Source organism: Bos taurus, chromosome 11 (genome assembly GCF_002263795.3).
Source record: "Bos taurus isolate L1 Dominette 01449 registration number 42190680 breed Hereford chromosome 11, ARS-UCD2.0, whole genome shotgun sequence".
Taxonomy (NCBI): Eukaryota; Metazoa; Chordata; class Mammalia; order Artiodactyla; family Bovidae; genus Bos; species Bos taurus.
The window spans coordinates 2,300,977-2,432,859 of record NC_037338.1 but is presented as its reverse complement, the minus strand read 5'-3'; the positions used below and the strand labels follow the sequence as shown (position 1 = coordinate 2,432,859).

At 48.9% G+C, this 131,883-nt stretch overlaps 6 protein-coding genes and 1 pseudogene across 9 annotated transcripts; 3 read left to right on the top strand and 4 right to left on the bottom strand.

Moving 5' to 3' along the window:
* Nucleotides 1–2,671: 2,671 nt before the first annotated feature.
* ITPRIPL1 (ITPRIP like 1) lies at nucleotides 2,672–7,260 on the bottom strand. Of its 3 annotated transcripts, XM_024999279.2 has the most exons (3): nucleotides 7,027–7,260; nucleotides 6,736–6,838; nucleotides 2,672–5,892 (listed from the first exon to the last, which is right to left on the bottom strand). In XM_024999279.2, the coding sequence occupies exon 3, from the start codon at nucleotides 5,876–5,878 to the stop codon at nucleotides 4,235–4,237; it is 1,644 nt and encodes a 547-aa protein (XP_024855047.1). In that variant the 5' UTR covers nucleotides 5,879–5,892; nucleotides 6,736–6,838; nucleotides 7,027–7,260; the 3' UTR covers nucleotides 2,672–4,234. The 3 variants fall into 3 exon arrangements, with proteins under 3 accessions (XP_024855047.1, XP_002691182.1, XP_059747607.1); XM_002691136.6 differs by lacking the exon at nucleotides 6,736–6,838 and having other exon boundaries at nucleotides 7,027–7,117; XM_059891624.1 differs by lacking the exons at nucleotides 6,736–6,838; nucleotides 7,027–7,260 and adding an exon at nucleotides 6,228–6,326.
* Nucleotides 7,261–9,549: 2,289 nt separating this feature from the next.
* On the bottom strand, nucleotides 9,550–10,346 carry LOC781566 (histone H3.3 pseudogene; annotated as a pseudogene).
* Nucleotides 10,347–32,441: 22,095 nt separating this feature from the next.
* On the top strand, nucleotides 32,442–57,678 carry SNRNP200 (small nuclear ribonucleoprotein U5 subunit 200). The gene is given in 47 exon segments (NM_001206163.3): nucleotides 32,442–32,594; nucleotides 33,122–33,285; nucleotides 34,291–34,462; nucleotides 35,309–35,501; nucleotides 35,980–36,035; nucleotides 37,169–37,267; nucleotides 37,899–38,051; nucleotides 38,157–38,256; nucleotides 38,417–38,553; nucleotides 39,136–39,219; nucleotides 39,316–39,489; nucleotides 39,772–39,909; nucleotides 40,123–40,278; nucleotides 40,970–41,140; nucleotides 42,164–42,357; nucleotides 42,572–42,695; nucleotides 43,711–43,860; nucleotides 44,094–44,204; nucleotides 44,983–45,114; nucleotides 45,279–45,467; nucleotides 45,799–45,996; nucleotides 46,631–46,783; nucleotides 46,896–46,976; nucleotides 47,242–47,325; nucleotides 48,046–48,152; nucleotides 48,301–48,419; nucleotides 48,699–48,853; nucleotides 48,971–49,160; nucleotides 49,337–49,510; nucleotides 50,445–50,605; nucleotides 50,860–50,921; nucleotides 50,923–51,088; nucleotides 51,412–51,603; nucleotides 51,688–51,866; nucleotides 52,001–52,039; nucleotides 52,041–52,153; nucleotides 52,987–53,095; nucleotides 53,820–53,928; nucleotides 54,390–54,579; nucleotides 54,675–54,839; nucleotides 55,012–55,133; nucleotides 55,396–55,539; nucleotides 55,634–55,810; nucleotides 56,174–56,334; nucleotides 56,418–56,499; nucleotides 57,124–57,216; nucleotides 57,297–57,678. Coding segments are annotated over 47 exon segments (6,411 nt in total). The 5' UTR covers nucleotides 32,442–32,549; the 3' UTR covers nucleotides 57,441–57,678.
* Nucleotides 57,679–58,382: 704 nt separating this feature from the next.
* On the bottom strand, nucleotides 58,383–65,312 carry CIAO1 (cytosolic iron-sulfur assembly component 1). Its single transcript, NM_001037482.2, is given in 7 exon segments — nucleotides 58,383–60,983; nucleotides 61,793–61,880; nucleotides 62,857–63,058; nucleotides 63,305–63,393; nucleotides 63,504–63,615; nucleotides 64,071–64,219; nucleotides 65,033–65,312. Coding segments are annotated over 7 exon segments (1,020 nt in total). The 5' UTR covers nucleotides 65,172–65,312; the 3' UTR covers nucleotides 58,383–60,742.
* Nucleotides 65,313–65,490: 178 nt separating this feature from the next.
* On the top strand, nucleotides 65,491–77,154 carry TMEM127 (transmembrane protein 127). The gene is made up of 4 exons (NM_001205763.1): nucleotides 65,491–65,637; nucleotides 66,061–66,378; nucleotides 75,242–75,406; nucleotides 76,095–77,154. The coding sequence occupies exons 2-4, from the start codon at nucleotides 66,135–66,137 to the stop codon at nucleotides 76,400–76,402; spliced, it is 717 nt and encodes a 238-aa protein (NP_001192692.1). The 5' UTR covers nucleotides 65,491–65,637; nucleotides 66,061–66,134; the 3' UTR covers nucleotides 76,403–77,154.
* A 6,161-nt stretch (nucleotides 77,155–83,315) lies between these two features.
* On the bottom strand, nucleotides 83,316–95,265 carry LOC101904375 (uncharacterized). Its single transcript, XM_059891592.1, has 5 exons — nucleotides 95,253–95,265; nucleotides 95,025–95,080; nucleotides 94,697–94,926; nucleotides 92,859–92,910; nucleotides 83,316–83,650 (listed from the first exon to the last, which is right to left on the bottom strand). The coding sequence occupies exons 1-5, from the start codon at nucleotides 95,263–95,265 to the stop codon at nucleotides 83,567–83,569; spliced, it is 435 nt and encodes a 144-aa protein (XP_059747575.1). The 3' UTR covers nucleotides 83,316–83,566.
* On the top strand, nucleotides 94,850–114,353 carry STARD7 (StAR related lipid transfer domain containing 7). Of its 2 annotated transcripts, NM_001102086.2 has the most exon segments (9): nucleotides 95,452–95,592; nucleotides 99,102–99,172; nucleotides 103,058–103,266; nucleotides 104,259–104,308; nucleotides 105,530–105,640; nucleotides 105,723–105,805; nucleotides 106,151–106,250; nucleotides 111,439–111,523; nucleotides 112,515–114,349. In NM_001102086.2, coding segments are annotated over 7 exon segments (810 nt in total). In that variant the 5' UTR covers nucleotides 95,452–95,592; nucleotides 99,102–99,172; nucleotides 103,058–103,070; the 3' UTR covers nucleotides 112,700–114,349.
* Nucleotides 114,354–131,883: the final 17,530 nt, after the last annotated feature.

Genomic DNA, 131,883 nt, shown 5'->3' with positions numbered 1-131,883 from the left:
AACCCAAATCAGCACCCAGGAGCCATCCTGGACACCTCCCTCTCCCTCACTCTATCTGCTCAATCCATTGCTGGACTCTCTTTAGTTGCTAAAAGTCTCTTCAAAACTACATCTCTTTCCATCCGTGTTTCCTTCCTGCTGGCCCACAGCAGCCACAAACCTGCTCAGACCCCCTTCTCCTGGGGCCCAGGGTGGTGTTTCCTAAGTTCAGGATCCTTTTCTTCTTCATCTTCACCCAGTTAACTCCCATCATGTTTCAGCTCACGTCCTCAGGGAGGCCTTCCCTGATACACTCAAGTGTCCTTACCGGAGGCATCAGTAGAACTTGTCACCCTTGTGGATTTTGTTTTCGTGTTTTCCTTCGGCTGCACGGTGCCATGTGCCATGCAGGATCTTAGTTCCCTGACCAGGGATGGAACCCCGTGCCCCCTGCAGTGAAGGCACGGATTCTTATTCACTGGACTTCCGGGAAGTCCCTACCTTTGTTAATTTTACATCTGCTGGGGTGACTCTTTTGTATCTGTCTCCTCCATAGACTGTCATCTCCATGAGGTCAAAGCATACCTTTGTTCACCATTGTTTTCCCAGAGCTTGGTGCTAGCCCTGGACACAGCAAGTGCTTAAATACATATTGAATGAGCAAAGTTGGAAGACAAGTTTAAATCCTGGGGTGGGCATCTTAACCTCTGGGCTACATGTTCTTCCCCATTTATAAAGCAGTGATGCTCATACCCCCCTTTCACTAGGCTTTATGAGGAATTAGATAAAAGATCCTGTGAGCACATGGACTCAGGTTACACTAGGGTCCCAGCTATCGTTCTCTATGTGCATTTGTGACAGGAAGTGGGAATGAGTGTGATTCTCTGGATTCCGTGCATGCACATCTAAGAGCAGGGGGGTTGGGAGGTTGGCAGGTGGCACTGAACCTAGAGCCTCTGAAGAACTGGCTTGGAATGTGTGGCAGGAAGGCTCCTAGCAGACCCATAAAGCTGTTCGCTGGTTATAATGCAGCCTCCTAAGCAGACTGCGTGGGGCTCCACTTGCAGGGAGGCAATGCCAACTCCACCCCCTGCATCTCTGAGCCAGGCCCGCCTGCTGCAGACAGGTCTTGCACCTCCCGTTGTGAATGCCTTCTTTGTTTGGGGGCATTAGGACTACAGCGGGTGCCAAGAGATGGATTCATCAGTGGTGTGCAAAACTCAGCTCTGCTGTCTCCAAGAGTGAAAGTCCCGGGGCCCCTCCCCCACCCCTCATGGCCAGAGCCGGGCTGGAGCCAGTTCCCCTTTCCTATTTTTCACTCCTCACCCAGATTCTGCTTCCTCAAACCGAATGCCAAACAGCCTTAGTTTAGGTGAGGAATAATAGTGTTGTCAGTTGGCTACCTGTACAAGCAATCTTTCAGCTTAAATTTGCCCAGATCTTCCAGCCTGCAGCTGGCTCATATCATAATGTACATAATGTACTTCCTGATATAAACCAAGTCACTGGGGTTCAACACGTAGCTGAAGTGGCTCTGAGCAAATGCCTTTTTCTATGTGGAATGAAATTCCTGACCTAAAGACTGAACGAAGAACCAACAATTTCTATTTTCCAGAATTCCCAGACAATAATATACCACCTTTTATCTTAAAATTAGTATAGTGCTTTTTGCTTTTCAAAACTCTGTAAACCCTACATCTTGATTTATTCCCAAGACTATGCTGGAAGGTGGTAGGATGGGTACTTTCTTTAGCCTCTGCCACTTACGAGCTATGTTACTGGGAGAAGTTGTATCCTCTTAAAAAAAAAATGTACTTGGCTGTGGCACTTGGGTTCTTCGTTGTGGCATGCACGATCTTTAGTTGTGGCACGTGAACTCTTAGGCACAGCACGTGGGATCTAGTTCCCTGACAAGGGATCGAACCTAGGCCCCCTGCATTGAAAGCATTGGGTCTTAACCACTGGACCACCAGGAAAGTCCCTGTGTATTCCTTCTGAGTCTCAGCTTCCTCCTAGGTAAGACGGGGGGTTACAGCACCCACTTCACGGGGTTATAGTGTGAGGATTAAATGAATTACCAGATGTGTCTGGGCCATTGGCAATGCTCAATGAACACTAAGTATTCCCATTATTATAACTGCTGTTGTATCCTGGGTACTAGCCAGATATTGTTTGAGAATAAAACGTAGCTTCCTAAATATCTGGAAGTTTCCCCTTTTATTGTAGAAATATTCCCAGAGCACAACAGCTCTGCTCTTCTCATTACTACTTGTTTTTCCTATACTCTTTCTTACACACTCTGCCGCACCCAAGCTTTGCTGACTATTCCCTTTGTATTCTTCTGCCCACTCGTAACTTCACATTTTCTTCCTTGTCTCCTCCTAGACTAGAAACCACCCAGTCCTAGATCCACCTTCTTTCTACCTGACAGACATAAGCCTTATGGAGTTTATATATATTGCTTGTAGACATTAAGACCTTTCAGTGTGGCTGAATATTTTGGTGTGGGCATCCTGAAAGTATATAACTTGGGTGTTCCTTAAGATTCTGAATTATTTTTTCCTGGCTACTGGCCACGCTGATGGGAAACCACAGGGCAGACTGGCTCAACATACACTGAGAAAGACCAGGAGGCCCTGGATGAAAGAAACAGGCTGATCTGCTGTGTGCTACTGCACCAGATTCCAGTTGATACAGAAAATAGTCTCCTTTATTGATTTGGAAGTAAAACATCAGCAAATTACTTTCTAAACAAAAGCGTATAGATGTTTTTGAAAACACCAGAATCCCACCAGCAGAGAACCAGCATCACTGCATCTGAACTTGAAAGCAGCACGTGGCCGATACCTACAGACAACGTCAGAACCTAGCAGCTATTGTGCAGCAGTGGGGGCCCTAAATATTGGCTGGCATCAGCATCTGGGACCCTTGTCATTTATTTCTGTGGAAGGGAGGGTGTGGATTCTATAACCAAAGCCTCTGTGGCCAGCATCTAACCCTCCCAGAGCTCCCCCCACCCAAGGTCAGGGTAAACGTGGGGCCCGGTTCTGGCAGTGCTGGCGTGCTGGCTAGGAATAGCACTGGTATTTCCAAAACAACCACACCCACAGCTAGAGTCTCACATTTCTTAATGCTCCTCCCCAGGATACCCAGGGTTTTGAAAGACGGGGAAATATACCAATCACATCTCCGGAATCATGGCTTTGTTAGAGCTGATCAGCGTCAGAGCCCCTTCCTGTCCAGCCCTGGCAATGGGCCTGGATTGCAATGACCCCACTTTGCAAACCCACAAACATAGTTCAAATAATACCTTGTCATCTTTGAAGAGAGAATACAAAGGCATTACCAGACTGAAAAGAAGCACAGCTACATGTGGTAGCTAAACCTTCTTTCCATTTAACAAATAAGTGACTCCCCTCAGAAACAGTAATTGTTCATCTCCAAGCCTCCCAAGAGACTGTCCTTAAGGGTTTTTTGATGTTTCCAGGCCCGAAGTTGGCCATCGGATGTTGGCAATGTCATTAACTTTAGAATACACATCATCTCAATTATGGGACAGGCCATTGTCGACTTAATATTTGTTTGTGAATCAATGCTAATAAGTTATTTGGGTAGCATTGGAGTTTTTTTCAGATGCATAAAACAGCTATATTATATTTCACATAACATGAAGAAAGGGCTAAATGAAGAAAATGGCAAATAAACATCTTAAAATAATGAAGGTCTGAAAACTCTGATCCTAAAATAACGAGAAGCTGCCATAACAGTATTTGGGGTAAAATGGGGTGCTACCAGCTTGGCTGTGAATTGGGCTGAGTTCAGTAAGGAAGCCAGTTTACAAGGGATGTGTGTGGAGTCATTCACACACACACAGAATAAGCTGGAATGGAGGTATTCTCTGGTTCTTTCACTTCCAGTGTTGCTACACACCCCAACTTCACAGGTCCCCTCCAGATCTCAACTCTTCAGCAGCAAGGCAATCCCATAACATCCATTTCCCTGGGCCTTCTTTGGGTCATGATGAAAGTTAAGTCAGGAGAAGAAAACTTCAAAGATCCACCCTAGATTAGCCCCTGCAGGCTGGACCCCTCCTCATAACCGCTTCATGTATACTTAAGTGTCTTAATCGATCATAACCCCCTACTGGCAAGGTGAAGGTCACATATACTGCTGATGTGTCTGAGAAATAAAACTCTTTTTGCTGCCTGAGGAATCAGAAATACCATCTCCCCCTTTTTAATGGCCTGAATACAAGTCAACGTGCCCCGGCCAGCGAGGAACAGGGCAGAGCTTTCACCTGGGCCAGAAGGTTGTGGAACTCTTCCACCGCCTGTGAATGTGCCATGGGGTTTAGCACCAGGTGTTGGAAGAGATTGACGGGCTCAGCATTCCGAAATGTCTTGGGAATCGGGATGGTCAGGGGCAGGAAGGTGTTACCGATGAGGAAGTGATGGAGAGACCTCTGCTGGAGGCCTCGGCCCAGGAACCAGAGGATGTCCTGGAGTCGCTGGGAGAGCATGTCGTGTTGCCAGTCTGTGAGGGGGAGCCGCAGTAACAGGTGCATGAGGGCTGTCTTGAAGTGGTAAGAGGTGAGGATGGGGCGGGACGCTCCCTGGGGTAAACTCTGAAGGTCCCGGAGACTCAAAATGATCTGGAGGCACTTGAGGTGACAGGTGTTCTCGGGAGCAAAACGCCCGACCAGCTTGAGGAACAGGTGCTCACAGGCTGCAAAGGACTCGGGCCAGTCCACACTGGTGACCTGTTCCTGGTCAGGGGCCTGACTCACCAGGTAGACCAAGGTGTCTTCCCGTTGCACCCCCAGGACCAGGCGGATGGAGAGGAAGCGGCCCGAGCGGTAGTCCAGCCTGAGCTTGCAGCAGGTGGTGGACAGTGGCAAGCTGAGCTTGAAGTCATACTTGTGGGCCACGAGGGCCCAGGCATTGCCCACCATGTTCCGGAACCATTGTACAGTCTTGTACACATCCAGGTGGGAGCCGGTGCAGAGCGCCGCCTTGATGGAGCTGTTAGACTTACCCACAAGGGCCGAGTGGTCCCTGTGGTGGTGCACCAGGCACAGCACGTCCCCCAGCAGCTTCTCGCGCTTGCACACGCATTCTGACTCCACCAGCACGCAGCCACAGCGGCGGCCGAGGGCCGGATCCCTCATCTCCAGCACAAACATTGTGCCCTGTGGGGGGATGATGGGCACCAGGATGTCAAACTTCTGGGTCTCATGAAGGGTTCCCCATTTCTCGAAAGCCGCCCCGATGCCCAGGCAGTCCTCCAGCTGTGGGTGAGCCTCTCGGCGGCTGAGCACCCGACAGGCCTCGATGAGGTCATCCACAAAGCTCTCCACAAACTCGCAGGTGCAGGGCAGGTCCCGGGTGACGTTCTGGACATGGTGTTTGTGGAAGGACTCCAGGGCCTCCCTGGAGGGGAAGTCAGTGAGCCAATTGTAGGAGGTGATGGGCACCACCCGGACCTCCTCCTCATCGTCGTCGCTGCTGGAATCAAAGGCTGGCTCGTGCTGCATGTTCTGTCGCAGGAGCTCAAAAATGAGAAAAATGCAAAAGAGGCCAGCATTCCACAGATTTCCTAGCATCCAGCCCAGGGGGCCCTCCTGGCCGTCCACCTGGAACGGCCACCCCCTGTCCTTCTTCCCCAGCACTAGCTGGTCACCGGAGGTGTCCCCTCTCCAGAAGTTCTCCGCCTTCTGCTTCTCCTCTGCTGCTCGCTTCCTCTCTTCAAACTCCAGCTCCAACTGGCGCATCTCCTCGCTCATCCGCTTTTCCAGCTGCCGGCTTCTGGCTAGTGTGTCCAAGTCCATCCGGTCACTGACCAGCAAGGGGTGGTGGACAACGTACATCACTGCCAAGAACAGAAGGCTTATCACAGCCATGGAGGCCCCTGCATCTGGAGAAGTAGGAGGGTGGGAGTCAGTGGTGCTCTTCAGGACGCCTCTGCTCTCCGGCGCACACTCCCCGGAGTCCCGGAACCCCAAGTCCTGGAGGCCAGCTACTCAGGAGGAACAGAAAGCTCACAGAGCTGGGGCTAGGCAGAGCAAGGGCGGTGAGCCCGGGAGGAGTCTGGGGGGGGAAAGGGGAGCAACCAGATGTGCCACCCAGTCTCAACTGCTTTCCTTCCACATGGTGTGGGTGGTGTTTAAGGTTTCCAGGATGTGGACCACAGAACTGTCTGCATTCCTGAGGAGGAGGGGGCGGGGGACCCTTGGGCCAGGGTGGCCTCACCCGACTCATCAGTCCACTGTGGGCACCAGGTGTGCCCCGCTGATCCCAGAGGCTCCCTTCCACAGGTCTGCCTGAGCAACACCTTTTCTCCTCTTGCCCCAGGTCAGCCCCAGGCCCGGCTGTAGCACCCCACTTCCTCTGTGACTTCACAATCCTCATTCGGCACACCCTGTGTCATCAGACCACTCAGCCTCTCCTCTTCCCCAGTGCCGGGTAGACCAAACCCCAGTGGGAGCCAAGGAGACACAGAGCCACCAGTCACCTCTCCAGCCCTGCCCTTGTGCTCTCTGAGATCCTTAGGGGGCTGCGGGATGCCCCATTGGTGAGCCAGGCCCAAAGGCAGGCGCAGCTACATCTCTCAGCCCAGGAAACTTCCTGAAGAACCAGAAGCCCCAGGCCTCCTAAGAGCCCACAGTGGTGGATTCCTCTGGCTCTCCACCCACCGCAGTGGCCTAAAGCTTCCTGGATCTTGAATCCACCCCACCTGTTCACAAGCTATAGGCCTTACGGAGATCATGAAGGACTACAACGTGTGGGCCCTGAAGCCAGGTGGTGGGCTCTCCTCCGTTTGGAACTTGTCCTTGCTTAGTCTCACCGCCCTCTCCAGGACCCTGTTAACATTTACAAGGTACCTGGGGTCTGGATCAAAGTCGTACACCACCACCCACACCCCTTCCCCGCCCCGGGCCGCCATTCATAACTTCCCCAAATTCCACGCCCAGAGATCTGAACTCTCATCCGTCTATTTTTTCCAAGCCAACTCACGGTTTCTCCAGGGACCCGGGGCCAGGTTACTCACAGTCGGTGTTAGCACGGATACGGTCTTAAAGAGCCCGCGCGGCCTGACGGTCCCCGCCCTCTTCCCCGCGCGGCGGGGGCGCCGGGTTCCTCGCCGAGTCCGCCCGCAGGAGTGGTCCCGCTGCCCTCTCCCGGGGAGCGCATCGTGTTCGCCCGAGTGTGTCCGATCGCCCGTGAGCCGCAGGCCTCGAGACCCCAGCGTGCCCCGGGCGGCTCCGAGGGCGCCAGCCCGACTAGGCGCTCCCGCCGTCCAGGCTCCGCCCAGCCCCGCCCAGCCCCGCCCACCCAGTGGCTGGCCGCCCAGCGACCTTGCGGCGGGAGTGGGGCCCAGGGATCCTCCTTGCCGTCGAAACCGGAGCTTTGTGTCCGCCGCCCCCGCTCCTCAGGCCCTGCGGAGGGGCTGTGGCCCCAGACTCTCTGCTGAGGGGCACTCACGTCTTGGCCGGTCAGCCTCCCTAAGGTGGCGCCAGGGGGCACTGCAGGGCCGGCTGTCAACCCCACTCAGCGGGGTTCAATGGAGAATATACTTGATGGGAATTTAGAATATGCTTACAGTAAGGATGATGGTGGCATAAGCAAGAAAGGTGGGCGGGTCTGGCATTTCCACTTGCGGCTGGCTCTGCGCAAAATGGTAGCTACCAACCTGGGTCCTTGAACTCTAATCAATAGAAATTGATGAGGCCAGATGAGAAATTTAGGCAAGGCTGTATTGGGACTTCTGCTGCAGCAGAAAAGAGAGAAAAGTAACAGGTTCCCTTACTCCTTCCATGGGGGTGGCGGCAAGCTGGTTCTTTAAATGGATGAGGGTAGGGGCAGGTCCAGGGCTCTGGGGAGAGTAGTGGCCCGGTGGTCTGCCCCATCCCCTTGGTGGCACCATGTGCAGGAATCATGCCCAGGACACTGCACTTGCTGGGGAACCTCGGAAGTGGCAGCTGGGTTGTTGGTCTTTTTGTGTCTTGCTGTTTGTAATTTGTCCCAACTGCAACATGCATGTAGTTATTTTTAGTCACTTACAGTTTCTTTGTATTCTGTTGCCAGAGGAGATGTTGATGCAAGCACTGCAGCAAGGGGTCCCAGCTCCTAGCCTGAGTCAGTACAGCACCTGAGGTTTGTTGTCAACCTCCTTAGTATGCCTCACTCGCAGCCAACACCCAGACTCGGGTGTCTTTCCACAACTCCTTTCTCTTATCAAAGTAGGTCTCATGAAAGGCCCGGACCTCACCCAAAGACTTGGCTGGAGGCCTTACTCACCACTCACTAGCCACTTGGGAATAAGTATCCTAAATCTACCAGGTAGTTCAGCTGGTGAGATGAGTGGGTGAAAGAGAACTTTACAAAGTGTCAAGACCAGATGAGCTTATGATTCGCTAAGAAATGCCAATGGAATGTGCTTTTTAGAAAGGATCTTTAGGGGCTTTCTGGGTGGTCCAGTGGTTGAGATTTTGTGCTTCCACTGCAGGGGATACAGGTTCAATACCTGGTTGGGGTTAGATCCTGTATGCTTCACAGCATGGCCAAAATTCTTTAAAAATAAAGAAAAGGATCTTTAGAGACTAAGAAGGAATCTTAGCCTTTCTGTCTTGTGTTGGCTGTCCGAGGAGAAAAGGAAGATTTCACAATCTCTCCATAATTACCAATTGAAATCCTTCTGCTGAAGGATAAATTTCACACCTCCTAGCCAGTGGTTCGGAGAAGGCAATGGCACCCCACTCCAGTACTTTTGCCTAGAAAATCCCATGGACGGAGGAGCCTGGTAGGCTGCAGTCCATGGGGTTGCGAAGAGCCGGACACAAATGAGCAACTTCACTTTCACTTTTCACTTTCACGCAGGAAAGTGAGGAAAGAGAAGGAAATGGCAACCCACTCCAGTGTTCTTGGCTGGAGAATCCCAGGGATGGGGAAGCCTGGTGGGCTGCCATCTATGGGGGTCGCACAGAGTCGGACACGACTGAAGCGACTTAGCAGCAGCAGCAGCCAGTGGTTAGGGATGCAGAATGTCCCTATGCAGAAGGGATGTCAAACAACTTGGACGGTACTTCCAAAAATACTGACTTATGGTGGAGGGGGAAAGATTCTTCTCACTGGCCATTAGTGAAGTTCCAAAGTTACTCTTTATAAACTTTCATGATGAAGAATAGACCACAGGCTCCTGCTACTAAGCATCAGTGCAATCAATCAGTGATAATGAAATTATTATTTTAAAACTGATGCCATGACAATGTCAGGGTGAAAAAAAATACATTTCAAAGTGGGCAAAACAATGGGTTTTAAAGTCATGTGTTTAAAGGTGTGTTTTCATGATCAACTAAGGGTTTTTTTTTTTATAGTTTAATGTATTTTAATAGCAAACTTACAGGAACAGCACAGAAGACAGACAATATGAAAAACATGTACTTGCACGTAGGGCAACTCAGAAAAGTATAGTGAGTGGGTGGAATCTACTGTATGATAAAAATGCTACAAACACCACTTAGTTGCAGTCAATAAGAAATTTACTTGTTTTAAAAAAATCCAAATGCTGGCATTGTCCAGAAAAATTTAACAGGTTTATTTATAATTGTTATAAAGTTGAACTGCTGAAACTTGTTCACTGAAACATTTTGACTTTCCTTAATGCTTTATGTCCCCGCATTTATATTAAAAATTCACACACAAATGAAAATGGAAAAACTGCCAATACCTGATTTCTGTCCCCTATTTTCCACTTGCAATCATATACTTAGGTACCTTGTGACCCCATGAAAAAAAAAATATCTAACGTTCAGAACTACCAATAACAGGAAGAAGATAATTTTTTTTTTTTCAAAGAATGAAATGCTTCCCATCATAGTGGATTCTTAAGCACGTTCTCCACGTATGCGGCGTGCTAGCTGGATGTCTTTTGGCATAATTGTTACACGTTTGGCATGGATAGCACACAGGTTGGTGTTTTCAAAAAGGCCAACCAGATAAGCCTCACTTGCCTCCTGCAAAGCACCAATAGCTGCACTCTGGAAGCACAGATCTGTTTTGAAGTCCTGAGCAATTTCCCGCACCAGACGCTGGAAGGGAAGTTTGCGAATCAGAAGTTCAGTGGACTTCTGATAACATCTAATTTCATGGAGTGCCACAGTACCAGGCCTGTAACGATGAGGTTTCTTCACCCCTCCAGTAGAGGGCGCACTCTTGCGAGTGGCTTTTGTAGCTGCTTGCTTCCTCGGTGCTTTACCACCGGTCGATTTTCGGGCAGTCTGCTTTGTACGAGCCATGGTATAGAGACCTCCTTACTTACCCCCCTTCTCCTTCGGCTGGAGCTCGGCGAGTAGAGGCGGCGCTGGTGTTGGAGAGCGACGGCCAGGGTTTGTTTTTAAAATGATTGTCAGGTTAGAAGACATTTGCTAATTGATGGTCTGCACAGAAATGAAGTTAGATGTTACACCAAATTAGAGACTCCAAATTAGAGACCTACTAATCCATTTAAGAGCTTCCCTGGTAGCTCAGATGGTAAAGAAGTCCCTGCCAATGCAAGACATGCATGTTTGATCCCTATTTTGGGAAGATCCCCTGGAGAAGTGAATACCAACCCACTCCAGTATTCTTGCCTGGAGAATTCCAGATTGCACATCAACAGAAAGCCCTCTAGCGGTGAACACTTCTTGGTCTGATTTCTAGTGATTTTTCTTCTTCAACATGATGAAGTTGGTCCAAACCAAGTTGTTCGGACGCCTTGTCAGTCACACTAATTGGTGACTGTACATGAATGACACAAGAATAAACTGTAGCAGCAGTCACTCATTTAAAAAATATATAGTAGCTTTCCCCAAAAATATATTTAATAAATTTATTTTCATCATTAAAAATAAATATGCAGAAAGTACCTAGATAATTTATTCGATTCTGCCTCCTAGCCCGTAAAATCTAAAACTTATTGAAAACTATTATACCGATGAGAACAGTTGCTCAAAGACTTGAAAACATTCGCAGAGAGATCAATAATTAAAAAACAAGGCAAACGATTTTGAGTGGTCTTCCCAGAATTGATGAACCTACAGGTATTATTGACACTGTTCAATTGTTGCTGTTTATTCAAGAAGCCAGAGCAGAGTTTGTAGTTACTGAAGAAGTAGACTTCATGAATATCTTCATGGACCAGCTAGAGGCAGGAATATTTCAAAGTTGAGAAAACACTAATTCAGTACAACCTGAAGTAGAATCTGCTAATATGTGTTACATCTGATGGTGGGAAAAATGTTTGTGGAACAGGAAAAGCCTTTGGTGAACAAATTTACAAAACTAGCGAACAGGTGTTTAAAGTCCATGGTTATTCATCCTATTATTCATCGACAGGTACTTTGTGGAAAATATTTGAATCCCTCATGTTTCAGTGATCAACAGTGTCAACGGTGAACTTAGTTTATTCCCATGGACTTAAAAATCATCAGTTCTGCGAATTTTCTTTAGAAATTGAAGCTGAATATACTGACTTGCCCTACCACACAGCAGTTTGCAATTTTTTCAAGATTGGAGCTGAGAGTAACATTTTCTCTCTGAAACTGTCCTCAACTACTTTGCTCAAACACTGAGTGGCTTTGGAAATTAGTTTTTGCTGCAGACTTGATATTGTTTCTTAGTGAGGTCAACCTAAAATTACAAGGCAAAATGGCATATGTGAAATTTATTCTGTGATAAAGTCATTTCAACAAACTGAATCACAAGTAATAGCAAGCTGCTCAATACACTTCCCATGCTGTCAAAAGATGAAACAAGAAGCAGGATGTCCATTCCCACATAAATCTGCAGTAGATATATTTTCTGAATTATTTCTGAACTGCAGTTCCAGCAGTTTGCCAGATACTGGTGCAACTGGAAAGAACAGTTCCATATTTCAAAATCCATTTAACTTTGTTTTTAACTTTTAATTGAGGATCTTCCAGGTAATCTCTAATGAATGATTAATCTGCAGTATAATGACATACTAAAAGTCAAATATTGAGATAAATCTAATTATATAAGAATGCTGCTGCTGCTAAGTCTCTTCAGTCGTGTTCGACTCTGTGTGACCCCATGGACAGCAGCCCACCAGGCTCCTGTGTCCATGGAATTCTCTAGGCAAGAATACTGGAGTGGGTTGCCATTTCCTTCTCCATATAAGAATAAATATGCTCAATTAAAATCATAAGTTGTGGATTAATATCAATTAACAATCTTTATCTGTATTGAAAAATATTTTCAAAGAATCACTATGTACTACACAGGGAATATAGCTAATATTTTACAATAACTGTAAATGAAATGTTACCTTTAGAACTGTGAATCACTGTGTCATACACCTGAAGCATATAATACTGTACATCAACCACACCTCAACAGAAAAAGAAGCAATATGTAATATTTCATTACAGATCAGCACTTACAGATGAAATTTGCAATCAATTTGGATGATCAGATCAGATCAGTCGCTCAGTCATGTCCAACTCTTTGCAACCCCATGAATCGCAGCACGCCAGGCCTCCCTGTCCATCACCAACTCCCGGACTTCACTGAGACTCACGTCCATCGAGTCAGTGATGCCATCTAGCCATCTCATCTTCTGTTGTCCCCTTCTCCTCTTGCCCCCAATCCCTCCCAGCATCAGAGTCTTTTCCAATGAGTCAACTCTTCGCATCAGGTGGCCAAATTTGGATGATAGGGAACACTAACTTTGAGCCCCAGCTCATTGACATGTTTTTTTTTTTTTAATTCCATTCTTCCATTCAGTTCAGTCGCTCAGTTGTGTCTGACTCTTTGCGACCCCATGGACTGCAGCACACCAGGCTTCCCTGTCCATCACCAACTCCTGGAGCTTGCTCAAACTCATGTCCATTGAGTCAGTGATGCTATCTAACTATTTCATCCTCTGTCATCCCCTTCAATCTTTCCCAGCATCAGGGTCTTTTCAAATGAGTCAGTTCTTCGCATCAGATGGCCAAAGTATTGGAGCTTCAACTTCGGCATCAGTCCTTCCAATGAATATTCAGGACTGATTTCCTTTAGGATGGACTGGTTGGATCTCCTTCCAGTCCAAGGGATTCTCAAGAGTCTTCAACACCACAGTTCAAAAGCATCAGTTCTTCGGCGCTTAGCCTTCTTCACAGTCCAACTCTCAGATCCATACATGACTACTGGAAAAACCATAGCTTTAACTAGACGGACCTTTGTTGGCAAAGTAATGTCTCTGCTTTTTAATATGCTGTCTAGGTTGGCTTTTCTTCCAAGGAGCAAGCATCTTTTAATTTCATGGCTGCAGTCACCATCTGCAGTGATTTTGGAATCCAAGAAAATCAAGTCTGTCACTGTTTCCATTGTTTCCCCATCTATTTGCCATGAAGTGATGGAACTGGATGCCATGATCTTAGTTTTTTAAATGTTGAGTTTTAAGCCAGCCTTTTCACTTTCCTCTTTCACTTTCATCAAGAGGCTCTTTAGTTCCTCTTTACTTTCTGCCATAAGGGTGATGTCATCTGCATATCTAAGGTTATTGATATTTCTCCTGGGAATCTTGATACCACCTTATGCTTCATCCAGCTCAGCATTTTGCATGATGTACTCTGCATACAAGTTAAATAAGCAGGGTGACAATATACACCCTTGACATACTGCTTTCCTGATTTGGAACCAGTGTGTTGTTCCATATCCAGTTCTAACTGTTGCTTCTTAACCTGTATACAGGTTTCTCAGGAAGCAGATAAGGTGGTCTGGAATTCCCATCTCTTGAAGAATTTTCCACAGTTTGTTGTGATCCACACAGTCAAAGGCTTTGGTGTAATCAATACAGCAGAAGTAGAGTTTTTCTGGAACTGTCTTGCTTTTTCTGTGGTCCAACAGATGTTGGCAATTTGATCTCCGATTCCTCTGCCTTTTTCTAAATCCAGCTTGAACATCTGGAAGTTCACAGTTCATGTACTGTTGAGTCCTCTCTTAGAGAATTTTAAGCTAGCATGTGAGATGAGTGCAATTGAGTGGTAATTTGAACATTCTTTGGCATTGCCCTTCTTTGGGATTGGAATGAAAACTGACTTTCCAGTCCTGTGGTCACTGCTAAGTTTTTTAAATTTGCTGGCATATTGAGTGCAGCACTTTCACAGCATCATCTTTTAGGATTTGAAATAGCTCAACTGGAATTCCATCACCTCCATTAGCTTTGTTTGTAGTTATGCTTCCTAAGGCCCGCTTGACTTCCCATTCCAGGATGTCTGGCTCTAGGTGAGTGATCACACCATCGTGGTTATGAGTCGTGAAGATCTTTTTTGTATAGTTCTTCTGTGTATTGTTGCCACCTCTTCTTAATATCTTGTGCTTCTGTTAGGTCCATACCATTCATGTTCTTTATTGTGCCCATCTTTGCATGAAATGTTCCCTTGATATCTCTAATTTTCTTGAAGAGATCTCTAGTCTTTCCCGTTCTATTGTTTTCCTCTATTTCTTTGCACTGATCACTGAAGAAGGCTTTCTTATCTCTCCTTGCTATTCTTTGGAACTCTGCATTCAAATGGGTATATCTTTCCTTTTCTCATTTGCCTTTAGCTTCTCTTCTTTTCTCAGCTATTTGTAAGGCCTCCTTGGACAACCATTTTGCCTTTTTGCATTTCTTTTTCTTGGGGATGGTCTTGATCAGTGCTTCCTGTACAATGTTACGAACCTCCGTCCATAGTTCTTCAGGTACGCTATCAGATCTAACCCCTTGAATCTATTTGTCACTTCCACTGTATAATCATGGAATAATTCTTCCATTAGTAGACCCATATTACCAAAAAAATTGCACTTGATTATTTTTATATGAACTTTGTAGAAAATTACGTGGAAAATTATTTTCTCTGATTATGTAAGCACTTACATAATATTCTCCATTTTGCCTCCTGGCTAGCAACTCTAAAACATTTACCATCTGGTCATTTACAGAAAAAGTTAACTCACTTTTGCTTTTAAGCATCAAAATATACGCATTTCCCTAGAAAATTTTCAAGTTTGTATCTTTTTGTAAAAATGGTACATGCTCATTGTAAAAATATATGGGAGGAACAGAATAAAGAAGCTACCGTCACACCCCCTGACCCAGAGACAAGTGTTAGAGATTTGGGGAGTAACTTCTAGAAGTGATTTTTGCTAATATTTCCAAAAATGTATCTTTTGGAACACCAGTTGCTCAAGATGACCCTCAAAAAAGAATGTGTATGATGTTTCTGGATAATATTTTAACAACTCATAAGGGCAAACCATGGTAATTTTGAAAAGCTTAGAAAATATAGAAAAGTTTTAAAAAATCAGTTGTTTTTTTTTTTAAAATAAGTCCTGAAACTGGTATCAGGGTTCCCAGCAGGATTTGATGGCATCCTCATGCTGAGTAATTGAGAAGAATTTAATAAAGGAAAAAAAGGGTGGGGATTTGGGGAAAGCTGCAAGGGATAACGGGGTTCCCAGGTGGCGCTAGTGGTAAAGAACCTGCCTGCCAATACAGGAAACCTAGGAGACTTGGATTCAATGCCTGGGTCGGGAAGATCCCCTGGAGGAGGGCATGGCAACACACTCAAGTATTCTTACCTGGAGAATCCCATGAACAGAAGAGCCTGGCAGGCTACAGTTCATAGGTTCGAACCCAGTCATGCACGATTAAAGTGAATTAGCATGCATGCATGCAAGGGATGGCTATTGTTCCTGAAGCCAGCCCAGCTCTGGGTACGGGTTAGGAGGGTGGGGTGATCTGTTACTAGAACTTGAGAAGAGTAGTTATTTGGAGAAAATCTGATTTTTAAAAAAATGTGGCCTTCAGTTGAGAGGATGAAACTGTGCCTCTGGGACCCCACAGGAAAAGAGCTGAGTTCTCTCAAGACTGATTTCTGACTGGCCAAAACTAGTTGGAAGCCAGTGGACAAGGGAGTCTCTGATTTAATCCTTCAGGGCCAGTTCCCCAGGGCACAGAGCAGGGAGAGAAAGGTGAGAGAGGGTGGGCAGGGGCAGACAGAGAAGATGCACGTCACTGCCAAAGGTACCCAAGTTCGTCCCAAACAAGTGCCAGTCTGTGAATTCGCACTGCAACCAGCCACCTCATACAGGCAGATGAAACCACACCCTACACCCTGTAGCTTAAGGTAGAAACAAGATAGAAACAAAATGATGCACCAAGAGCACCAAGCTTATTTTGCAGAGTACCAGCTTCCCAGGTGGCACTAATGGTAAAGAACCCACCTGCCAACTCAGGTAGATGTAAGAGACCTGGGTTTGATACCTGGGTTGGGAAGATCCCCTGGAGAAGGGCATGGCCACCCACTCCAGTATCCTTGCCTAGAGAATCCCATGGACAGAGCTGCCTGGTGGGCTACGGTCCGTAGGGTCACAAAGAGTTGGACACGACTGAAGTGACTTGGCACACAGAGAAAGCTAAGTAAACAACTTGCTGACAGCTCCTCCTGACTGAGCATCGTGCAGATGAGTTGAGGGACTAGAGTGACTGATGGTGAACTTTGGCTGCCACAGGCCAAAAATCCACCATGTGTTACATAGGAACTGCTCCCCGCAAGCTGCACATGCAATCCGTGAAGAGGCTTCAAGGACCTGCACAGAGAACTTTTTTTAAAAGATTTTTTAAAATATGGACCATTTAAAAAGTCTGTATTGAATTTATTACCTTATTGTTTCTGTTTTTTATGTTTTGGCTTTTCAGCTATGAGGCATGTGGGATCTGAGCTCCCCGACCAGGGATCCAACTGTACCCCCTGCATTGGAAGGTGAAGTCTTAACCATTGGACCACCAGGGATGTCCCCATAGAGAACTCTTGCAGTTTACATAGTAAGGTAAACCTACTTTCCACCAATCATTTGCCAGGCCCTCCCTTTATAAGTCGCCACTTTCAGAATAGACATCCCAGTCACAAGCCACGGGAGAGAAAGATCTGAACTTTGCCTCCTGTCTCCCTGCTTGCTGTTGTTCAGTCACTAAGAATGTTCAACACTTGGGACCCCATGGACTACAGAATGCCGTGCTTCCCTGTCCTTCACTATCTCCCAGAGTTAGCTGAAACTTATGTCCATTGAGTTGATGATGCTATCTAACCATCTTATCTTCTGTCACCCTCTTCTTTTGCTTTCAATATTTCCCAGCATTAGGGGCTTTCCCAGTGAGTCGGCTCTTCCCATCAGGTGTCCAAAGTATTAGAGCTTCAGCTTCAGCATCAGTCCTTCCAATGAATACTCAAGGTTGATTTCCTTTAGGATGGACTGGTTTCACTCCCTGCTTGGCTGCCCTGCAATAAAGCCTTTTTCTTTCAGCAAAAAACAAAATTGCCCAAAATGGTATTTGGGCTTTTGTGTGCAGTGAGCAACAAGCCCACTTGCTGTGTTACACAAACACGTTTGAATCCATGATTTTTTTTTTGCTGTGCTATGCGGTATGTGGGATTTTAGTTCCCTGACCAGGAATTGAACCCACAGCCCCTAGATCAGAAACACAAAGACTTAACTACTGGACCACCGAGGAAGTCCCTGAATCCATATGTTTAAGACCAGATTTGGGTTCACTGTCCTGCTGCTGCCGCCTAGTCACTTCAGTCATGTCCTGTGGTCTGCAGACTGCCAGGGTCCTCTGCCCATAGGATTCTCTAGGCAAGAATACTAGAGTGGGTTGCCATGCATGCCTCCAGGGGATCTTCCTGACCCACGGATCGAACCTGGGTCTTGTACATTGCAGGCAGATTCTTTACCGTTGAGCCACCAGGGAAGCCCACTGTGCTGCTGTTCTTCACTAAAAAGAGTCAGAATTCTTTGGAGGGTGACAGCACAATTTGTCAGGATATCCAAAAAGGTGTGGCAAGCCTAGGACATCTTGCTGATCTTTAAAGTGAGGGAGCCATCAGTAGACGGTCTCAGATGACCTTAGAGAAAGTGCCCAGAGGCCACACAAAGACTCCCACAGCTAGAGGAAACGGCAGATTATGCATGAAAAGATAACTATGATCATTGGGATAAGCTCAGCCACAGATCTGTGAAGATTTTTTAAAATGATAAAGTTTTTGTAAAAGGGTCTTGTCATGAACCCATGTATCTGAAATATGTTTACCAAAATTGCTGCTAAGTTGCTTCAGTTGTGTCTGACTCTGTGTGACCCCATAGACGACATCCCACCAGCCTCCCCTGTCCCTGAGATTCTCCAGGCAAGAACACTGGAGTGGGTTGCCATTTCCTCCTCCAATGCATGAAAGTGAAAAGTGAAAGTGAAGCCGCTCAGTCGTGTCCAACTCTTAGCGACCCCTGGACCGCAGCCTACCAAGCTCCTCTGTCCATGGGATTTTCCAGGCAAGAGTACTGGAGTGGGGTGCCATTGTCTTCTCCAAATTCACTACACAAATCTTATGCTTTGATCATCACACAATACACCTATTAAAAAGATAGAAATATACTGTATATATAAAAAGTATAATGTAAATCTATATTAACATGGAAAATAAATCATAAAATATTAAATGGGGTGGTGTGTCTTGGTTGGATGGTGCTCAAAATGAATTTTATAGATGGGAAAACAGTGGAAACAGAGACAGACTTTATTTTGGGGGGCTCCAAAATTACTGCAGATGGTGAATGCAGCCATGAAATTAAAAGACACTTGCTCCTTGGAAGAAAAGTTATGACCAACATAGACAACAGAGAGACATTACTTTACTGACAAAAGTCCGTCTAGTCAAAGCTATGGTTTTCCCAGTAGTCGTGTATGGATGTGATAGTTGGACTATAAAGAAAGCTGAGCACCAAAGAATTGATGCTTTTGAACTGTGGTGTTGGAGAAGACTCTTGAGAGTCCCTTGGACTGCAAGGAGTTCCAACCAGTCCATCCTAAAGGAGATTAGTCCTGGATGTTCATTGGAAGGACTGATGCTGAAGCTGAAACTCCAATACTTTGGCCACCTCATGGGAAGAACTGACTCATTGGAAAAGACCCTGATGCTGGGAAAGACTGAAGGCGGGAGCAGAAGGGGACGACAGAGGATGAGATGACTGGATGGCATCACCCACTGGATGGACTTGAGTTTGAGTAAACTCTGGGAGTTGGTGATGGACAGGGAGGCCTGGTGTGCTGCAGTCCATGGGGTCACAAAGAGTCGGACACGACTGAGGGACTGAACTGAACTGAAAGAAACAGGTGCTCCCACGCTGGCCTGTGTAACTCTGGGCTTTGTCCACTTGGTTCCAGAGACTCAGGAAGGGGCTTCCTCCTCCAGATCAGTGTTGGGGGCTCCATGAGCACTCTCCCTTCAGCCCTTCACCACCAACTGTGCCCCCAGTGGCTCCTGCACCCTCCCAGGAACCATCCCCCCACCTCTACACTCTCTCAGCGGAGTCTGCTTATCAGGACACTGAGGTCACCTCGGGAGAGTATAGGGGTGCACAGTGACTGGGGTGCGTGGTTGAGAGAAGCTTGCAGCCCCACCCCCCATCCTCCCCGCCCCAGGGTGTAGAGCCTGTAAATGAATGTCTGAGACAGTACTTCCCAGAGTTGCACATATGAGCAGAGCACTGTTGCAAGGGGAACATTGGCACTTTCCTGGAATTCTGGCCCACCCCAGCCCCACCCCACCCATCACCCCCAGCCCAGTATTCTTGCCTGGAGAATTCCGTGGACAGAGGTGCCTGGCGGGCTATAGTCTAAAGGGTCTCAAGAAGTCAGATAAGACTGAGTGCCTAACACTTTGCATGATCCATCCTTCCCCCATGGACGCAGATTGGTGTGGCAGGAGAAAGAGAACAGTACCAAGACTCAGAGCCCTGTCTTGCTGCCTATTGTCTGAGGCCTGAAAAGTTCTGACCCTCCCAGAGCCCCAGCTTCCTCATGTGATAAACACGATGATAAAACTCCTTTTCTCTTAAGGTTAGTGTGAGTGAAGGAGGAAACAGAACAGGCTGTATCTGGAAAGCAGGACTCCGTCTTGGGCCGGACTGTGGACTTTGAGCTCTATGCCCAGTAACTGTGGAAACGACAAACCAACTGGAAAACCAGGCCCCTGCAAGGAAGGGCCCCAGGGCTCTCTATTGCCTCAAAGAATACCCTACTTATCTGTGTAACCAAATAGAATCATACATTCTATTATGCTTATTGGGGTATGACCACAAGCCTATTGTCCACTGTTAACTACCTAAGCTTAAGGCATATGAATCACGGGTTAACTTTGATTGTATCTTTCTTTTTCCTTTGGTCAGACTAGTTTAAGGGAATTTGGGGAGGTGGGTTTGGCCACATACACTTAGGGTATATAAGGTTTTCACAAAAACTGGTCGGGGTCCTTGGCTAAGAGGAGACTCTGCTTTGGGCCCGCCGGTGTAATAAACTGCACTCCACTATCTGCATTGTCCTTCTGAGTGAGTTCGTTTCCCAGAACGCGTGGCTACAACATGAGGATTAAATAACCCCATATATTTAGAGCGCCTTGCTCAGGGAGTAGCCACCCACCCTCCTGGGTGTTGGTATCTGTCATCCATATTCACATTACAAAATACGGTACTTACAACAGAAATCTGCACCTTGCTTAGTCGTGTGTGTGTGTGTGCGTGTGTGTGTGTGTGTGTGTGTCACTGTCAGACCGTCAGACCCTGTGACTCCATGGATGGCAGCCCGCCAGGCTCCTCTGTCCGTGGAATTTTCCAGGCAATAATACTTGAGTGGGTTGCTATTTCCTTCTCCAAGGGATCTTCCTGACCCAAGGATCAGACCTGAGTCTCTTGCGTCTCCTGCATTGGCAGGTGGATACCTAGAGAAGCCCCACTAAGTTTCGGTATCACTAATGAAATTCTGGGACTCTTAAGGGCAAAGACTAAAATTAAACTTAATTCTATGCTGGTTTTACAACAGCTGTGTCTTGGAATGAATGAATGGAATAAAAGATTGACACATTCATTCATTATCCCGAGTGTTCCAGCTACGAAGAATAGGAGACTGTTTGGATAGGTATCTTTTTGTTTTTATAGGCTCTTTGGAAGTTGGGGATAATTTACAGGAAACATGCCTAAGATCCACACAGAATCCTGACCAGGATGATGTAGAAATTGAGTCGATGGCCAAGAATTAGATAAGCAAATAAACATTTATTTTTTAATTTATTTACTTGTTTATTTGGCTGCACTGGATCTTAGGTATGGCTTGTGGGGCATAGTTCCCTGACCAGGGATGAACCCAGGCCTCCTGCATTGGGAGCAAGGAGTCTTAATCACTGAATACCAGGGAGGTGTAAATATTTAAGATCCAATAAACATTTGGATCTTAAATAAAATACCAGGTTTGGGCATCAAGGAAGCTAAGGCAAAATAATCATGATACAGTAAAAACCATTTTTTCTCAACCAGAAATTTCAAAAAAATCAATTTTTCAACAACTGCAAGGTTTTCATTGAACTAACTTCTTGTTATAACAAGCTGGAAGAGCTAGCTTGCTCTGGTGACAAACAGTTTTCAAAGTTTGCTGTGCAGTCAAAGCCTGTGTGGACAGAGCTGTACGCTGCTGATGCTGCTGAACGTGGAGGGAAAGTAAAAATTCGCTGCCTTGTTTCCAGTCAGCCCGGAATGCCCTGTAAAGGAGGAGAATCATGAATAGCAGAGCTGCTACTTGTGCATAGAATGCAGCTCCTGCTTCATCAGTCTGAATGGCATCTCATCGCACATTGAACAGCAGGCTCTTTCCTCTCAGATGTAGCGCTCGTACTGCTAGGAGGACAGCAAATAGATGCTGATGATTAAATGGAGATTTCAGAAATATAAGCAGACTCTACTGATTTCAAGATGCTGAGCACACCTATTGAAATCCTACGCATAATTTCAAGAAGAGCAAACTCAGAAACCATGGTGAATGAGTCACTTCCTGCCTCTCGCCCACCCGTGTTCACATGTCAACTCATAGACGTAGTTCTTATGTGACACCGGATGTCTGCTTGTTCTTTGGTTGAAATAGTCAAATAAGTGAACCCTGGGGAGACACAGTGTGATGCAGAACGTGCCCATGCTTTAGCCTGTCGGTATTCAAGGGTTTGGCTGTGAGTGTGAAGAGAGCTCAGCTGAGGGGGTGTCATGACTCAGAAAAGAGTAGTGTTAGGCCATGTTGAGAATATTTTATTTTTTTAACACATTAAGAATAACTTTTATTTAAAAACAGAAATATTTATATGTATATATATATATATGTTGCAGCCCTTAAGGAAAAATAACAAAGTCCCTTTATTTGAAATTCAGTGTAAACAGGTATACAATTTTAAACTATAAATCCATAGTTTTTTTCTTTCTTGTTTAAGTGATGTAAAAACTTTTGTTCTGTTCAAAGGCATCTGTGTCTTGGAATTACAGTGACTTCTCAGTAATTTCTTCACTAGTCTGTTTGTTGTTTAGTTCCTAAGTTGTATCTGACTCTTTCTCGACTTCATGGACTGCAGCCTGCCAGGCTCCTCTGTCTGTGGGTTTTCCCAGGCAAGAATACTGGAGTGGGTTGCCATTTCCTTTTCCAGGAAATATTTTAAAATACTTTTTAAAGTTTTAGGTATACAAGCAAGAGATGTAATATACGTTCATTGAAGAAATCTTAGAAAATGTTGTTCAGTTGCTCAGTCATTTCTGATTCTTATTCAGTGACACTGATTCTGATTCAGTAACCCCATGGACTGCAGCACGCCAGACCTCCCTGTCCCTCACTCTGCCCTGGAGTTTGCCCAAGTTCATGTCCGTTGCATCAGTGATGCCATCCAGCCATCTCATCCTCTGATGCCCTCTTCTCCTGCCCTCCATCTTTCCCAGTATTAGGGTCTTTTCCAGTGAATTCGCATCAGGTGACCAAAATATTGGCGCTTCAGCTTCAGCATCAGTCCCTCCAATGATTATTCAGGGCTTAGAAAATACAGGTAAGCAAAAGGAAGAAAACAAAAGTCACCCACAACCCTACTACCCAAGAGAACTGCTGCCAGCATCTTGAAGTTGACGTAGGTCTGGAAGATGTTCACACAGAGGCTGATGTGTGGTTAACAGTGGGGACTGCGGGGCCCAAGCCCTACTCCTCAGTAATGAGGCATTGATTAAGCTGTTTGGCTACTTTACCTCCCAGTTTCCTTATCTGTAAAATGGAGAAAATGATACTACCTTGCTCAAAGTGTTGATATGGGTAGGTGAGTTCATATTTCTAAAGCACTTAGAACAAGTACTGGCACATGCCAGCCATATGGTAAAACAACATGCATATTACATAATTTTCTTTTTCTCTTCTATGTTTAAAACTGAAATAACAGGCAAAACTAACCTAAGGTAGAAAAAAAGTCAAAGCAGGGATTCCCCCTGGGGACAGACATTGATTAAGAAGGGTATGAGGGAAATTTCTGGTGTGATGAATAATGTTTACACCTGGGGAGGCATTTGACTTGACACAGATATATGAGTTTGTCTAAACTCTGAAAATTTTACACTTTTAAGGTTTATGTATTTCATTATATGTAAATTTTATTTTAGATGAATAAGCACTGGAAGCAAATATTGAAATATTGTTAATGATGTTCATGCTAAAGTATTTAGGGGAGAGTATACTGGTGTGGAGACTCTGATGCTGGGAGGGATTGGGGGCAGGAGGAGAAGGGGATGACAGAGGATGAGATGGCTGGGTGGCATCACCGACTTGATGGAAGTGAGTTTGAGTGAACTCCAGGAGTTGGTGATGGACAGGGAGGCCTGACGTGCTACGATTCATGGGGTCGCAAAGAGTCGGACACAACTGAGTGACTGAACTGAACTGAACTGAACTGAAATTGGTGTGGAGAAGAGGGCAGCAGAGGATGAGATGGTTGGATGACATCACTGACTCAACGGACATGAATCTGAGCAAACTCTGGGAGACAGTGAAGGACAGGGGAGCCTGGCGTGCTGCAGTCCATGGGGTTGCAAAGAGTTGGACCTGATTTAGTGACTGAACAACAACAACAACAACAATACTGGCGTGTGCAATTTACTTTGAAATGCATCGAAAAATGAGGTAGATTGATGGATGGATAGAGGGTTAATAGAGGGATAGAAATACAATAAAGCAAGTATACTAAAATGTTAATGTTAGAATTGAGGTAGTGTTCATCATAAAATTTTCAACTTTTGGTATTTTTCACAATAAAAATTTTTATAATAATATATAAAATATGGGGAAAAGTATATAATACTGTGGTACTGTTTAACTTGCTCTTTTTGCTCTAAGATGTATCATGATAGTCCTAAGTTATTAGTCTTTTCTATAAATATAATCATTATAATATCATATTCTATAGATTAATGAAATTAACTCAACCACTATTACATATTTCAATTAATTCTGAATTCATTACAAAGCAGTGAGAAGAATGCTTCGTGAATGAACTATTAATACCCTCAAAGACTTTTGAGAAAACATTTTATCCATAAAACTAGAATAAGACACCCTTAAAAAAATAAGAGTCCTGGGAAGGGAGGGATAAATTAGGAGTTTGGGATTAACAGATCCACACTAGTATATATAAAACAAATAAAAAGAACCTATTGTATAGCATCAGATCAGATCAGTCACTCAGTCATGTCCGACTCTTTGCGACCCCATGAATTGCAGCACATCATAGGGAACTATATTTGATATCTTGTAATAACCTATAAAGAATATATATATGTATATGTGTATATATATGGGGCTTCTCTGGTGGCTCAGTGATCTCGAAATATATTGATTAGAGATCATACATAAGTAGTAAATTTATAAAAAAAAGGCAAAAGAATAGCTAACATAAAATTCAGGGAAGTGGTTACTTTTGGTAGGGGGATGGTGGGAGGAACCACTGGAGCCCCTCCACAGGGTTTCTGAGGTGCTAGGGTGATGGGCACGTCATAGGTGTATGATCTCTTCTCCTGTCTCCTTGGCATGTTGGTCTCAGACAGCAGTTTGTGTTCCAAGCCTTCCTGAAGCCTGCCCCCAGCTGTGTGTCTGCCTCTGAGAAGAGCTTGGTGATCCCCGTCACACGGGCCCGATTGTGGAGGTGCTGTGCCCATGCTTGTTGGCTTGCTAAAAAGCTGGCTGGGGACTGCCCTGGCGGTCCAGTGGTTAGGACTCTGAGCTTCCACTGCAGGGCGTGTGGGTTCTATCCCTGGTCAGGGAACTGAGATGCTGCACAGAGAGGTTGAAATAATAATAATAATAAGCTGGTTGGATACACAGTTGGGAAAACTATGGTGCCTGGGGAAAAAAAAATGATTAGAACTTGGGACTGCTCCCAACCAGCGGTCTGGGCTGGGGGGGATTAATAGGCAAGAATTGGAGCTGCCGAGTTGAAACCAAAATTAGACTCTAGAGAGAAAGGTGGGCAGGAGTGCAGTGCAGGTTTTTTTTTTTTTTTTTTTGGCCATAGAAATTGCAGGGGATAGCATGGTCTGGAGTAGGAAGCCTAACGGAGGATCTGCCCAGTATAAGGAGGAGATAAGCCAGTCAAGAAGAGTCTCTCCTCCATCTGTGGCAGGAGCCAGTCCTCAAAATGGCAAGTCACCCCCCCACCTGGCTTGGGATGGATCCGTCACAGAATCAGTATTGTTGCGAATGCCAAGCCGTGCCTTGACACATGACTGCCTTTGCAGGAGTCTGCATTTACACGTAGTCATGATATTATCTCATTTTAAAATGAGCATATGGAAACCTGCAGGCCAGAATGAACTCTCAGTCCCTACAAAGCAGCCACTTGGTGAGCTGGGGCTGTACAGTCAGCCTCACAATGCATTCCGGCACAGCCATCCAACCTACAGCCATGCTGCTAGACGCACCAAATGCCGGCAACCCGTTATCTTTGTGAGTGCTAGAATGTGCGGAAGAGCCAACAGCCATTCAGAACCAGGTGCACTGAGGCATTCCCTGACAAACCAGTGATCAGGACTCAGTGTTTTCACTGCAGTGACCCAACTCCAGGATCCCACAAACAGCTCAGTATGGCGGAAAAAAAATAAAAAACCGAGTGTGCTGTGTCGAAGAGCCATCAGGTTTCATAGGGCCATTTGGGATAAGAAAAGAAGGATATGACAAAGAATGAGACAGTCTTCCTGTGTTTATGTTACAAACTGCCTCCAAATACAGCATTCCATAGATGCTTTTGAGAAACATTACTTCCTGCATGGTTCCAGGCGCCCAGCAGGCCTATGGAGTAGGTAAAACTACCCCGTTACACAGACAATGCACCTGAGGCCCAGAGTCACTAAGAACTTACCCAAGATTGCACAGCTAGTAAGGGGCGAAGTTTGGATTTGAACCCAGGCAGTCTGACACAAGACTCCATGCTTTAAAAAAAATTTTTTTTTTAAATTTATTTTTGGCTGTGCTGGTCTCTGCTGCTGTTTGTGGGCTTTCTCTAGTGGCAGTGAGCTGGGGGCTTGTCTAGTGTTAAGCACAGGCTCTAGGCACCTGGGTCTTCAGCAGTTGCAGCACACAGGCTCAGTATTTGGGGCTTGAAGGCTCTAGAGCATGGGCTCAGTAATTGTGATACATGGGGAGTTGGATGTGGGATCTTCCTGGACTAGGTATTGAACCTGCGTCCCTTGCATTGCAAGGTGGATTCTTAACCTCTGGGCCACAAGGGAAGCCCAAGACTGCATGCTTTTAATCGCTACAAGTTGCCTCTTGGTTAAAACAAGGGCATTGCCTCCTAAGGTGAAGACTCGGAAGAGAACAAATCTTTCTTAGAAACATACACCAAATGAAAGAGTTAGAAAATCAATTTTGCCTCTACATATCTAAACCATATATTTATATATAATATATGTACACATTATATATAAATGTTATGTATAATGTATATACATTATATATAAATATATTGCATATATAATGTATATTTATGTTTATATATATAAAATCTGTCTCGTTTACTGGTACAGCCCTGGAACCTAGTACAGTGACTGGCACATAGGAGACAATAAATTTTGCTAAATGAAGATGTGAATGAATGAATAAAGTGTGCATTAATGGGTGAATGGGTGTTCTAGGCTGCAGTCCATGGGGTCGCTAGGAGTTGGATACGACTGAGCGACTTCACTTTCACTTTTCACTTTCATGCACTGGAGAAGGAAATGGCAACCCACTCCAGTGTTCTTGCCTGGAGAATCCCAGGGATGGGGGAGCCTGGTGGGCTGCCGTCTATGGGGTCGCACAGAGTTGGACACGACTGAAGCAACTTAGCAGCAGCAGCAGCAGGGTGTTCTAGGCAGAGAGGGAGGTATCATTTATTGAGTCTCTTCTCCTTGTAGAAGGGAATCAATAAATAATAAATGTCCTTGGGAATCAATAAATGTCCTTGTAGGACACTGTGTTTTCTGGAGTCACTTGATTTAACCTCATTCTAACTATAAGGTGTATGTTCAATTCCAGGTCAGGACCCATTTCACCATCCAACATGCAAGTTACCAAAGGGCTTTCGGGTAACCCAGAACTCCTCTTTACCAGCCCCAAGAGTTTGGGGTTCCCTGGACACACCAATCACCTAGTTCCCTGGTGTTTCAATGTCATTTCTAGCATTCCATAATCTCTGCCCATGGTCCCTCCATCAGACACCCCTAGTCTCCTGCTCCACCTCCTGCAATAGCCTCCCAGCCGTACTCCCTATCTCCGGTCCCCCACCCTGACCCTTCCACTATCCATCCAAGTACCACCTTCCCCATAACTAGCTCTGCGAGGAAACCCCTCTAAAGAGCATCTGGAGTAACATGGCCTGGCTTTGAGGCAAGGGAGGCCAGGCAAATCAGTTATCTTCTCTGGGCCTCAGTTTCTTCCTTGGTATAATGGGGAAAAAATCAATATATTTCATAGGACTTTGTGGGAATTAAATGAGATAATGTATGCTAAAATGGTACTTTGCAAATGCTTGCCAAATGCATGATAAACAGTATGGTTTCATTTTTGCTTAATCTACATGTTGGTCCTTCTAATCAAACACCTGCTATAAAGTTCCTCCCAAACCAGAAATCTGCTCTGGCTTCCCATTGTCTGCTGTGTGTGCCTAGTTGCTCAGTCGTGTCTGACTCTGTGACTCTTTTGACTGTAGCCCACCATACTCCTTTGCTCATGGAATTTTCTGGGTAAGAATACTGGAATGGGATGCTATTTCCTACTCCAGGGGATCTTCCTGACCCAGAGATCAAACCTGCATCTCTTGCATTGGCAGGTGGGTGCTATGCCACTGAGCCACCTGGGAAGCTCCAAGCATACTGGAGAGGGTTGCCATTTCCTTCTCCAGTGGATCTTCCCAACCCAGGGATTGAATCTGCGTCTCTTATGTCTCCTGCTTTGGCAAGTGGATTCTTTACCACTATTGCCACCTGGGAAGCCCCATTGTCTCCTAGGAAAAAGAAAAATCTCTTTACAATGGCATTGTTTTTTCAAGAGATTCTAAGTTGTAACAACAACATAAGTCGCTCAGTCATGTCCGACCCCATGGACTATAGCCTGCTAGGCTCCTCTGTCCATGGGGATTCTCCAGGCAAGAATACTGGAGTGGGTAGGCTATCCCTTCTCCAGGGGATGTTCCCAACTCAGAAATCTAACCGGGGTCTCCTGCATTGCAGGGGATTCTTTACTAGCTGAGCTACCAGGGAAGCCCACCCAAATTATATCACATTGTTGTTCCATTTCTTACATTTGCCCTGCACTCAGCTGAATTCCTCAGTGGCTTAGTAGGTAAAGAATCTGCCTGCAATGCTGGAGACACAGGAGATGCCAGTTCTATCCCTGGGTCAGAAAGATCCCCTGGAGGAGGAAATGACAACCCACTCCAGTATTCTTGCCTGGGAAATCCCATGGACAAAGCCTGCCGAGCTACAGTCCACAGGGTCACAAAGAATCGGACACAACTGAGCAGGCGCCCACGCAGCTGAATCGAGCTCTTAACTCTTCTTGGGACTTGCCTCCGTCTTTCTGCCCTTGTGCAGTTGCTTTCTCTGTGTCTCCCTGAAATCTTTCCCACTCCCTGCCTCTACTGAAATCCTGGTGGGCATTTTTACCTCACCACAACAAAGCCTCACTCTGACTCCTAAATCAGAAGAGAATACTGATCGTCCAGTGCCCCCTGGTGGTACCCCTTGTACATTCTGCTTTTTATTTGCAGTCCTCAGGTTTTACTCTTCCTGTAAGACTGGTTCTCAAGGTTTCTAATTGGGTCTCATTTTTCTCTGTGTACCCATAAATGCTCATGGGGTTTAGTGCACATATACACATTTCAGAGATGACTAAATGAGGTGACAGGTCTTAAGGTGCAGACATACAGGGCCCAGGAGCCTGAGTAACCCTATGTCCGGTTTCAGGCTTAAGAAGTAGTGACTCCTGAAGGTCATCTTTGGAGAGAGGCCACACAATGTGACCCACACAAACTGAAATGAGGCCAGAGCTGAGCCCAACTTGCTAACTAATGCCCCCTCAACGGTCTGTGCCTTTCCGAGTGCTTCCAGGTCCTTCAGCGTCCTGGGAATAATTCTGTTTTTAAATGTTTTCAAAAAATCTTTGTTTTTCAAATAAATTTAAAATTTATTTTAAATTTTTTCAAAAAAACCCTTTCATTCCCTGGTCAGGGAACTAAGATCCCACATGGCACATGGTGTGGACAAAAAAAAAAAAAAAAAAAGTGCACTAATCACCACAGTTGCATTTTAGAATATTTTTATCACAACAAGAAAATGTGTTCCCATTAGCAGTTTCCCACCATCCATCCTCTCCTGCACCCCATCTGTCTCCCTCACTCTATTCCCACCTCATCGACAACCACTTGTTTATTGGGTTGGCCAAAAAGTTCGTTCAGGAGCCACTCCATGATCCAATATGCAAGTTTCCAAATGGCTGTCTTAGTTGCAGCATGTGGGATCTTTTTTTTTTTTAGTTGTGGCATTAAAAGTCTTAGTGATCCAGTTCCCTGTCCAGGGATCGAACCCGGGGCCCACTGCATCAGGAGGGCAGAGTCTTAGCCATTGGACCACCAGGGAAGGCGCTTGCCTGAATTTTAAGGATGACAACATGACACTCACCTAAAGAGACAAGGTAGCTACAAGTCACGCAGCTGCTGAGAAGCAGAGCTGTCACAGGACTTGACTGTCCCTTGGAAGGCCCAGTCAGATATATCAAAACACAGCCAGGGCTGCAAATTCCTTGCCTACGGGGGCCAGGCAGCTAACACCAAGGAGTGAGGGATTCAAGAGAAAGAAGACAGGTTCAGTGAGAGACGCATGTGCACCTACTAAGGCTGGCAGCTGCTGCATGTGGGTCCCATGTGGCTGGTATTCTGACTCTTCCCTAGATCCCAGAAATCCACATGGTGCGAACTATTGCCATTTTTAAATTAGGCACCAATACTGGAGTCAAAATATCTCCATAGGTCCAATTTTGGCCCAGCAGATGGCCATTGAGGATGAATTCCTTAAGCCTCCTTTAATTCATTTTTCAAAAGCAAACAGGCAATTCCCGTCTGGGTACAAGCTCCGCGCTGCCCTGCACACAGTGGGATGGCATCAGGAGCGGGGCAAGCTGAGCAGGTCTACGAAACTAAACGCGATAGCCGCACACTTGAGGCAAGAACTGGAAGGAGCAGAAGACAGTGAGGAGAGGCCCAGAAAAATAGCCAAGGGGGAAAAAAGTCTCATCATGGCAAATATCAACCAGGGAAATGAAGAAATGGAGCAGCCTGTGCAGAATGGAGAGGAAGGCCACCCTTTGGGAGGGGATGAAGGCCACCAGCCAGAAAGAAATCATAGACGGGGACAGGCTTGCAGACTTGCCCCTAATTCCCAGTGTGCGAGCATGCTAAGTTGCGTCCGACTCTTTGCGACCCTATGGGCCATAGCCTGCCAGGCTCCTCTGTCCATGGGATTCTCCAGGCAAGATCATTGGAGTGGGTTGCCAGGCTCTCCTCCAGGGGATCTTCCTGACCCAGGATCAAACCCATGTCCCTATGTCTCCTGAATTGGCAGGAGGGTTCTTTATCACTAGTGCCACCTGGGCAGCCTGATGGGCCATACCCAATAGGCAGGTCAACAATGGGATGGGTGGAGATGGAGATGATATGGAAGAGTTCATGGAAGAGATGAGAGAAATCAGGAGAAAACTTTGGGAGCTGCAATTCAGGAATTGTCTGCATATCCTTACGGGGATCTCTAATCAGCATGACTATCATGATGAATTTTGCCTTATGCCCTGGCTCCTGTCATTTCCATGAGATTATTACTGTGATTCCCACTGTTGTTCTCTTTTTCCTTGCATTTTCCTAATAATGCCTTTACTAATCTGTTTTCTGTGGCCCTTATGTAATTTCCATGTGTCAGGTGGGTTTTGTGTTGCCTTGGCACACAATCTAAGTTTCTCTCAACAGTAAAGTTTCACCCATTTGCATGGAAAAATATAAACTTAATAAAGCAATTTAAAAAAAAAGCAAGAAGGCTGTAACCATTCAGCTGTTCATCACCATTCCACAGAATTGTTCTTCTTCAGTCTTGAATTGTTCTTATTCAGTCTTGTTCGTGTCTGACCCTTTGTGATCCCAGTGTGCCAGGCTTCCCTATCTTTCACTATGTCCCTGAGTTTGTGCAAACTCATGTCCATTGAGTGGGTGATGCCATCCAACCATCTCATCCTGCGTAGTTAATTAACCCTTCTCCTCCTGCCCTCAATCTTTCCCAGCATCAGGGTCTTTTTTACAGACTAGAACTGGTTGACTACTGGTAGGAGGGCAGAGGTGCCTCTTGCCCCTCTCCGTGGCGGGGGGTGAGGGTGGGGGGCGCTTCATTGTTGGAAAAGAAATTAAGTGACTGTCTTCAATGAGTTGGCCCTGGCGGGCGGGCAGCTACTTTCTTCACTGATGTTCCTGGGGCCTTGGAAAGGGCCCTGCTGCGGAATGTGACAAGCATTTGGGGGCAAAGGGGAGCCGCCTGGGTGCCCAGAACGAGGGTCGCGGAAGCATGGGTTCTAGGTGGGGGTAGGTGAGGAACAGAGCTTTGTATCAATTGTTTAATACAGAGGAAAAACCGAAAGGAAGATAACACACACGCACGCACTCGCACACGCACACACACACGGTTCAGTCTCTTGCAAGGTGCGAGAGTTTCCTCAGACAGAAATCCGGCTCATTAGCCCCTCCATGCCTGCATAGCTCATAGGACTGTTACCAGAGGAAGAAGGGGTTAGAAAAGCACTTGGGACAGGATAGGGTGCTAAGCAGGCATACATTTCGCTTTAATGTGGAAAGTCTTCGGGAGCCGAAGGCCAGAGCCCAGGGGAGTACGGGCCGTGGTTCCGGAACGATCGTTCGAGGGTACCAGGATTCGCCGGTCCCAAACCGGAGATCACACGCCCGGTCTATTTCCCGACTGCACTTCCGGCGTCCGACCCGGAAGCGGAAGGGAATCCATCTCTCCCTCTTTGTCCGCTGCAGTGCGTCTCTCCTGCGTCGTTCCGGCACGGTGGTAGCGGAGATCGGCGACCGTTCGTAGCGTGTGGTCCGGGGAGCGGAGCTCTGAGACTCTTGAGCAGCCGCGGCCATGGCGGATGTAACCGCCCGTAGCCTGCAGTACGAGTACAAAGCGGTGCGTATGGGCTCGGCGGAGGGCTCTGGGAGGGGGAGTCCGATAGGGAGCTGGAGGCTGAAGAAGGGAGTTTTCAGTCTAAAGGTCTACGCGAGAACCGCGAAAGCAGAGGAGAAATCAGAACCCGGCGAAGGTGGGGGTACACGGCGATGTGAATAACCCCACTGGTGATTGGGGCTCAGTTCTTACCGGGATGGGTAGGAGCTCTATTAAGAGTGTCTGTCCCGGTCCCGTCAGCGCTCTTCCCGCCCCCTTCCATGTGTCATCCCCAACGTGCCCGACGCTTCTCCCAGGTGGGAATTATTATGAGCAGTGTTAGAAGCAGTGATTATTATATTGATTTGTTTGCCCTTTGCTCATGCGCGATTATACGATGTGCTTCTCAAGGAAAACATCTTTTTATTCCGACTAGTGATTATCGACACTTGGTCGCTCCGATTCTTCCTTTGTTGTCAGCTGGTATCCCTGTGATATAGGCGTTGAGTCCTGCTTACCTCAGAGCTTCAATAATATTGTGGTCTTTTCAGAACTCGAATCTTGTTCTCCAAGCTGATCGCTCTCTCATTGACCGGACCCGCCGGGATGAACCCACAGGAGAAGTGCTATCCCTGGTTGGGAAGCTGGAGGGTACCCGGATGGGAGATAAGGCTCAACGAACCAAACCACAGATGCAAGAGGAAAGACGAGCTAAGTGAGTATCAAAGGGAAAACATGATTTTTCTTCAGATGCAGAATCCATTTTCCCTTGGTATTTGAGCAGTGGTTTTGCTGAATTGCTTGGTGCAGGATGAGCCATCAGTGGCATTAAGACAACTCAGTGAAGGTAAAAACATAAGAATTGAAAGATTCTTTGGCCTTAACAAGTGTACCTGAAGTGGGAAACAGCTTTTAGACCCTTTTCCAGCATGTGTATCTCATCCATAGAGAGGTGTTAATTTTCTTCACGGTATTTTCAAGACTTGGTAAACTCTTGTCACAGTAACTCTTTTCTTCTATTACTAACTTTCCTCTACTTTTGTTTGCTCTTGCCTGCTTTTTCTTTTGTTGTTATAAACTACCGTTCGAGCCTGAAAGGCCGGTGTTTTGTTTTGCTTTTTAGTTGGTTTTTTACTTTGGGGAAGGGTGATATTTTTCCAGACTTTAAAGAATCATTGAACTTTATCTCACGGTTATCCTTTGAACCTGATCATCATCTGTCCCATGATGAAGTTTCAAAAATTCGTAGGTCCAGTTTTGATTAAAGCAGGTATGTTTGAGATGAGTTACATATCATTGGTCCTCCATTTTGCAAGAGTATGACTTCTTTTCCAGGAATCAATGGCAGTAGATTCCTTTGGAGCTTCAGTTGTCTTGCAGAGAAAGGAAGATGTGTCTGAGGGATGAAAACTAGTCAAGCCAATCATATAATGTTGTCATACAAAGTAGAAAGGGTTGTCTTTTTAAATGAATGGGGAGGATGTCTCATAGCATGCAGTGATCTAGTGAGAGGATGACGGGATCCCCTTGCTCTTACTGTGTTCCCACAGAGATACTCCTGCAAGTGACCAAGGCCAAATGGGCATCATTTGCTGAGGCACACATTTGTGGTTTTAAATACTACCTGTGAATCATGAAGCTGAGGAGAGGAGAGTGGGCTTGAGTCTTACATTAACAGGGAAGGTTCTGCCTGTTCAGTGTCATACTATGTGTTTGTTAGGCGAAGAAAGCGTGATGAGGACCGGCATGACATCAACAAGATGAAGGGCTATACTCTGCTCTCAGAGGGCATCGATGAAATGGTGGGCATCATCTATAAGCCCAAGACCAAGGAGACCCGGGAGACCTATGAAGTGCTGCTCAGTTTCATCCAGGCTGCCCTTGGGGACCAGGTGAGGCAGCCAGAGGGCGAAGCCACGTGTTTTTGGAGAGGGAGGAAGTCACAGCTAGGAGGCCCCAGAGGAACCTTGTTTGTGGATTTTTCCTGTGTGTGCAGAAGTGGCTGATGTTTACTTTACGTGAGGTAGCACCTCTTTTAGTCTCGTTGGCTCTGTGACTAGGTGCTATTAATACTCATTTTTTATTTTGCAGGAGAGATGTGAGGCAAAGGATACTTAAGTAACTTTCCCAAGTCATGGAAGTAGTGTTTGGCAGAGCTAGGGTATGAGCCCAGGTAGTCTGTATTCGGAATCTGTGCTCTTAAGATTGTCCGTGATTAGATTAAGGCCCTCTGTGAGTCTCTGAGAGACTCTGGTGAGGTGGTTGCTAGAGGAGGTGAGGAGAAAGAATTACCAAAAGCTCAGCAGGCCAGAGCAAGCCTGCCAAGTGCCTCTGTCATCTGGAGGAATGTGGCAGATGGCTGTGCAAGTTCTTTTTTTTTTTTTTTTAATTTTTATTTATTTTTTTGCTACATTGTATGGCTTGTGGGATCTTAGTTCCCCAGCCAGGGGTTAAACCCTTTCTCCCTGCAGTGGAAGTGTGGAGTCCCAACCACTCGACCACCAGGAAGCCCCCCTTCTTTTTTGAATGTAATCTTTTTTTGAAACAGAGGGATCTCCCTTCAATTGTGTGACCCTTGGTGGCATTTTTAAATTAACATGAGTGAAAATAATCAGAACCTGGTATGCAGGCTTTAAGAGACGTATGGCTCTCCACATCCTGTTGTCGTGTAAAGCCCATCAGTGATGTTCTTCGTCTTGATCTCTTCTTTCTAAGTTTTTTTTTTTTTTTGCCTCCAGCCACGTGATATTCTTTGTGGGGCAGCAGATGAAGTTCTCGCTGTTTTAAAGAATGAAAAGCTTCGGGACAAGGAAAGGAGAAAGGAGATTGATCTGCTGCTGGGTCAGACAGATGATACCAGATACCATGTGCTAGTAAACTTGGGCAAAAAGATCACAGACTACGGTGGAGACAAGGAGATCCAGAATATGGGTAAGGAGCTCTTGGTGTCCAGACCGTGTTACCTGGCTGCTTGTTGACCCCTCAACATGATCCAACCTCAGTTATTAAAGCAGCTGAAAGATGCCTTAAAAGTGTCCCATATCCTATTTGCTGTTTTTGGAGGAGTTATGATTGGTGGATACCAGCATCCCTAGATTCCAGCCACTATTTCTTACTCTGAGACCCTTTTATTGTATGGAACGTGGGAGAAAACTTGGCCAGCGCCTGGATGGGGGTGGTGTGCACGTGGTTGAGGAGGCAGAGCGGTTGTGTCCGAAGCTGGCAGGTTGGAGCAAGCCTCATGGTGGCAGCGCAGAAGGCCCTCTATTGTTGATCATTTGTGAGTCTTTAGATCTTAGATGTGTCCTGAGGAGAGGCCCGTCAGGCAGTTAGGGAAGAAATTAGCTCCCGAGTGCCTCATTTCACTAACTGTTCCTTGTCGTCTTTTTCTAATCCCTCACTGTTTCAGACGACAACATTGATGAGACATATGGTGTGAATGTACAGTTTGAGTCTGATGAGGAGGTAAGTGATAAACAAACCCAGACTAGTCTTTTTTAAATTGTTATGGTGAGGGGACCACTTCTAGTGTAAAGAAGCTACCTAACTTAAGCCAGGTAAGTTTTATGGTGTTGTGTGGATGTCACACTTGGGCATCAGTAGTATTTTGCTGAGAAATTGTTGTGGTTGTCTTTTGATACTGTAAAGCAAACTTGAACTTACATTAATTGTATGATAATTGACGATAAACCAAGTGGATCAGCAAGAAGAAAAAAGCACAGTGTATGTTTCACTGCGGAACACGCTGTCACGTTTTGGTGCTTTTTCACCTTGTGTTAGTTTTCTTCTTCTTAGTACTACTGCCAGTTTCAAAAGAATGCACGTTTGCCCAAAAACGCGCCTGTATTTTGTGCGTGGTTGTTTCAGTAACAGTTGCAGCAGTGACTGAGGTTTACCATCTAACTAGGATTTCTTGACTATAAATAAAAATAGGAACCAGTGGAACACTTGAAAAAAATGTGCAGAGTTGCATTTGAATTCTCAGTGGGTGCGTTTGACTCCTGATCATTAATGCTGACTTTGCAGTATCATAAACTAGGACAGGAGGAAGGGATTGCACAGGAGAGTCAGAGGAAAGAGCACTGACTTGGGAGCCAGGAGGGCTGAGTTTTGATCTTGTATCTCAGGGAGGTCATTTTGCTTCCGTGTCTCCGTCTATCAAATGAGATGATTGAAACAGAAAACTGCCAAGTCCCCTCCTGCAATAGTAGGATTTTATGATTTCAAGTAGCAACAAATTGGAAGAATGCTTTGCTGAGAGCATTTATTCAAAGAGTAAATGCTTGTTATCACGGACTTGCTTTTCACACGACCGTGTGCTCAGTACACAGTACAGTGTGAGTAAGGACAGTAGTGAGCAGGTGAAGTGTGGTCTGCACACTCCTGGTCACTGCTGCTTTCCCGTGCGTGCTTCTGTATTATCCGTCCATTAAACGTGCTCTGAAGTGAGGCTGACCCTACTTCCAATAAGCTTGGTTTCACCACAGACGCCTTTGCTGTAACCCTGGAGCGCGCTTTTAAGTGAGACGCAAAGGGGAGGTTCTTTGGGGATGCCAGGATCAGCTTCAGAAGCGCTGGGCTTGGGGCTGTTTCCACAGGAAGGTGATGAAGATGTGTACGGGGAGGTTCGTGAAGAGGCGTCTGACGACGACATGGAAGGGGATGAGGCCGTGGTGCGCTGCACCCTCTCAGCTAATGTGAGTGAAGGTTACCCTTGCCCGTTGGCGCAGTGCAGGTGAATTCTGGGTGAAGCACTTTGTCCCGTACCTTGGTCCTCTTATTATTGAGCTACCCTTTTATAGGGTGAGCTGTAATAAATGTGTAGAGTCTTGATTTTCGTTAAGATTTCAGTCACTCCCCCCCATGTAAGTGGTTTATTTATTTTAATTGGAAGATATTGCTTTACAATGTTGTATTCGTTTCTGCTACACAGTAGCGTGAATCAGCTATATGTGTACATGTGTCCCCTCCCTTGAGCCTTGCTCCCACCCCGCATCCCATCCCACCCCCTCTAGGTCGTCACAGAGCACAGAGCTGAACTCCCTGTGCTCAACAGCAACGTCCCACCAGCTGTCTGCTTTACCCGTGTATTGTATATATGTCGATGCACCCTGCTTCTGAAAGGCATGTGTTGATGAAATCTTGGGTTGGTGTGCTTCTGAATTCAATATAGCAGAGTTCCCCCCGCCCCCCATCCCGTGCTTCTCATCAGAAAGCCCTCAGAAGAGGGTAGGCTGTGAGTAGGCTGCAGAGCTTTGTTGCAGGACGGTGAGAAAGCGCTTGGGGCAGAGGGCAACAGGGTGAGCCCAGTGCATGGTTCCTTCGTAGCTTGTGGCCTCAGGGGAACTGATGAGTTCCAAGAAGAAGGATCTGCACCCTCGGGACATTGATGCCTTTTGGCTTCAGCGGCAGCTCAGTCGCTTCTACGATGATGCCATTGTGTCACAGAAGAAGGCAGATGAGGTGTTGGAGATTTTGAAGGTACGGCTCGGACTCCGTTCTCGTGTCCCCTGTAGCTTAGGAGATGGGGCAGTGTAGGAAGCGGGTGGCTGTGGCCTTAATCGTGGTGTTACCTTCTCTCTGCAGACGGCCAGCGACGACCGGGAGTGTGAGAACCAGCTGGTTCTGCTCCTCGGTTTCAACACTTTTGATTTTATCAAGGTGTTGCGGCAGCACAGGATGATGAGTGAGTAGATTGTGGACCCTTCTGTACGTGTTTCTGTGAGAGAGAGAGAGAGATGGAGGTTGTGTTGCTTTCACAGCTCACTTGGTTATTTTTCTTTCTACCCCGAGGTTGAAGGTTGTTTTTATATCTTGTCTTCCCTTTTTCCTTTTGTTATTGGCAGTTTTGTACTGCACCTTGCTGGCCAGTGCACAGAGTGAAGCTGAAAAGGAGAGGATCATGGGCAAGATGGAGGCTGACCCAGAGCTGTCCAAGTTCCTCTACCAGCTGCACGAAACGGAGAAGGAGGACCTAATCCGGGTGAGGGCTGGGTTGTTTATCTCTCCAATTGCTGAGCTAGAGTGTTTGCTTTGGAAAAGAGACACCAGTTAGAAGCTTACAGCATAAAGCCAAATTCCTATTAAAGGAGGCAGTTGAAGAAGTGAAGTGTTTCTCCAGATGCTCTCAGTGTGGTCCTCGGTACAGAGTGGAACCAGTGCCTTCATGCTGATGTTGTTGAGAGACCACTGACCTGTTGCTGTCATCACCAGCACCTGGGTCTTCCTCTTTTCACACAATAAGTCATGTCTGCTGACAGCACAGGAACACAACACATGTTTGCTGAACACAGAACCCGCACTCTGCCCCTCAGGGGTAGCCCTTGGTGCTGGGTGTTGAATGTTGACTTTTGAGACCTCTACACTATGTATAGTCCCTTGAAAATGATTTGATACTGTCATTCTGGTGGTCCCCATGGCAGGTGTCTGAACATAAAGGGCCATCTGTCTGTTTCAGGACTTGCTAGTCAGTAGCTGTGAGTCAAGTTCAGCTAAGGGACTGAAAAGGACAAGAAGCTGGGGTGGTGATGAACTGTTGCTATTGTTTCTGTCTTCCCCACCCCAGGAGGAACGGTCCCGCAGAGAGCGAGTACGTCAGTCCCGGATGGACACGGACCTGGAAACCATGGATCTGGACCAGGGCGGAGAGGTAGGGACCAGGGTCATGTCCAAGGCCGTGGAGGGTGGAACTCGTTTGCGCAGCTCGCTCACTTCCTGTGTGTTCTTGTTCTTCACATACTACCAGGCACTGGCTCCGCGGCAGGTTCTGGACTTGGAGGACCTTGTATTTACCCAGGGGAGCCACTTTATGGCCAACAAACGCTGCCAGCTTCCTGACGGGTCCTTCCGGCGCCAGCGCAAGGGCTACGAAGAGGTGCACGTGCCTGCCCTGAAGCCCAAGCCCTTCGGCTCTGAAGAAGTGAGGGGATTGCTGTTCTCAGTTTTCTGCTCACTTTGCCTCCCTTCTAGTTTGTATTTCAACCCATTCCACGTGGCCTTGTCTTATAGATTTATTCCAGAGGTGGAAGCTGCTGCTGGGTTTCCCATTTTGATTTTGAGCCCAGGGGACAGTATTGGTCTCTCTGGTCTGACTTTCAGAGGAGAGTTACACACAGAGCTTTCCAGGAAGTATAATCTTGCAAAGCCATGGCCTGCTCAGGGATGTTGCTAATATGATGCACACGGCCTTTCTTTTTTCTAGCAACTTCTTCCAGTGGAGAAGCTGCCCAAGTATGCCCAGGCTGGCTTTGAGGGCTTCAAAACCCTGAATCGGATCCAGAGTAAGCTCTACCGTGCCGCCCTGGAGACGGATGAAAATCTGCTGCTCTGCGCTCCTACAGTAAGCACTGCCCTAGCTGCCTTTTTCTTGTGGAGCGTGGTGTGTGTTTTAGGTTCCTCTCCATCCTTACTCCTTAATTCTGTATCCTTTGGCGGAAGACGTGTTAAATGGTAAGATAAAATTCCCCAGACACACTCTGTTTTGGTGATAAGCCCTTGGAAGTTGGGGCAGTGAGTATACTAGGTACCCAGGCCTTCCTGTCCCTACCCCTAGGGTGCCGGGAAGACCAACGTGGCCCTGATGTGTATGCTCCGAGAGATAGGCAAGCACATTAACATGGACGGCACCATCAACGTGGACGACTTCAAGATCATCTATATCGCCCCCATGCGGTCTCTGGTGCAGGAGATGGTGGGCAGTTTTGGAAAGGTAAGAGGGTGGAACCTCCCTCCAGAAGGTGTTGGGTGCAGCTCTCAAAGTCCTGGGGACGGCTCTGGTGCTTCTCTGCTTCTCGCCTTACGTTCTCGTTGCATTTCCAGAACATCTCATGTGGTATTTCTTTCTTCCTTCAAAGATGGAGCTTGACCCATATAGAGTGTTTATGAACACAGTCCTGGGTCTGTTTTGGGTTTTAACAAGGGTTTACTATTTTTTTAATCTCCTTTTTAGCCGTTTTCTGCAGTTGGTATCATTTGCATTATTGGAATAGTTATGAAGCACTCACATGAGTGCTTGGTAACAGGCCTGATGTTGCTCCAGGTCTGTTTTCTGTAAGCTTCCATTTCCGCGCTTGTGTGTAGAGCTCCCAGAGAATCTTTATCATTTTACTAATTTTTAGTTTTTGGCCATGCTGTGTGGCATGTGGGATTTTAGTTCCCCGACCAGGATCGAACCTAGCCCCTCCGCAATGGAACCACGGAGTCTAAACCACTGGTCCACGAGGGAAGTCCAGATTTGTCTTAGAAATAAGCGTTCGTATCACTGATCTCATACACTTGGTATTTCTCTGAAGGGCTGATGCCTGCCTCTAACACCCCGCACTCAGACTTCAGAGACTGTGGAGTCTGGCCCCCACCCCACCCCCCAGCATTCTTGCCTGACGTGCCTTTCCTTCACCCAGCGCCTGGCCACATATGGCATCACTGTTGCGGAGCTGACTGGCGACCACCAGCTGTGTAAGGAGGAGATCAGCGCCACCCAGATCATCGTCTGCACCCCCGAGAAGTGGGACATCATTACCCGCAAGGGCGGGGAACGCACCTACACCCAGCTCGTGCGGCTCGTCATCCTGGTGAGCAGGGCGGCCTGGTGGGGACGTGGAGGCCGGCCAGCGAGGAGGGCTTGCCGGGCTCTTACTCTGTGTTCCTCAGGGCCTGTCCCCCAGTCACTGGCCTTTGTAACAGCGGCTGCTGTCAGCATTGCTCTTACTGCTAAGTGAGGGTCTGCACGAAGTGGAAACACTTCCCAGGAAGGGCATGGTGTCTGCCGTATCGTTTGTGGCTTTTTATGTCTGAAATATTTTGAAATAAATGTAAACAGACAATTTAGAAAGCTGCTTGCGTATTCCCAGAACTAAAAGGGATTTATAAGTAATCCCTTTTCACAGGGAATAAGTAGGAGTCAGGATATGGTGTTCTGAATACTCAGAGGCCCTCAGGGAGGAACGGCAGTCTGAGAGTAGTTTCTTTAGGTTTTCCAGGGAAGCAGAAAGGAGACCTTACATGTTGACTCTCTGGCCTTCAAGAAAGAGTTGGCCATCCCCTGCCTAGAGCCTGCTACTCCAAGTGTTGTTAGAAATACAGAGTCCCTGGCCCCACTCCCACCTACTGAAGCACAGTCTGCCTTTTAGTAAGGGCTCCGTTTGCTTTGAATGCCTGCTGAGATTTGGCATGCACTGCCTTAGGCTATGTGGGTTCTTTATTTGATCCATCATATTGTTTGCTCTTGGTAAAGATAACTGCCTAGAGGTGAGACTTAATTTGATACAAATTTGGTCTCATCAGAAGCTTCATTTTTAGTAAAGAAATCTATCTTTGAGGTGAGCTAGGAATTCATTTACCCAAGTGTCAGATTTCCCTGACCGTAACGCATTGTCCCCCTGAACTGGAGCAAAGCAGCTCATGCTCAGCACGTTTGCTGGGATGTTTCATGGTGAATACTGCCTCATCCTTTGAGAGTCCCTGGCTTGGGATCCCTTTTCTTGTCTTCTTCATTTGCAATAGTAGTTATGTATTTAAAAAACGGGACTGCTCTCAGGAAAGGGGGCCTCATTTGTCTGGTCCCAAAGGTAATTTGCTGCCCTCCCATTCCTTAGGATGAGATCCATCTTCTCCATGATGACAGAGGTCCTGTCCTAGAAGCGTTGGTGGCCAGGGCCATCCGGAACATTGAAATGACCCAGGAGGACGTCCGCCTCATTGGCCTTAGCGCCACCCTCCCCAACTATGAAGATGTGGCTACCTTTCTACGTGTAGATCCTGCCAAGGGCCTCTTCTACTTTGACAACAGGTAAGAGAAGAGACGGGAAGAAGTTTAAGCAGGGTGACCTTCCTGATGTCTTCCTTCTTTGCCAAGGAGCTCTGTTAGATTCGAGTTTTAGAATGGCCCTTAGTTTTGATGTGGTACAAATCCTAAAAGAGGCCTATCACTCCTGGCAGTGAAAAGGACTTTTTATTCAGTGTTTTGTGCCCAAGTCTCATTGATTTGACTATTAAACTTTTAGCTTCCGCCCAGTGCCTCTAGAACAGACGTATGTGGGCATCACGGAGAAGAAAGCCATCAAGCGTTTCCAAATCATGAATGAAATTGTCTATGAGAAAATCATGGAACATGCTGGAAAAAATCAGGTCTGTCATGGTTTCTTGTCACTCCTGACCTCTTTGAATGTTTGACTTACTGATAACTGGGCAGCACTGATAGACGCAAAGAAAGAACCAAAGCAAATCACCAGCACCAGAAATGCAGTGGGATGTTACTACAGGACCGTTACCTTTGCGTTTGAAAGGCTGTTAAAGGAATACTGTGAACAGCCTTACACTTACATTTGACAACCTTAAAGAAGTGAGCTAGTCTCCTAGAAACTACCAACTAGCAAAACAGCCTTGAAGAAATAGATAAAACATGAAACTGAATCTGTAATAATAAAACGCCCAGAAAAGGAATCCCCATGCACAGATAAGCAGTCTATCTATCTAGATTATCAAAGGTTCTTCCATGAAAGATTTGAGTGGCTTACACTAAAAATATTCTAAAAATAAAGATAAAAATGGAAACTTAGTGAAAGGGCGTTTTGCTGGACAGTGTGATGTAATTTTTTAATTGAACACTGTATTTGGTCTCATAAAAAGAAGTATAAGGATTTAGAGGAAGGGACAAATCTTTTCTTGGCAAGAAAGACGGACGACTTTTATTTCCTATAAAATGGTGCTAGTTTTCTACTGAGACTTATTTCCTAAGTCCGCTTATGTAGGCCAGTGCCTGTTACGTGTCTCAGCTGTTTAGAATCTCATCAGATACCTGAACACAAATTTTTAATTGAGACTCCTGAATTTTCATCTATGCTATATTTAAACTTGCTATTAAAGACAAAGTGTTAGGAGTTAGTTGGGTTTCCTAGTAACAGGACTCTCGTCCTCGTCATGAGCCAGGACCCTCATACTTGGTAGGTTTGTTTGCTTAGGGTCTTGAGGGCTCCGTTAGGCTCCAAGCTGGTGTGCGTTCCTACCATCTCCCCTCTTCAAGACCTCAGTTTCTGGCCTGCTAATGGTGCAGCCTCTGCTTCCTGCTGCCGACTCCCTGAGGCCGGGGAGTGGCTCTTGGAGCGGTGTCCCTTGACTGGGGCCAACTGTGGCTTCTCTGCAGGTACTGGTATTTGTGCACTCCCGGAAGGAGACCGGGAAGACAGCCAGGGCCATCCGGGACATGTGCCTGGAGAAGGACACGCTGGGTCTGTTTCTGAGAGAGGGCTCGGCCTCCACAGAGGTCCTCCGGACAGAAGCTGAGCAGTGCAAGGTGAGGGGGGCAGGCCCGGGTCCCTTGTTCCTCCCTGGTCACTGGCTCCATCCACATCGGCTGGGCCGTCCTCTGGGGCTGCCTGGCATTGCTGCTTCACAGGGCAGGGTGTAACTGGCTGTGTCTGTGGACTGGACAAGGGGCAAGGTCTTGGCTGAGGAGGTTTGCTTCCTCTCCGGGAGAGTCCCCTCCGGCGGGCTTGCCTCGTCACCTGTTCTTTCTCTGCTGCCCAGAACCTGGAGCTGAAGGACCTGCTGCCCTATGGCTTTGCTATCCATCACGCGGGCATGACCAGAGTTGACCGGACACTTGTCGAGGATCTCTTTGCTGATAAACACATCCAGGTGAGGGTGGGCAGAGCTAAGGCAGGGAGACTGGAAATGCTGGGCACTGGGCCGCGTGCTCGTGCCCGGCGCTCTGTTGTTTCTGGCGCGGGTGGCCCAGGTCAGAGGGCTGTGGTAGGTACAGTCAGTGGAACTTCACACCGCCTCTCTCAGCTCTTCCCGTCATACGTGAGGGAAGCTGAGGAAGTTTAGGAAGGCGTCTGAGAAGCGCAGCAAAGCCAGGATGTGGGTGACTCCAGATACTGTCACACGAGGCCCCATAAGGTCAGGACCTTGTTCAGTCCTTCTCTCAAGACAGTCTGTATTTTTAATTGTCTAGTAACCTTGATTCGGGCTTCCCTGGTGGCTCAGACGGTAGAGTCCGCCCACAACGTGGGAGACCTGGGTTCAGTCCCTGGGTTGGAAAGATCCCCTGGAGGAGGGCATGGCAACCCACTTCAGTATTCTTGCCTGGAGAATCCCATGGACAGAGGAGCCTGGCGGGCTGCAGTTTATGGGGTCACAAGAAATTGGATACGACCGAGTGACTAACCACAACCTTGATTCAGATAGGTCGCATTACTGCCTCTTAAGTGTCTCTAGAGCCTTGAAATGTTGATTCTTGAAGAGATGAGGAACCCAAAGACTCCTTTCCTCTTTATTCTGATGTTTCATTGACAAGTACGGGACCAACCTCAGTCCTGCTGGAAGCCCTGAGGCCAGGTGCCTAGAGAAGTTGAGGAAAGGTACCCTTGGTGGCAAGGTCGGTTTTCCTTACTGCCTTGCCCTGGCTCTGTAGGTTTTAGTTTCCACGGCAACCCTGGCTTGGGGTGTGAACCTCCCTGCCCACACCGTCATCATCAAAGGCACCCAGGTGTACAGTCCCGAGAAGGGCCGCTGGACTGAGCTGGGAGCGCTGGACATCCTGCAAGTACGGAGCTTCTGAGTTATTCTTGGTGGGGAAAGCATGCTGTGTATAAGATGCCAGCAAAACCCAAAGGGGGCAGGTGGAGGGCGAGGTTCTGTGGTGTAGGAGCCCGGAGTCAGGAGCCGGAAGCTCTGAGCCGTGGCCCTCTGGTTGCTGTCTCCTCCCAGATGCTGGGACGAGCAGGCCGGCCGCAGTACGACACCAAGGGCGAAGGCATCCTCATCACCTCGCACGGGGAGCTGCAGTACTACCTGTCGCTGCTCAACCAGCAGCTTCCCATTGAGAGCCAGATGGTGTCCAAGCTGCCCGACATGCTCAACGCCGAGGTCGTGCTGGGGAACGTGCAGAACGCAAAGGTGGGTGGCCTCTGCATTCAGCGCCTCTGGCTTTTTCCAGAGGGGCCGGGGCACCAGGAGTGTGGTGATGTGGGCCATAGGCACCGGGGTCCTCCGGCCCTGGGCACCACGTCCTCCGTGTGAGTGTGCTTTCAGGCGGCACTGTGACAGTCGCCCTTGTTGCCAGAATCTCAGTAAGGACTGTGTTCTTAAATAACGGAATATCATGGACATTCATGAGGTGGTGTAAGACATATTTTCATAGTTGGGAATTAATTCTGAAGTCCTCCATGGGAGCTTTTCATGTGGACATCAGTTCTGGATGCAGAGACCCATGTTCTATCTCTGATAGGATGCAGTGAACTGGCTGGGCTACGCCTACCTGTACATCCGAATGCTCCGGTCCCCGACCCTCTATGGCATCTCTCATGATGACCTCAAGGGAGACCCACTGCTAGACCAGCGCCGACTGGATCTGGTTCATACCGCTGCCTTGATGCTGGATAAGAACAACCTGGTCAAGTACGACAAGAAGACAGGCAACTTCCAGGTGAGTGGGCCATGGAAGGGAGTCACAGATCCCCACAAAAGTTGGAGCCCCTGGAGATAGCCTTTCAGACGGCTTTCTTGATTGGAGGCCTGCCTGTCTACTTACCCTTTGCTTGGAAGAGCGGAAAAACAGGCAGTATTGGACTGTGCCCTTTGCACTTAGGAGCTTCTAAAGCGGTGTACAACCTGATGGTGCCTCCTTTCTGCATCTTGAACTGTGGTAGCTGATCGTGCTCTCTTTTCTGGGTGGGCATCAGGTCACTGTAGGTCAGCTTATTGGGCCATCTTTCTTTAAAAATAAATTTATTTGGCGGTGCCAGGTCTTAGCTGCGGCACGCAGGATCTTTGCTCTTCGTTGCAGCATGCAGCATCTTTTGAGTTGTGGCATGGGGGGTTTTTAGCTGGAGTATGCAGGATCTAGTTCCCTGACCAGGGATTGAACCTGATCCCCCTGCATTGGGAGCTCAGGGTCTTAGCCACTGGACCACCAGGGAAATCCCTGTGCTGTCTTTCTTCCCACACACGAGCCAGGCACTTGTATTGCTGTGAGTTCATTCTGTAGGCATCTCTCGTCCACAGTGAGAGGTTATTGCTTGTTAATGATCGCCCTTGAATTGAGTCTTCCTTCTTCATAGGTGACAGAACTGGGCCGTATAGCCAGCCACTACTACATCACCAATGACACGGTGCAGACTTATAACCAGCTTCTAAAGCCCACCCTGAGCGAGATTGAGCTCTTCAGAGTCTTCTCGTTGTCTTCAGAGTTCAAGAACATCACTGTGAGAGAGGTGAGTCCACCCAGCATGTGGAAACCGGAAGCTGGTGCTCACCACCGTGTCACCGGGTGGTTCTCTCCTTGACCTCTGGGCTTTTCCTTGACCTGCTTCCTGCTTGTGGCAGGAGGAGAAACTGGAGCTGCAGAAGTTGCTGGAGAGGGTGCCCATCCCCGTCAAGGAGAGCATTGAGGAGCCCAGTGCAAAGGTGAGCCCGGCTCCTCTCTGCTCGGGACAGAATCAGGTGGTTCTCCTCATCTTCTAAGAGATGAGCCTGGGGCTTGGGCTTGTGCTTGGTAACCTGCTCCCTTCTCCCAGTCTCTGCATCTTTCTCACATCTTCTTTTTGCATAGAATATCAGTTACTCAGTGTCTGTAGACGAAGAGCTTTAGATCTTACCTGGCACGGAGGCCCGGAGCAGGAACGTTACTCACCTTGGATGGTTCAGTAATTGCCCTCCTTGCTTTTCCCAGATCAATGTGCTGCTCCAGGCTTTCATCTCGCAGCTGAAGCTGGAGGGCTTTGCGCTAATGGCCGACATGGTCTATGTTACTCAGGTGAGGGTGCGGTTGTGCTGCCCTGATACGTCAGGTCCTCTGTGCTGAGTGTGTCTGGTAGAAAGGAGGCCGATACTAGCGAGGGAGAAGAATGCTGAGTTGTGCCTCAGCTGGCTTGTTGGCTGCTGTGTGTATGGTGTGGATACTCTGTTTTGCTCATCTTGAGCTCTTGGGAAGGTGAGGCCATTAGAGAGGTCTGGGAGGCTCCACATGTCTGCTTCTCTGCAGAGAAGCACTTCTCGCTATAACTGCTGGGCTCCTAAATAAACCTAGAAATGGCCAAAGGCTTCATTAGCTACTCTGTCTTTTCCTCAGGGCAAGTCACTAGCACCTTTACACTTGCTGGGATCCTAAATGCTAAGTGGGCCAAAAACTGTAAAGTCATGCAGAGAACAGTATGTTAAATACTGGGCAGTGAGCTCGAGCCCCGTTTCTGTTGTGTCCCCAAGCATCTATGGGGGACTTGGTTTTTGAGTTGATGTGGCTGATTATATCAAAGCTCGAGGTGATTAAGCTGTGTGTAGAGCACAAGGAAATGGCAGCCCACTCCAGTGTTCTTGCCTGGAGAATCCCAGGGACGGGGGAGCCTGGTGGCCTGCCATCTCTGGGGTCGCACAGAGTCGGACACGACTGAAGCGACTTAGCAGCAGCAGCAGAGCGGCTTCATTAGCTCTGGGGACAATGGGTACTTAACAGAGGAAATGCTTCCTCTTTCCCCAGTCGGCTGGCCGCTTGATGCGGGCCATCTTTGAAATTGTCCTGAACCGCGGGTGGGCACAGCTTACAGACAAGACCCTGAACCTCTGCAAGATGATCGACAAACGCATGTAAGTCCCCGTGAGCTGGAACGTGGTCCTGCTTTGGGGGTCCTCCGGCCGAGGGCCTGGTGGGAAAGCCTTAGAGCGCAACCTGACGTGTGATGTGTGCACCGGGGTAGAAGTTGAGACCAAGAAGGTCCCGTTCCTTCCTGGACAGGTGGCAGTCCATGTGTCCTCTGCGCCAGTTCCGGAAGCTCCCTGAGGAGGTCGTGAAGAAGATTGAGAAGAAGAACTTCCCCTTTGAGCGTCTGTATGACCTGAATCACAATGAGATAGGTGTGTGGGAAGCCATCTTTCCCTCCTCATCTGCACAGCTCAGATGTCTCCCTGTGCCTGCTTCTCTGTTCCTGGCCCCAAGCCCTACGCTCGTGTGTCTTGTCCCATTACTGCTAGGCTCCTTGCCCTTGGTCTCAGAGCTTTGAATCCCCTGGGCCCCACTGAGTGGAGGGAAGAGCCCATGCCTGGAGTGGAACCCGCCCATTTCCCTCAGGGCCGGGTTCACCAGACCGGCCATCAGGCTGGGCTGCAGCTGTGTGCACCCTCGTGTCCTCACAGGTGAGCTCATCCGCATGCCCAAGATGGGGAAGACCATCCACAAGTATGTCCACCTCTTCCCCAAGCTGGAGCTGTCGGTGCACCTCCAGCCAATCACGCGCTCCACCCTGAAGGTGGAGCTGACCATCACGCCCGACTTCCAGTGGGATGAGAAGGTCCGGCTGGGAGCGCCAGGGGCAGGCCTCGGGGCCTGGAGGCGAGAGGAGGGGGAGGGTGTGTCCCCTTGCCCACCTCTCGGCTCATGTTCCCGTCCCTCGTGCTTGGGTGGGCAGGTCCACGGTTCGTCAGAGGCCTTCTGGATTCTTGTGGAAGACGTGGACAGTGAGGTGATCCTTCACCACGAGTACTTCCTGCTCAAGGCCAAGTATGCCCAGGACGAGCACCTCATCACGTTCTTCGTTCCCGTCTTTGAGCCGCTGCCCCCTCAGTACTTCATCCGTGTGGTGTCTGACCGCTGGCTTTGTGAGTGTGCCTGCTCCGCAGGGTCCGTGGGGTCCCCGGCGGGGCCAGGTTCCCCCTGGGGCTCTTAGATGAGATCTAGCCCCTCGTGCTGGGCTGGCCTTAGCTGGGAGAGTGACACGCAGGCTGCCTTGGGATTTCCAGCGTGCTCACAGCCCTTCCCGTTTCTCTGCTGGCAGCTTGTGAGACCCAGCTGCCCGTCTCTTTCCGGCACCTGATCCTGCCAGAGAAGTACCCGCCCCCAACCGAGCTGCTAGACCTTCAGCCCTTGCCTGTGTCTGCCCTGAGAAATAGCGCCTTTGAGAGCCTCTACCAGGATAAATTTCCTTTCTTCAACCCCATCCAGACCCAGGGTAGGTGTTTGCATTTCCAGGCGGGCAGTTCCTTTGGGGACATTTAAAGGTCCCTCGGAGACAGGTAGGTTCTGCAGGAAGAGAGGGAGGGGGCGCCCAGGGGCTTGGCAGGTGTGGGAGCTCAGCGTCAAGTGTGGGAGCAGCCAGGGCGTTTTCTGTCCTCAGCTGGCCTTGGTGACTTAGATTTGCTTCACGTTGTTGCACGTCTCCCTGCAGAGGGTTGGTCGAGCAGGTCTTATGGTGCACGGCTATTCCTCAGGCTTTGGAGATTCCAGTATTGAGCCAGAGTGGGAAGGCTTTGAGGCCTCCTCTGCTTCACTGCTTGAAATGACAGCTGTGTTCGCGGAGCATGCCCCGTGTTCCAGGTTCTCTGGGCTGGGTGCAGCCTGAGTGGTTCCTTCCTCCCACCGGTGCTACGCATGGTTTCCCTTTGGAGACACTGCTGTCTTGGTCCTGTTCTGTGGATGAGGAATGGAGGACAAGAGAGGCGCGCCAGCGGAGACCCTAGTGAATAGTGGGACTGGGCTTTATCCAGTGTGAGGGCTGGGGTTAGATGTTTAGCTTCACTGTGTATTAGCTGCTGCCCAGAAGGCGTGGGCAGGACTTGGAGGGCCAGAGTGGGGGAGCTGGGCCCCTCTGGTTTGGTACCCTGGTCGCTGAGAAGACCGGTGGAGAAGCGAGGAGGGAGCCCCGGCCTCCTTTGCTCCTGTGTCCTCCGGCAGACCTCCAGGAGACCTGAGCTCCTTACCGGGGTCTCTCTCCTCCTCGTGTTGGGAGGGGCAGGTGAGAGGGAGAGAAGGCGCAGGCCTGCCTGCAGCGGGGCGCCGTTCCCTCGCCCCTGCTGGCTGCCTCTCTGGACCTGTGGGCAGAGTTCTCCCACATGGCCTCCGTCGAGCCTCCCTCAGGGTCTCACTGCCGCTCTGTCGCTTCTCAGTGTTCAACACCGTGTACAACAGCGATGACAACGTGTTTGTGGGGGCCCCCACGGGCAGCGGGAAGACCATCTGTGCGGAGTTTGCCATCCTGCGGATGCTGCTGCAGAACTCGGAGGGCCGCTGTGTCTACATCACCCCCATGGAGGCCCTCGCTGAACAGGTGCGTCCTGGGTGCGTTTTCCTAGAAGCCGTTCTCATCTCGAGTCCAGATGGAGGTTTTTCAGAGCCCTAAAACTTGGGGAGCCAACTGGGGCCAGGCTTTACCTGCTGGGGGCCGTTTTCCTCGGTTTGCACTCTAAAGAAAAGCTCTCCGGTCACTTGGTCTAGTCGGTTGAGATCTGAAGGGCGACAGGTCTCTGTGTCGGCCTCTCGGGTTTTTCTCCAAATGAACGAGTCCTGCCGTCTTTCTGCCAGGTGTACATGGACTGGTACGAGAAGTTCCAGGACAGGCTCAGCAAGAAGGTGGTGCTCCTGACCGGGGGAGACCAGCACGGACCTGAAGCTCCTGGGCAAGGGCAGCGTCATCGTCAGCACGCCCGAGAAGTGGGACATCCTCTCCCGGCGCTGGAAGCAGCGCAAGAACGTGCAGAACATCAACCTCTTCGTGGTGGACGAGGTCCACCTCATCGGGGGCGAGAACGGGGTACGGCTGGCCTCGCCGCACAGAGGCGGGGCTGGGCCGCAGTGCAGCCTTGGCCTGGGCCGTAAGTGTGGGCCACAGACGCGGGGCTGCTTCTGCCTGTCCCCTTGTCTCAAAAGGAGGACCTGAGATTTTTTAGTAGGTGTTTTTCAGACCAGCATAGCTTAGTGGAGATTGGCTGGGGACAGGTGCCCCCAGAGACGGGGGAGCCCTGATCAGAAGGGAGAATTAGGAGATCCTCTTGAGGACGTTGGGCTGCCCACGGAGGCGCTCAGGGCTGAGGCCAGAGCACCCAGGCCTGCAGTGATCGTTGCCCCTCTCCACAGCCCGTCCTGGAGGTCATCTGTTCCCGGATGCGCTACATCTCCTCCCAGATCGAGCGGCCCATCCGCATCGTGGCTCTCAGCTCCTCGCTGTCCAACGCGAAGGACGTGGCCCACTGGCTGGGCTGCAGCGCCACCTCCACCTTCAACTTCCACCCGAACGTGCGCCCCGTGCCCTTGGAGCTGCACATCCAGGTGGGGCCCATGCTTCCGGCTCCCGCGCGGCCCCACCGCCCAGCTTCCCCGGGGTCCTAACCTCTTCTCCCTCCCCGGCCTCAGGGCTTCAACATCAGCCACACGCAGACTCGCCTGCTGTCCATGGCCAAGCCCGTGTACCACGCCATCACCAAGCACTCGCCCAAGAAGCCCGTCATCGTCTTCGTGCCCTCCCGCAAGCAGACGCGCCTCACCGCCATCGACATCCTCACCACGTGCGCAGCCGACATCCAGCGCCAGAGGTGGGTGGCCCACTGCCGGGTGCCGTGTGTGCCGTGGGGCAGCCCCCACCTGGCTGGGTGCTGAGCCAGCACCCCTGGGAGGGGCCCTGGGGGTGTGGCCCTGCTCCGGGCTGAGTCAGCGCTCCTCCACCCAGATTCCTGCACTGCACTGAGAAGGACCTGATCCCGTACCTTGGAGAAACTGAGCGACAGCACGCTCAAGGAGACGCTGCTGAACGGAGTCGGCTACCTGCATGAGGGGCTCAGCCCCCTAGAGCGGCGCCTGGTGGAGCAGCTCTTCAGCTCAGGTAGAAAGCAGGCCTTGAGGTGCAGAGTGAGACCCGCTCCAGGTGTCGGCGGGGTGTGGAGTACACTTTCCCGTGTGGGTGATGTTTCTCGGCAGCAGGCACGCCTGTCATTTTCATAATACTTTTATTTGAGTTCAATGTCCTTGAGATGAAGGTGGAACAATCTACTTGGTAGAGGAGAAAGCAGGCAGGCACATCAAGTCGTGCTCTTTTAGAACCTGGGTTTTTAGACCTGGACCTTTGGCCTCTAAACCTAATTTTCCATGATATGGACTCAGCAGGGTAGTTGGGCTTTAGAGAAGGAGTCCATTCTGTGCGTCTCCCTCGGGTGGCTGTGTGCTTTTGTCTCTCGTTGACGTTAGGCATTTCGTGCAGAGTAGTATTTTGACAGTGCTTAGGGAGCTGCAGTGGCAGTGCTCCTGCCAGAATCACTTGTCACTCTGACTCCTGAATCTGCGTGGTTTGGGGCACCCTTAGAGCTCGATTTTGCTGCCACGGACTGGCCAGCCTGTGGCTGAGTTGGTGGTAGCATGTTCCAGTCGGCACAGCCTGCCTGTCAGGCAGGAGTGTGAGCCTGACTTTCTCTGGGCTTGGGGGTCTGTTCCACGGTGACCTTGTTTCCTACAGGGTAGCCCCCCAGCAGAGCAGCAGTGACAGGCAGACCCTCCTGTAGTACCGCGTTAGCCTCTTAGTCCTGAAACCTTGTCTCCGCCCAGCTTTGCACTGAGTTCTGAAGTGTAGAGTAGGGTGAGCCACTGTTTGCCCTGGAGGCAGCAGGTTCTGCCCCCCTGGGGAGCCCTGTGCTCAGTCTGCTCCTCCCCTCTGCCGCTCAGGGGCCATCCAGGTGGTGGTCGCTTCTCGGAGTCTCTGCTGGGGCCTGAATGTGGCGGCGCACCTGGTGATCATCATGGACACCCAGTACTACAACGGCAAGACCCACGCGTGAGTCCAGTGCTGTGTGTTGATGGGCCCCTTTCTCCTAGGATGGGTGTAACCTCTGCACTTCCAGAAGGTCACTATTGTGAAGAAAAGGTGTTAGGGAAATAAATAGCTGGGATTCCACCCCAGCTAGGGTCTTATTTGTGCAGACTTATTTTTGATGCTTGAACCTGCTTCTAGGTTTGGATTTGAGTGGGGGGGACTTGATCACTTATGAACTATATGGCTGTGAGGTTTGGGAGCCTGCCTTACATATCAAATGCTTTAATATGGAGTTATCTGGCTATTGCCATTTGGTGGGTTGACTTCCCAGGTGGCGCAGTGGTGAAGAATCCACCCGCCAGTGCAGGAGACACAGGTTCGATCCTGGGTCAGGAAGATCCCCTGGAAGAGGAAATGTTAGCCCACTCCAGTATTCTTGCCTGGAAAGTTTCATGGACAGAGGGGCCTGGCGGGCTGTAGTCCATGGGGTCGCAAGGAGATGGACATGAGGGAACACACACACACACACATTAGATGGGTTAATACCTTTGGTTCACAGACCCTGAGCAACAACGTCATGACTCTTACACTTGAAAACTAAACTGATGTATAGATAACCCGTGACGCTAGGGACTGAGCACACTCGCAGAGGTTTGCTGGGATTTCCCACGTCTCCCTGTGTCTGCATTTTATCCTTCGACCTTCAGGGAGGCAGCGTCCTGAGTCCTCTTTCCTCCATCTCCAGGTACGTGGATTACCCCATCTACGATGTTCTGCAGATGGTGGGCCATGCCAACCGCCCTCTGCAGGATGATGAGGGGCGCTGCGTCATCATGTGCCAGGGCTCCAAGAAGGTCAGCCCCGGCCTTTGCGCGGGCTTCTGAGCCTGGGTCTCAGAACAGATTCTTTAATCTCTCTCTCTATAGGTGTCTTTACTTTCTTATATTCTCTCTGTTTTCTTTTCTTTTCCACATTGTTTTTGTAACAAGCCTTTCTCTGCATAGAATTTTGTAGCCTTTGATTTTTGCTACTGCTGTTGACTCTGTGTATTGAGATCTTAACCCTCTGGCTGGGTCTGTCTTCCTCATGCCCTGCTCAGCCCGTGGGGCTTGGTGTACCTTCCTCCATGGTAGAAATAACCAGTGATGCCAGGGGGAACAGGCATACACGCCCAACTCTGCAGGTCCAGACGCAGCTCACCTTGTCTGTGCAGCTGGTTTCTTGCGTTTCGTATGAGCCGTGCCTGTTGCACAGCGGCCCTGTTTGCCCTTGGCCTTTCTCTGCGACTGTACTGTCACTGACGTTCTTGCCATAGGATTTCTTCAAGAAGTTCTTGTATGAGCCTTTGCCGGTGGAGTCTCACCTGGACCACTGCATGCACGACCACTTCAACGCCGAGATCGTCACCAAGACCATCGAGAACAAGCAGGACGCCGTGGACTACCTCACCTGGACCTTCCTGTACCGCCGCATGACGCAGAACCCCAACTACTACAACCTGCAGGGTCGGTGGCGGCGCTGCGCAGCATCCTCCGGAGGTTGGCACAGGCCTCGTCCGCCGTGTCCCTGGGACACCCCTGCTTACCTCTCACCTTCACAGGCATCTCCCATCGTCACCTGTCTGACCACTTGTCGGAGCTCGTGGAGCAGACCCTGAGTGACCTGGAGCAGTCCAAGTGCATCAGCGTCGAGGACGAGATGGACGTGGCGCCCCTGAACCTGGGCATGATCGCCGCCTACTATTACATCAACTACACCACCATCGGTGAGGGCCGGCGGGGCCTGCAGCCACGGGGACGACACGACGAGGCTTCCAGGGCCTCGTGTGCTCGTCAGAGGGACGCGGTGCAGGGTGGAGTCGGGCTAGCCCAGCGGTTAACTCTGCTCCTCCTCTGCCTGCTCTGACCCCTCCAAATGTCCTTCCTTTCCTCTCTCAGAGCTCTTCAGCATGTCCCTGAACGCCAAGACCAAGGTGCGAGGGCTCATCGAGATCATCTCCAACGCGGCTGAGTATGAGAACATCCCCATCCGGCACCACGAGGACAGCCTCCTGCGGCAGGTGAGCGCATCTTCCGAGCTGCGTGAAACTCGGCCCCCATGCCCAGAGCACAGGATCCCGCAGTCAGGTCAGGAAAACACCCACTCCCCCGCCCCCGAGCTCCTCACACACTCCACACACATCTCAAGCCCCACCACCCACAGCCATCATCTACCCCGAGTGTGGAATGGTTGTGGGCCTGGGGCGGGTGGTGCTTTGGGCCTGAGTGTGGGTCTCAGGCAGGGTCACCCGTTCACCAACCGCTCTTTCTTCCGCTTTCCAGCTGGCCCAGAAGGTCCCCCACAAGCTGAATAACCCTAAGTTCAACGACCCACACGTCAAGACCAACCTGCTTCTGCAGGCCCACCTGTCCCGCATGCAGCTGAGTGCCGAGCTGCAGTCGGATACAGAGGAGATCCTCAGCAAGGTACGGAGGCGGGGCACCGGGGGTGTGGAGGCCTGAGTGTGGCCTGTGAGGCAGCAGTGCCCACTCCTGCTTATGCTCTCTGGTCCCTCTGCAGGCCATCCGGCTCATCCAGGCCTGTGTAGACGTCCTCTCTAGCAATGGGTGGCTCAGCCCCGCCCTGGCGGCCATGGAGCTGGCCCAGATGGCCACCCAAGCCATGTGGTCCAAGGACTCCTACCTGAAACAGCTGCCGCACTTCACCTCCGAGCACATCAAACGTTGCACAGACAAGGTGAGCCGGGCCTGCATCGCAGTGTTGGGTGGCCAAGTCTGGAGGCCAGGTGTCCTGCACTGGGGTTGGTTGTGGGAGGGGAGACGTCACGTTTGGCTTCTCTGAAGGTGTTACCCAAGAAGGCACCAGGGAGCCTGACTGTTGTGAGCTGTGTTCTTTGGATGATCTGATAGCATAGGAATAAAAAAGGCCACTCTGTGGAGCCCATGGACTCTCTCCACCGGCTGGAGTCTGGGCTGAAGTCACTGGGGAGGGAAGTTTAGAGTACTCAGGGAGTCACCTGGCTGAGGATGAGTCGCCGGAGCCAGTTTCCTCTGCGGTCGTCTGCCTTCTCCTTCCCTGACCTCCCTGATGCCCGCCCAGGGGGTGGAGAGTGTTTTCGACATCATGGAAATGGAGGACGAAGAGCGCAACGCCTTGCTGCAGCTGTCGGACAGCCAGATCGCGGACGTGGCCCGCTTCTGTAACCGCTACCCCAACATCGAGCTGTCCTACGAGGTGGTGGACAAGGATGCCATCCGCAGGTGAGCCACGCGGGCCGGGTGCGCCGCCCCGGGTCAGCCCCCAGCGGGCACAGCTGTGATGCGCCCCGGGTGTCTCCCCACAGTGGCGGGCCAGTCGTCGTGCTGGTGCAGCTGGAGCGGGAGGAGGAAGTCACGGGCCCTGTGATCGCGCCTCTCTTCCCGCAGGTATGTGCTGGGACTGGCCTCCTGGGGTCCCCTCGAGGCCCTGCCATTGGCTATGGTCTGTGCTGCGAGGGCACATAGTCGTCAGCGGGGGCGGTCTAGAGCAGTGATGACGTCACAAGGCTGGGGGTTAATTTGGGGGCTGTGAGTGCTTTTTATGGAAGTCTGTAGTTTTTTTGCTTTAAGGCAGTTTAGGTGACTGGCTGCTGAGGGAAGTCCTGGCACAAGGCCTACTTTGGACCCACTCTGCTGGCAGGTTCACCTCATGTTAACATGTTTTTGTCCTCTGACATGTCTGCCTTTTACCTAAAAGCGTCTCTGAGGAACTCAAAGCTTCCAGCCTCAAAGACTAGATGTCTGATAGTGGAGTCTTGACCTAGTGTCAGGCACTGAACGGGAAGGTACTCTGGGGCAAGGCAGTGAGCCAGAACCAACAAATGAGCTCACCTGTCTACTTAAAAATTGAGTTCACATGAGAAACCTTAGTTTAAAATCCTGTATCCGATTATCTTTTGGTATGAAGACTTTGAAAGCTTGCTTTCTGGTTTCCTGTTTTTGTAACTTTTTGCCTGGTGTCACAGCCATCAGGTTTTACTTACTGACTTTGTTGGGTTTTGGTCACTACAGAAACGTGAAGAGGGCTGGTGGGTGGTGATCGGAGACGCCAAGTCCAACAGTCTCATCTCCATCAAGAGGCTGACCCTGCAGCAGAAGGCCAAGGTGAGTGTCCGCTGGCCCCCGCGGGTTGCCAGAGGGGGCAGGTATCTGAGCGGGCCCTGAGTTGTGCTTGCTCTCTCCAGGTGAAACTCGACTTCGTGGCCCCGGCCACCGGCGCCCACAACTACACCCTGTACTTCATGAGTGACGCTTACATGGGGTGTGACCAGGAGTACAAATTCAGCGTGGATGTGAAAGAAGCCGAGACAGACAGTGACTCAGATTGAGTCCAGAGGCATTCACTCTTGCACAGAGGAGAGCCGAACCCGAGTTAGGGGCGTGTGCAGTGCATGGGACCTCTGTGGAGACCTGGCCCCACCCCACCCTCCTGCTTTCCCCCGGCTCCCTTGCCGTCCACACCCTGGCTCCAGTGTCTGCAGGTGTCGGGCACAAACCGTGTACAGCATTTTGAGGCGTGTTCTTTGTAGTTCCTTTTCAGTCTAATAAAATGACTTGGAGAAACCATGTGTCTTTGCAGTGATTCCAAGTTAAAAGTTTCCTTTCCCCAGTCTTAGGATTGGTTTTTCAGCCTGTGAGCTTGCTTAGAGTGCACACTACTTCTAGAGGCTGAGGCTGCTCTTCAGTCGGGCTGCACGCGTTCAGCCAGCACAGAGGGCAGTGTTGGTGCCCTGTCCTGTCAGGACTGTGCCTCTGGGCCCTTCTGTGTCGGCATCGCTGCAGAGCTAACACTGATCGTTGGTGGAAACCAACAGGTTAGCGCTTTCTCAAGATCTGCAGCGTCCCCTCCCGTAAGGAGGCAGTGGCAGCTGCGTGCTTAGAGCAGTTCCAAGATTCAGATCTATAAATTTTCTTCTGAGATTCTTGCCTTCTGTTGTTTTCTGGGAATACTGTTTTGTGTGTGTTAAGGCGTGTCTGACTCCTTGTGACCCCATGGACTGTAGCTCTCCAGGCTCCTCTGTCCGTGAAATTCTCCAGGCAAGAATACTGGAGTGGGCAGCCATTTCCTCCCCCAACCCAGGGATCAAACCCACATTTCCTGCATTGGCAGGTATATTCTTTACCACTGAGCCACCTGAAAAGCCCTTTTTAGGAGTAAATGTGCATAAAACTGGAAGATGATTCTGATAGGATAATTTCCCTAGGTTGGCAATTTTCTAGTCTTAGGACCCCTCTACGCTACAAAAAAGAACTCCAAACAGCTTTTATTATTTGGGTTAGAGCCACTGATGTTTATTTACTAGAGTAAACGCATTTTAAAGTAACAACATTTTATGAAGAACAACTTCGAAAACAAATTCAGGGAGAACAGCATTTTACATTTTTGTAAATCTCTTTCATGACCAGCTTAATAAGACAGTTGGATTCTCACAACTGTTTCCAAAACCTGTTGTGTGAATTGATGTAAAGCTGACTTCACACAGGTAGGGAGTTGGAAGAAGTTTCTAAATAGGCTTCTCAGATAATAGAGGCTATGAGATACGTCACTACACAGGTGGTAGATTCTTAAAGGCAATGTGGATGTGAAACCTTATCAGTGAGCATACTTATCAAGAGCAACACTTGCATTAAAACCCACTTGTCTCTTACACTTTTAATGAGTCTTGCCCATGAGTGTCTTTGTAACGTGCCTTAGTCACTTGGAAAATGCTCACTCACTAAATTATGCAAATCTTTCTTTAATACATTTCATCATAAATCATGTGTTCCTATCACCACCAATCCCCTCAGAAAAGCCTAAGCATTGAGAAGATGTCAAGCTCCTGATGTCAATACGGGTTTTCACAAATTTGAATTTTTGCTGGAAAGCTTGTTTTATCATTGGCAACACGATCAGTTTCCCTTGAAGTGACAGGCTCATTCCATTCATTTCCCAGAAAATGTCTCCCAAATAGCCAAGTCTAAACACTAGAGTTTGCTCGTTCTTGCAAGTAGAAATGGTTATGCCATGGACACGGCTGATGGAGCACGCAACTGCACAACTGCTTTTCCTCAGGACAGCCTCACCTCCGTGTGCAGCATGGCTGCTGCATGCCTGCTTCCGACAGAATGCTGTATGCTCAAGGGTGGAGATCTAATACAATTTATTTGTATTGGTTCTACTGAGGATGTTTCTCAGTGGAGTTGGCAGTATTTTCACTGAGGGCAAGGCATGGAGACCCGACTGCAGTATCTGGTGCCATTCCCTTGCTTCGGAGGTGCTGACCTCTCTACATGCCCTGAAGCACTCTAGGGATTTCTATTCACTGGCAGGCACATTTTGAGAACCACGGCTCTAGATACTGCCCCAGCTGTCTTCAAAATCTAAGGTCATGATTTCTGTGGTATAAAACTGAACTGAAGGCCATGGCCTTGAGGATGGTCCTCAAGTCAAAACCCACTTGGTCGTGCCTGTCTGAGGACAGCCTGAGACCCCAGCGCTGCCGGCCTGTGCCTGTTTTTCTACCTCTTTCAGCATTATTTCCCTAAGGGGCTGCTACTTACCACTCACCCCCACTATGGAAATCTAACATGACAGACCACAGAGTATTTATGTACTGTGGTTCTTTAGAGGGCACATACTGTCCCTTTAGGATTATTTTGCCCCTCACCCAAGACCCAATTCGGAGAAGGCAATGGCACCCCACTCCAGTACTCTTGCCTGGAAAATCCCATGGATGGAGGAGTCTGGTGGGCTGCAGTCCATGGGGTCGCTAAGAGTCGGACACGACTGAGCGACTTCATTTTCACTTTTCACTTTCACGCACTGGAGAAGGAAATGGCAACCCACTCCAGTGTTCTTGCCTGGAGAATTCCAGGGACGGTGGAGCCTGATGGGCTGCCGTCTATGGGGTCGCACAGAGTCAGACACGACTGAAGCGACTTAGCAGCAGCAGCAGCAGCAGGACCCAATTTTCACCCCCACTAAGACTGTATGACCTGTGGCCAACAGTAACTTGCTGCTAGGGTTCACATTCTCTCCGTTTATTTCTCAGCACTCCCCGACTGTCATCACAGCACCTGGCACAGAAGGTATGCAAGGGTTTCTAAGGGAAAGCAGAGGGGTCTCTTATTCTAACAAACCTACATTACGGAATTAATTTCAGTACTGGCTGCATGTCTTAAATGCAAGGATTTACCCAGAAACTGGGAAGACAGGGCCTACTTCAGAGAAGGACTCACCATGAAATTCTTTTAAATTGTGAATGTCCCTATAACATAAAATAGGACTTGGGACTCGGATTATTTGTATAAAGCTTATAGTCTCAGAAAGGGCTGAGCTACATCCCTCCTACATAAAGATATAATGATTATAAATAGTATACTTAACCTCTGCTCTCCAATTGAACACTGCCCTAAAGCAAAATCTGCCTTAAGTACAAGGCACAGATATTCTGCAGCTCTTTACCAGGGGCTCCGTGTCAAAGGGGGAAGAGTGAGTGGTCCGGTGGCCCTGAGCCTCTCCCCAAGTCTGAATGCAGGAGGGCCAAATAAAGGAAGGTCAAGGATGCTCCTCCTGGTCCTCTTAGGGACTGGGGAAGTCCGAGGACATTTTCTGGGGAAGCACGATTCTATCCAAAGCCAAAGTGGCTCAGATGCCTTCAGACGGCTGATACTTCCAGAAGGCCAACTCTCCATCGTCACTGCAGGAGGCCAGAAGCCCCCGTTCCTTGGGGTTCCAGGCCACGCAGTTGACATCCTGGGAGTGGGCCTGAGGCACGTGGGCTGTCAGCGAGAAGGTGGGCTGCTGCGGGTCTGAGCCGGGATCCTCCTCAAATACTCGGATGGCATCATCCCCACAGGCAGTAGCCAGGGTCCCTGTCAGCTGACACCTGGGGGGTGGGGGGAACAGGTGCGTCGGTGGCGTGCAGGTGGCTCCTCCCTCCCCACCTGGCAAGTCAGGGGCGAGGGGCTGGTGCTAGTCTCAAACTCGAGGACGTAGCTGTAAGTCTCTTACCCTAGAGCCTCTAACAAACATAGCTGCAAACATCACCCCAAGCTTCAAGTGCTGCCATCTAGGTCTCTTTCCATGTAATTAACCTAAAAAACTACATATAACTCTGAATTGTACTTTTCTCACTTGGCACAGCAGTTGCCCTGACATGAAGTGTTCCTGACCGTTTTTTTAAACTGATGCGACAGGTCACTTAATTTTACCATACTTAGTCCATTTTTGCTATTTCCAAATGTTTGATAGTATAAATAAAACTTAGATGCACGTCAACTTTTTCAGTTATTTAGGGTTATTTCCTGAGGACAGATTCTCAGGGCCCGAACTGCCCTCTGACCGACTCTCCTATGTGAACGGTATGGCTTTCCTAGGCTCCCTAAGGTAGAAGCAGTGTTACCAAACCATAAAGCCCGAGCCATGAAGCCACAGTTTCAAGAATACGTATTTCTGGATGGTTTGATGCTGTGGGTGGTATGGAGCTACCCTCAGCCTGGGTCTGTCTGTCCCCTGCTCCTGTGAACCCTGGGCCAGCCAGTGCTAAACCAACATGGAGACAGTCTAGCCTGATCTGATGACATGAGGGTGGCTGCTCTATATCCCCACGTATTCCCAAACGTGAAAGAGCACCCTGACTTCTCGAAAATCACTAGAATGGGTGGGCAGGGTGGAAGGGAGGAGTGGCGGTCTTACCAAGCGACGTCATAAATGGTCCTGGAGTGGAAGCCTGACAAGGTGCAGACACACTTCCAGCTGGCCTCGGAGCCGCTGCATGCAACCCCTGCGTGACAGACTTCTCTTGAGCCTTGGGCGTATCCATGCCCTGGGCACCTCAGGGGAGAACCTGCCCCGCTGCAGAGGAGACCCTGACTTGCCCTCCCCCATCCGCACCACCTGAGGCCTCATGCTCACTCCTGTCCCCATCCGCCCTGATCTGCCTTAGACACTGCCTCTTGAGAGTCCCTTGGAATACAAGGAGATCAAACCAGTCAATCCTAAAGGAAATCAACCCTGAATGCTCATTGGAAAGACTGATGCTGAAGGTGAAGCTCCAATACTTTGGCCACCTGATGCGAAAAACTGACTCACTGGAAAAGACCTTGATGATGGGAAAGACTGAGGGCAGGAGGAGAAGGGGACAACAAGGGATGAGATGGTTGGATGGCATCACTGACTCAATGGACATGAGTTTCTGCAAGCTCTGGGAGATGGTGAAGGACAGGGAAGTCTCACGTGCTACAGTTCATGGAGTTGCAAAGAGTCGGACACGACTTAGTGACTAAACAACATCAGGCACCCAGCCCAACCTACCTTATTTCTCTCCAAACTCCTTATGCCCTATGTTCCATCTACCCTATGCAAATCCCTGTTCCTGGTATAAATGTAGGTCGCCTTTACTTTCAATGCCTTTGCTCATGTGGTCCTCTTTGCATCTAGAATTTCCTTTTTTTCTTTTGTGGCTATGTCTGGCAACATGTGGGAGCTTAGTTCCCTGACCAGGGATCAAACCAGTGCCCCCTGCTTTGGAAGCATGGAGTCTTAACCACCGGAAGTCACAGAAGTCTCTTCTTATGTTAAAATGCTACACATTCCTTTCAGTCTAGGCCCCCTTCCCCAGAGCCTCCCTGGACTCTTCCAGCACTTTCCCTGGAGCCCTCCCACGGCACATCTATGAAGGGCCCAGTTTTCTGTGACTCATCCATGTGTCTCAGCCCCTCCGCAGAGATGGGCCTTCAGCCCCTAGGCTGGGCCCTCACCTTGCTCGTTGCCTGGAAGGTACTGGCGCCAGATGCGCACGGTGCGGTCGTCGCTGCAGGACGCCAGGCGCTGGCCACTGGGGTCAAAGGCCAAGCTCCACACGGTGGACTCGTGGCCTTCGAGGGTGGCGCAGCACACCCAGTCATCCTCTTCCTCCCGGTAGAGCTTCACTGTGTCGTCGTAGCTGGCGGAGGCCAGCAGCTGTAGGGGAGGCCAAGGACAGCACCGTATGTGTGTGTAGGGCCCGGGAGTGTCTGCGGTTCCAAGACTTCTCCCTCCCGGGACAGGACAGTCCCAGGGATGTGCTTTTATAAAGGGACTCACTGACATCTTCTGGTCACAGACAGAGATTCCTGGGAAAGCCAGGTTGAGGCTGAAGAGCAGAAGGCAGCTGGGTACAACCCTCCAACATCACAATTACTTCCCACCAAGACACCTGGCTCTTACCTCCTGGCTTGGGTGCCAAACCACATGCTTGACATCCTGTGTGTGGGAGTTGAGGACACTGACACACTCATACTCGTCCTCTTCATCAACTGTGGAGAAGAAAAGAAGGGGCACACAAGCTGACCGTCAGGGGCACAAGGGTGGGGCGCGGAGACTGGGTGGCAGGCTCCCAAGTGCACCTGGAGGGATCTGGACTCACCTTCCCAGACCCACACACTCTTGTCTCGGCTGCAGGTGGCAAGGAGGTTGCCAGACGGAGCCCAGGCCACTGATTTGACCTCATTTTCATGGCCCTCCAGAGTGGTTACACACTGCGAACAGTGAAGAGGGACTAAAATCAGTGCCAGCTCAGACCCCTGTGGTCCTTGCAAGTCCAGTTCCACTGACCCGGGCCGGCTCTGGTTCCTAAACCAGGAACATCCCTGGTGGTCCGGTGGTTAAGAATCAGCCTGCCAGTGCAGTGCACACAGGTTCCAACACTGGTCCCCAGAAGCCTCCACACGCCCTGGAGCAACTAAGCCCGTCCACCGCAACTACTGAAGCCCAAGAGCTCTACGCCTTTACTCCGAAGCAAGAGAAGCCACCACAAGGAGAGGTCCACGCACCGCAACAAAGAGCAGCCCCCACTTGCCACAACTGGAGAAAGCCCACGCGAAGCAGCGGAGACTCAGCACAGCCGAAAATAAAATAAATATTAGAATAAAAAAACGTTCCTAAACCAGCCCTGGGGATCAAACAGGCAACAATCCTGGTCCCATCTATTTACCTCAAAGTCATCCTCATTCTTCTTCCAAATGCAAGTGGTGGCATCAAAGCTGGCCGAGGCCAGGTAATTTCCGCATGGAGACCAGGCCACCTTCCGCACGGTGCGCTGGTGGCCTTCACAAAGGACAGATTTGCAGATCCAGCTGTCACCTGAAAGCAGAGGACAGGTCAGGCTCTGGAGCCGGGTGCACAAGAAGGTGCTGAACACTAGCTGTGCCACTGGGTAACAGGGTCCAGCATCAGAGCCAGGCTGGGGGTCAGAGCTCAGCGAGTGTACTGAACAACAGGCTTTAACTGACTCCAGTTACAGTTACAGAAAGCTGGAGGCATCCTTCTGAAACAAATCTGAGGAATCACCCTCCTGATTTAAAATTGTCAAGAGTACCTACATGCGTGCGTGCGTGTGTGTGTGTGTGTGCACCCGCCCTAAGCCACTAAAGTCACCTCTGACTCTTTGCGACCCCATGGACCATAGACTGCCAGGCTCCTCTGTCCATGGAATTTTCCAGGCAAGAATACTGGAGTGGATAGCCATTCCGACCTCCAGGGGATCTTCCTGACCCAGGGATCCAACTGGCCTCTCTTGTGTTGGCAGTTGCCACCTGGTAAATGCCCTCGGGTTAAATTTAAACTTCTTCAACTGCTGCAAATTACTTTGAAGCCTACTTTCTTCCTTCTCTTCTCATTTTCCTGCCTCAGCAACTATCACAATTTCCCTAACAGTTTCAGTCTCTCTATTGACATTTTAGCTTCTAGTAGTTGCTGACTCCTTCACCGGAAAACCCGTTCTCAAAGTGGCTAAGGTTCAACTCTAAGAAAACCCCTCCATCCTCTCCCTCGGCCCGTGACCATCGTCCAGGGTCTGCCTGTCCCGCAGGCTGCGTACTCCCCGAGACTGGCACCCACATCAAGCGCAAGGAGACCCCTTGGCGGCAGGGGTCGTGCAGCCGGATCGGGGCTTACCCTCCCTGCCCCAGATGCGGACGCTGCGGTCGCCACCGCACGAGGCCAGCAAAGTTCCCGCGGGGTTCCAGGCCAGGAACCAGCAGCGGGAGTCCGGGTGCGCCAGGATACGGCTAAGCAGCACCAGCGAGTCCTTCATGGCTGCCCGGCGCAGGAGGAGACAAAAATGAGCAGAGCTAGCCGCTCCGACTGCGGTTCCCACAGAGCAAAACCCTTGGGCCCGACTGCCAGGGTCCACCCTGGAAATGAAGCGCCCGCTGCTTCGGCTGCGCTGCCTTCTGGGAGTTGTAGTCGTCCTTTCCCCACCCTACTCCCCCAACCGCGGCCCCACCTCAACGAAAAGCATCGCGGCACGGCCTGGAACTACCAGTCCCGTGAGGCCTTGCGCAGGGAGCCGGCGGCGCGCCCGGGCTGTGTCGCGCGCCGGGAACGGGGCGGGGAGCCGGAGGAGGCGGGGTCAGAGGTGGAGGAAGCCGGAAGTGGATCGGGCCGGGGTCTGTCCGGGCGTTGCGGGTTTGGGCCCTGAGATCTCTCGGGTCGGGGTAACTGAGGAGCCCGTGACCGGGACGGAACGACGCCATCCCGGCACTGAAGCCTGCTGACTGGTGAGGATCAGGAGTCGTTGAGGGGTGGGTCCTATCTGGGCAGACATCGCACCGCAGAGCGCAGTTCCCAGATCCTGGGTCCCCGATCCTTGCGGCCCAGCTTGGCCCTCCGCCCCTGGGCACCCTCTGGCCAGGACCCCGAGTCCGGCTCTTTCTTCCACCAGTAACGGATACCTCCGCCCCAGCCCCTCTCCCTACTGTATTCTGCCAAGGTCCAGCGGGCCCCCAGCCCTCTCCGGGTCATCGTCTCGCACCTCCGCAGCTCCACTCCGGGGACCTCGTCCCCGCCCCCCGAACCTCTGCAGCTCTTCTGTCTCTGCTCAGCCCTCGGTCCCACCCCCATCCCCTGGGGTCGGCCCTGACCGCCTTCCTCCAGCCTCACCTGCTACGAACCCAGTACGTTGCTCTCCTCCCCCCGGACAGGCAGGCTCTCTGCGCCCCGCGGAGGTCGGCGGCTACCAGCAGCGACCGCTGAGCGACGGCGGGCGGCCCCGGACATGTACGCCCCCGGAGGCGCAGGGCTACCCGGCGGGCGCCGGCGGAGGAGCCCGGGAGGCAGCACTCTGCCCAAGCAGCCGGAGCGTAGTCTGGCCTCGGCCCTGCCGGGTGCCCTGTCCATCACCGCGCTGTGCACCGCGCTCGCCGAGCCTGCCTGGCTGCACATCCACGGTGGCACCTGTTCCCGCCAAGAGCTGGGGGTCTCCGACGTCCTAGGCTACGTGCACCCGGACCTGCTGAAAGGTGAGGGCGCTGCGCGCCAGCCCTCTTCTTTCTGGGCTCCCGGGCATCCTCGGAAGGGTGCGGACTGGAGCTGAGATAGCCTGGGGTAGGCACCTGGTTGAAGGAAACAGCCCATTGCTGCCTGATGTTCTTGCCCACCAGGTGGCTCTGTTTGGGGTCCGGCCCCTCATTAATTCTGATGTTATTCAGCCAAGCACCCACTCCTCAACTCCATGGTAATCTGGACTGCTATTTTCGGCTTCTTTTGGGGGAAGGGCGCTGTATATCAGAGAGAAGATAAGGGTGCTAGGCATCCCAATTACCTGTCTCCTTCTAAGGAGCCCGAGATACAGGAAGATTTTTTTTTTTTTGGTCGGGGCGGGGGGCGGGGTGGTCAGCTTGAGAAAAAGGAACTTTAAAATTTTTAAAGATTTTAAAAGATGTTTGTGAGTTCTGCAGTCTTTGGATTGTTAGAGAAAAAGGGAGTCTACGGTATTTTCAATAACCAGAAGTCAGTTCCATTGCTACCCTCAGTAAAACAATAGGAGTTTGGCTCGTGGAACCCTCACAAGTGTGACGGAATGAGGTAAGTTTGCTTTGTTCATTATGGTGCTTCCCGGCCAGGGAAGCAGAAGAAAGGGGAACCAGACCATCATCTTTACTGGATACAGGGGAGGCCTGTAGCCCATCCTTCCCAGCCCTCCTCTCTGGTAATGAAGGTACAGGCTGTGTGGTGTGGGGGCAGTATTGCACTGCCTGGTTTTTACAGGGAAAATGGTCAGTGGATTGCAAACAGCCCTTATTAACAGCAGAGTTCATTACCCTCAAGGCCTTTTGAACCATTCCTGAAGGTTTTCTCCATGTGCCACTCCTGGCTGTAATTCATTCCAGATGTGTGTTGCCCCATATCTCGGATTCCTGTTCCTGTTAGGTATCTTTAACATTGTCTGTTTAAGGATTCACACTGCCTGGGGTTTGGTGAAAAGGTCAAGTTCTCTTTGAGTGCCTTGGATCATACACCACTTGTGCAGGTCGAGGCTGAAAAGCCCTGTCCTTGTGGCCTAATGTTGTCTTTCTCTGAGAGTTCTCTTGCTGGTTCGCATTTCTCTTGAGTTTTCAAAGCTTTCGGATGATTTTGTAGAGAACAGGATGGGGGCTTCTGGTTTATTTCCAGGTATCACCGTGATGATAGCTTTCAGTGTGTTGGCTCACTAAGACCTATGGGCTTCGCTGGTGGCTCAGATAGTAAAGAATCCACCTGCAATGCAGGAGACCCAGGTTCGATTCCTGGATGGGGAAGATCCCCTGGAGAAGGAAATGGCAGCCCACTCCAGTATTCCTGCCTGGGAAATACCATGGACAGAGAAGCTCACAGGCTACATTTCCTGGGGTCACAGAGAGACACGACTTAGCAACTAACACTTACCCACAGGATGGAGACCACGTGCTATGCAGCTTTCTCTGTGGCAAAAAGCCCATCAAGCTTGAGTCGAGTCAGGGTGACTTTTCTGTTAGCACATTCCCCAGAACTTGCCTTGAGGCACAGCTGCCACTTTGCACCGCTTCATCCAGACCTTGCAGTTGATCCCCTTGGTGGTCAGTATTTCAGGTGCTTGGTGTCGCATCAAAACCGGGAGTGTACGTGCATGCTCAGTCGTGCCCTACTTTTTGTAACCCCACGGACTGTAGCCTGCCAGGCTCCTCAAGAATACTGGAGTGGGTTGCCATTTCCTTCTCTAGGGAATCTTCCTGACCCAGGGATTGAACCCGAATCTCCTGTATCTTCTTCATTGGCAGGTGGATTCTTTACCACTAGCTTCCTGGAAAGCCCCCAAGCTGAAAGGGAATTCATGATGCCTCTCTATTTCAGATCGTTCCTAGGAAGGCTTGTAAAATTCCTGCGATGGAGGGAGGGGCCCATCTGATTCCATGTCTTCATTCCAAAGGTCCAGGAAACTGTGTCTCAGAGAAGTGAAATGATCTCTGCAGGGGCACACAGCTGGGAACGGCAGAGTTGAGTTCACCTCACTTTTGACATCAGTATAAAGTGATGCCATCTCGTTATGTTTGCTTTACTTTAGCTGTCGTAAGGAACGACCTAACGATGGTTTATCTCACTTTGGCCTACATCCTTGTCAAAGGCACATCAAAAATAAATTATTGGTTCTGTTCTCCTCTGTTCACACACGTATCTACCTTTTCTGAGAAATTATCCAAGCTGGATTTTGTCTTTTATAAGGCAGGTCGCCTCCACCTTTACATGGTGCCTGCCCGTCCATGTGTTTAGGGGTCTCAGCCCACGAATGGTTTCAGCCTGGTTTACCTTGGTCTCGGCGGCCATTGCAAGCTGGGAGCGCTTGGTGTCCCGTAACAAAGCTGACAGTGCTGCCTCATGAGCTGTCACAGAAGGTGGTAAAGAATCTGAAGGTCCCTGATTGCTTCTTCTTGGTGCGTGCTTAGTTGTTCAGTCATGTCTGATTCTCTGTGACCCCATGGACTGTAACCCGCCAGACTCCTCTGTCCACGGGATTCTCCAGTCAAGAATACTGGAGTGGGTTGTCATTTCCTTCTGCAGGGGATCTTCCCAACCCAGGGATCGAACCCAGGTCTCCTGCATTGCAGGTGGATTCTTTACCTTCTGGTCCACCAGGGAAGCCTCCTTCTTCTCTGTACCAGTTGGCTTTTGGGTGCCCGCTGGGCCTTCAGTCGTTTGCTACTCTATAGGGCTGTGCCAAGCCTCAGGGTCTAGCAGAAATCCTAGTGTGGAAGCCTCGCTATTCCCCATCTCAGGAGAGGCCAGAGCTGTGGGGTACAGGCCTCGTGCCTGTGGGTGCTTCCAGACAGAGAGCAGACCCTGCCAGGTCTCTGCAGGTGATGGGGAGTGGAGCGGGCCAACAGGCTTTGGCATGATGCCTTCCCGTTTCTTGGCCCCTTGCCTGAGTACCAGGCATCACGCTAAGCACCCTTCATGCCTGGCTGTAGTGTCACGTAAACGACTTCTTTATTTGGTAGGTAACTATCATCACCCCCATCATACACACACAAACACTCTCAGGTCTCGGGCCCAGGCTGGTCTCTTGCTAAGGGGCACCCAGCTGCTCCGAGTGGCATGGACTCCACCCTCACCACTGCGCCTCAGTGCACACTAGACTGTTCCTCCGTCCGAGCTGTCCCGGGCCTCTTACTTCCCCATTCTGGCTGAGTTTTTCTCACAAGCCCAGGCAAAACTATGTTCTTTATTCCTCTTCCCCTCTCATTGCTGGGCTGAGTCAAAGCCCATCATCCTCTCTCATTCCCAGAGCCCTGAAGGCTTTTACAAACGCCACGGCTTGAAAGATCCTGTTGGGAATTCCTCTGCTCCCCGGGGCTGCCCCCTTCTCACACAGCTCTTCAGCCTGGGCCAGGGGGCCAGAGACATGCCCAGACCTCTGGTGGCCCCCAAAAAGGCAGCCCAGATAACCATTCCTTCTGAGCCTCAAGCCCTCTCTGCCCCTCAAGTGTGCCCAGCAAGGGGGCAGCCGGGACCAGAGGCTCAGGAAACATCTCTGGAGAATGAGGGAGTGTAAGATGTGAAGTTGGGGGGATCATGATTGACAGCAAGCCATGGGAAGGTCAAAGGCCTTCTGGGAAGGGCTGGCGTGTCTGAGGGGTGGTGACCAATGCAGCTGGCATTTCCAGATCCTGTAGGGGCATATCCTTGGAGGCAGCTTGGCCAGGACCCTTGGGATCTGTGGGACGACCCAGCTGGGCAGTGGAGGGCCCTCTTGGAGTCTTGTGTCAGAAGTCTTGTCTGGAAGCTAAAAAGTCAAGAGTAGGGTGCAGCTGTATAAAGTGGGTGGATGAATGCTGGAAGGACTGACTCAAGGACTCCAGTGAGGGGGGAATAGGAGAAGGAACAGAAGGGAACTGGCGAGAAGCCACTAGAAGCTTCCTGCCTGCTGCCTCTCTGGGTCAGGAGGGGATGAGAGCCATGGGCAGGTAGACAGGAAGAGCAGGGGCCTTCCAAACAAATCCAGCCCAGTGACTCACCAGTGACCTTGGGCAAAGTCAGGTCTGTGGGATCCTATTACACAGCAGCTGCCTTCTTCCCCGGTGACTGGAGGGGACAGGCAAGCAATGGTTACCGAAGTAAACAGGCCACAGCACAACTGGAGCACAGGGTGCATTCAGTCTGACCAGGGTGTAGTGGATGCGGCGCTGGTGGGATCTAAATTCAGCTCCACCTGCCATTTCTCTTCATAAATAAAACAACATACACACAGCATTTGAGGATGGGCTGCTTTTAGGCAGGCCTCTCAACAAAGCAGACATTCATGGCCCTCCCTGCCACACCGATGTCTGGCAGGGGAGGAGAGAAAGGGACATTGAGATGCCGACCCCAGGAGAGCCTGAGCAGGGTTCCAAGGAGGGCTGGGGTAACGCTGCCTGTCTCTGCTGCGTGCTCTGAGACCCTCTGATGAGAGCACCGCGGGGGCGTGGGGCAGGGCTCTGGGGTATCTGTCAGCATCACTCCAAGGGAAGCTTCCATTGGCTTTCCCCCTTGACCCGGAAGGTTTGCTCAGAACTTTAGAGTGGAGAAAAGCATAAAGCAGTCAGGTGGAAACAAAACCTATTTGAACTGTGGGTGCAAAGCCCCTTCTCTGAACCATGTCATCACCCCCGTGGTGCTGATCCTCTAGCCCCCACTGGCTGATGTGCGTGGACGGGGCAGTTCTTGGTGTTGGGAGGAAAGGCATGCCAAGGAAGACACTGCTGTGGCCACCCAGCACAGAGGGAGTGGGGCTGCTCCTTCCTGGCACTTTGGGGTCTGGCTGCCCTCAAGGGCCCCTGTGCAGATGGGGCAGGTGTCATTGCTTCCATTGACAGGTGAGCGGGCAGATGTCAAGGCCAACTTGCTCGAGGTGATGCATGACCTGTGGTGGGACTGAGACTGGGTGCCCAGTTTATATGCCTTCTGCTTTTTTTTTTTTTTTTAATATTTCTTTGTTTGGCTGCACCAGGTCTTGGTTGCAGCATGCGAGTCTTTTAAGTCGTGGCATGTGGGATCTAGTTCCCTGACCAGGAATTGAACCCAGGCCCTCTGTGGTGGGAGCTCGAAGTCTTAGCCACTGGGCCACGAGGGAAGTCCCCTGCCTTCTGCTTTTAAGAGTCAAGACTCTGGCCTTCCCTGATGGCCAAGTGGAAAAGAATCCACCTGCCAATGCAGGAGACACGGATTCGATCCCTGATCCGGGAAGATCCCACCTGCCATATGCCACAACTACTGAGCCTGTGCTCTAGAGCCCGGGAGCTGCAACTGCTGAAGCCCAAGGCCTTAGGCCCATGCTCTGCAACACAAGATGGCACCGCAGTGAGAAAAGCCCAGGCGCCACGAGAGTAGCCCCTGCTCGCTGCAAGAGGAGAAAAGCCCGCACACGGCAACGAAGACCCAGAGCAACCAAAAATAAATAAATAAAAGTACACAGTATATGTATTTTTTTAATTAAAAAAAAAAAAAAAACCAGGCTCTGATGGTTGCTGAAGCTTAGACCACACCCAACAGGTTTGGCCCAATAATTCCCAGGAGGAGTTCCATTTATTGCTTAACAACCCAAACCTTTTTGGCCTAGAAGAGATTTCATGCTTCCAGCTGTTTCCGTAGTGAGCTCAGCGGCCACTCGTGCTGACGGGGCTCTGCCAGCATCCACGGTCCTTTTTGACTTCTCACTCAAATCCAGCTCTTCAGGATTTGATCGATTAGCTCCATCGGGGAAATGTAAGGCAGCTGACTCTGGTGCTTGGTGATGGTGAGCATCACAGTGCGAGGGAGCCTGACACTGGTTCGCAGCCTAGCTCTGTGCTGTGTGTGACCTGCAGGAAGTCACAACCTCTTGGAGCCTCTGATTCCTCATCTGAACCGGATGACGAATCCCCTGGAGTGGAGTGAGGCTTAACTAAGATAACATTTGCCCCACCTGTGTGCGCAGGCAGGCATCCCTGGAGGGCAACGCAAGAAACTGCCAACAAGGAAGCTGAGAGGCTTCCCTGGAGGTCCAGGGGTTCAGACGCTGCACTTCCACTGGAGGGGGCTTGGATTCAATCCCTGCTTGGGGAACTAAGATCCCGCATGCCATATGGTGTGGCCAAAATAAAATTAAAAAAAAAAAAAAAGATGTTTATCTCTTGGGAGGGGCAGCTGAACATCTGTGAAAGTCTTCCTTGTGACTGAAATAAGGATATTCTGAAACATAAGGCCCCTGGACGCGTGTAAAGGATCCTGTATGTTGTAAAAGGATGCTAATACAGTGGACATCCTGTAGTCACTATGCCACCAAAGAAAGGATCTCTGAAGCCCTGGGTGTTCCATTTTTCAGTTGAAACTAGTTGTTAAATTAAAACCGAGTAGCACAATTAAAGCATCACTCAGAGGGCCTGGCCATGTTGAGTAATGTGGGAGGAATCTGACCTCAGCCTGCTGCAGAGCAGAGTGTGATGTAAACCCTTCCACCCTGCTGCTCAGAAGTTACTCTTGGGGGCACTAGAACAATACTTGCATCCTGCCGGGTCCCTGCCGTGTGCTACGTGGACCCCTGGAACTGTGGCGTAGAGCTTTTAGCAACGTTCACAGTGCAGCCAGGACACGGCCCGTGTCTGGGAGCTTTTGTTTCAGAGAGGCCCTGTGGGCTTCTAGGCTCCTTCAGGCCCGCAGGGCCAGAGTAAGTGAAGGCTGGACCTTGTTGCTGGCAGAGCTTAGGCACAGGCAGGCCTCCTGGCAGCAGGCGATCACCCAGGCTGGATGAGTGGGCTCCAAACAGATGGTCAGCTGACAGGAGAGTGACAGATAGCTCTGAGGGCAGCTTGGCAGGTGACCTGAAGCCAGATCAAGGCATATGAGTCATGTGGGCTCGGCCAACATCTGCCTGGCGAATTTTGTGCCCGAGGCAGAAGTGTGCGCTGTCACAAAGGCCCAGGTCCCCTGGGTATCTGGTCTGGTTTTTCTGTGGGAGGCCAGGCCTCAGGCCAGGTGACCCCATGAGGCTAGTCAACGTCTGGTTATTCCAGTCAGCTTGATTGAGCTCAGGTGCCCTCCCCAGCTTTTGGACTCTTCCTTTGGATCCAGTGTTTCCTGGAGTGTAAGGCTCAAGCCGCCTGTGCCTCTTGTGGCAATTCAGATTCCCAGGCCCTGCTCCAAACCAAGAGCTCACATCCTCTGCAGCTTGGGCACATGCTCTCAGCCAGCACTCTGCTGTTTCTCTGTGCACCTGAGAGGGATAACCACCATCCCACAGCCTCTTGGCCTGAGATCCAAACTCAGGAAAGGAGTGGACAGTGTAAATCTCGTCAGCCCTTTTCAAAATTTTCCAAGTCCATTTTGGTGATCCATGGTCTAAATAAAAGAAGAACTTGCTGGTGGCTGAATAGGGGAAGTTAAGGCCCATTTTCTACTTTTTATCAAAGCTTAAAATGGTTTCTTTTTGGATCAGCCTTTATCCTGTCTGTGTTTCTAGAACTGTGGCAGGTTGCATAGATATCAAAGGGAACTGACAGTGCAGTCTAGATGGAATAAAAAAAAAATATTTTTTTAAAGAAAGCAAGAACGATGTTGAAGTCCCAGAAGAACATGTAGGCTGCTCGCTCTGTCTGGTGTGCAGTTGTCGTCCTGGGGTCTTTCACCAGGACCCTGGGGCCTCCTCACTCTTTGAACGTTGGGTCTCCTGTTTTAGCATCTTCCTTTTTCTTGGTCCCTTCCCTCGTTTTTGCTAGAGCGAGCAGCCCCCAAAGGCTTTGCCCTCATTTTAGAAGGTATTCGGTGCTGTCGGCTTCTGAACCTTTCACGCTTTTGTGGTATAAATCTGCTTCTTAGCTTTTCCCATTTCTGGCTTATACTTCAGCTTATCTCTTGTGTCAAGTCCCTTCTAGTTCTGAGACCCTTTACTTCCCAGTTTTCAGAATTCTGTTTTGCCCTTCCTCTCTTTGTGCAGGTCTAGGTCTTAAAAATTTTTTTTGTTTTAGTAGGATTTGGGGAGGAGCAAAAATAAATAAGGAGGTCCAGTCTACCAGATTTCCTCATGTATTTAGTTCTCGCTTGTAATTCTATGGTTCTCTAAGCTGCTTCAGCTTCTTTTTTATTTATTTACTTATTTTGGCCACACTGTGTGGCATGTGGGATCTTAGTTCCCTAACTAGGGATCAAACCCATGCCCCCTGCAGTGAAAGCACAGAGTCTTAACTGCTAGACAGACAGGGAAGTCCCTTCAGTGTCTTTTTGAGTGAAAAAGAGGACGGAGTGACTGGATAGAGAATGGACTCAAAGGGGACTCTGGCCCTTGTCCCTTTGGCTGTCTCAGCTCAGAAGTCAAGGGGCTTCTCCTGCCAGCTGGAAGCACACTTTAGCAGAATGGGTTAATATGTCACATTAATTCTCAGAGTCTTTAAAGATGATTAGAACAGCGTGACAAGTACAGTTAACCCTTGAACAACAATGGGGTTAGGGATGGTGACCCTCCCAGCAGTTGAAAATCATGTATGACTTATGTAATTTATAGTTGACCTCTGGATCTGTGATTCCACATCTCAGATTTAACCAACTCTGATCGTATAGTACTCTTGAGAAACAATCCACATATGAGTGGACCCTCATATTGTTCAAGGGTCCACTGTCCACTGAAGTCGGGTGCTGCACTTGGACTAGTCCCGAGGGGGAAGGGGGAAGGACTCGAGGCTCATGGGAGCAGTGACCCAGCAGTCCTGTCTGCTAATAGAGGATCCTCCCCCTTCTTTGCAGATTCCCTGGGTCCTCTCCTAGCTCCCCTGGATTGTGGTGTGGGGAGAACTCCTCCCAGGTGGGGACTTCCTGCCCCAGGGTGTTCCTGGGAGCCCTGAGGATTTGGTTCTTCCCCTGCAGACTTCTGCATGAATCCCCAGACAGTCCTGCTCCTGCGGGTCATCGCCGCCTTCTGCTTCCTGGGCATCCTGTGCAGCCTCTCTGCGTTCCTTCTGGATGTCTTCGGGCCCAAGCATCCCGCCCTGAAGATCACCCGTCGCTATGCCTTCGCCCACATCCTCACGGGTAAGCCTGGGCCACTCCCAGTGTGGAACCGACTGCCACGGGGCTGGGGCATCCTGTCTGGAGTCGCAAGTGGGGACCGAGGGCTTTCCACGTGCAGACAGTTCCTGCTGCTCGTTCCAGCTATGGCCTTTCACAGAGGGGCGGCATGGGGCAGCAGGGCAGACCCACTCGGCTGAGCCGGAGGGAGCAAATGTTGTTAGAACTTCTAAGAGCTGTCATCATTCTCCAAGAATGGGATCTGAAGCTTGGCTGGGCTCATGGGGCCCAGAAGGAGCCAGAGAGGAAACACTGTGTCTCCCTGGAACGCACGGTTTCAGATTCCCTCTCCTCACCATTCCTGTAGACCAGGCTGCTCTGCTGGTAAAAGGCTTCTCTTGTCCCTCATGACGGGGCTGCTGTGTTGATTTGACCTGGGTTAGTACTGACTCTGATACCTATTCCTCTTAGGCATCCAATGACCTCCAGCAGGCCTAGCAGCCCAATTCCGAATTCTTAAGACAGAGAGAATCTGACCGGCCTCGGCAGGGTCAGGCCTCTGTCCCCAACCCTGGCCATACGAGCTCCCCGGCACTGGGTGTGGGGGCAGGCAGCTTCTCTGAGAATGGGGTTTGGGTGGGAAGGCTGCAGCTGGTTCAAGCACCCAGGCTGCGGGGTGCCTGCCAACCCCCTTTTCCCTCTGTCCCCCCAGTCCTGCAGTGTGCCACAGTCATCGGCTTCTCTTACTGGGCTTCCGAACTCATCCTGGCCCAGCAGCAGCAGCATAAGAAGTACCACGGGTCCCAGGTTTACGTCACCTTTGCCGTTAGCTTCTACCTGGTGGCTGGCGCTGGCGGGGCCTCCATCCTGGCCACAGCGGCCAACCTCCTGCGCCACTACCCCACGGAGGAGGAGGAGCAAGCGCTGGAGCTGCTCTCGGAGATGGAGGAGAACGAGCCCTACCCGGCAGAGTACGAGGTCATCAACCAGTTCCAGCCGCCCCCGGCCTATACACCGTAGTGCCCACCGTGGGCTTTGGTCCTGGGCCGCCCTCCCCACTCTACAGCGCCGCCCCCACCCAGAGGTGCTCCTTTCCCCAGCAGGTCTCACTGGTAGGATCCTGACCACCGCCACCAACCTTCCCCGGGAGAGGCTCTACCTTTGGGGCTGTTCCTGGATCCCCACTCTCGAAACCTGGGGTTCACTGATTTTAGATAACACACTCTTTTCCCTCTTGAACCTGCCTCTCCCTCCACGGTCACTAGTCATTACCAACCAGGGACGGTCATACACGTTTCCCCCTTTGTGGGCCTGATCTCTGAGGCTGAGATTTTTCCCTGGGGTTCTGTTAGCAGTGGACAGTCCCTGATGGAAGAAGCATCCCTGGAGCTCAAGAGAAAGGGGACCATGCCCCGCAGGCTCGCCTTGTAGCTGTCCCCACGTGTCCCCTAGCGGTAACTCTGGACCAAGCCCCTCTCCCGCCCCTTCTGGGAAAACCCAGCACAGGGCCGCCCACTCTGTGGATTTCTCTGCACTTTAGTCTTTGGACTGCCCGTCACATGGGTCCTGTTTTTGCGGGAAGAAGGGATGGCCTCCAGGAAGCAGAGCACATGCCCGCCCCGCCCATCCCTGCTGGTGGCCCGAGACCCGGTGGGGACAGTGGGTCTCCTGAGGCCTGGAAAGGACCAGTGTGAAGAGGGCCGCATCTCCCCAGCCCCATCACCTCTTAAAATGTGAGTGGTTTTAAAAGGGAAAAACAGCCAAGCAACACCACCAATACTCTCTTTTTAAACTAGTGACGAGAACGTCGTCTGTTGATCCCATTCCTTCTGGCCCTGCAGCGTTTGGGGCCACTGTCCCTTCCAGTCCCTGGCCATTGCTCCCCGAATCTCTCCCGACAGAATGCAGCCCTCCTCCGTCCCCCTCTCCCTCCCTCCCAGTGACCGTGGCCCCTGGGGGCCTTCCTGTGGGACCCAGAGCTGCATCATTGCCCGGCGGTGGGCTGAGGACTGTGGCCTGGCTGGCTGGCCAGCGTGGTGCTCCTCAGGACTGCAGCGCTGAGACATAACCTGGCCTCCAAGTAGAAACAGGGGCTGCAGCAGGGCAGGAAGCCCACCGCCCTCCACATAGGAACCACAACCAGGGGACCCCAGCTGCGTGAGGCGTCAGAGCCGCCTGGTCAAGATGAGCAGACCTGCCTGTGTCCTTCAAGCTCGGCGGGTCCCCTGGACTGTGACTTGGGGCGGTGGCTTGCTGCACACCCCCTCCCCTTCTTGAATGTACTCTGGTCTCACAGTGCGCTACCAGCTCTTTCTTGCCCGGCCGTCACCGGCTGTCTTGTTTGCCACACATGGCCCTGGATCAGCTGAGTTTTCTGCCCTGAGACCTGGGGCATCAAGTGGGAGAAATCTGAGCGCTTCGGTGCGGATCCAGATGGCCACGCTTCTTGGGAATCAGTGTCCAGGGTTGAGCAGAAAAGCAGACAGATCTTCGTGTCCTTCACAGGCCATAGACAGAGTAAGACTGGAGAACAGACACCATCGTTGACCTGTGGCTCGAAGGGACTGCCATGTCCCCTGTCCTTCCATGGCCAGACTGCCCACAAGTGTCTAGACAGATGTCCGTGTGGGCAGTGAAAGCCATGCCTGTGCCTGAGTGAGCGGCCTCCTGGGGCTCAGTGTGATGCCAGAGCGTCCCATGGCGACTCAAACTCTTCCGGACTTTTCTCTCAGGCAAGAATGCGTGATACCTGAGCACAGTTATGGAGCTCAAATCAGTCTCATCTTGCTGTAACGTGCGAGTTTGTCTTTGGAGGATTTCCAGGACGTGGACAGCTCTCTCTGACCCTGGGGGTCTGAGCTGGCAGACAGGAGACCGGGCACTGAACACGCATGCCAAAGTGACCGGTCATCTCACGAGGACCCACACCCAGGACCCTGTGAGCCGTTCCACGTGGTTCAGAATCCAGTTTTTATTCACTCCCCAAGCCTCTAGCCTTTCTTTCTCTTTCCCTTGCCCTCCTGACACTGATAGTTGTCATATAAACTCCCCTGGTTGTGTTTTTTTTTTTTTCCTAGGAAAAAAAATTAAAAAGCAAAACAAAACAAAAAACCAGAAACCACAAATAAGAATGCAGTTGCCAGTGGCTCCCTGTCATTTTTCTGTCCCAGTTTCCCCAATTTGGTTTGTTCCCTGCCTGTGGGAGAAGCAGGAGAAATTGAAGAAGGGAGTTCCCCGGCGGTCCTATGACTGGGACTCCACACTTCCACTGCAGGTGCACAAGTTCAGTCCCTAGTCAGGAAACTAAGATCCTCTGTGGCATGGCCACACACACACACAAAACAAATTGAGGAAGTGTGCCATAATTTTTAAAAAGTTAGAAGGAACTTGACCCTGCTTGTTCCATGCGAGGCATCCGCACCTAAACAGTCCTCTAATCCTGACAACTTCCACCCCGAGGTTCCAAGGCTGGGAACCAAGGATGCCTCCCCCCAGGTCTTGACTTCAGACCCTGAGCTCTTCCCTCTATATCCCGTGAGCTGCAGAAGAGCATGGCTTCAGAAGTCCAGCCCTTGTGTGCACAGACTTCAGGGCCAGGACTCGCAGAAGAAGATGCACGTTCTTTAGAAGCCATGGGGAATGATCCCTGATGGTTCCCCACATTCCCTTTATCCATTCACAGTGTCAGCTGGCACCCGGGCCCCAGTGTGCATCACAGCGACAGAGCTCAGGGCTCCCTGGAAGGAGCAGCCCACTTGGCCTTTTCATTATTATTATTATTATTACTGGGGAGAGTACACATGTCTCTCAGGAGCTGGGAATGTGTTCTTTTCTTCTCTCATTTCATTTCAGACACTTAATGAAAGGTGCTTTGCATAAAAAGCACCATTTAGTCTCCATGAGTGAAATGTGACGACATTCACAGGCCGTTCGCCAAAGATTTTACATTCTTAGTCTAGGAGATGGACTTGTCCGTGGAAAGACAGAAGTAAGTGACTAATGGACAGCTGGGGAAATGCCGGGCCCAGAGGGGAGGCTGCATGAGGCAGCTTTGTGTGAGGGGCTGTTGGAAGTGGGGTGGCGGGGACTGCTGCTGAGGGAAAGCACCGAGGAACAGCTGGTGGCCCGGATGTGGTGAGAGAAGAGGCCAGAAAGGCATGGGGGCCCGTTGCAGGGGCCAGAAGCAGTGGGAAGCCCTGGAAGGATTTTGTGAAGAGAAAGAGGGTTGATCTGAATGACTGGTGACTTAAGGAGGGTCAGCCTGGCAAGTGGGAGAATCTGAGAGCATGTGGAGGCCGGGACCCTGAAAGGCAGGGCCTCCGGGGTTGGGAACACAGGAGCCCCAGTTCCTGCTGACCCATCACAGCTAGAAGGCTGTGTGTGTGTGAGGTGAAGGGCAGCAGGGAGAGGACCTTGGGAGCAAGAGGAAGAGGCTGTTGCATCTTGTGGGAGAGCAGTTTACTTAACTAGAGAATCTTTTCAGCTGACATCTTGCCCACAGGTGTCTCAGCCACTAAATGGGTCACAAGCTTCTGTTCCCACCAAGGCCCTCCGACCCAGCTGTCAGGAAGGCAGAAACCTGGCAGGGGGCACTGGATGCCCCTTGAGACTGTAGGCTCAGCCTTGAGACAGGAGAGCTTCATAGAGACAGAGATACTTAACATGGTCCTTGAAGAATGGGTAGGCTTTCCTGAGACAACGAGGTAGTCAGTGGAGAGGGACAGGGCTTTTAGGGAACAGCGAGCTGGTGTTCTGAGATACCCATGGAGGGGGTTGGTTAGTGGCTGGACCCAGCCTGTGTGGGTCTGGAATGTTAACCTTATTATCAGAACATGGTTGTGAGATACCGAACCCTTAACACAGAGCCATCGTGATTAAATGGAATTTGTTGGTTCCATAACTGAAAGGTTAGGTGGCTGGTGACTGTGTGTATGTTAGTCGCTCAGTCGTGTCCGACTCTGCAACCCCGTAGACTGTAGTCTGCCAGGGATCCTCCAGACAAGAATACTGGAGTGGGTTGCCATTTCCTTCTCCAGGGGATCTTCCCGACCCAGGGATTGAACCTGGGTCTCCTGCACTGCAGGCAGGTTCTTTACCATCTGAGCCAGCAGGACTGGTGGCAAGGGGCCTCAGACAATGACGTGGAGGCGTGGTTGCTCTCCATGCATCTGCTCCGTTCGTGGGCTCAGGCAGTCTCCCTCCAACGACAGTGAAGACGGCAGCCGCAGGTGCACACTAACCTCTTTTTGAAAGACCAGATGAGTCTCTCTTGCCCAGCCGAGATCATGGCCCTTCCCCTCCACTGTGGCTGAGGGTTTGGAGCTCTAGCCTATGGTCCAGATGGGGATGGTGACATTTGGGATCTTGGGTTCAGCAATGGCACTACAGTGTTGGTTGGGATGTATGAGGCCTACACCAGTGAAGAGACCCTTTGCCGGCACTGGCCTACACAATGGAGATGAAATGCCTGGAATCGCCCCCGCCCCCTGGCCCCCAGCCCTCCTGACTGGGACACTGCGACACGTGAAAACCGGCCAGCTCTGCTCTCTTGCAGAAGTTCTGTGTGTCCCATCTTCGAACAGGGCTGAGCCTTGAAATCAGGCTGGCCCACACTCAAACAGGCCAACGGCCTGGATCACCCTGGTTCGTTCTCAGGAATTGTTATTTTTCCTTCTCTCTGATGCTCTGCCCTTTTCTTTCACCTTCATTCCTGGGTCCACCTGGCTTCTGACTTTCCCAACTTTGTTCTTGTCTACTTTGAGCTCAGTGCTCTGCTTGAGTAGTGCCTGGCACCCCTGAAGACACACACAGCCTGCGTGCATCCAGCTGTTTGGGGAAACCACCTACCTCACCCCCGTCCCACTGCTAGTCAGCCCAGTGGGGTGGGGAGGGAGCAGGCTCCAGGGCACAGTCAGGGGCTGACACCAGAGCTCCTGAAATGCCATTCTGAAGGAATGATGCCTTCTTTGACACATGTTCAACAGCTAATACCCATGTCTGTAAGGTGGGTTTCCATCCCCTAATGTGGGACCTACGTATTTCAGAAAGATGATGAGAATTGGAGAGAGTCAAGGTAAGCATTCTACATGGATGAAAGACTAGGAGAAAAATAAACATCTCTAGAGAAAAGGATGCAATAACAATCTGAAATGTGTGAGGAGATAGTTACCAATGAGATGTGTGACCTTTGGGACTTCCTCGGCAGTCCAGTGGTTAAGTCTTTGCCTTCTACTGCAGGGGGCGCAGGTTCCATCCCTGGTCAGGGAACTAAGACTCACATGCCACATCTTGTAGCCAATTAAAAAAAAAAAAAAGATGTGGGACCTTAAAAGGGTTTCCCTGGTGGCTCAGACAGTTTTTAAGAATCTGTTTGCAGTGCCAGAGACCTGGGGTTTGATCCCTAGGTCAGGAAGATCCCCTGGAGGAGGGAAAGGCAACCTACGCCAGTATTCTTGCCTGGAGAAGTCCATGGACAGAGCCTGATGGGCTACAGTCCATGGGGTCGCACAGAGTCAGCACTGCCCTCTGGGACTCAGTTTCCTTATCTGTAAATGAGGAGCAGAACTGAATAACTTTAATGTTCTTGTCATCCTAATCTCCAGCTTCCTCAGAAGGAGGTGCCACCTTCTATATCCACTCTGGGGGAAGCAAGACAGAATGACTTTGAATGTACTTTTAAAAAAAGTATGTACATTTAAAAAAATGTACATTAAAAAAAAAACCGTTTTGAAAAAAAATGTGTACTTGCTGAAAAGTTGCAAGGATGGGACGAGGAATTCGCATATACCTTTCAGCTAGATGTACCAAATGGCAACATTCTTGTCACATTTAATTTTTATTAAGATAAAATTCACACACCTGACCTCCCAGGTAGCCCAGTGATAAAGAATCCACCTGCCAGTGCAGGAGATGCAAGAGACATGGGTTCAGTCCCTGGGTCGGAGAGATCCCCTGGAGAAGGGGATGGCAACCCACTCCAGTATTCTTGCCTGGAGAATCCCATGGACAGAGGAGCCTGGTGGGCTACAGTCTGTGGAGTCGCAAAGAGTCAGACACGACTGAAGTGACTTAAATGGCAACATAATTCACGTACCGTGAAATGCACCCTTGTGACGTATAATTCAGTACTTTTTAATATATTCACAAGGTTATGCAATCATCACCACTAATTCCAGAACATTTTTATCACACCCCCCCCCAAAGAAACCTGTGGCTATCAGCAGTCACTTCCCATTCCTGTCCCTGCCCCAGCCCTTTACAACCACTAATCTATTTTCTGTCTCAATGGATTTGTCTGTTCTGGACATTTAGTGTAAATGGACTGTGTGTCCTTTTGTATCTGGTCGGGAAGATCCCCTGGAGAAGGAAACGGCAACCCACTTCAGTATGCTTGTCTGGAAAATCCCATGGATGGAGGGACCTGGCCGGCTACACTCCATGGGGTTGCAAAGAGTTGGACACGACTGAGCAACCTCACTCACTGTCTCTATCACTTAGCATAATGCTTTCAAGGGTCATCCGTGTTGTAACATATGTCAATCCTTCACTGATTTGTGTGGGGACTATTCCACCAAAGTTACATACCGCACTTTGTTTATCCATCAATCAGGCAAGTGACACACGTTTCTGTTTTTTGGCTACTGTAAATAATGCTGCCATGAACATTTCTGTCCAAGCCTTGTTGTGAACATGTTCTCAGTCCTCTTGCATACATGCCTAAGAGAGGAACTGCTGGGTCATGGTGACTCTCATGCTTAAGACTTTGAGGAACTGCCAGGCTGTTTTCTAAAGTAGCCACACCATTTCATGTTCCTATCAGCAACATACGAGGTTTCTAATGTCTCCACATTCTCACCAATACTTGTTTTTCCTTCTTCATGTTGAAACATCTTTTCTGATATTACCAAAGTTGAAGAATGACTCAAAATTCAAATTGGTCATGCAAGAAAGGAATTTACTGGCTGAGGACCAGGAAAGTCAAGTAATGCAGTGAATTTGGGGCTCCACGGGTGCTCCCTGGACCACCTCTATCTCTCTCGGCCCCACTCATTTCCCAGCCAGGCTCTTCCCTGATGGTGATACAGGGACCGGCTAGCTTCAGACTTTCCTCCGAGCACCAGGTCCAGCTGAAGACACAGCAAACTTTTCTTTCTTGCCGTTTCCAAATACCTCAGGGTTCATGCTTCAGGACCCAGGGTTCACACTCCTGGCCAGGAGGATTGGATGACCTGACTGGCTTGGTCGAGGGTCACTCGTCAAGCCCTGCTCCTGGGAATAGGATCATATGGATGAAAGGAAGGAGGGGTAGGGAGGGATGGTTCCATGAAAAGGAAACCAAAGTATTTCACTAAGAGAAGGTGGGATGGAGGCTGAGCAGCTGAGACACGGTGGTTCCCAGAAATGGAGAGGATGCTGAACTGGTGAATCTACATGCTGAACTTTCCCTCCCCTGCAGGGTCAGGCTCCGTTCCCCAGCACCCCTGAGGGACCCTTGTCCAAAATCCCCTTGAGCACCCTCATGACATGGCCTTGTCATTGTTTGTTTCCATGTCTGCCTCAAGCTTTTCACTTTATTCATCTTTGTTTCCCCAGCTGATCTCCAGTGTCTTCTCTGAGATCTTCTCAGGTGAGAAGGGAAGGGAAACCCAAGTGATGGAAGGTCATTCTAGAGTTCCAACAAAAAAGTGCAGTGGGAATTCAGAGAAGGGCAAGATGATGGGGTCAGGAAAGCTATACTAAGGTGTCTCTGTGGGTCTAAGAAATAAAGGAGTGGCCAACAGAGGCCAAAATATCTCCTTTATTACTGGCAGAGAGGCTGAGTTGGAGGATATGGTTTTAGGTTTGTTCGCTAAGTGGGCTGTTACTACAGATCCCATAATGAGGCTGACTAACCCACTCAGAAAGTTATGACCAACCTAGATAGCATATTCAAAAGCAGAGACATTACTTTGCCAACAAAGGTTCATCTAGTCAAGGCTATGGTTTTTCCTGTGGTCATGTATGGATGTGAGAGTTGGACTCTGAAGAAGGCTGAGCGCCGAAGAATTGATGCTTTTGAACTGTGGTGTTGGAGAAGACTCTTGAGAGTCCCTTGGACTGCAAGGAGATCCAACCAGTCCATTCTGAAGGAGATCAGCCCTGGGATTTCTTTGGAAGGAATGATGCTAAAGCTGAAACTCCAGTACTTTGGCCACTTCATGCAAAGAGTTGACTCACTGGAAAAGATTCTGATGCTGGGAGGGATTGAGGGCAGGAGGAGAAGGGGACGACAGAGGATGAGATGGCTGGATGGCATCACTGAGTCGATGGACGTGAGTCTCAGTGAACTCCGGGAGTTGGTGATGGACAGGGAGGCCTGGCGTGCTGCGATTCATGGGGTCGCAAAGAGTCGGACATGACTGAGCGACTGATCTGATCTGATCTGATCTGAACCCACTCAGTCACGGCGACAGGAGACCGAGAGAAAGCCTGCCTGGCCCTTGAGCTCTAGAGGGTAGAGCTACATCAGCAAGAGCAACGGGGTGCTGTACCATGCAGGCAGCTCACTGCCAAGACCAAGGAGGGGTGGAGCTGCCCGATGCATGGCCAGTGCCCCTCTTTACCCCACACCTCCACCAGAACGGGCAGCTTTACAGACTTTGAAAACTTGTCATTAGTTTTTTGGCTGTGCTGTGCAGCCTGTGGGATCTTAGTTCTCTGCTGCTAAGCTGCTAAGTCACTTCAGTTGTGTCCGACCCTGTGTGACCCCATAGACAGCAGCCCACCAGGCTCCCCTGTCCCTGGGATTCTCCAGGCAAGAACACTGGAGTGGGTTGCCATGTCCTTCTCCAATGCATGAAAGTGAAAAGTCAAAGTGAAGTCATTCAGTTGTGCCCGACTCTTAGCGACCTCATGGACTGCAGCCTACCAGGCTCCTCCATTCTTGGGATTTCCCAGGCAAGAGTACTGGAGTGGGTGCCATTGCCTTCTCTGGTTAGTTCCCTGACTAGGGATCAAACTTACCCCCCTGCATTGTAAGGTCGGAGTCTTAACCACTGGACTGCCAGGGAAGTCCTCAGAATTGAAAGTAAAAAAGGGGTAGAGACAGGACAGGAGTATGACCCCTCGTGGAGTTCCTTGCACATGGAAGGAAACAGGTAAGGTTTCCTAAGGTGGAAATGGCCTTACGGAAGGTGGTATTTAAGATGGTCTACTGGGTTCCAAGCAGGAGGCACTGAAGAGGCTTCAGGCCAACACTCTTAGCTGCAGTTTCTTTCTTTCACATGTATTTCTTTGGTTGCACCAGGCCCTCGCTGCAGCACGCAGGATCTTTAACTGTGGCATGCAGACTCGCAGTTGCAGCATGTGGGCTCTAGTTCCCGACCAGGGAGCAAACCCTGGGCCCCCTGCACTGGGAGGGGGCAATCTTAGCCACTGGACCACCAGGGAAGTTAAGATGCAGTTTCTAGTCACCGCTCTGTCTCATGGTCCTAAATGACTGCTCTCCTGCTTGCCTTCCAGCTGGGCTCCTCGGGTCTTGACTTGCCTGCACAGTTGTGCATCTCTGGTCCTGTCCCAGCCTACAATGCAATGAGCAGTCCGTTCCCAGGTGCAGCGGCCCCTGTAGTTGGGTTTCTTCCCGCTGTGACCTGGGCCAGGCTGAAGATGCGGGCAACCTGAGCTGAGCCAGAAATGCACTGGTTGCTAGGAGGGAAGGCCTAGCAGTAGGAGTCATGTGCCACTTCACGCCCTGGGCTCCAGGCCCTCCACTGTCCAGCTGGGAAAAGGGGAACAATTCTTGCCTCCACGAGGCAGGGAGCGCTTGCTCCAAAGGCAGGCTTCCTGGAGGTTGCCTGAACATGGTACTCATCAGGGATTTTGATGTGCTTCTGGGACGAGTTGATCCGAGATATCTTTGGTCTTGCAGTACATGTGCAGCCCGTCTTGATGACACAAAGAGATGCTTTCATGCACTGCTTCTAGGTTATGAATTAGGGGGAAATTGCCTGCTCTGAAAAGATTTCACATACTGATGAATAAGTGGGTGAATACTGCAAACTCTTCCCATTCTAAACAATAGATGAATAGAGCTTTGGGTTGTGTATCATTTTGAAGGGAAAGAAGGTAATTACTGCTATCTTTTGGCCTGACAGTTGGAGCCCAGGGGTTGCATCAGATTCAAGCAGATTAATTTCCAAGTTCTTGGGGGAAAGGGACTAAAGCCATAGGCATCAAAGCTAACCCTCAGAACTTCCCTGGTGGTCCAGTGGCTAAGACTCCAAGTTCCCAATGCAGGGGGCCTGGGCTCCATGCCTAGTCATGGAACTAGATCCTATATGATACAGTTAAGAGATCCTGCATGCTGCCATGAAGACCCATGATCCTGCATGCTGCAACTGAGACCCGGCACAGCCAAAAAAAAAAAAGCTAACTCTAGATATGCAAATGATACCACTCTAATGGCAGAAAGCGAAGAGGAGCTAAGAGCCTCTTGATGAGGGTGAAAGAGGACAGTGAAAAATCTGGCTTAAAACTCAACATTCAAAAAACTAAGATCGTGGCATCTGGTCCCATCACCGCATGGCAAACAGATGAGGGAAAAGTGACAGATTTTATTTTCTTGGGCTCCAAAATCACTGCAGAGGTTGACTGCAGCCATGAAATTAAAAGATGCTTGCTCCCTGGAAGAAAAGCTATGACAAACCTGGACAGCATAGTAAAAAGCAGAGACATCACTTTGGGACAAAGGTCCTTCTAGTCAAAGTTATGGTTTTTCCAGTAGTCATGTAAAGATATGAGAGTTGGACCATAAAGAAGGCTGCGTGCCGAAGAAGTGATGCTTTCCAATTGTGGTGCTGGAGAAGACTCTTGAGAGTCCCTTGGACAGCAAGGAGATCAAACCAGTCCATCCTAAAGGAAATAAACCCTGAATATTCATTGGAAGAACTGATGATGAAGCTGAAGCTCCAATCCTTTGACCACCTGATGCGAAGAGCTGACTCATTTGAAAAGACCCCGATGCTGGGAAAGATTGAAGGCAGGAGGAGAAGGGGACGACAAAGGATGAGATGGTTGGATGGCATCACCGACTCAATGGTCATGGGTTTGGGTAAACTCCAGGAGTTGGTGATGGACAGGGAGGCCTGGTGTGTTGCAGTTCATGGGGTCGCAAAGAGTCAGACACGACTTAGTGACTGAACAACAACAACCCTAATTCACTTAGAGTGGGTCCATTTAACCTCCAGGAATGCCTATCCTCAGGTGTAATGCTGTAACTAAATTCTACACACACCATCACTAAGCCAATAAATAGGTGCTTTCTGTCTCTCTGCCACATCCTGAAATTAGGATGATGCCCAGTTTAGGACCTGAAACCTGCAGGCCCTAAGGAAGCACAGAACAGGGGGTAAGGGCGTGTGCTAAGGGACAGCACGGAGGGACCGCTGGATGGGCGTTTCAGCGCCCCAACCAGGCAGAGAGAGGGCCCACGACCTAACTCCCCATACCAGCTCTCAGGACGTCCGTGTGTGGTGCGTGCTCAGTTGTCTGACTCTTTTGTGACCCCACAGACTGTAGCCCACCAGGCTCCTCTGCCCACGGGATTTCCCAGCAAGAATACTGGAGTGGGTTGCCATCACCTTCTCCAGGGGATCTTCCTGACCTAGGGATTGAGCCCACATCTCCTGTGTCTCCTGCATTGGCAGGCGGATTCCTTTACCACTTAGCCACCTAGGAAGCCCGCTCTCTGGAGAGGAGTACTCTATTGAGCTCCATGACATAGCCTGATTCAGGCAGGGTTCCCTGGGCAGCAGGCTTCGAGACAGAGACTAGCATGTGGATTGGAGTTTCATACACAGCTTTTGTCAGGTGGAGAAGGTGGGAGTTCTGAAGCTGGGATCACCTTTTTTTTCTCTTTTTGGCCACACCCACAGCTTGTAGGATCATAGTTCCTTGACCCAGGGATCAAACCTGTGACCCCTGCAATAGAAGTGCAGATTCTTAACCACTGGACCTCCAGGGAAGTCCTGGGATGGCTTTTTGAGTTGTCCTGAGTTGGGGTGAGGGGCCCAGGCCTTTAGATTCCAGCTTCAGCCAGTCATTTGATGCATGCTATCCCCAGGGTGGAGGTTGTGACTTTGGGTGAAGTTCTCCTTTCACTTGAGGGGAATTCCTGGAGAGGGCTGATAACTGGGGCCTAGAAGCCAGCCCCTTCTCAGCAGCAAGCGGCAGAAGACCTTCCCCCGTGAAGGGCAACCCGGGTCGCGTGTCCTCGTGTCTGCTGCTCCTCATGCCTCTCAGGCCCATTTTGTGTAAGTTCTGGGAGCAGAAACGGATGGTTAATGGGACGAACCACAGCCCCCACCCCTGCAGCTGAGCTTGAGGCCCCAACTAATACTCATCGTCTCCCTCCCCTACTCCCCATTTTCTGTTCTCACTGGCAGGAAGCACCTCTGCTGAGCTCCTGGTCACCATGCCCGTTCTAGGCCACGGCTGCTGCACTTGCCTATTTAGCATTGCTGTCAGGATGGTGACTGCTGCTTCTTGCCTGCTGGTCCTTTGGCTCAAAGTGCCTGGTGCCAACTGTGAATGAGTTCCATGGGACTTTTGCTGTATCTCCTGATGGAAATACTTCCTCTTTGGGAAACAGGACCTCAAAATCCTCAAAGTTCAGAGTTCTGGTGACATAAATACACAAATGGAATAATGGGACTAATGGGAAATGGAGCCACTCCTGCTTCGACCCCTTGGTTCCTGAACCTCTCTATCCTTCCTGTTGGGACACAGCGCCATGCTGACTGACTGATAGAGTGCAAACTATGTCCTGGAAGGTGCTGCTCCATCCTTAGTTTGCAGCATCTCTGCGCTGGCACCCAGCTGTGCCCTCACAGGCTACTCCTCCTCTCTGTTCAGGCTGGTGTCTTTTGGGTGGTATAGAATGTGGTAGGGCCAGTGGATTCCACGGTCATGTGTCACTGTCACATACCTCCTTGGCTGTGCAGTGGGTCCTTTGGTCTTGATTTGACGATATGTGGGACCCTGTGACAATGTGTCAGACACTCCGTAAACACTCAAGATAGCAGTGCTGGCTGACACCTGGCAGGCAAAAAAGGCCAACCATACCCAGAACACAGCAACTCCAATCAAAATCAATTGCTGCCCGTTCCCAGGATGGAAGTTATCTATTGTAGTCAACTTGGCATCAAGCAGCTGACTGTGTTCTATGAGGAATACTGATTCTAGGGGCTCGGCATTGATTTCGTTGCTGGTAGACTGGACGTTCAGCAATGGCAGGAACTTTATCAGCCTTTGTGAATGGGAGCCCATGTTCTTGGGTCCACATGTTGCTCCCATCCCTGCCACTGTGGCTACTCCATTCATTGCCAGTACGAGGTGGTCACAGCATCTGGCTGATATCGACTGGTGAGTCATTCTTTCTATTTGGCTATTTACTGCCTCTTGCACAGTAGGTGCCCTCTGCTGGGCATCTGCTCATTTCTTGCCCAAACACATAATCCAACCGCATGCCTGTATCCAACACCTCCTTGTCCTTGGTCTTCTCTCTCCTCCCGGGCTCCTGTGCAACCAGCCAAGCCATGCTAGTACCATCAGTTCAGTTCAGTTCAGTTCAGTCGCTCGGTCCTGTCTGACTCTTTGCGACCCCATGGACTACACAGCATGCCAGGCTTCCCTGTCCTTCACCAACTCCCGGAGCTTACTCAAACTCATGTCCATCGAGTTGGTGATGCCATCCAACCATCTCATCCTCTGTTGTCCCATTCCCCTCCTGTCTTCAATCTTTTCCAGCTTCAGGATCTTTTCCAATGAGTCAGTCCTTCACATCAGGTGGCCAAAGTACTGGAGCTTCAGCTTCAACATCAGTCCTTCCAATGAATATTCAGGACTGATTTTCTTTAGGATCGACTGGTTTGATCTCCTTGCAGTACAAGGCACTCTCAAGAGTCTTCTCCAATACCACAGTTCAAAAGCATCAATTCTTTGGTTCTCAGCTTTCTTTATAGTCTGGCTCTCACATCCATACATGACTACTGGAAAAACCACAGCTTTGACTAGACAGACCTCCATTGGCAAAGCAATGTCTCTGCTTTTTAATATGCTGTCTAGGTTGGTCATAGCTTTTCTTCCAAGGAGCATCTTTTAATTTCATGGCTGCAGTCACCCTCTGCAGTGATTTTGGAGCCCAAGAAAATAAAGTCTGTCACTGTTTCCATTGTTTCCCCATCTATTTGCTATGATCTTCATTTTATGAATGTTGAATTTTAAGCCAGCTTTTTCACTCTCCTCTTTCACTTTCATTAAGAGGCTCTTTAGTTCTTCTTTGCTTTCTGACATAAGGGTGGTGTCTTCTGCATAGCTGAGGTTATTGCTACTGCCTTAAATCCATATATATTCCAACCTTGCCTACATTTCTGTTTACACCAAGTGTGAGAGGAATTATTCACTGGGACAATTTCCCTTGGCACCATCTTTCAAGATCACCCTAGGGTGGGGCTGTAGTGCAGCTGCGGTTCTTTTTCAGCTTGCACCCACACACCACTTTGACCTTTGTAAAAAGCAAAGTGTCATAAGCAAATCAAGCTTTTTTTTTTGCCACATCAAGTGGCATGTGGAACTTCCTGGACCAGGGATCAAACCTGCACTCCCTGCAGTGGAAGCATAGAGTCTTAACCCCTGTACTACCAGAGAAGTCCAAGCTTTGCTTTTTTTCCTCCTTGGCCAGATGGTCATAAAGAGACTCCACCTTCTATGCAGCCATAGGCAGGGCTGAGGGAGAGGCATCAATGTGTACCAGGAAAGAGAATGTGTAGGTGAAAGGATGCTCACGTCCCAGATATCAGGCGAGTCCTTGGGATGGCCGCCAAGGGTGGGTTTTTGGCTTCGTGCAGGCAAGAATTCAAGATCAAGTCATAGTAAAGTGAAAGCAGGTTTGTTCAGGGAGATATTCCATAGACAAGAGGGTGGGCCATCTCAGGTGAGAGGCCCTGAAATATGGGGGGCGGTTTATGGGCTGGGTAATTTCATAGGCTAATGAGGTGGGAGGATTATTCCTACTATTTCTGGAGAGGGGCCCCAGAATTGGGTCACCACCCACTTTCTGGTCTTCTGTGCTGGGCCTTGGAGCTGTCATGGCACTTACGGGTGTGTCATGTAGCTGATGTATTAGGAGCGTATACTGAGGCTCAAGTGGAAGTCGACTTGTCTGCTGTGTTGGATCTAGTCAGTTCTAACCAGTTTATGTTGTGTCCTCAACGGCTATGCCGCTCTTTGGAAGGCTGTACCCTGCGTCTTCCTGTTTTCAGTGCATAAATGCTAGGTGACACGGACGTCCAGGGCATCTGTTTGTGTGGCTTACTGTGCCCCTGGCCTCTCATCCCAATTCTGCATGCACCACTTACTATGGATTATTATGCCTACTCAGCTTTATGTTTTAGTGGGTCTAATAGGCAGAACCTAACTTATATAAGACAAGCTAATGATTAAGAATTTTGGATCAAGTCAAAATTATACAAAGGGAATACGTTTTTTCAATGTTGTTCTGGGAATACAGAAGCAAAACAAAGTTTGCTGACGGACTGGAAGAGAGGTTAGGCTAGAGAGTACTGTTAGGGTCTGAACAACAAAGTGGTAGAGAAGACGGTAGAGAAGAAATGGATTTTGAAACTTCTGAAGCTGAATGGATAGATAGGTACAGCAATGGAGACAGCAAGCATGTTCAGGTCGTCCTTTTAATGCCGAAATCTTGGCTCTCTGTGCACCAAGACCAAACAGAAATACGGAGAAAGAGTTATGGGGAGGAGAAGGAAAAGTGGCTTTATTGCTTTGCCAGGCAAAGGGGGAACACAGTAGGCTAGCCCTTCAAGAACTGTGCTCCCCTCCCTGGTGAACAGGGAGAGCTTATACAGTCAGGCAGGGTATGTGATCGGGATCTAACCCTAACCCATCCTTCTGGGAAGTTTCAAAAAGGGCGAGGTTGTTGACAAATTAGGGTCTGTGCTAGGAAAGATTGAAGGCAAAAGGAGAAGAGGGTGGCAGAGGATGAGATGGTCAGATAGCATCCCTGACTCATTGGGCATGAATTTGAGCAAACTCGGGGAGATAGTGAAGGACAGGGAAGCCTGGCACGGTGCAGTCCACATGGGGTTATAAAGAGTCGGACTTAGCAACTGAACACAACACAAGGTCATAGGTGGTCTAGTCTGCTAATCTTGCTGAATCTCTCTGGTCCCTTTAATTTTGCCCCGGGTCCTTTTGTGACTGCTCCTCCCTTGATTAGCAAGTCTTTTGCCCTTTTGGCTTCCCTGGTGGCTCAGACAGTAAAGCATCTGCCTGCAATGCGGGAGACCTGGGTTCGATTCCTGGGTCGGGAAGATCCCCTGAAGAAGGAAATGGCAATCCACTCCAGCACTCTTGCCTGGAAAATCCCATGGACGGAGGAGCCCGATAGGCTACAGTCCGTGGGGTTGCAAAGCCTACTCACCCGGGAGCCCCACAGGGTCCAGCTTGGCATCACTTTCAAAAACAAACCACAGCTGCAAAAGGAAGGAGAGGGGTGGTGTCTGAAAAAAGGAAGAGTTCAGGTCTCCTTCTTCACAGTGAACTTGACAGTGTTTATGTACTGGGCAGAAAGAGGCAACAAAGGAGGGAAAATGGCTGGATCGGAGCTGCGCAGCTGGCGTTGCTGAGAACTCATTTTGGTAAACAGAAAACAGGAAAAAAAAAACCCAAAAAAGAACAAAAGCAGAAGCCCTAAGCTCCTTAAAATCAAAGGAAGCCGGAGAGAAGGAAAATCCAACCTTTCCCCCTTTGTTGGACTGCTTCTGTGCTTGCCCAGCTTCCAAACGGAAGAGCACGGAGTCAGCAACAGAGACATCATTGGTTTAATGGACGGGGGAGCTTACACGTCTGAAGCAAGGTTCTGAAGCGACACCCCACCCTGTGAAGTGCAGGGCAGACAGGACATGGTGGCAGGCTTGGCTGTCGCAGGGAAGGGGAGATGGCCAGTTGTAGGGGAACTGATTTCAGGTGGGCTCATTAGTTACCAGGGAAAACAGCAAAGGGACATGCCGTTCACCACCCCTTTGATAAGCTATCACTAGCTGGGGCCTGGGGCAAGTACCTAGGAGGTGTGTAGCAAGGTCAATCATGTGAGTAGGGTGTAGGTGAAGCAGGTACAGGTCTCGCAGAGCATGCACAGAGAGGTCAACCACCATCCTGAGTGGCCTGACCATACACCCTCACATCCGCTTCCAGCTATCCTACCACCAGTGAGAAAAGCTTGGCTCCACAAAGCATCAAATACCATTTTCTATTATATACCCATTTCTCCTTATTTCAATGGAAAATAAACATCCCCAGAGTCAAAGCAGACAGTCTGGATAGATCTAAATTTCAGCTCCCAGTAAAGCAATTTTTTTCTTTTTGGAGAAATATCTTTTATTAAGACCACATAAAACTGCTCATGTAGGTACATTAAGTGTGAAATTTCTAAATGCACTCACTGCCTTGGAATGAGCAGTCTCTCACATGAAGACTTCCTTTTACAGTACTGTAACATATAAGCTTAATATAAGTTTAAAAAATAAAACAATTTCGTGTAGGTTTTCCTACTGGACATCCAGCCCTTTCGTTTTAACGAGGTTGTGCACAGAATAGTCATTAAATACTCTTCAAGATCATTTAGCCAGGCTGTTCTTGGATAGTGCCAAGTAGGTTTTAGGAAACTTGTTTACCTTCTCACGCTGTCACCTTCGGGTCAAAGACAGAAGGACAGCTACTAAGCGACCAGGGCCATCTGCCCCAGATAACTCCATTCTGCTGCCCTTTTACGAAAGGGCTACCGCATTTCCACATTGAGGTGGGTCACCTGCCCAAGCAGCTCTCTTGACCGTGTCCTAGGCTCTAAGGATGTCCCGCTGGCCCGCTCTCGGTCGAGGTGTCGCAGAGAGAGGGTCGGTGCTCAGGGGTCTTGGCTCGTACAGCGCTTCCGGGAAAGCTAGCGGGGAGGCCGAGGAAGGCTCGGCAGGGTCTCCATCCACCAAAGGCATCTACGCTGTCCCGCCCCCAGTCCCCAATCTGGATATCCCCAGCGCCTCGCGGACGCAAAGCCAAGATCCCACCCTCACCCTCGACTCAAATTAGAGGCGACGATCACAAGCCTCTTAAAACAATCGAGAGGGCACTGAGCCGGGTTCTAAGGCACCTGGCCACCGACCCTAGCGGGGCGGGGTCGGGCGGCCGGAAGATGGCGGTGGCGGCGGGGTCCGCCGGTCACTCTCCGAGCCGCCCTTGACTAGTTCTCGCCGCCGCGCCACCTACCTTGCTAGCGAGGGTTCCAGGCTTGCCGCGCGAGGGGGCAGTGACGAGCACCTGGCGCCACCAATCAGAACCCGGAGTCTCGACCGCGCCCAATCAGGGCCGGGAGGCGGAGACTGGGGGGGGTATAGGGTGCAAGTTGGCAGCGCATGTGGTGGACGCGGAACGCTCGGGATCTCTGCGCCAGCTTCGCCGCTTTTCGCGCGTTCTGTACTCCGGCCCCTGTCGCCGGCCTGAGGAGGCCGAGGAGGCAGGTGGCCGAAAGGGCCGTCGGCCCTCCGGCGTTGCGGCCGGAACCGCGGAGAGCCTGCTGCAGTGGTCGCAGGCCCACCGCCGCGGCCGGTGCCTTGACCGACTCTCTTAAAGGAGACTTCTCCTCAGCGGTTGCTGCAGAGGGAGATGAAGGACCTGTTAGACCGTGAGGCGACTTCGGGGTCGGCCAACTAGGAGGACTCGGCGAGAGGGCGCCCGCACCCTCCCGGCCTTGTTCCTTTGGCGCCGTGAGCGAGGTGTCGCTCTCTTCCGGGCGCGCGGCGTGTGCACGCGGCCCCGGCGGGGCGATCGGGCGGCATGTTTCCGCGCAGGCCGCCGACCGGCCTGGCTGCCTGGCTGGTGGGCGCGGCGGCGGCGGCGGCCGGGCGCGCGGGCGCGCGGGGCGGGGGCCTGCTCGCCTTGCTGGCCAATCAGTGCCGCTTCGTGACGGGCCTGCGCGTGCGGCGCGCGCAGCAGATCGCGCAGCTCTACGGCCGCCTGTACTCGGAGAGCTCGCGCCGCGTCCTCCTCGGTCGCCTCTGGCGCCGGCTGCGCGGACGCCCGGGCCATGCATCTGCCTTGATGGCGGCGCTCGCCGGCGTGTTCGTGTGGGACGAGGAGAGGATCCGGGAGGAGGAGTTGCAGAGGTGGGCTTGGTGGCGAGGTCGTGCTTCCTCTCTGGGGTGGGGGGAGGGTCGGGGCGGTGGGGCTGGAAGGTGGAAACCTTAAAACCTGGGGCCGGCCTTGGTGATCACTGTCTCCTGTTGACCCTGTGGTACTGGAAGTGACGATGCAAGTAGTTCGATCATGTTGTAGCAAACCCACGTTTCTACGTTGCTTCTGCGGGTTAACTTGATTTGTTGAATTAGAAATAACTGCAGGTGTAGGCTAGTGGAGAGGGGGACTTTGGGAGAGCGTGCCACTATAGAAATAACGTTTTGGGGACTCCCCTGGTGGTCCAGTGATTAAAAAGAATGCGTTTCTAATGCAGGAGGCTTAGGTTCCATCCCTGGTCAGGGAACTAAAATCTCATATGCCGCAGGGTGCGGCCAATTTTTTTTTTTTTTTTTTTGACTAATTAAAAAAAATAACGTGGGAAGTTGGTATTGAAGACATGTAAGCTATTGCTCATGTCATCTTACATTGTTTCAGGAAGATGCAAAGGCTGCTCAGGTGGCACAGTGGTAAAGGATCCGCCTACCAATGCAGGAGACGTGGGTTCGACCCCTGGTTGGGGAAGATCCCCTGGAGAAGGAAATGGCATCCCACTCCAGTATTCTTGCCTGGAAAATTCCATGGATAGAGGGGCCTAGGGTCGCAGAGATTAGGACTGCTGAGCAAGCACGCACGCATAGAGGGTCCAAAAACCAAACAGGTTTTAAAATGGACCTGAGGATGTAGATATGCAATTTACAAAGTTACATTGTTCCAAATGGGATTTCGTGAGATATGCCAGAAGAGCTCTTTTGTCATTGTGACTCATGGCAGGATTATGAGACTGGAGATTTTGCCCTCCGGGGACAAACTAGTAGCCCACACATTTTAACCTGGAAGAATTAGGTCAGTTTTTCTTGCTACTTCCACTAGAACTCCGAGAGTTTCATTAGGCTCTGTAATCATGTTGTCATCATCAAAACTTCTGTGAGAAGTATAGTACCATTAGTGGAATCCGCTCATCTGTGGTTCTAAACTGAGCCCTTACAGTTTTCATGCAATATGAGGAAACCTTGCTTTGGGTCTTGCTTTACAGTGTCGCTGTATTTTTTTTTTTTTTTTGACAAAAAAAATGTGTGTCTCTCCACATATTCTGCCCCCGAACTCTGAAACTGATTTCAAGAACCTCCGATAGTCCCCCTACCTCACATAAATTCCAATACAAGTCTGTTCTGGTCATTTCTTCTGTTATTTCACACTTTTGGTTGGGTGAAAGTGGAAATATTTCAGTGAAGTTAATACTGTGATCTCTCTGGAAGTGTAGGACCCAGATGCCAGGCAACATTGTGAGTTGTCGGTAAACGCAAAGTGTATCTTTAGAGCTGGTAATAATTTTCCTAGCAGTAAAAAGGACTGTTTTACAAATGCACTTTAAACTCATAACCATGAACAACCTTACTCAAAAACGTTAAGGTATCAAAGCATGAGAGGTGGTCTGCCTAGTTTCTGTTAGTGTTTTGGGGTATTTTGTTCTCAGGTGTAAGAAATATGGAAAGGTAACTTTTTAGTTGTAAAATTACCAGTCGACTGTTTGAATTTGCATTCTGTTTTTTGATGATGATGGAATACCCATGTTCCACAGTCATGAAGTTTGAGGGGAAAATTCCTAGTTGGATTTGGTTTGGGAAAGAGAAAGACCAGGAAAGGGCCTCTGGGTGCCCTGCTGGGAATAGGAGTTGAGTAGTGTTGAGGCCCGGGTGATAGATTTCATACTTTTTCGTCATGTATTTTTATTGATGATATGTTCTAGAACCTCTGTTCAGTAGGTCTCCCCTTTCCAGGAACTGGAGGGGGAAAATAGGATAAGAAATAGATGTGGTAAACATTTGAGTCCATAGTCAACTACCTGCCGTGGGAGAAAGAAATCAGACAGTTGAAGCACTTGATTCTAATCCAGCTCCTAAAGAGGTATTGTTCTGTATTAACCCACTTGGGGTTAATACAGAAGCTTAGACAAAGGCCAGTAAGAGCACTTAAGGTGCCCTTTTTGACCCTCTCCAGCCTTGTTGTTCCAGCAAAGGCCCTCATTTGACTCTCCATGTCCAGTTCATGCTTGAGTTCAGTCATATACTTAAAATTTGATCAAGTCCATTTTGAGGATTTTTAGAAATGTTACCTTGATGGGGGGGCAGGTGATATGCTGTCAGCTGTATGTAGGTTGTACGGTGATTTCAAAGGTCTTTGTTCTCCTAGCTGGTCCTGTTTGTATTTTATTATTAATTAATTAATTCTGGTCGTGTGCCGCTTGCTGGGTCTTAGTTTCCTGGCTGGGGATCCAATGGCAACGAAAGCAAGGGATCTTAACTACTGGACTACTAGGGAATTGCCAGTATTTTATTAAATAAGGTGTTCCGGGTACAGGTTAGCCTTTTTAGGTTTGGTGGTTTTTATGTATATTTTAAACTTTTATATTGGTGTGTAGCCAATTAACAATGTTGTGGTAGTTTCAGGTGAACAGCAAAGGGACTCAGACATACATGTACACGTATCCATTCTCCCCCCAGACTCCCTTCCCATCCAAGCTTAGGCTTGGTGCTTTATTTTGTTTGCTTTACAGGATGCACTGCTGAGGTTAGAAGATCTTAGATTCTGTTGGCACTGGTTGGATGACTTTGGGTAGCTTCCAGAATGAGCATAGTGCCTGTGCCTCGGGACATGTGCATTTCTTTCATTGTTCGTGGAAGAAGAGCGTGATTGTCCCATGGCCCCTGAATCACAGCCTTTGGGTCTTCTGTGCCATTTCTGTGCCAGCTTGTCCTGGTACACACTCATTCTCATATGGCTGTTGTCACACAATGATGGGCCGTAAGGCTCCCTTTTTGAATGTGAACATCTTAAATAGATGTGAACATCATTAATTGAGAATCAGCACGGACATTTGAGGAAAGAAGTAAATTGTACTCATTGATGGTCCAGGTATAGAAATCAGGTATTTTAATGCTTAGTCTAGCTTTCTTACCTGATTGACTTTAATTAAATGACCAGACAAAATAACTTTTAACCACTGTTTTTGGTGCTGACTGGCATTCTGTGAGTGCAGGGCAAATCTTATGGAAAAATACTAATAGTAATTTTTTTTATTATTATTATTTTGGAACATTAAAAAAAATTACAGGAACAAAAAGGAAGTTAAGAAATATGAAAGACTAGCGGAAAATGTTCCATTAATTTCCCTCCTCTTTTTAAAAAAACTTACAATTCATTGCTCGAAATTTGAATAAATATGTACCAATAAAGTTGCATGAAGAAAATTGGCCATTTTCCTATTTCAGCCTTTAAACTTTTCACTGTGCTGTTAATTAGATAAATGATCAACAAAAAGTCCTTTTGACTTAAAGGGACTTTTTTCTCCCCCCTGTCACTTAACGATGTTTTTACTCTCATACATTCTTAGATAATCAGAACTATGTAAAAACTGAGGGTTTTTTTTTTTTTTTTTGAGATTGTCTTCATTATTTGATGGTTAACCAGTTGGCTCAGAATTGCAGGGAGCTGTTGATGTCTCATTTTTGGGTATGTCCTATGACAGTTGTTCTTCAAAGTCTTTAACTTTGACAATAATTGGGAATTTGAGGAGGGGATCATTGAAACAAAGCAGTGTTACTTTGTTAAATTACTCATTACCGGAATGGCTTCATTTGACTCTTTGGGGCCTTATATTAAGCTCTGCACTTAGGGTAGGATTCCCCTAGATGAGCCTAATATGATAATACTTACTGTTTTCATGATTTTATGCCTTCAATTTCCATAGCTTTCTATACAGCCTTTCTTAAATGTTGAGATGACTTTAGTTTTGAAGAAAGGAAAGCATTGACTGTCTTTCTTTGATCCTCTTACTAATCTGGTTCTGCTGCTATTTTGGGTTTAATCTCTTTTGTCCTTCTTTCTCCCTTGTTACTTGTCTCTCAGATAACAAGGTGTAGGCAACCATCCCCTCCAGATAAGATTTGACACAGCAGAATAATGGGATACATAGTGAGAAGTTTTTTTTTTCTTCACACAAATAATAGTGACTGAGCTGATGATGTCTGTCATGTCAGCATTTAGAAATTGAGACCCTTCTGGATTCTTAAACCTGGGACAGGGCTCATTGGCATTTTCATGATGCAGTCTCCTTCTAGCATTCATACTGTGCTGTACAAAGAGTGAGTGTCACGCCTTCACAGGGCATTGCTATCCCCCGAAGGCACTCAGTCTCACCCAGTGACCTTTAATCTTAAGAGGCTGATTAAGCAGTGGGTCAGAAACTCTGTACCACTTTGAGTCTTAGAAGGCCATTAAAAATATTGCCTATAGTCATATAGTTTAATTTTCATAAAACCATATTACTATATAATTTTGTGAGCCTCTGATGTATTTTTCTCAAGATGTTCCTGCCCCTCTTCATTATGTGATAAGGACATTGAAGAGTCCGGCTTAATTTTTTTTGAAGGGTGCTTTACTAGTCCTCAGCAGGCCATGACTGGTCTGCATGATGCCTGCATTGTTGTTCTCACAGCCACAGCTAGCTGTGTCTTTACTTTTGCTTTCTCCTCTGCAAGACCTATTGCCTACTCTAAATTTCCTTCCCTATTTCTCTATGGTTTTTGCAATGGTAGCAGTCAATCCCGTTTTGAAATGTTTAATTCACACTGAAACTTTTAAAAGGTTAAACATTTTTCATCAGAACATCAATATAAATTGACTGGCTAGGGTTATCAGTTGCAAACAGAGAAACTGATACTGGTTAACTTTCTTCAAAAAGGGTGTAATCAGAAAGGTGTTAGGACACACAGAGCGTTGAAGGCCAGGGAGAGCCCAGGTTGGCTGAGAGGACAGCCACGGCCGCTACAGGAATGCTCTGCTTCGGGCAGTGTTGCTGGTTTAGTTTCCCCAGATCTGTTGCATTTTTCCCTCCAGATAGGTGAGGAAATCTGAAAGGTCCTGTGCCTCGGGTTATTTCCTCTACCAGAAGTCTCTGATTAACGTCATTTGATCACTGCTAGGGCGCAAGAAGGGGACTGGGCTGTATCTCACCTATTTGGGGGTTCTCCTCAATAGGAAAAGATTTCAGGTGGTCAAAACACAAATGTCCTCGTACATAAATACTTTCATTGAAGTTCAAAGTTTAAAAATAATAGAATTGGAATAGACCTTCAAGAAATAATGTGCTCAAAAAAAAAAAAAAAGAATGTGCTCATGTTACAGGTGGAACTAGGGAGCCTTTGAGGTAAAATGACTTGTAATCACAGCTCAAGTTGGCAGAGCTGGGACTAGAACCCAGATCTCTGCACTATCGTTTGGATGGCTCTAAACTTTTAATCGGGGGTTACTGGTATGATTTTGAATTTTCGACTTCTAAACTAGTATTAATGTAATCTTTTAGTAAGAATTTGAATTATTGAGGCCTACCCCCATATTTATTTTACTCAGTTTATTCTGTGAACACTTACTGAGCATGTAATGTTTACCAGGTACTTGCTAAGAGCCATTTTAGTAAGGAGGATAGGCATAAAGGTAGATTAATTATAATATAGTGCAGTATGTTTCTGTAGAGGAATAAAAGTAAATGTGTCTGGTTAACCCTTTCTTGGAGTTAACCTTGAACTTTATGGTTTTTTTTTTAATTTATATTTTTATTTATTGACTGCACTGTGTCTCGGTTACAGCACATGGGATCTTTAGTTGTGCCATACGAACTCTTATATGTGGGACCTAGTTCCCTGACCAGGGATTGAACCGTGTCCCTTGGCATTGGGAGCACAGAGACTTAGCCGCTGCACCACCAGGCAAATCCCTTTGTGCAGTTTCTGAAGGTTAAAGAGGAGTAAGAAAGGGCATTTCAAACAGAACATATCAGTAGGTGGTATCTTCAGTCTTGAAGTGTAAAAGTGACAGAGTCAGCTAGCAGTCTTGCTTTGCTAACTGCTCTTTAAAGATTAAAGGGAAAATCGTGTTTTTTTTTTTTTTTTAAATGGTGCTGGGACAACTAGAGATGCATTTGTAAAATAGTGAATTTACACCCCACACCTCACACTGTACACAAAAATTAAAATGGGTCAGAGACCTAAGTGTAAACTAAAACTTGTAGAAGAAAATATAGGCATGAGTTCTTACGATACTGGGTTAGGCAGTGGTTTCTTAGCTAGAACACCAAAAACATGAGCAGTCAAAGAAAAAATAGATTAATTTGACTTCATCAAAATTGAAAACTTCTGTACAGCAAAAGTTACTATCAAGAAAGTGGGAAGACGGCCCACAGTTTCAGAGAAAATATTTGTAAATATTTAACAGGAGACTTTAGTTCAGAATATATGAAGAACTTTTAAAACTTGACAGTAAAGACAACCCAATTTAAAACAAAGATTTCAATACATCTTTTCTCCAGAGAAGATACACAAATAGCTCATAAGCACATAAAAATACGCTCAACGTCATTAGTCATTATACCCGCTAGGATTGCTGGAATCAAAAAAGTTAGTTTCCCAGGCCCAGAAAGTCCACGCTAGGAATTTACCAAGGAAACTGAAAGCTTTCATCTGTACACAAGTTGTATGCAGATATCTGTAGCAATATTATGCATGATAGCCAAAAGGTAGGAAACCCCTGCACGTCCATCACCTGATGAATGGGTAAACAAAGCGTGATACACCCATATGATGTATCCGTACAGTGGAGTATCATTCAGCCGTAAAAGCAATACACCAGGGCGTGAGGGAATTGTATATACTACTAAGTGAAAAGAGCCAGACCCAAGAGGTCGTATTTTGTAAGATTTCATTTATATGAATTGTCCAGTGAGGCACACTCATGGAGACAGAAGTAGGTTAGTAGTTGTCAGGGGCTATAGAAAGTAACTGCTGTGGGTAAAGATTTCTTTGGGGGTTGGTGACAATGTTCTGGAATTGGTGGTGATGGTTGTACAACCTTGGGACTATACTAAAAAGCACTGATTTGTATATAGTAAAAGTATAAATTTTTATAGCAAGTGAATTATCTCTCTTTAAAATAAAGGAGGAAAAATACGTGAGTACTCTTAAAATATGATAGGAAGACAACCGAATTAAAAAATGGGCAAACGATATCAAATGACATTTCATAGGCATAAAATATGAGGGCTAATTATATGGCTAGTATTAAGCACTTTACATGTAAATTTAATTTTTATAATCAACCTTTGAAGTAGGTACTATTATCATCCCCAATTTACAGGTTAAGAAATAGGGATTGTTAAGTAATTTAATATTCTCATTGATGAATGTTAGACTGGGATTCAGACTCAGGAACTCATATTTTTATTCCCTACACTTTATACCGTTTTAAACCCACTCCGCTCTGTGTAAGTCTTTGTGTGGCCAGTTCATTTTTCAGGGCTGACTCCAACCACCCCACCATGCCTGTTGTTTTTCTCCTCTCCAGATCCATTGATGAGATGAAACGGTTGGAGGAAATGTCAGGTATGTTTCGGAGCTCTGGAGTTGAGCGCCACCCCCCAGAACCAAAATCCCAGACAGAAGGGGTTGAAGATTCAGGAGGCACCGAGCAGCCATGGGAGATGGTGATGGATAAGAAACACTTCAAGCTGTGGCGGCGTCCCATTTCAGGCACCCCCCTTTACCAGTACCGAGGTGAGTCCCACCTGGCTGCTGGGGGTGTGTTTCGCCCCGGCAGGTACATGGCACTCTGTTCTCTTATACTCTCCATTCTGGTTTTGTTCTGGGAACACTGCCCTGCTGTGCTGTTGTTTTTCCTCTCCCTGATAATAAGGGATCATGGCATCCGGTCCCATCACTTCATGGCAAATAGATGGGGAAACAGTGGACACAGTGGCTGACTTTATTTTTCTGGGCTCCAAAATCACTGCAGATGGTGACTGCAGCCATGAATTTAAAAGACGCTTGCTCCTTGAAAGGAAAGTTATGACCAACCTAGACAGCATGTTAAAAAGCAGAGACATTACTTTGCCAACAAAGGTCCGTCTAGTCAAGGCTATGGTTTTTCCAGTGGTCATGTATGGATGTGAGAGTTGGACTATAAAGAAAGCTGAGCCCCAAAGAATTGATGCTTTTGAACTGTGGTGTTGGAGAAGACTCTTGAGAGTCCCTTGGACTGCAAGCAGATCCAACCAGTCCATCCTAAAGGAGATCAGTCCTGGGTGTTCATTGGAGGGACTGACGTTGAAGCTGAGACTCCAATAATTTGGCCACCTGATGCGAAGAGCTGACTCACTGGAAAAGACCCTGATGCTGGGAAAGATTGAGGGCAGGAGGACAAGGGGACGACAGAGGATGAGATGGTTGGATGGCATCACCGACTCGATGGACATGGGTTCGGGTGGACTCTGGGAGTTGGTGATGGACAGGGAGGCCTGGCGTGCTGCGGTTCATGGGGTTGCAAAGAGTCAGACACAGCTGAGCAACTGAACTGATGACAAGAGTCTCGTTGTCTTTGTTACTCTGCTATAGGTTGTCTCTGTCATACTTTGCTGCCCCAGTGTGACTTCTGTTTCTGAATGTGCCTTTAAGATCTGTCCGTCAGTACTCTGCAGTTCAAATGCAGTTAAGTGATAGGAATAGAGTGGGAGATGAGTGTGGCAAACATTGCTTATCCTTTGTTCTAGTGTTTGGAACCTACACGGACGTGACACCGCGGCAGTTCTTCAATGTTCAGGTGAGTACGTTTCTCCTCCCAGATCAGGAGCTGCTAAGCCTAGAAGTCCTCTTGCCATCATCCACATGAGTGATTTCTCTGACTTACAAGATGTTGGCTTCAGTCCATCCATCTCTCAGCCCCACACTTCACGTCAGCTAGCCTCTGGGTGAGCCTTTGACTTACAGTTTCCTTCTGGGGATGAGGCCAGTTCTGCTCTTTTTAAGACTTTTGGGAAGAGCAAATAGAGGAAGGATTTGAGTGCTTTAATATATTTTATAAGACTTCATAGTTTTCTCCCCCTAAACAATTTGAGGGTAAGTTACATGCCCTTTGTTCCAAAACCCTTCAGTGTGTATTTCCTAAAAAACTGGACATATTCTCCTAACTAGCCATGGTACCAGTATCAAAGTCAGCAAATGTAACTGATGCAACTCTGATAGAATCTTTGCATTCCAGTTTTGCCTGTTTGTTGGCTTCGCGATGTCCTTCCTCTGCAGTATACAGATGCAGTCAGGACTTCGCTATCTGGAACTTGTCCACAGTAAAGGTGTTATAAAGATAAGAGTATGTGTTCAGAGACTGCTCCTCCTTGCGGGGAAATACAGAAAAGGGGAGCTGGGATCACCTAGAGTTCTACAGAAATTGTTTTTTCCTTCCTGGAGTTCTCATGGTTTACTGGACTTTGAGTAACTAGTTTGGTGATTATAACACCCACTGCTAACACACAAGTGCACGCTTTCCTCTAAGCACTGAATTCTGTCAATCTGTATTGAATTTTTGTTGATTTGAATGTGTATGATATGTGTCTTTCTTTGAGATTCCTTAGTTCTTAATGATGTTAGAAATTTTTAAAATAAAGCAACTTGTGTGAGGTGTCTGCCCGTACTTTCGGACGTTTTGTCTGTTTAAAACCTTTTGGAATTATTTCACCCTTAGAAATTTCTATCACTGTCTACTGTATTTTCTCTAGACATGTCTATGACAATATTTTTTTCTTACACTTGTGGGGTTTTTTTTTTAAGATTCACTTTCAAAGTAATGGGATTGGCCTACAGGAAGGGATTTTATTAAAGGACTCATCTGTAGTAACACAGCTGTGTCTTTGACACTTGGGCACTGTCCTTAGGTCAGATCACTGTTTCAGAAGGCTCTTGGGTAAGAGGCCCACTCCTCTGGAGAAGTCTTCTGTAGCTTTGTTCTGGATTTCTTGGGTCTTCATGGTCTTTGCTCTTTCTATAGCTGGATACAGAATATAGGAAAAAGTGGGACGCCCTGGTGATCAAGCTGGAAGTGATCGAGAGGGATGTGGTCAGTGGCTCTGAGGTTCTTCACTGGGTGACCCATTTTCCCGTGAGTATTGTACCTCTGGTTTTGCTTTGATCACGTCCACATGAGACAGAGCCCTGATCCTCCCACCCTTGCTCTTCTTTAGTACCCGATGTACTCACGGGATTATGTGTACGTTCGGCGGTACAGCGTGGATGAGGAAAACAACGTGATGGTGTTGGTGTCACGGTACGCATGCTGAGCAGCTTGGCCTTCATTCACACGTGTCTGGTGGGAGTCTGCTTGTCTTGTGAGTGAAGCCAGGGCGCCGTGCGTCCCAGCGAGAATGTGACTATTTCAGAGGGTTGAAGGGATGCAAACCTTTCATCAGAATAATCCTTCAGTTCCTTAATGGTGATAATTAAAGAGACACCGAGTTAACTCACTCTGTTTTTAGAAGTTAGTGTATATTCATTCATGACTTTTCTGATGTAGTCATTTAAAAGTTAAGAGGCTGCCTTTACTCCGTAACTCCAGCTCCGGTGGTCCTGTGTGTAGACAGTCCTCAGTTTCTTTTGCTTGTTTCCTTGCCAGTGCTGTGGAGCACCCGAGTGTGCCAGAGTCTCCGGAATTCGTCAGGGTCCGATCATATGAGTCCCAAATGGTTATCCGTCCACACAAGTCATTTGATGAGGTGAGTTGTATGTCATCCGAGATGTGATGGGTTAGTGGTTTATGAATTTTCTCAAGGTATGCCTTTTGTCTGAACTAGGGAGGGCATTCTGGTTCTCTAGTTTGGCTTGCATCGAATCCACTGGAGCCTGCTTAAATAGTGCTGGGCCGTGGCCTGAGAATTTGCATGTCTTAAGCTCCCAGGGGAGGCTGGTGCTACTGGCCTGCGACCCACACTTCAGGACCCCACCTAAAGTGGTGTACCTGGAAGACCCTTGAGACAAAGCAGTGATGACCCCTTGGCTCCTGTTACCTGAGGGGCAGTGATGGGAAGACAGCGGCCCTGACTAATACAGGCTTGTTGGCAGCGTTCTTAGGAGCCAGAGCGAGCTACTGTTCCTTCCCATCAGAATTTCCCCACAGTGGGCAGAACACGTAACACATTTAAGGACTCCTGTTTCCTTATCAATGCTGTCTGCTTCCTTGAACATTTTATGACCTTTCTTTGCAAAGAATATTTTCTTCAACTTAGTGTGGTGTTTTAGTTTTGATATTTTAGCCAAACCTCTGTTGAGCGTACATACTGATTGCGGTGGTTGCTGTTTTTAGCCCTGTTCACTTTGAAATCACTGTTTCTCCCCGTCACCTGTGTTTTAGAGCTGTATGACTGTTCTCTTAGCCGAGCTTTTGTTTTTGCAAGTTGTTTTATTTACACCACCTACATAATGGGACTCTTCTAAGCATGACAGAAACCGGGGTTTGCCTCAGTGGTGGTTTTGGGGGAGCTGTATGTTGACGTTTGTACCGTTTTAGCGCGATGGTTTTTTTTTTTTGCACGTGGGATCTTCACCACCAGGGATCGAACCCCTGCAGTGGAAGCTCAGAGTCTTAACCAGTGGACCACTGGTGAAGTCCCAGAGAGTGTTCTTCAAACCATGAGTTGCTACCCGCTAGTGGAAGACAGGCTTAATTAGTGCTAGAAAAGGAATAAATAGAAACTGAATGTAAGCATATTTTATGAAACTTTTGTTTGATTACATATGTACAAGTATATGTGAGAGAGAGGCTGAGAAAGAAAGAACTTGGTTGGCAATGTAGAAAGTATTGTTTCCAGTGTGTTGTAAGTTAGTACAGTTAAACATGTTTCAAAGTCCTCGCATTAGAAGCAAGAATGTTGCGATCGCCTGGGCAGGCTGGGCCTGTGGGAGTTGGAATTATGCCTCCTGCTTTGCTTTGATGTTGCTTCTGAAGTCTGAACCTTGTCCGCGTATTTCCTCTTTGGGGGGAAAAGTGGCTCGAGTCCCAGCGTTACTGCCTTTGGAGACCCTGACCGTGAGATAGCTAAGGCAGAGTTGGGCCACCAGCGGAGCGTGTTGTACCAGGAAGTAGCTTCTTTCAGCTGAGGTGGGGGACAGTATGAATTGTAAGTATTGCAGCACGTTGTGGCAAGCTCTTAGGAGAAAGGTAAGACTGGAGTTGGTTCTTGTAAAAAAGCAGCCTCTAGGTAGAGGAAAACAGGAAGGACCTGGAGGTAGAAGACATGATTCCGTGATTCAGCCGCAGACGAAGGAGGGAACGTGGGTGCTGAGAGACTCAGTGCTTAGAAAGGAAGGCGGAGTCTGGGGAGGAGTGGTGATTACCTTGACCGTGTACAGAAGATGCCTGAAAGCCAGGCAGCTGAGTTTGGATTTGCCAGATGGAAGGTAGATCCTGAGCCAGGGTGTGGTATTCTGTTCTATTGTGGCTGTGCTGCCAGATTACAGGACCTCAGTTCCCTGACCGGGGTTGAACCCAGGCCACGACAGTGAAAGCCTGGAATGCTCGCCGCCAGGCCATCGTGGAACTCCCCAGTTTCCCTTTTTATTATGGAAAATTTGAGATGTAGACGAAAGATGGACAAGTAGAGAAAGTAACAGGCGTGGACTCTGTCCTCCCTTGACTCCGGCAGTGACCACCCTCTTGGCCAGGCTTGTTTTATCTGCACTCTTTCTGGTCACTTTCCCACAACCCTGATTTTTTTGAAGCAGATTCTGGTTTTGCTATAGAAGAACCGAAGAATTCCTCTATACATATTTTAGTGTTTATCTCAAAAAGAAGAGAGATTTTTTGAAAACATAATATCGTATTCCCTAATATCTAATATCTGTAGTGTTTAAGCTTTCCTGATCATCCATGAATTTTTTTGTATTTATTTGATTCCTGATTTCAGGTGAGATCCAGGTATTGAAATGTGTTCACACTGTAGCTTTGCATCTATATCTTGAGTTCTCCCTCCTTTTTTCCCCCTTGGAATTGTATTTATTGAAGAAGCAGTTTCTTTGTTCTAGATTTTGCTGGTTATGTTATCACAGTGTCATCTAACATGTTTTTCTGTCCCCTGTGTTCCCTATATGTGGGTACTTAGAGGCTTGAACAGATTTAGGTTATTTGCTTGGAGCAAGACTGCTTTATTAAGAGGTATATAATGTCTGATACTGCCTTTTTATACGGTTCATGGGGTGCTCACAGCAAGTGCACTGGCGTGTCCTGCCGTTCCCTCCTCCAGTGGATCACATTTTGTCGGAACTCTCCACTATGAACAAATGGTCTTGCGTGGCCCTGCGTGGCATGGTTTATAGCTTCAAGGAGTTATCAAGCCCCTTCGCCACGACAAGGCTCTGATCCCTTTCTTTGTGAATTTGGAGGTGATTGATGAATATTACTCAGCTCAACTATTTTATTAGAAGTTACAAAATACTATTTGTATGAACTCTTCATTCTTTCTTCTCTTGTTTCCATTTATTAGATGACATACTTGAAAGTTGCTTAGTCATGTCCAACTCTTTGCAACCGCATGGCCTATGCAGTCCATGGAATTCTCCAGGCCAAAAGACTGGAATGGGTAGCCGTTCCCTTCTCCAGGGGATCTTCCCAACCCAGAGATCGAATGCAGGTTTCCTGCATTGCAGGCGGATTCTTGACCAGCTGAGCCACCGGGGAAGCCAGTACTTGAAAGTTTATACATGGACTGTTTTATTTCCTATAGTTCACAGAGGAAAGGGAAATAAGAAAGATGCTGATTTGTTTCCTTCATTTACTAGTTTTTAAAATGTTGAATTAGTTCTTTCAACAAACAATCCTCCAAAGGTTAAAGTTTTTATTTTTTAAAGAAATGATGGGACTTACCTGGTGGTAAGTCTCATTGGAAGACTCATACTTCCAGTACAGGAGGCCTGGATTCAGTCCCGCATGCTGTGTGGTACGGCCAAAAGAAAAAAGACATGCTATTAGAAACTCAAAAATTTAAGCATATTTGGTTTGTTTTGCAATCACTTTTATCTAGGATCCTCTTATTGACCAGAGTCCTTTTGACTTAACCTCAGAAACTCTCCTGTCTTCTGGTGCTACGTTTCAGGTTCACCTTCTATAATTTTAGGTGTGAATCTGAAAATGAGCATTTCTTCTAGGAGCCTTAATACCACCCTTTGGCATCTAGAAGTTCTCATATTTCTGGGCCTGTTCACTCTTAAGAGTAATTTAGCTTACATCCCTGTTCTTTCTACCCATTTAATTTCTTCTTCCTGACGGCAATTGTTTTCAGTTTTGAGTTTTTTCAGTATAGGCAGTAGTCTGTGAGAACCCAGGACTTCGACTTCTCAGTCCAAGTGTTTAATGGGAAGGGTCATTTCAAGTTTTCTATACGTGTTAGCTCAGGCAGCCTCCTGGCAAGCCTTTGTGGTGTCACTGTTCCCGCTGTGCAGGCTTCACCTCTCCTTTACTTCGTGGTATTCAGGCTATATCTCTGTTACAGCACCTGTCTGTCCTGCTAATTGGAAGCTCCTGAGGGCAAGGACTGGCATGTTCTTATTTCCCGTATAGTGCCTAGCACAGTCCCCAGACACATAGCAGATGTTCAGAGAACTGTTAAGTAGATGAATAAAGGACTCAACATTTCACCCAGGGAGTGAAGAAGGTGGGCTTTGGTGGAAAGGCGTGAGAGTCACAGTGCTGCTGTCTACAGCTGTGGCCAGTCTGCTTTGAAAAGTGCAGACTTGGGGCCTCTGTGGCAGTCCATTGGTTAAGATTTTGCCTTCCAGTGTAGGGGGTTTGGGTTTAATCCCTGATTGTAGAGCTAAGATCCTGTAGCCAAAAACCCAGAACATAAAATAGAAACAATAACAAATTCAATAAGAAGTTTTTAAAAGTGGTTCTCTCTTACCCTTTGGGTGAAGCATATTTGCTTCAGACCTCTCCGAGGATCGGGATCCCTGTAAATCTCTTTAATCTTTGTCTTCAGTGTACCAGTGAGAGGGCTGAGTCAGCGAGAGTGGGTGCCTGGGCCTGTGGTCAGGATTCTGGGTTCATCTTGGCTCTGGTTGAATATGTGGGTGAGCTCGAGCAAAGCCCTTCACCTTTTTGTGCTCAGTTTCTTCATCTGTAAAATGGGGATTAGCAGCGTCTACATTATAGGATTGTTGTGAGGAGCTGAAGCAGTTCCTGACACATAGTTGTAAGTGCCCTGTAAATGTTTGATGCTAGTGTTAATAGTGATAGTAGTGAGAGTTAGTATCATTTCAATAACGATTAAAATATTTAAACATGGTGGGGTATGTGTTGAGGTCCACTCCCACATTCTAAGATTGACTAGAAAGACACATAGGACCCAGCTGACAATCTACTCACAGCTAAGATTTATCACAGTGATGGGAGGATGCACAGCTGGATCAAAAGGTGGAGATGCAGGCGGGGTCTGGAGGAATCCCTGCAGGCTCCCCACACTCCCTGTCCCGTGAGGGCTCTTGGAACACATCCTGTCCCAGCCACAGAAAAGCAGCAACATGTGTGATGATTCTGCCTGGAGAAGCCCAGTGTCTGTACTGGGGGCTGGTCACACAGGCACCCTCTGCCTAGCACGTCCTACAACCCCAGACCCCGGGGGAGAGCGGGGGCTCAGCAGGAAGCACATTGTTTGCACAGAGGAGGCGCAGGGAGCCCTGGAGGACTTAACTATTGACAGAGGTCAGGCAGGCACCAAGTTCCTGGACACCACTGGGCCAGCCTCACTAGGTAGTAACCTCTCAGGTCTTCAGCGTTAACTCTTTTCTGCTCAGGGTAAAAAAAAAATGCCGCTCTCCACCCCAGAGTCCGATCTTGGTTATTCTGTGGCACTGGGTACGGAGGCTGTGAGGGGTAATTTGGGTACCTTCATCTTTGCTGTTTTTCTTTTCCAGAACGGCTTTGACTACTTGCTGACATATAGTGACAACCCCCAGACCGTGTTTCCTCGCTACTGCGTTAGTTGGATGGTTTCCAGTGGTGAGTGGGTGCTTGTGCACAGGGCTGGGTACTTGGGCTGAACGTTTTATTTTTCTCTAGCTTCTCAGTGGCTTCAGGGAGGTTAACACTTGTTTCATGGGAGGCCTTCCGAGTCCATATTGAATACTGTCTGGAAGGTAGTGAAGCCTCCGGCTGCAGTTGGGAGGGATGAGCATTCTGGTCCCAAAACGAAGCCTATGCCCAGAGGTGAATCGAAGAACGTTTGCTTAATACACACTGTGTACATTAATGCATTTACAGATTTTCTTCTTAGATCGTGTCGGAAGCCTTAAAACATGTGGTTATAGGACAGTCCACTGGAGAAAGGGGCCGCCACCCTTCTTAAGAAAGGCAGCAGCACATCACTGCTGTGATTGACTGCATTTTTCCTGGCCAGTCTCTTCCCTTAGAAACAGCTTCATGAGATTTTCTCTCTTGTTCTCTGTAAGCGGTGTCTTACCCTTCAGGGGGTATGGAGAGGAGGTTAGGTGTTTCTACTGTTAGACATTTTTCAGCAAAATTGGCTGTGCCACTGATAAGTGATATTTGAATCACATAAAAGAGAGCCTTTGGGGACTTAGGTGGTTTGATCAATGCCCCTTTTCAAAGGATCCCGGAGGTCCTGGGTGGCTTTCACTCCCTATAAGTCTGTTGTCTGTCCGTGAGGCTGTGATCTCTATAAGGAGGCATTGACTTCCTGCCTGGAAAGAAACAGGCCCTGCTAATTTTGAGCCTGGTGGCTCAGCGGTAGAGAATCCACCTGCCGATGCAGGAGACTCAGGTTTGATCCCTGGGTCTGGAAGATTGCCTAGAGAAGGAAATGGGGAAACGGTAACTCACTCCAATGTTCTTGCATGGAAATCCCATGGACAGACTTACAGTCCATGAGGTCGCAAAGAGTCGGACACGACTGAGTAAGTAAAACAGTGAAAACATGTTGAGCCTGCTGGCTGGTGTGCCCGCCCACCCAGACTGCCCTCTCTCCCGACAGGCATGCCAGATTTCCTGGAGAAGCTGCACACGGCCACTCTGAAAGCCAAGAACATGGAGATCAAAGTGAAGGACTATATCTCATCTAAGCCTTTGGAAGTGGGGAGTGAGGCCAAAGCCGCCACCCCATCTTCTGAGCGCAAGAGCGAGGGCAGCTGTGGGCCTGCCCGCATCGAGTACGCTTGACAGGCCCTGGGGGAAGCGGGGCCAGGCGGGTTCCAGCCCTGTCTTGGCGTCGCCACGCCCTCTGCTGCGGAACACCACTGCAGGCTGATTCGGTACTGCTCTCAGAGCCCTGCTGCTCAGTGTTGGAACAGGAGGAGGAGGCAGTCGAAGACCCTGGGCACGTTCTCGGGCCAAGCGTTTTGAAACTGGTGTTTCCTGGAGCTCCTCTGGAGCCAGCCTCGCCTCAGGCCAGAGGGGACAGCATCCTTTGCTTTCTCTGCCCACATTCCGTTCTCAGCCTCGGTTCTGCAGCACTTTGGGTGGGTTTCCTTCGGTTCTGAAGGTCCAGCTGGACCATGTGGACGGTTGAGTCTCCAATGAGGGGTCATGGCCGGGGGCACTCTTGGTCACAGTCCTGGTGTTGAGGGGGTGTGAACTGTTGCTTGGCAGCGTAAGTGCCTTGTCCTCACCTTCCCGTCTCTAGGGACATAGTTTGTATCAAGAAATGTCAGTCTCCGCCTCCCGTTTCCTTTCCCCACGCAAAGCCGTTTCCCTGAGTCAGCCAGTTCTTCGGTATTCATGTGCTGTGTCCATCTGGGGCACTGCGTCCCTGTAGCCCATTTACCAAGAACCGGGAAACTAACGCTGTCAGACAGTAACTCTATCATCAGTGTTTTTGATAGCATCAGTGGAGATGCTCAAAACATTATCCAGTTTAGTTTTGTGTGTTGTGTTTTTTTTAACTTTTGTGTTAAAAATGGGGGGTGGAATTAGGGAATGGAATAGGATTTTTGTTCCATAGTCTGGACTGTATAGACAGCACCGTTTTGATTCAGGCATTATTATCACACTTTGGGTTTGATTTGATGCCCGCAAATTGGCCATCTTGGAAGGCTGAAGGCAGAGGGGTAGGGGTCGGGCACCTCCCTGGAAGCTCTCAGAGCTGCAGACAAGCTTTGTGAGCAGGCAGGTGCAGTCGGTCCCAAATGCTCATATAAGGGGGAGGTGACTCATGTGACCCTGTGAAAAACTTCGTCGTCTTCTGAGCTAAAATTAAGGCAAACCACACTGTTTGGATAAAGTCACAATCAGATGGGATCAGCCTGGCCTGGCTAATGGAGCTTATGGTCATGCTGCACTCTGACTGGGAGCATCGGGACAGGCTTCAGGGCTTCAGATCCTCCTTCTCCCCCTTATTTCTTAGAATATGAATGACGAGATTTTCCCCACCCCCACTTGCTACCCTTTTGTGTTGCTGAAAGAGGAGCAAAAGCTGAGATTAAGCCCCTTAACCTTTTTATGGCCTAAGTTTTGTGCCAAAGAAATGCCTGCCCCACTCTTTGACGTCTTGCAGTCTCTGCGTCGTTGGCAGACCAGAGGGGTGCCTCAGACAGTCCCGCTTCTCTTCATCGGTTGTGTCTCCCTCCTCTTCCCCAGGGATGAGTCCCTGGGTTGCATTGGAGCTGAGCGCCTGTGACTGTTGGGACGGGTGGTGTGGGCGAGTGCCGTGAGGACACTCGAGCAGAGGAGCTGTGCGTTGCTCGTGTGCTTTTTGGCAGTTTGACTCTGCACTTGGTGTTGGTCTGTATAGTTACTTACGTCATTGTAATGATTTCACTCCTGACCGTGACGTTTTTACCAAATGCGTGAATAAATACATAAGGATTGGTATGAAGGAATGTGTCTTTGGACGTATGTTGTCAAGGAAGTCTTGCATACTGGGATTATTACTTCTTCCTGATCAAAAAGCATATTCCCGCCAGCAGAGTTGGCACATGAAAGCAGCGAGGTTTGGTCTTCCCTGGCGGTGACTGAAACACCACCCACCACCTTGCCTACAGACTATAAGGCCTTTCCAGGGAACCAGATTGGCGATTGAAAACAAACCACCATTTCCACTTCCTTGTCTGGATGCACTGGTAACCCACACCCTTTGCTTTAAAAGGATGGACTTGGTGGGAGCAGCATTAGAAGAGCGGCAGGGCCTCTGGCCTGGGTCTGGAGCTGGAGAGTGGGGTGAGCCCCAAAACCCAGGGTGTGGCGGGAAGTGAGGTCACACAGGCAGTTCTGCTGGGGTGCAGGTTGGTGCCGGGTGAAAGATCCATTGAAGACTCCAAGCTCACGATGAGTTCTGAGTGTATGTGTGATGTTGCCTGTGGGAGACACGAGGTGAACACAAATGCACACCCAAGACTATGGCGGCTCCTCCACATTGCTGTGAAGTCCTCTCAGCTGGCAGACCTCCTGTTAGAGGTCGTGGACTGTGGGTACACGTGGGTCTGCGTAACCCCTCACTGGGGAGCTGGGTGCTGGCCTTCGCCCTGCTTGGCACCTTGGCCACTGTCCAGGCTACGCGTGAACACTTGCATGGAGAAGCGGTTGGGTTCCTAACAGAGCAGCGTTTGTGCTGCCAGACAGCTCCAGCTTTCAGGAAGTTCTTTACATTGACGCCAGGTGGGCCTCATCCTGTCTACTGAAGGGTCAAAGCCCTGAGCTTGACGCAACACTGGAAAACTCTCCCGTGGAAGAACCCTTCATTTTCTTGAAGGCGGTGCTCGTGTGAGAGCTTTTCCCAGGCTTTATGTCACCAGCAACTTTTAAAAATCCTCCAACTTTTTGAGTACTTCTCTGGCGGTCCAATGGTCAAGACTCTGCCTTCCAATGCAGGGCGTGTGGATTTGATGCCTGGTGGGGAGCTAAGATCCCCCATGCCTTGTAACCAAAAAACGTGAAACAGAGGCAGAAGCAGTTTTGTAACAATTCAATAGAGACTTTGAAAATGGTCCACATCAAAAAAATGTTTTAAAAAATTCAACTTTTTATTTTGAACAATTCTATACATATAGAAAAGTTGAAAGAGTACTAATAAAACCTGGTATACCCTTCCCCTGCCTTTGCTGGCTGTTAACCTGTTGTCGTGTGTGCTTTATCTTCGCTGTATACACTGCTATGACTGGACTGTGTCCTCAAATGTGTATGCATGCTGGGGCCCTAACCCTCAACGTGATGGAGATAGGTCTTTGGGAAGTGATTAGATGAGGTCTTGAGGGTGGGCCCCATGATGGGATTAGTGCCCTTTATACTAATTGCTGCGGAAGTTGATCTCCCTCTCCACCACAGGAGGAACATGAAAAGCCAGAGCACTCTAACCAGGGACAGAATAGACCAGCATCTGAACCTCGGTTGTTGAGCCTCCAGAATTGTGAGAAATCTGTTGTTTAAGTCACTCTTGTCTGTGGCATTTCATTACAGTGCCCCGATTAGACTAATATACTTTTTCATGACCATCTGAAAGTAAATTGCAAACATATTTCATTAAATACTTGACCATGGTTTTTTCTTGGCCTTGCTGTGCAGCATGCCGTGTCTTAGTTCCTGACCAGGGATCGAACCTGTGCCCATGCAGTGGAAGCATGGAGTCCTAGCCACTGGACTGCCCGGGAAGTGCCTGAGCACACTTTATTTTTTTTTTTTTAAATAATAAAGATACTCTGTGTAAACTACACTGCAAATAGCATACAGATAAGCTGTCGCACATAATATCTAATAGCTCATATTAAAACTTCCTTGGTTGCTCCCTAAATGACTAGCAACCCATCCCCCAAATTAATATCCTGTTAAGTATATGTTGCATTTGTGTCCGTTGTCAAGAGCAGCCAAGTAGCTAAGTTGGCAGCCTGCCCTTTGTAATGTAGCTTCATGGGTGCTTAAGATAATTTAGTGCCTGCCTGTCCCGTGCTCAGTTATGTCCAACTTTTTGTGACCCTTTGGACTATAGACCCCCCAGGCTCCTCTGTCCTGGAAAATTTTCCAGGCAAGAATACTGGAGAGGGTTGCCATTTCCTCCTCCAGGGGATCTTCCCGACCCAGGGACCGAACCCGTGTCTCTTGTGTCTTCCGCACTGGCAGGCGGATTCTTTACCACTGCGCCACCTGGGAAATCCTTAGTGAAATGTAGTTTTCAAACTGGGAACTCCCATAGCTGGCCCCCACCCCAGGCTACTTACCCCAGCACCGCAGGTGCTGACAGCGGTACACTGTCCCGCAACCTAAAGGATACAACAGGCGGCAGCCCCCTTGATCTGCATACTGCTAACATAAGCTAAAGTGCCGTTAATTTGTCGCCTGTCTCGTCACACTGTTGGCTTCTGTTGTGCTTGATAGCACAGTCACTGAGCATCTACTGTGCCCAGCACTCTGCTTCATGCTTTTGTGCAAGGTCTCTTATAATCCTACCTACGACAGCTCTGCGAGAATGTAGCTCTCCCTGTTTTATAAGCAGGAAATGGCATCAGAGGTTAAGTAATTTTCCTACTCAAAGTCACACAGGAAGTGACAGTCGAGCCAGGGTGCGGACCTAATTTTGACCCTACAAAGACTCCTCGGGCAAATGGCTTCAAGCTGGGCCAGTTTCTCATAGGTGGCATGTTGGAATCCTTCCCAGGGCTGTTGACTTACCTTGGAACCTGGATTGTGGGCTTTCTTTTCATCCCCCGTGTTCATTTTATGTGGTTTTAGTCTTGCACTGCTGCCTAGCTCCATTATCCAGTTACCAGTACTTGGTGCTCTTTCTACGGGTATTAGAAGCAATAAATATAATTTCTCTTCTGAAAATTTCAGGACATACACCACTAGCGTGACACATGGATTAATATGAAGAGCTGGGGCAGTTTCCTTGGGCTCCTTGTGAGGTAGCATTTTCTAAAAATGTTTACTCACAAAGAAACTAGTCTCTGAACACAGCATAGTAGGACAGGAGTTTGGAAATTCTTTTTAAAATGAAAACATCTTTCAGAAAATGTGAGAACTCTGATTTCTAACAAATAACCTTCAGAAGTATCTTAAACTATAGGGACTTCCTGGTGGTCCAGTGGTTGAGAATCCACCGGCCAGTGCGGGGGACACAGGTTTGATTCCTGGTTGGGGAAGATCTCACATGCCTTGGAGCAACTGAGTCTGTGGGCCGCAGCTACTGAAGCCCCACTGAGAGCCCGTGGCCCACGACGAGAGAAGCCACTGCAATGAGAAGCCTGTGTGCAGCGATGAAGACCCAGTGTAGCCTTAAATAAATTAAAAAAATTAAACTCTGGATGGAAGTGATTTTGATGTAAAATGTGCTTATTTCTATAAACCTCAGTAGTACTTGAAAGAGTGTCATTTCAAAGGAACTCCTAGGCTATACACACTCACAGTTGCTTTAATGACCTCGTTCTAGTTGATTCTGGTCCACAGATGAACTTAAAAACTTTTTCAGACAGATAAGTTACAAATGATCTAACTTTATCATCTATTTTTAAAGAGCCTGAAAGTGAAAAGTGTTAGTCACTCAGTTGTGTCCAACTCTTTGTGACGCCATGGACTGTAGCCCCCCAGGCTCCTCTCTCCACCGAATTCTCCAGGCAGGAATATTGGAGTGGGTTGGTATTCCTTTCTTCAGGGGATCTTCCCCACCCAGGGATTGAACCTGGATCTCCTGCATTGCAGACAGATTGTTTATCATCTGAGCCACCAGGGAAGCCCAATTTTTAAAGAGCCTGCTGCTGCTGCTGCTAAGTCGTTTCAGTCGTGTCCGGCTCTGTGCAACCCCATAGACGGCAGCCTACCAGGCTCCCCCATCCCTGGGATTCTCCAGGCAAGAACACTGGGGTGGGTTGCCATTTCCTTCTCCTAACCACACCTAAAAAGATAGCATGGTTGTTTGAAAGCAGTAGTGTTTGGGTGTTTTTATGGTTAACACATTTTATCATATCTTAAAACTCTGCTGAGCACATGAATTAGGATTGTGTTCAGCTTTGAGGGACAAGACTGACATTGATATTCTTTTCTGAATGCCTCTGGTCCGGACACGGTTGCTCCCCATGAGTCCCGTGGGTCCTCCCAGACCCAGGCTCCTGCCTCACAGGGGGTTGAAATCAGTTACATCAGAATCTGGAGGGTGAGACGTGAGTATTGCGTTACGCTTCAGGATGTATTATAGTTTGTCAGTGCTCATCCTAAAAGGTGAAGTCCAGAATGGCGCTAGTCTGTTCCCTAGCAGAGGAGCGTCACTAGAGCAGGGGGCTGCCTCTGCTCACTCGCTCACTGCCCGTAGGCCCACTCCTCCTCCCGCCATCGTGTCTGTGCTCTGCCAGCAGGAGGCAGCAGGGGGAAAAGAGACTATTTTTTCCCTGAGGACACTTTGCAGGGTGGCGCACCATTTCTACTTACAGGCTGGGGACCAGAACGTAGGCCAAAGACCATGCCCCACTGCTGACAAGTGCCCAGTAAAAATTCAGAGGGCATTTTGGTGAGGAAGAAGGAGAGAGCGGAAGTGGGGGCATTTGGCAGGCTTTGCCAATTTATAGCTCAAATAGAGCTACAGTCACTTCCAAGACTCAGGACTTCGTTAAAAAGGCAGTAATGGTAGGAGGTATTCTAGTTTGCTAAGGCTACCATGGAAATCCCCCGGCAGTCCAGCGGTTAGGACTCTGTGCTTCCACTGCAAGGGACCCCGGTTTGATCCCTGGTTGGGGAACTAAGATCCTTTTGCCACACAAAAGAATTAGAGCCATCCTTGTTTATTCTCACAAGATCCCAGGGCACTGAGGTCCTGCATGCCTTGCAGCATGGCCAAAAAAACAAACCAAAGCAAAGCAAATAAGCAAAGTATCAGGGCTTCCCTGGTGGTCCAGTGGTTAAGAATCTGCCTTACAATGCAAGGGACAAGGGTTCGATCCCTGGTCTGGGAAGATCCCACATGCCGCGGGGCAGTTAAGCCCATGTGCCACAACTGGTGAAGCCCGAGGGCCTAGAGACTGTGTTCCGCAGCAAGAGAAGCCACCACAATGAGAAGCCTGAGCACCCAGCTAGAAAGTAGTCCTCACTCACGGCAACTAGAGAAGGCTCGTGTATAGCAATGAAGACCCACCGTAGCCAAAGAATAAATAAATAAATCTAAAAAAGAAAATCCTAAACACCCCCCGCCCCCCGCAGAAAAAAAAGTATCATGAACTGGTGGCTTAAACAACAAAAACGCATGGTCTCCCAGTTCAAGAGGCTAGAAGTCTGGGAGCAAGGTGTCAGGAGGGTGGGCCTCTCCCAGGTACTGGTGGTCAGTGGCCCTCTCTGGCCTCCCTTGGCTTGAAGATGTAATCCCCCCAGCCCCCGCCACGCTTGGCCTTCATGCTCATGTGGCCTCTTCCCCTGTGTGTGTGTCTAGGTCCAGATTTTCCCTTTTTGTAAGGACACCGGTCGTATTGGTGACAGGCCCATTCTATTTCAGTATAATCTCATCTTAACCTAAGAAAGGACATCTCAATGGCACTATTTCCACATGAGATCACCTTCCCTGGTGCTGGGGGTTAGGACTTCAACATCGGAACCTTGGGGAGCCGCGATTCAACCCAAAACAAGGGAAGATTGCAGAGAACTCAACTTCAGAATGACTTTTCAAAAGCAGTGGCCCTCCCGGGACTTCGCTGGTGGTCCAGGGCCTTCCAATGCAGGGGGTGTGGGTTCGATCCCTGGTCGGGAAACTAAGGTCCTACATGCCTCAGGGCCACAAAACCGAAACATAAAGCAGAAGCAATATTGTAAAAAATTCAACAAGTCTTTTAAAATGGTCCACATCAAGAAAAGAAAATCTTAAACAAATACAATCCATGCAAAAGCAATGGCCCCTTAGGGCCTCCAGAGCGACTGCCCTGCCTGGCCCGGGTCACCTGCCCTGCACTTCACTGTGGTGGCAGCAGGGGGCAGGGCTGCACCGCCTGCTGGAGCTCGCTCTCAGGCCACCTGTGGCTGCTGGAAGCCCATCAAAACGGCCGAAGTTTCACTGTGGTCTCCTTGGGCATCCCCACCCCCGCCCCAGAGCCTTCACTGGCATCAAGACCTATGAATCAAGGAGAGAGGAAGTGGGTCAGACAAGCGTGGCCCGTTTGGGTGTGCAGAGCAGGTTGGTGAGAAGAGGAGGCAGAGGGGAAGGAGGGCTTCTCAGGGCCCCAGCTCTGGGGCAAGGAGAGTGCCTGGGAGAGATGGGGGAGGTGAGGGGCCGAGGGCAGATAAAGGGGGCCGAGCTCGGCTTTGCTGCCCGCTCCGTCCAGCCTTTCTGCTTCGAGGGGCCAATCCTGTTCCCAGTCTAGGAGGAGGGTTGGCTCGCCCAGACCCAGCCTGGTGGGCAGGCTGATGAAGGGCTCAACTGCTGGATGTCCCATCTTCCAGCCATCATTCCTGCATTTCCTGTTGTAATTCTTGTTCGATTGCTGTATTTCTGCACCTAGAAAGAAAGAGATAATTCACAAGGAATTACTGAAGGCCCGCTATGTGCTGTGACTTTCAAAAGAACTGTGAAGCAGCTGGGCAGACGCCACTGGTTGCTGTTCAGTTGCTAAGTCGTGTCCAACTCTTTCCACCCCAGTGAACTGCAGTGCGCCAGCCTTCCCTGTTCTTCACTGTCTTCCTGAGTTTGCTCAAACTCATGTCCGTTGAGTCAATGATGCCATCCAACCATCTCATCCTCTGTCACCTCCTTCTCCCCTTGCCCTCATTTTTTCCCAGCATCAGGGTCTTTGCCGGTGAGTCGGCTCAGGTGGCATCAGGCAGCCAAAGTATTGGAGCTTCAGCTTCAGCATCAGTCTTTCTAATGAATATTCAGTACTGATTTCTTTTAGGATTGACTAGTTTGAGCTCCTTGAAGTCCAAGGAACTCTCAAGAGTCTTCTCCAGCACCACACAGTTTGAAAGCATCAGTTCTTTGGTGCTCACTTTCTTTGTGGTCCAACTCTCATATCTGTACATGACCACTGCCCTGGAGTAGACAGAATTAAACAGCTCAGCACCGAGGACCAGGGGTCTGCCCTTCTGTGTGGCCTGTTCTTTTTAAAAACTTATATTGGAGTACAGTTGATTTACAATGTTGTATTAGTTTCCACTTTACAGCACACTGATTCAGTCATATATATATACATATATACATACATGTATCCACTCTTTTTTAGGTTTTCCTATAGACGTCATTGCAGAGCATTGAATAGAGTTCCCTGTGCTATACAGAAGGTTCTTATCAGTTATCTATTTTATGTATAGCAGTGTGCATATGGCAATTCCAACCTCCCAGTTATCCCCTCCCCCCACAGAATATTCTTGACACTCTTTGGATTTTGCCTTCATACTCTTTTATTTTCCGAAGTAATAACTATGTGACTAAAAAGGTCATGAATTTATTTTATACATGAAAGCATGAAGAAAAATGATCTAGAATCCTTACAAGTCAAGGATTCAGTGTCTCTTCCCTACTTACTTGTATCTGTACATAATTTTTTGTAGTTTTATCTAAAGCTTTCATGCATATAGTTTAAAAAGTCGAATAATTCTTCTCTTTTGTGCTTTTAAACTTCTTACTGTATAAGTTTCAGGTGTACAGTATTGTAGCTCAGCGTCTGTATATACTCCAGAATGACCTCTCACCATCCAGTTGACCCCTTATCCACTTCACCACCTCCCAGGCCCTCTCCTCTAATAAACAGTGAGCTGTTCTCTGTATCAGTTTGTTGTTGCTTTTTTTTTAGTTTCCATGTATGAGTGAAATCGTACAGTATTTATCTTTCTCCATCTGACATCTCACCTAGCATAATACCTTCAGAGTCCATTCATGTTATTGCAAATGGCAGGATTTCATTCTTCTTTATGGATGAATGATATCAATAGTGGCTGAATAATCATAATCCATTGTATAAATATACCACATCTTCTTTATCCATTGATCCATCAATGGACACGTAGGTTTTTTGCATATATAAAGAGTCAAAAATAGTTCTTACCAAGTTTGTTGCGAAAACCTCTCTCCTACCATTTCCCTCTATCTAGGAACAGCCAGGCTCATCTCTCACAGCGGATTCTGTTGGTATTTTCCTCCAGGTCTCTAAATACTGGGCTTATATCACCACACCCTGATTTTTCATTCAGGCATTACACTTGGTCCTGCACATAGCCAGGGTTCCGCAACTATGGATTCAACTAACCATGGATTGAAAATGTTAAAAAAAAAAAAATTCCAGGGACTTCCCTGGGTTGACTCTACACTTCCACTGCAGGGGACATGGGTTCGATTCCTGATCAGGAAACTAAGATCCCACATGCTGTGGGGCAACTAAGCCTGTGTGCTACAACCGCTGAGCCCGTGCACCCAGCAAAAGGCCCCACACGGCACCAGGAAGACCCCGCTCGCTGCAGCTAAGGCCTGACACAGCCAAATAATAGTTTTAAAAATCTGGATTTAAAAAATCACATAAATGTGAGACCCTTAAAAAAAAAATGTGAGACCCTTTACCTGGCCTGTTTTTGTTTCTTTACGTATTTCCTCCTGCTGGCACTTCGCTGAAATGTAATCAAAGTACAGTGACCGGCATGTGTTCCAAATGAACAGTCTGATCAACTTGATGTGTGTATACACCTGTGACATTGTCACAATTAAGATAATGAATATTTCATCATCCACACAAGTTTCCTTGTGTCCCTCTTTATTTCCCCCATCCCCAGACAACCACTGACCTGCTGTGTCCATAAAGTAGGCTACGTTGTCTAGGGTTTTTCATAAATGAAATCCTACAGTAAGCACTGCTTTTTCCTTTTATTACCACAGTGATTCTGACATTTGTCTGTGCTGCACTTATTAATGGTTCATTTCTTTATATTACTGAGAATTAGTTCATTGAACGGAGGGATCAGTTGGTTCACCTGCTGAGGAGCATTTGGATTGCCCCCAGTTTTTGGCTGTTACACATAGAGCTGCTACAAACATTTATGTGCAAGTCTTCAAACATTAAAAAAAATGCCGGCGGTGTTGAGTCTTAGAGGAAGCACAGAGGCTCTTTGTTTCTGTGCTTGGGCTTTCTCCAGTTGCAGGAAGCGAGGGCTACTCTCCAGCTGCGGTGTTGAGGCTTCTCGTTGCGGTGGCTTCTCTTGTCGTGGGGCATGGGCTTCAGTGGTTGCGGCATGCAGACTCTGGAAGTGTGTGGGCTCAGCAGTTGAGGCACACTGGCCTACTTGCCCCAAGGCGTGTGGGATCTCCATTCCTGAACCAGGGTGGAACCCGTGTCCCCTACATTGGCAGGCAGGTTCTTAAACACTGGAGCACCACTCGCTCTATGTACGAGTCTTTGTGTGAGTATGTTTTCAAGGTTTGTTTTCATTTGGTTTTTTTAGGTAAATGCCTGGGAGAGGAATGGCTGAGTCAAATGGTAGTTGCATGTTTAAATATGCTTAGGTAACCACCAAACCGTTGTCCAAAGTGGTTGTAACATTTTATATTCCCAACAGCAGTGTATAAGCATTCTAGTTGCTCCATTTTCTTGCTAACACTTGTTGTGGCCAGTCTTCTTATTATGCTGTACTCTTGAGAGTCCCTTGGACTGCAAGGAGATCCAACCAGTCCATCCTAAAGGAGATAAGTCCTGGGTGTTCATTGGAAGGACTGATGTTGAAGCTGAAACTCCAATACTTTGGCCACCTGATGTGAAGAGCTGACTCACTTGAAAAGACCCTGATGCTGGGAAAGATTGAGGGCAGGGGGAGAAGGGGACGACAGAGGATGAGATGGTTGGATGGCATCACCGACTCGATGGACATGGGTTCGGGTGAACTCCAGGAGTTGATGATGGACAGGGAGGCCTGGCGTGCTGCGGTTCATGGGGTCGCAAAGAGTCGGACACGACTGAGCGACTGAACTGAACTGAACTGAGTAAGTAATGATATTTAGCATCTTTATGTGTTTATGGGAATCCATGAGTCTTTAAAGTACTATTTGAAATCCTTTGCTCATTTTTTATTTGTGTTTTTTCACTTCTTGTTACACTATAGGCATTTTTGCAATGTAAGAATTTTATTTTTTCTCTTTAATAATTGAATTATTATACTTATATCATCAAATTCACCCTTTTAATGAGTACAGTTCAGTGGTTTTTAGCATATTCACAAAGTTGTGGAAACTGTCACCACTATTTAACTCTAAATGTTTTCATTTCCCTGCAAAAAAAAATCCCCAGACTCATTAGCAAGCACTCCCCCATCCTCTTCCTCCCAACCCCAGACAACCAATCAGTAATCTACTTTCTGTGTCTACTGCATCAAATGGACCTTTGATATAAATGGAATCATACAATGTGTGACATGTTGTGACTGGCTCCTTTCATTTAGCATAATGTTTTCAAGTTTCAGCTATGCCTTCATGTGAGTCAGCACTTCATTCCCTTTTTAAAAAAGTATTTATTTTCATTTGTTTATTTGGCTGTGCCTGGTGTTCGTTGTGGCCTGGGGGGTCTAGTTCCTTGACCAGGAATCAAATCTGGGCCCTTTGTATTGTGAGTATGGAGTCTCAGCCGCTGGACCACCAGGCAAGTCCCTTCATTTCTTCTTATGACTGAGTAGTATTCCACTTGATGGGTATACCACATTTTATTTATCTGTTCATCAGTTACTGGACATTTGAAATTCCCCCCCCTCACTTTCCGGCTATTGTAAACAACGGGGTTCTGAACATTCAGGTACAAGTTTTTGTATGAACGTATGTTTACAGTTCTCCTGAGTATGTTCCTTGTAGTGGAATTGATGGGTCATGTGGTAATTCTGTGTTTAACTTTTTGAGAAACCACCAAATTGTTTTCCAAAGCAGCTGTACCATTTTGTATTCCCACTAGCAGCCTCTGAGAGTTCCAATTCCTTCACATTCCGAACAACACTTGTTATTGTTTTTTAATTCTAGCCACCCTGGTGGGTGTGATGTGGTATCTCATTGTGGTTCTGGTGTGCGTCACCTCAGTGACTAAGGATGTTGAACATTTTTTCTTATGCTTCTTGGCCATTTGTATATCTTCTTTGGAGGAATGTTTATTCAAAACCTTTGCTCACTTTTAATTGGATTCTTTGTCATTTTACTCTTAAGTTGTGTATTTGTATATTTTAGATGCAAGTCCTTTGTCTGATATATTTGTTGGGGATATTTTGTCCTTGTCTGTGACTGGCCTTTTATTTTTTGTAATGGTGTCTTTTAAAGAAGACACAAGTTTATAATGTTGCTGTCACCCAGTTCATCCGTTTTCTCTTTTGCATTTTGTGCTCTTATGTTCTAAGAAGCCTTTGCCTAACTCAGGGATGCAAAGGTGTTCTCCCATGTGTTCTTTGAGACATTGTATAGTTTCAGGTCTTTGCATTTAGGATTGCGATCTGCTCAAGTTCATTTTTATATAAGGTATGTGGTATGCGTCATGTTTGACATTGAGTATATTTCCAATTATTTTTTTGTTCTGTATTATTGTATATACATCCATGCTTCATGTTTATTTCATATTTCGTATGAGGAAGAAATATGAAATTTCCCTGTTTTTTTCCCTCCTCTTCACTGTATTCCACACTATCCTGTACCCCTTATAGGGATGGTTTTATGGTTTTTGTTTTCTGTTCTTTTCTTTTTTTTGAGAGAGAAAAGATACATAGAGATTTTGTTAATACAGAATATACTTTTGACTCAATGCTGCCACATTGCTTTCTCCTATATCCTTGCAAACAATTGGTATTATCTAACTTTGATTTTAATTTTTTTTTGCCAACCTGTAAAAGAATGTGTCATAGTTTTATTTTTGATTTCTCTAATTGCTAGAGAGTTTAAGTATTTCTTCACAGACTTGTTAACTATTCAGATATCCCTTGTATGAGTTGCCAATCATGGCTGTATACATTTCTCTATTGACATTTTTCTATACTTCCTCTATTTTTCTCCTTGCTTTGCAAAAATTCCTTGTATATGCTACATTAGAATTCCTTGTTTATTTTATTCATGAAATTAAATATTATATTCAATTTCAGTTTGTCAGTTTTATTTATTTTAAAATTTTTGTCTTTGTGCCACACAGCGTGTGGGATCTTAATTCCCTGATCATAGCCCCTGCACTGGATGTGATCTTAACCACTGGACTGCCAGGGAAGTTCCAATTCTTGTCAGTTTTAGACACTGCAAATATTTTCTCCCAACTTCTCCCCCATCTGTTAACTCTATGGTATTGTTTATTAAACAAAAGTCTTTCTCTTTTTTCCGCTGTGCCATGCAGCTTGCGGGATCTTAGTTCCCTGATCAGGGATTGAACCCGGGGCCACTGCAGTGGAAGTGCTGAGCCCTAACCACTGAATCAGCCGGGAAGTCCTGAGAGCTCTCATTTTTATGTGGTTGAATCCATAATTTTTTCACCTATAATCTATACTTTTAAACCTTTACTCCCTCAAAGTAAAAAAGATGTCTCCTACATATTCTTCTCTTAGCTTTAGAGTTTTATTTTACACATGTAGATCCCCTGGAGAAGGAAAGGGCAACCCACTCCAGTATTCTTACCTGGGGAATCCCTTGGACAGAGGAGCCTGGAAGCCTACAGTCCATGGGGTCGCAGAGAGTCGGACACGACTGAGCAACTAAACAGCAACAGCAACAATTTACTGTTAGGTAAGGGCTGTGGGATGGGGATCCAACCTGAAATTTCCTACCCTGTTTTCCCAGCTGTAGGTGCTAAACGTCACTAGCAGGGCAGCAAGGAGGCCAGGGATCAGCAGAGGGGCGCAGGGGTTGGGGGCCCTGAGTCTGACCTGGTGGTGGTTTTCTCCAGCAACCCTTAGCTGCCAGGGCTGAGAGTCGCATAAAGAGGACATGAGGACTTTTCAGGTGTCAGAGTTGGAAGGGCCAGGAGGGAAGGGCGTTCAGGGCTTTGCAGGGCCGGAAGTGCGCCGGATGGGCCAGCAGTGCTGTGGGCGGAAAGACGGGTCTTTGGTTCCTGCAGGTGTGGGCAGGTGCTGGAGACACAGGAACAGACTTCGGTTATAATAAGTGACACTGTGCGTGGGCAGCTGAGTGTGTGGGCTCTCACCCAGTGTGAGTGTGACAGGGAAGCTTTCACCCATCCACACACGGGCCAGGGCAGCCTAATGGTAGAGGAGGCGCTGGGTGATGCCTGTTGGGGTTAGGTCCAGGGGCAGCCACCCTTCCATAGGGGAAGGTTGGGTTGTCCTGAACGGGCCCCTCAGGCCAGGCAGGTGGCGCCCCTTCACCCCAGGCCACAGTGGCTGGGGGCAGGAAGCAGAGGGATTGGATAGATCCCGCCCTGGGCTGGAGATCAGGGATGGCGCAGGGGAGCCACCCAGAGTGGGTTTGTCCCAGTGGAAGTGGATGGCGAGCTCGCCAGCTGCGGCCGGCTGCCAGGCTGCTCAGGAGATGCCAGCCTCTTGACATGGTGACAGACGGGCTGGGCTCCTCGAAGACTCCCTTGTGTGGTGACACTGCCTGGAGAACATCTTCTCCATCAGGGAGAGGCAGAGGAAGAGAGAGCCAGACTGGGAAGTCCCACCTTCACCCAGAAGTGACATTTCTTTGTCTGCTCGGAGTCACGTGGCTCTGCCTCCAGGGAGGGGGAGGCCGAGGGAAGGGGGAGGGGTGGGGCGGGCTGGAGGGCACCTGGCGGGCAGGGCTTGTCCACGCAGGGTGTGAGGGGCTGTGTCCCCATTCAGGACTGGCTGCCCCTGGGCCTGCCGCGGAGGAGGGCTGGCAGGACCGGCTGGGGAGGAGCGAGGGGGAGGAGGGTTAGGGCCCCCTCGCTGCCTGAGGAGGGGCCACACGCCACCCTGGGCCCCTCCATGCTGTGTAGCTGTGGTGAATGTCCCTTCCTGCCCCTTCTCACTGAGAGCCTTGCAAAGGACCCACACAGAGAGAGGACGGGACCCCAAGAACGAACCAGGATGGGTTAGGGGCAGTGTTTCACCGACTTCTCCCTTCTCTTCTGTTCACCCCACGTTCTCTACAGTGTGGGTGGATGTCTGGGGCCACCAGGAAAGTAGCAAATGGTGTGTGCTAAGTGTGTGCAGGGTGGGTGTGGGGACAAGGCCCCTGTCCCTGGGGAGACAGGACTTGGGGTTGCCAGGCCCGCCCCGGCCCTGCTGTGGGTGACCTTGTCATTGGCTTTTCCCTGTGAGGTCACCCCCTTGGGTTCCCACCTGGTAGCTGAGGAAAGTGGGGCTTGGGTCATTGAAGGGCCTGGCCCAAGGTCACCGGCCCTACCCCCTCCACCTTGGCAAGTCCTCGGCTGAGCCTGCCCCGTGTAACCACAGTGGACACTGTCAGGAGAGCAAAATCCAGTGTAAAATCCCTCAAGCCCCCAGAAGGGGAAAACGAGAGGCCCTGTGCCCCTAGAGCAACCCAGGAAATGCGATGTGAAAACCCAGGCGGCGGGGGTGGGGGCCCAGGGCTTGGGGCCCCGGGTGTCAGCGGGTGGAAACAGGATGTGAGCAGAGAGGGGGCCGTGAGAAGCAAGGTGGCTCCCAGCTAAGGCAGCCACCTGGCGCACTGTGTTCTGATCACGGAAAAAGAGCCTGGGCCGTGTGGGAGTGGTCACATCCTGCTCCCTGCCAGGCCTCCCCCGCCCACCTGGCTCCTCGGCTCGGGGTAGGGGGGCCGGCGGGCAAGGACAGGGCCTTGCTCTGTGGACGGATGGGGATTCAATCTTAACAAGGGCTCCTAGATCCCCAGGGAGGCCTGGTAGCCAATGGTGAAAGCAAAAATGAAGAACAGGGCGGACAGCGCACTGGTCCACCCAGCCCATGCTGATGGAGGACCCACCAGGGCCAGGCCTGAGCAGGGAGCAGGGAAAGTGAAACTGCAGGGCCCATGCTGACTTCAGGGAGGCCCAAGTGTTGGGAGGGCAGAAGTGAGCCCGGGCTCTGTGAGACCCTGGGTTTAGCCTGAGGATCTGGGAAGGCTTCCTGGAAGAGGGGAGACCTAAGAGGAGTCTGGAAGGCGGGTTAAAGGCATCCCAGGCAGGGTCAGCCAGCACAGGGCACTGAGCTGTGTGGTCCAGTGTCACTGGGGGCCTCTTTTTGCCAGAATGTGGCCAGAATCTACCTGCTTGGCCTGCTCAGGGCCTTCGGTCTCCTCTCTGGCCTGGTCACTCACTAGCATTAACACCAGCATTCTCTTTCCCTGTCAGAGCTACCCCCACTCCCGCATACCCCAGCAAACCTTGGGCCTCCCCCCAGCACATACTGCCCCACCCACCACTCCATGGTGACAGCCATGGGAGTGTCACCTCTGAGGCTCCTGCTAAGTCATATCAGCCTCCTGGTGGCTCAGCGCCTTTCCTTGGTTTATGACCAGACTTTTTCTCCTACAGTGTTTCATACATATTTATGTTCATATAGCATACAGAACTTTCTCTTTTTTTTAATAGAAATGGTATCATGTTGCATGACCCTTCATTTGCAATTCACTCTTTTCACGTTGTCTTGGAGCTTGTTCCTTTTTACTTATTTATTTAATTCCTGGCTGTGTCGGGTTTAGTGGTAGGCCACGGGATCTCTTCGTTGTGGCGTGCGAGAGTTTTCTGTGCAGCCAGTGGGAGCTCTAGTTGTGGCATGATGGCTTAGTTACCCCATGGCATGTGGGATCCTAGTTCCCTGGCCAGGGATCGAACCCGTGTCCCATACACTGGAAGGCAGACTCAATGATTAGACCACCAGGGAAGTCCCTGGAAGCTTGTTCTGTATTTCTGTGGTAGATTAACCTCACTGGTCTTTTAATGCTTAGGGATCACACAAACTAAGTGTCCCATTTCACCCAATATAGATACTTGCTGCACTGGAAATCTTGGTACAGTTCTCTCTTTTCAGAGTGACATCCAGAAGAGGGGTTGGAGTCAAAGGGCATGTGCTTCCCACATTTGGATAGGTTCTGCCCAGTCACCCTCTAAAAATACCAAGCTGCACTCCCACCAAGAAGGCACAAGGTTACTCATCGACCCACCCCACTCCCAGCACTGAATGTGTGCCAACCTGGTGGGAGAATAATGCCCTGACATCCTTTCCATGGGGACAGAATGTTTCTCATGCTTCTTGGGCATTTGCATTTCTTAGCCCCTGAATTATTTTATTTTTTTTAATTTTTGAAAATTTTATTAAAAAATTAAAAAACTTATTTTAGCTCTGCAGGGTCTTAGTTTTGGCGTACGGGATCTTTGATCTCTGTTAGTTTGGGCATGGGGGCTCTAGTTCCCTGACCCAGGATCAAACCTGGGCCCCCTGCATGGGGAGTGCAGTGCCTTAGCCCCTGAACGACTAGGGAAGTCCCTTTGATCTGTGAATCCTATGTTGCGGTTCTTTGACTTTTCTTACTCACTTGTGGAGAGTCTCACATAAAGATGTGTGCCTCGCCTTCCCCACACTCCCTTTTCTCCTCCCCTGGTTTGTTTTTTTCCATGACTGCCATCTGACATACTCTATGTCTATTTCCTCATGCCTGTGCCTCCTCACCCCATTAGAATGTCAGAACCAGGAGAGCCGTGGTTTTGTCCTTTTTCATGCCAGTGTTTCCAGTATCCAGAATAGTGCCTGGCATGTAGTATGCATGCCTAATTAGTCTATGAATGAATACATAATAATCTTTTGTCTGTTATTTGTTTTTCAAATACTTTCTCCATGTCAGTCACTTGCTCTTTACCTTCATTTATGGTAAGTTTAATTGTACAGAAAATTTTAATTAATATGAGGTCAGATCTTTCCGTTTTTTCACATGTGGCTTTTGTGTTCTGAATTTTGCTTCAAGCTTTTTTTACCCCAAGTTATAAACACATTCTGGTATATATTTTCCTTAAGGCTTGTATTTTGGGGTCTTATTTAAATGGTTTATTTCCCATGAAGTATATTTTTGTGACTGATAGGAGATATAGGTAAAATTTTTTTTAATGAACAATATACTCTTGCTGTATGTTAAAAAGGCCAGTCTTCACTCTGTTGGTTTGAAATGTTGCCTTTATCATTAATGGGTCTTTGAATTTCTAATTGCTTCCTTTTGCATATTACTACGCCTAGATGGACCTTTGTTGGCAAAGTAATGTCTCTGCTTTTGAATATGCTATCTAGGTTGGTCATAACTTTCCTTCCAAGGAGTAAGTGTCTTTTAATTTCATGGCTGCAATCACCATCTGCAGTGATTTTGGAGCCCAAAAAGATAAAGTCTGACACTGTTTCCACTGTTTCCCCATCTATTTGCCATGAAGTGATGGGACCAGATGCCATGATCTTAGTTTCCTGAATGTTGAGCTTTAAGCCAACTTTTTCAATCTCCTCTTTCACTTTCATCAAGAGGCAGAAACTCTGGGCTGGAAGAAGCACAAGCTGGAATCAAGATTGCCGGGAGAAATATCAAT

Coding starts and splice junctions, on each gene's coding strand:
- ITPRIPL1 (XM_024999279.2), bottom strand. CDS start 5,878: ATGGCTGTGATAAGCCTTCTGTTCTTGGCAGTGATGTACGTTGTCCAC.
- TMEM127 (NM_001205763.1), top strand. CDS start 66,135: ATGTACGCCCCCGGAGGCGCAGGGCTACCCGGCGGGCGCCGGCGGAGG. Junction 66,379..75,241: donor GCACCCGGACCTGCTGAAAG/GTGAGGGCGCTG, acceptor CTTCCCCTGCAG/ACTTCTGCATGAATCCCCAG. Junction 75,407..76,094: donor CTTCGCCCACATCCTCACGG/GTAAGCCTGGGC, acceptor CTGTCCCCCCAG/TCCTGCAGTGTGCCACAGTC.
- STARD7 (XM_024998745.2), top strand. CDS start 95,264: ATGTTTCCGCGCAGGCCGCCGACCGGCCTGGCTGCCTGGCTGGTGGGC. Junction 105,641..105,722: donor ACTGGGTGACCCATTTTCCC/GTGAGTATTGTA, acceptor GCTCTTCTTTAG/TACCCGATGTACTCACGGGA. Junction 105,806..106,150: donor GTGATGGTGTTGGTGTCACG/GTACGCATGCTG, acceptor TTTCCTTGCCAG/TGCTGTGGAGCACCCGAGTG.
- LOC101904375 (XM_059891592.1), bottom strand. Junction 92,911..94,696: donor CTGGAACCCTCGCTAGCAAG/GTAGGTGGCGCG, acceptor TTCCTTTTGCAG/CTGTGGTTTGTTTTTGAAAG. Junction 83,651..92,858: donor GGACCCTGTGGGGCTCCCGG/GTGAGTAGGCTT, acceptor TCCTATTCCCAG/GAGCAGGGCTTGACGAGTGA.